Below are 144179 nucleotides of genomic sequence, written 5' to 3'. Positions count from 1 at the left end.
ACATAAGAGATAGGTTTTCTCCACCAACTGAGCCCAACAGACCCAGGCCCCAGCTGCAGAGGATGCTGGGAATGTGGGCATGCTGGCCCAAGGTCAGCCTTGCTGTGGATGATCAGAAAACAGAGATGATCAAAGCCCTTGGAGAAGGAGGGCTCGTGGGAGTCCATAGGAGCTGACAGCAAGTGAGAGCATACTTAGTGCTTGTATAACAGAAAAAGCAAACTGTTTTTTTCTTCCTGCACTTTCAATGGCCAGCACAGAGGACTTCTGTGGCCAGGTGTGGGGGTGCTTTCCTGCACCACACACTTCTCCAATGGACATCTGCTGGGTGACCTGCCATTCAGCTCAATTCTGACACCATTGAGAGGTAAGTTCAATTTCACAGGTGAAGGGCTCAGCCCCACAAGCCTGCCCCCACCCTAGTCCAGATGCCCCTTGTAAGTCACAGGTTGTCACCTGTATGTCACACCAACTGGCTATAATTAATTGGGGTTAATTTGGTGTCCACCTCAGGTTTGATAACTAAACAAGAGGGCTCACAGAACTCAGGGGAACTCGCCTCCTGGTTCATTAAAGGATATGATAAAAGACATCAATGAACAGCCAGAAAGAAAAAAAAAGGCGAGAGAAGAAAGAACAAAAGTGTAGTCCTGGGGCTGGGGCTGGGGCTCGGTGGTAGAGCTCTGAACTGGTCCTCAGGGCAGGAGCTGCCATTCCCATAGAGTTGAGATGCATTGCCCTCTTGGCACGTGGATGTATTCACCAATCTGGAAATACCCTGAGTCCCCAGAGTTCAGAATGTTTAGAAGTGCTTTATCCTGGAGGTATGACCAACTGGATGATTGAGCAGAGTTGGGATTTGAACACTGGGCAAAGGCTCCATCACTGAGCTACACCCCAGCACTAGGCTTGCTTTATTTGCAACCTAATCTACAGCCCCTCTCCCCTTCCTAGAGGATAAGGACTGACATGGAAGGATCCAAACTTCTAATTATGGCTTGATCATGTTGGTTAGCAGTCCCCATCCAGAAAACTACCAAGAAAGTCACCTCATTAAAGCAAAAGACACCACTATCGCCTAGGAAATTGCAAGCATTTAGGAACTCTGTGCCAGGAACTGGGAATGAAGAGCAAAATGTGTGTGTGTGTGTGTGTGCGTGTGTGTGTGTGTGTGTGTGTGTGTGTTATAGTACTGGGGATTGAATTCAGGGGTGCTCTATCACTGAGCTATACCCCCAGTACTTTTTTTTTATTTTGAGACAGGATCTTATAAGTTACTGAAGCTGGCCTTGAACTTGGGATCCTCCTGACTCAGCCTCTGGAGTCACTAGGATTACAGGCATGCACCACCATGCATGGCTCCAAAATATTTTCCTTATGTATAAATCACAATGTCAGTTGGGAGAGGTGGCACTTGTCTATAATCCCAGAAACTCAGGGAGACTGAAGTAGGAGGATCCCAATTTGGAGGCCAGTCTTGGTAACTTAGCTAGACCCTGCCTCATAAAAATAAAATATAAAGAGCCACAAATGTAACTCAGTGGCAGAGCACCCCTGGGCTCAACTCCATGTCCTACACAAATTAATCAATCAATCAATCAACCACAATATCATAGTCAGTGGACTTCAAACACAAATCCCTCACTGCAAGGTGATGTACAACTCAGAAGACATGGGTATTACTAGAAGTCCATTCAGTCATTAATAATTAGTCCATTCCACCCTTCAGACATATGGAAATGTTTCCCAGAACTAGGTCACCAGGTTTGCAGGCTTCCATTTGATCTTGTCAGGTTCCAAAAACAGAAGTGGTCTTGTCAAATGGCTTTGTCTTTTCAGGAATCTGCTCTGATTGACCTAAGAGAGACTGTCCTCTCTTGCTCTGAGCCTCTTCAGGTATCTGTGTTCCTTGAATTTTCCTCCTTCCAATCATTTCTTGACCCTCAGTGATTATTTCTCCTTCTGTCCATTTATGCCCAAACTTTACTACCTTTGGAAGGACACGAGGTTGGCCACCATCCTGGTCTGGACTTCAGGTAATAATACCACCTTAGCGAGTGTCTGCCCATCAGCTGGCCCCTCTTCTGGTGTAAGGTTACACAGAAGCACAACTAGCCCGGGTCTGTTCTTACCACAGGCCATGCAGCTGTGCTTATTGCTGTTTTTTCTTTTATTTTTTTTAATCTGTTCTTTTTAGATATATTCTGGTGCACTCAGTGTTAATCCCAGTTTTGCCAAAGAAACGACCCACACTCCAGGCCCTTAGTAACTCTGACCAAGTCCCCAGTGGAGAGGGAAGAAAGAACAAAGTGTAGTCCTGGTGCTGGGGCTGGGGCTCAGTGGTAGAGTGCTTGCCTGGCACCCCCGAGGCCCTGGTTTCCATCCCCAGTGCCCCAAAAGGTGCACCAGCCTCCTCCTGCCCTGGTCTGCGTGCTCCTAGCAGAGCAAAATGGTCAGGTGTATGTTGAGAAGGTCCCGCTGGATGTTTGGTGGCTGATCCACAGGAGAAGACCGGAGACCATCCAGGAGGAGAGAGCAGGGGCAGCCAGCCCTAGGGAGGTGGCGGCTAGTTGGAAGGAAGGAGAAAAAGGGACATGTGACCCCAGGATGAGCCCAGACCTGGCTATGCTGGCTTCAGGACTTGCCTTCCAGAAGAAGTCTCCAGGGCCAGCACTGTGGCTGGTGGGACGCTAGGGCGGTATGTCAGCCACCACTCCCAAGCTGGCCAAACCTAGGTGGGGTGTGAGATGGGAAAAAACCAAGGCTGAAGAGCCCAGGGTTCCTGAGGGGGTTGGAAAAACCTTTTTATTATCTTCGTTTCCTTCCGGGGGCAGAGTTTTTCTTTTTTGATCCTGGGGAAGGATCCAAGGGCCTCACACCTGCTAGTCCAGATCTCTACCACTGAGCAGCCCTCTCCCCCAGGAAGGCTTAAGAAAGCACTTCCTGAGGAAGAACAGGAGCCGGAGGAGGCTTCCCGGCCTGGGAGACATGCTCTTCTTCCACCTGTGTGGGAGAAAGTATGACTGGCAGGGTGGAGCTTGGGTACCCTGTCTGACCCCGGGGACAGGCAAGGACTGGGGAAACCATCCCCAAAATGCTGGGCATGAACTTCCATCAAGGCCCAGATGTGTGAAGGCCTATACCCCATAGGCTTCTTCCTCATGAGGTGGCCCTGATATGGTGTCCAGCCTTCCATGGCTCTGCAGAGTTGACCATCGGGCCTGCAGGACCAAGGGGGCATCTGGGCAGCTGCTGTCTGTCCTCCACCCTGTTCCCCCAGTACTTCAGCATGTGACTGTATTTGGTGACAGAGTCTTTAAAGTTGAGTAAAAAAGAGACCAACACAGCTCAGAGGGTGGGCATTTGGGGAGTGTACAAGAGGACATCTGCTTCCAACTTCCCCCTGGGCCTCTACACACCCTCTAATTCTCCTGGGAATAGCTGCGCTTCCTCTGCCACAGGTACATGAAACAAGAGCCACTCCCCCCACGCTATTGAGTTGATGTTCCTTGGGCACTTCTGCCTCTACTACTGTGTCCTGGTGACTGCTGAGCATGTGACTCTCCATACATTCTAGGGGATAGCCAACCCCACTCCCAGGGCTAAATACCTCCCTTTTTTTCTTTTTTCTTTTTTTTTTTTTTCGTGGTACTAGGGATTGAACTCAGGGGCACTCAGCCTTATTTTGTATTTTGTTTAGAGACAAGGCCTCACTGAGTTGATTAGGTCTGCACTAAGTTTCTCAGGCTGGCTTTGAACTCACAATCCTCCTGCCTCAGCCTCCCAAGCCACTGAGATTACAGGTGCACCCACTCTTCCCCTCCCTTTCCACTTACCCACCCCCACTCAGGGCAGAACTCATCACTCCAAAGTCTACTTCCTCCTTCTTTCCACACCTGATGTGGGTCACTCCTGATCCCCTGCACAGTTTTAAAGTCACAGGGAACTTTGGGTTCCAAGTGTCCTGTTAGATTCCAAGGTCCAGAAATTATATTGATTACAAAGCAAGTTTACTTCTGGGAAAAACAACAACAACAAAAAGTCATGAGAATAGGCCATACTTCAATAGGAGAGGTATCTTCATAAGGAGAGGACACAGACACACACAGAAAGAAAACCAGGTGAAGACACAGGGAGGAGACAGCCAAGGAGGGAGGACTCAGCAGAAACTAACTCTGCCAACACTTGATTTCAGACTTTTGATTGTTTAAGCCATCCAATTAGAAGGAAAGAAAGAGAGAGAAAAAAATCAGTGATCCTCATTACAGCAGCTCTAGCAAACTAATACAGCCACCATCACCACAATAACAACAGCAAACACATACTGTGACCTCCGTGTGACAGGATGATCCTCACTAACTCTGGAAGGTGGGAGTTAGGGACCTTGTTGGGATCATCTGCCACCTATCAGCTCTGTGATCTGGTTAAATTACTTTGCTTCTCTGGGCCTTGATTTCCTCTTCTATCCCCTGGGACTAAAATAGCACCTGCACACCAGTGTGGTATTATAGAATGATATAAAGCATTTAAAGGGTTTAGAGCAATTTCTAGAACTTAATGTTGGCTTTTATTATTGATTTATTTGAAATGAGATCTGGGCCCAAACTCTTAGGGTCAAGCAATCTTCTTCTTTCAGCCTCCAAAGTAGCTGGGAGTATTAGAGAGGCACTTGGCTTTAATATTGGCTGTAGTTATTCATCTCATTTTATAGATGTGAAAATAAAGGATCTGAGAGGCTAAATAACTTCCCAAGGTCACACAGCAAGTAGCAGGGTCAGGATTTGAACCCACACAAGTCGGACTCCAAACTCAAAGATGCTGCCTCCCTTCCTGCCCCTTAGCTGCCCAGATGCAAAGGCCACCTCAGTGACTCTTTTTTTAATTAATTAATTTATTATTAGTTCTAATCAGTTACACATGATAGCAGAAAGCTTTTTGATTCCTTGTTCACAAATGGAGTAGAATTTTTCACTCTCTGGTTGTACATGATGTAGAGTCGCACCATTCTGCAACCATACATGTACCTAGGGTAATGATGTCCATCTCATTCGACCCTTAGTGTCAGCCTCCCCTGTCCCTGGAAGCCCCTCCTTGATCCAGCCCAACTGTGAACACTGGACTCTGGACATTGGCTTGGGACAGAGCGCTGGTCGCCTGGCCTCAGACGCTCCTCCTCAATTCATTTCCTCTCCCAGCTCTCACTGCTGCCCCAGGCGTTGGGCAAGGCCGGGATGTGGCTTGCCCCAGACACACAGCTGACGAGGCAGAGTAGGGAGGGGCCCTGCCCTTCCTGCACCCCCAGGTCCATCCTCTTGCTCACCCCAACGGCAGCCTCAGAAGGGAGATGGGACCATGCCTGGGGTCCTGGGCAGGGTCCAGAGCCTCTTGATCCTGGGTGGTCTGGTCTCCTGGGCAGAGATGCTCCTGCAGCTGCTGCCCTGATAGCAGCTAGGTGTATCTGCAAACTGCTCCATGAGCTCAGAGGCCTGTGAACTGAGGACATATGATAAGAAGGACCCTCAGGGACATCTTGGGAGATCTGTGGACTTTGCTGGACAGACTTCATCTTGACATGCACAAGGTGTCTTTGATATACCTCTTCTCTGCCTCGAAAGTGGCCATTCAGCCCACACTTCCGAAATCTTCTGCAGCCTTTGTCCTATGGTCACATTGTTTATGGTCAGGGTGAGAAAATCTAGCCAATGTGGTTGGCTTGGAAGACCACCATCAGACTCCCACCCACTAAGACCTGAGAAGGGGTGTATGGCTCCTCAAATCACAGGCTAAATCAGTAACAGCACAGGACCGATCCTCCTGTGGGTGCCTTGTTCCTCATGGCCCTGTTGGCCTTGAACATCTGAGCTGCTGGGGTGGGGGTTGACACCTGGAATTGAACCCAGGGGTGCTTAAACCACATCCCCATCCCTTTTTAAAATATTTTATTTAGAGACAGGGTCTGACTGAGTTGCTTAAGACCTCATTAAGTTGCTGAGGTTGGCTTTGAACTCACATCCTCCTGCCTCAGCCACCCAAGTCACTGGGATTACAGGCATGGGCCAGCTGGTTTGCTGGTTTTTAAGGAGTTGGAGACCAAGAGAAGGTTCCCACCTGCCAATCTGACTTATGGAAACAGCTGGGAGTGTGTCTCAGTAGCTGGCAGTGACTTGATCCCAGTTTACCACTTGGGCACAGGTCCTTGTAATCTGGCCTGTGCTCTGTGTGTGTGTGTGTGTGTGTGTGTGTGTGTGTGTGTGTGTGTGTGTGAGGGGGGGGATAGGGGTGTCTCTGTATCTCCACACCCATCTGGTCACTCTGTCCTGCACTGTGTCTTGTTTTTCAAGTTCCAGAGGGACACAATACCTTTATTTTACTTATTTATATCTATGCCTAACACAGTGCCTCGCACGTGCTAGGCCAGTGCTCTACCACTGAGCCGCCACCCAGCCCCCAGCACTGCGTCTATCTGGCAGCTCTAATAGTCCTGGTTCTGGCTCTGCTCCTACTCTTCAGCCTGCAGAGTCCTCTGGCCTTAGTTGGTCTTTAACCCCTAAAACCCTTGTCAGCATTTTCACATCTCTTCTATGATGAATCAAAGCTTAATGGCCTCATGGCCTGTCCAATCTGGCCCCCACCTCCTGCCCATGCCATGCTGACCCTCACCCTTCTAATCTTTCCCTTGCTTCCTACAGTACCCACCTGTGAAGCCCTCCGCCCCCCATGCCAGATGGCATGTGAGATGAAGCCCATCTGCCACCTCCACCCCAGTTCAGTTCCCAAGGTCTCTCCCAGGGCTCACCTTCACCTAAGTCTGTTCTAACCTCAGTTGGCCATTCTGCAGTGTGGGGAGGAAGGGACCCCAGCCCCTGCTTTCATTCCAAGGGGCTGAGAATGTGAATCAGTCCATCCGACTTCACTTGGGGCTCTGATTCCTAGAGATCTGCCTGGCTCCCACCTCAACATAGCTCCTTCTCCGCTGGATCCCACCCTTCCCCTGACAGCACCCCAGCTAGCCTACATGCCCACCTGTGAGTACTGGGCCGTTGAAAGCGTCTATGGGGGCTCACTCACTTGGTGGAGCCTCCTGGGTCTTCTGCAAGACTGTGGAGCAGGAAAGAGCACAGGACTGTAGAAACCAAGGGGTTGGCTTCGGATAGGTCTTGTCACTGGAGGGGGTCTGATGAGGTCCCAGAGAGGAGGACCTCAATTCGGGAAAATGGGGTCCTTTATGTATGTGACAGTAAAGAATTCTAGCCTGTGTCAGACATTGACGTACACAGACTTATTTAGGAAAGCAAGGAGTACACATTCAAGAGAGAATTCAAACCAGGTGTCATGGTGCCCACCCATAATCCCAGCAACTAGGGAGGCTCAGGCAGGAGGATCAGGAGTTCAAGGCCAGCTTCCGCAAGTTAGCAAGAACCTGTCTCAAAAAATAAAAATAGGGGCTGGGGATGTAGTGAGTCATTCAGTGCTCCTTGGGTTTAATCCCTGGTACAAAAAAAAAGGGGGGGGGTGGAGTGGGCAGGAATACAGGCTATCTCAAGAGTGAGAGCACTTCTGCGGTTTGGGATCGTCTTTTAAAGGTAACTTGGTGAGTGTGGGCCTGGGCAGGTATGTGGAGATGCCATCAGTCTGGTGAGCACAGATGGCTTATGGAGTTCTGGGAGTTCCAGGGATCCTTAGATTGACATCTTCTCCATTATCTGACCAATAGATAAGATTGGGAAAGTACCCTATATTATAGGTTTACTATCTCCTTTTCTCAACCAATTTTAAAAATGCATGTATTAGTGGGCTAATTAACAGTGCACAGGGCAGTTTTCTTAAGTGGTGAGTTTCCTGTGACTTGAAGATTGTGGGTGAAGATTTGGGAGTGCCAGATCTGGGAGAAAAACTGGCTTGGGGAGTGAAAGTATGAGGAACTTTACAACAGTGCTTTCAGATGAAAGGAAAAAGTGTCTTTTTTCCCTTTCTTTTGTCTCGTTTTTACCTTTCTATTTTGTATCTCTTCTATCCTACCTCAAGCTGACATGCCAAGGTACCATTCCTGCTTGCCTGAAAAGCTCCATCTTAAAATGATTCCATGCAGTTGTCTGGGGTCAGGTCAGAAAGCTAGGAGTCCTGGTCTCCCCCAGGCACCAGTTCTGTCCCTCAACCTGAGCTGTGGGTCTCTGAACAAAACCTTGCCTTTCTCTGCTGTTGGTCATTTTATCCATGCAATGAAAGGAAACGAGTCAGGAATTGGTTTTGTCTGATTCTCTGTTGAAAAAGTTAGAAATTCAGATTTTGGTATAAAATTTAGATTTTTAGTTGCTAGTAATGAATTCAAAATTGTACACAATACCTCTGGAGACCAAAGGAGACACTATAGGGAGCAGACTGGGCCTAGAGACCACGGCTTGCTAACTTGGGACTGGAACGTCTCTGTCTGATATTTAGTGCTATGGTTTTCATCAGCGCAACTCATTGGAAATTCCTGGAGATTAAAAAAAAAAACATTGACTCCCTAGTACCCCAAAGTTCTGATTTAATGGCTAGAAGCAGGACACGAATATGAGGTACCAGATGCGGGGCTGAATCCTGGCTGCGCTGTGGACTCAAGAGGCAAGTTCCATTATATCACTAAGCCTTGTCTTCCCAATGTGACCAGAAGGCTGTGGGCAATGCAGGAAGGACTCTCAGGTAAAGCTTTGGCACAGAAAAGATGTGCAGTGAATGAAGGGGGAAAGCTATCAGCAGCTACTTTTGACTTAGCAACTTGAATCTGGCCTTGGAAAACAAGCCCATTTGCTTTCAGGACTGAGACAGTATAATATTCCACAGGGATGAGGGTGGGGAGACATAAATCTGGGTTCCATTTCTGCCTCTGGTCAGCTGTGGGAGTTGGCGAGTTTGACAGTTTGATGTTCTCTGTTCTGGGCCTCAGTATCACCTACTTCTTTAACAATGCTTTGGCCAGGGCTCTCTGTTCAATGTGAATGCCAAAATTTCATTGGAGACTTATTTGTGGGGGTGGGAAGGGGAGGGTGTTGACTGACTCAACCAACTCAAAGCTTCTATCTGGAGGCTGAGGCAGAAGGATCACAAGTTTAAAACCAGACTCATAACTTAAAAATTTATGTTAAAAAAAAAAATCTGGAGATTTGGCTCAGTGGTGAAGCGCTCTTGGAATCAATACCTTGTATCAAAAGCAAAAACAAACAAATAAACAAACAAAAAACAAAACAAGAAATGGGCTGTGGATGTACCTCTGTGGTAGAGGATTTGCCAAGAAAGCAAGAGGCTCTGGGTTCAATCCCAGTACCACCCCTCCCACCAAAACAAAGAAATAAATAAATAAAAGCAAAAATTACACATGTCCAGTCCTGTAGTGGGCAAGCCTGTAATCCCAGTGACTCAGGAGACTGAGGCAGGGGTATCAAGGCCAGCCTCGGCACTTTAAGATCTGCCTCAAAACAAAAAGGACTGGGTGTATTTCAGTGGTAAAGTGCCCTTGGGTTCAATCCTGAGTGCTGCAAAAAGAAACAAACAATAAAATATATTGGCCAGTGACGGGTTCTTGTGCCCCAGCTTTCGAGCCCTTGAAGGACCAACAGAACCTGCCCAGTGTGTCCTCAGACCCCCAGAGGAAAGGAACCCAGGGGTCTGCGGAGCCACTGACCCGCACAGCAGCAGGGGGCGCCAGACCCATCCTACTAACCATTGTCCTCTGAGCCCTCAGAGGAGCCTCCTGGGAGAGTTTTCTGGCTCCTCGCTCTGGGAACTCCCCTGAGCCGCATTTCCCACCTCCTGCCTGCCAGGTTGCACCCTGACCTCTCCCCGTCCCCGCCCAGCCCGGTCCCTTCCTGAGCTCAGCCCTCTCCCGCCCCACCCCCTACGGGGTGCCCCAGTCCTAGGTGTTCCCCCGTGGCTCCCCAGCTCCAGGACAATCCTCCCCACCTCAGTGGGGGGCGGGGAACTCGCTGCCCAAGCCCTCCCCCACCCCTCCCCCAGCTCCAGGGCGCGGCTGCCTGCCCCTCCGGCCCCAGTGGCTCTGGAATTCCTGCTGGAACCTACACCACCCTGCTGCTCCCGCCCCTGCAGGGTATGCAAACGAGTGTGCACTCCACTGAACACGGGTTTGCGGGGAGTCGCAGCTGCGCTAGGTCCCTCTGGTGGTGCATGAACACACACACGTGCGTATTTGTGCATTTCTCTGTGTGCCTATGCCTGTGTGTAATTGTTTGTGCACACACACACTCAGTGACGCTTGGGGAAACTTTTGTGAAAACCCTAGGATGGCGGTTTAAATATAAAGAGGTTCTGTTTAATGCCAGAAGCATTTCCCCCAAGTTCCTAGAGTGGGAACCTTCACCTGCTTGCCCCTCTCTTAGAGATCAGGAGGCCAAGGCTTGCTGGGGGTGAGGGGTAGAGTGGGTGGGGACAGATGGCTGGTTAAGAGATTTTATTTCCAAGGTTCATCCCCATCCCCCCCAGAATTCAAACCTACCGAATGTGGAACATTGAGGAGTTAGGAGATGCGGTAGGGGAGGGCGATTTGGGCAAAGCAAGGAAATTGAGAGCAAACGGAGTAAGTAGGGTGACTCTACAAGTGGGTTGTCCTCACCTACCGTTAACTGCTTTACACTGAGGGCGACGACACCTGTGTAATAAGGTTATTTGGAGTTTCCTTCCTGTACTATAGATCTGATGCCCAGGACTGTCTGCTCAACAAAGGTGCTAACAAATTGATCACTTCATTGGGTTTTTATGAGCAGGATGGAAATAAGGTATAAAAGCATGCACATTGGGGTTCTGGGTCGGCATCCTGTCCACGCAGTTTTCTGGTAGTATCACTCCATGTAAATTTCTGCATTCCCTCTTTCCTTCTCAGTAAAGTGGAGCCAATAACGGTTATACCTCACCCAGAGTTATTGTAAGGATTAAATGAGTTAATTTACATAAGCGCTAGAACAATACCTGGCACATCTAACTGTTGTGTAATTTCCCTTTTTTATTATTGGCATCACCTGTATTTATTTCGCCCTCCCTCACGCTAAGAATGCTTTATACATCTGCACATTTTTAAATGGTTGGGCCGGGGGAGAACACTTTTATTTCAGGATGCATGAAATGGAATTCAAAGGACATTTCATTATGAAATGTCCATAAATAAAGTTTTATTGGCACACAGCCACACCCATTTGTGGATGCTTTCCTACTGGGAAGGCAGTTAAATCCTTTCCATGGAGACCTTATGGCACCCAAAGCCAAACATATTTACTATCTGGTTGTTAGAAGAAAAGTTTGCTGAGCCCTGCTGGACAATATCACCTCCATGAGTGCAGGGAGCTTTGCCTGTGTGATCGTTAGCATATCCCTCTGCACCTGGAACAGCGCCTGGAACAAAATGAATGCCCAGTAAGTATTTGTTGCATGAATGAGTTTGGCCCTAAGCAGTGGTGGAGCTGTGGCTCTCACATGCCTGAGCTTGGCATGAGAGTCCATAGTGATTCCAGCAGGTGCTCCTTTGGAGATCCAGAAGAGGGAATTTCTCTCCTACCCCTTCCTTCTCAGGGCTGACCAAGGAATCAGATGGCTACAGGTAAGCAGCAGCTGCCCACTTTAGCCTTGCTTTAGGATAGGCACTTACCTGGCTCAGATAGGCGCCTTTCTATAAGCCCAACTGCATGAGCAGATTCTAAAGGAGAGTCAGCTGGTCACCAGCAGCAGGTGTGTGTTCTCATGCCTTCCCTTCCACTGTGGCAGTCTGGGAACAGGAAGGAGTTGAGAAATGACTTCCCTAACCTTCCTAGGTGGGACACTCTCTAGAGAGGAGGTTTGGGGATTAGCCCTTCCTTTCCTGGAGCCCAAGGATCCCTGAGACCTTTAGCCATGATGAGATTCCTCTGGGCCCTGTCAAGAGGCTTTACAAGGATCCTAGTGAAATGTTCTTGTGAACACAGCTAGGGGATAAACAGTTACTCCCCACGTGAGAACAAGCTGGTGTGCAGCTCAGTGGTAGAGTGACCGTGAGTTCAATCCCCAGTATTGCAAAACAAAACCCTCTCCTCAAACCCCAAATAAACATGAGATCAAGCAGACAATGCAGACAATGCCTGGCATTTAGGAAGTGGTAGGTGCCCCAGGTTGGCTGGCCTACTCACACTGGTCGCTGGTCAATATAAGGGTTTGGGGAAGGAGGTAGCTTTTTCTCACTGACCTTGAGACTGCCAGGACAGCCAGACCTGCTGGCAGCCATATGTTATTGTGTGAACTCTGAATGAAGTCACCATTAGGGAGTGAGGGGTGGCAGGCCGAGGGATGGAGAGACAGCTTGTGTCCCTCGTCATATTACTTGAATACCTGAATCCTCCAGAGTCTGAAGCTGAAACTACAATTCTTTTTGTTAAATCCAGATTTTGAAAAATCACTTACAATAGAAAAATTCTGATTTGTGGTCACTGTCATCGCTGTGTGTCCACTCTGAGGCTCCCGAGCCCAGGAGGCACAATGTACTGATCCAGGTGGACTTTCTACTGGGGCAGAATGCCATTCAGAATGTTCAGAGATGGAAATCTGGACTGGGGTGCAGCTCAGCGATAGAGCACTTGCTTAGCAAGGGATGGAGGTGGGAGAATGAGCCACAAATCCTGCCGGACATGTTGAGTGTCTTTTGTTCCTGATGAAACCTCTGAGCATCCCCTTCTCAACTCTCAGATGTTCTGAAAGGGGCCAACATAACCCCAGCACCCCTGAGGATCAGACGGAGCTGCAGATCAGCAGGGCCTGCAGCCTTCTCTCCTGGAGGCTCAGCATAGCCTCCTGGCCCCTTTACTCTTGACAGGAGCTTTGACCTCCTTCCTACTAAGATGCCCCTTCCTTCTGGCAACCACTATTCCAAGGAAAGCAGTGCATAAAAGGAAGGAAGAGCCAAGTTCAGATCTGTAATCTCAGAGGCTGAGGATGGAGGATTGCAAGTTCAAGGCCAGGCTCAGAAATGTAGTGAGGCCCTAAGTAACTTAGTGAGAACTTGTCTTAAAATAAAAATAATAATAATAATAATAATAATAATAATAATAATAATAATAATAAAAAGGGCTGGGGATTTAGCTCATTGGTTAAGTACTCCTGGGTTTAATCCCCAGTATCAAAAAACAAAACCTAAAACAATACCCCCCCCAAGAAAACAAACAAACAAACAAAAACAGGGAGACAGGACTGGGTAAGATAAACAAAAAACCGAGTCTCTGTCCTAGGGCAAGTGACTTCTTGAGCCTCATTTTCACTCCTGTAAAATGGGACCCACTTGGCCCCCCTGCCTGTTCACCATATGACATTTCTTTCGAGGAGCCAGAACTTCTCTCCTGAGGTGCAAATACCTAAATACTGGGGGCTTTTCCAGCCCTGCTGGATACCAGGGCAGGCCTGTAACCCTATAGGAACTTTCTTAATTAGGAGGGGCTTAGGTCTAGTTGGAGGGGGTAGAATGTACCTAGGACATTTGACTTGAAGCTCTATCTCTGTAAGATTGAGACAACATCAGTTCCACAACAAAGAAAGTCCCCCAAACAAATGTACATTTTTTTCTATTGAGAGCATATGAAAATCTGTGTATTATTTTCTGCATGTTAAAAATCTTTCAACTAGCTGGACCCAGTGGCGCATACCTGTAATCCCAGCAGCTCCGGAGGCTGGGGCAGGAGGATCACGTGTTCAAATCCAGTCTCAGCAATGGCGAGGCACTAAGCACCTCAATGAGATCGGGTCACTAAATGAAATGCAAAATAGGGCTGGGGATGTGGCTCAGTGGTAAAGCGCTTGCCTAGTACATGTAAAGCACTGGGTTTCAATCGTCAGCACCACATAAAATTAAATAAATTAAATAAAGGTATTGTGTCCATCTACGTCTAATTTTTTTTTTTTTAATTTTTTGACTTAAACAAAATGTTTTGGGGATTGATGGAGATTTGGGAAAAGGGTATCTGCCACCATCCCATTGACACCTGATACAATTGTCTGTGGCTCTAAGATACCATCTTTATCTCCATCTCTAGCTTAACCTCCACATCTATCTAGCGGTTTATATAGCCATCTATCTAAATGGATACATCAATGCTATGCTTCAGGCAAAGTGTAGAAGCTGGAATTAATAAACTGGAGAAGGGAAATTTTCCAATTTTGTAGGGAGATTCACCTGGATTTCAATCCTGGCTTTATCCATTAAGGGCTGTGTGACTTTGGATTAGCAACATAATCAGCCTTCCTGAGCCTCAGTTTTATTACATGCAAAATGGAATTTATAACAGCACCGTCGGCATCACCTTAGTTGTGTAGGGAGAGCTCTCTGTAGGGCATCAGGTCGGGACTGAGAGAAAAGTGTGGGGGGGAGGAGGTTGTCCTTCTCCTAACCCAGTGGATGCTTCCTATCAATTTACCCACTTCAGACCCAGGTGAGGTTTCTGTGAAGCATGGGGTGGAGGAGTTCTGTTGGCTTTTTGAGAAAGGCTTGGCATCTCAAGAGTAGTCAGTGTCCCCTGGGGAGCCTGAGCTGGGAGGCGCACTGGGCGTGGTGAGTGCAGGGCGGGGCTGTGGCTTTGGCCCCGCCCCTCGCTCACAGGCCACGCCCCTACCCCGCCCCTCAGGTCATGCCCCAGCTGGGCTCCAGCTCCAGTTCTGGGAGGTCGCTGGTGGTGCCTTGGGCAGTAGGGAACTGTGTGAGTGGAAAGGTGGGGGGCATGGACCGCCTCAATGGACGCGATGGACAAAGGCTTCCAATTCCTCAGGACCAGCCCTGCATCTCAGGCACAGTGACGAGGACCCAAGCGCTGAGGACTCTGAGGCTGAACCAGATGAACCAGCCCACCAGGATGGGGAGGTGACCAGCTGTTGGCCTGGGGCCCTCTTTCACTTAAAAACAATTAAACTGCAAAAACTGGTTTTCAACATTTCCCTGCCTCCTTTTGCAAGGGAAGGAGCGCCCTTGCCTTCTCCCATCTGATCAGTTGGGCCCCTGAGTCCAGAAAGTTTCTGACCGCCCCCCCCCTTACTCCCTCCCGGAGAAGAGAGATCTAGAATGTGCCATGAGGCAGTGTATCTAGTGAATCCACTGTGTCCCTTGGCTTGCCCCCTCCCCCACTGGAAGTTCCACAAGGTAGGAGACCTTTTTGCTTTGTCCAGCTGCATCCCCCAGCACCTGGCCCTGGGCCTGTCCTAGGAGAGGTCAGTAAACATTCCTTAGGTGGAGAACACAAACTTTACATTTACAGAGAGTAAGAGGTAATTTTTTTTAAATCACTGTTCTATGTTCTTTACCTATTGGCTCCTATGCTCCTCACAGCTGCCCTACAAGTTGGGTACAAGCATGTTCTCATTTTCAAAGATAAGGGAACTGAGTCACAGAAAAATGAACTTAACTTACTGGGAGGCAGACAAGCTGAGAAAGGAATGACATCCACTCTCATTCAGCAAACTCAGGATGCCAGGGCTCCTCCTTGGACCCCCCTCCCAACATTTCCTTGGTACCTGATGTTGGACTTGAGAATGTTGGCTTCAAAGATCAGCTCTGCCATTCGTTGATACTGTGACCTTCTGCAACTCTTCCCCAGACATCAGTTTCCCCATGGGCCCTGGTGAGGGGATGCCTGATCTTTCCTTCTCTGCCCACAAGCCCTTTAGGAATCCTTTCCTTGGCTGGATGGCAGCTCTGCTCCTAGGGGCAAGAGAAGGTTTGGGGTGCAGAGACTTCCTGAATCCTCCCCTCACTCCTGACTTTGGCTCTGGGCAGGAGGTCCAGGGCCTCTCCCAGTGGGTGCTGGAGGCCAGAGCTGCCTTTGTCTGCCCCAGAAGGCCAGCCAGCCCCTTCACAGGCATGGGAGATTTTTTTTTTCCCTGTGTGTTCTAGCTGGGACCGTTCATAATAGGAAAATAATAGAATGACCAGGCCAGCTGGCTGAAAAATAAAGAGACTTAAAAAGAAAAGGGCTAGGCCTGTTCTTCTCCTGTGGAGGCTTTGGTTAAGCAGAAAGTTTTAGTTCCTTTCTGAAAGGCATTTGGGCTTTGAAGTCCCCTGCAGGAGCTCCCTCTGGCCCCTGGGAAGCCAGGCCCTGGCATGTCCCAATGTGCATGACCAGGATGGGGCCAGGCCACTCAGAGAAGGCAGCAGCAGGCCCTGGGAAATGTAGCACCAGGCTGGGTCCATTGGGGCCTTGGGCCCCACCCACTCTGCTCCTCTCCCAGTGGGGCCCAAGCCCCATAACCTCCCTTTAGTGGCCTCTTGCCTGAATTTCTTCTGCTCCCTCTGGCTTTAAATGCTTGCTGGGTGCCATTTGGGCCAGAGGGTGGGAACGGACTGCTTCTTCATTCAGAGAACCAGAGAGATTTTGCAAACAGGAAGACTGAGGCAGAGAGGGCTTACCCCAGGCCATTCAGGAAACCTGAACATACTGAGTTGTCATTGTCCTGTAAATGTGAACAACAGCTACCATTTCTTAAGCAATATAATATGGTAGGATGCAGTTGAGGAATCCAGGAATTCACCTGGCAGAGGAAACCCAGCAATCTGTCTCCCAAGGACACTGCCTGGCTAGCTCTCTTCTAGTCTTATTTAGTTCCAGTCCTTGCAAATGAGCCTCTTCTTTGTGTGGCCACCCATCGCTAGGGTCTCAGCTACATCTATTACTGATGAAGGAGCACTATAAAAATATATCTAATAGCTGGGCATGGTGGTGCACACCTGCCCAACTACTCGGGAGGCTTAGGCAGGAGGATTGCAAGTTCAAGCCCAGTTTCAGCAACTTAGTTGAGAACCTGTTTCAAAAAAAAAAAAAAAAGGGCTGAAGATGTGGCTCAGTGATAGAGTGCCCCTTGGTACCACAAAATTAAAAGGGCTGGGAATGTAGCTCACTGGTAAAGCACTATAATTACCAGTACTGCAAAAAAGAAAAAAATAATAATACCAAGCACCTACTAGGTGCAAAGTGTTGTGTGCTAGTCTAGACATGTTCCAGCTTTAGCCCCATCTCTGCTCTCCACACAGCAATGAGCCCGGTCACTGTGGTGCTACCCTTCCAGGGCACCCCCCCCCATAATTTACTTCCTCTCTCAAGGCAACTAGGCCCTACCTCCTATAGTGTCCACTACCTCCTGATGGTTTGTTCAAATATGTAGATTGATTCACTGATAAAGACAGAGCCCTCCTGATCCAATCACTCCCCCAAGCCCTGCCTCTGAACATTGCTGCTCTGGGGACCAAGCCTTCAAGATAGGAGCCTCTGGGAAAGGTTTCAGGTACAGAGCACAAAAGCTGGTAAACAGCACGGCTGGGATTCAAATTCAGCCCTTTATGCAATATGGGCCTCTGCGCTAGGTGGCGGCTCTCTCTGTCCAGTGCCCACCTCTGACCTCTGGGCATTGCCCTGACAGCTACTCCAGTCACCCCTCATTCACTGGGCAGGGAGTAGGCACCATGATGAGATGGGGGTATATATCAAAATCTAGGCCTCTGTCCTGAAAAAGCTTTTGGTTTACTTGGGCAGGCCAAGCTTTCTACCCCTGGTCCTTTTGTCCACTAGAGAGCCTTTATGCGACAGTGGTTGAGTGCACTGTATAAGGACCCCTCCTCTGTATGCCAGCCAGGATGCTGGTTTTTCTCTTGATGACATCACTGCATTCCAAGCATCCATAGGACACAGGGGATGTAAAGGGGGCAGTAGACCCAGTGGGTATTGCCGGTGGGTATTGGGTCCTCAGAAGCATTCCATGTGTTCAGCTGAGGCAGGGACCACACATTCTGACACCTCCCTAATATTTCTTCTGGGCCTGTGTACCTAGGAGATTCTTTCTATGAGAGTAGGAGTGGAGGTGCTGAAAAGGGCTATGTACACAGGAAAAAAAAAATGTACCCATGGTGGGTGTAGGGGTACACACCAGTAATCCCAGCTACATGGGAGGCTGAGGCAGGAGGACCACAAGATTGAGGCCAGTCTGGGCAATTTAGGGAGACACTACTTCAGAATAAAAGGAAACAAACAAATGTTTTAATTTTTCTCAAAATGATCTGAACCAGTTTGTTGCTTCTTGGTAGATTTAGATAACAGTGTCATTCATATGAGAGATTAGAGTCAGGTGTGGTCTCCTGATGCCCTGCAACCTCTCTAGCACGTGATAGTGAAGGCAAATATTAGACCAAATTTGCTACACGAATTGGCAGTCATCATACAGATATTCAGCAGCAAAGTGGAGTCTTTTTTTTTTTTTGGTGTGTGTGTGTGTGTGTTGGGAATTGAACTCAGGGGCTCTCAAACACTGAGCCACATCCCCAGCCCTATTTTGTATTTTATTTACAGACAGGGTCTCACTGAGTTGCTTAGTGCCTTGCCATTGCTGAGGCTGGCTTTTTGAACTCACAATCCTCCTGCCTCAGCCTCCTGAGCTGCTGGAATTATAGGCATGTGCCTCTGTGCCTAGCAAAAGTATGGTTATTTTAAAGATAAAACAGGCCCTGTAAAGTAGTTTCAACAGCTCAATGAAGTCCCAGCTTCATGTTTCAGGCTATCTGCCCACTCCCCAGGGTGAGGAGCCCATCACATTCCTAGGCAGGCTTTGGTGTCCTCAGAATTCCTACTCATGGGTGGACACAGAATGGCCTGCGGGTGGAGCTGTGTGTGTAGGGGGTGTGCAGTTACCCCAGCCTTACCTGCATGCAAGGTAGAGAGCATTCTAGTCTCTGTTTGTTAAACCATACCTCAATGGCCTTGGACGTCACCAATGAGAGCCCATTTTTAAATCTACCACATTTTGTTTGTTTGTTTTCTAATGTGATAATTAAATTTAATGGTGGCTGAATGATCTACTCAAGACCAAAGGATGTGTGACTAGTCCTGGAATGTGCCCACTGCCTGCTGGGGCTGTCTACCTGTGCACTCTGAGTCAAAGCTTATAAAGCCAGGCCTCATATCACATTTATTATATTGAATTTTTTAAAAATTTGTTTTAAAATTAAAGAAAATACTGCCAGGTGCAGGGGTACATGCTGTTAATCCCAGCTACATGGGAGGCTGAGGCAGGAGGATTGCAAGTTTGAGGCCAGGCAATTAGGGAGATGCTGTTTCAGAATAAAAGATAAAAGGATAGGGGGTATGTAGCTGAGTGTAGCGTTTCCTGGGGTCCGATCCCTACTACTGGGGGAAAAACATGAAAGCCAGTCACCAACATTGTAACAGAGAACAAAGCCCCAAGTGAACTAGAGTCCAGCACCTGCAGGCTCCAGTGGGCAGCAGCACACCAAGGGCAGCCGGAGATGGTCTGGGGGGAGGCTCCTGGGGCCAGGGCCAGGAGTTTCAAGTTTTATGAGGGTGTGAATCCACCAAGGACCCTCCCAACGAGTTGGTTTCCTTGCTGCCTTGTGGGTGTTCCCTGTAAAGACTGCTGATGCTTGAAGAACTAAATAATTATAATAATGATGATAAAATAGAGATGGCTTTCCCAGCTGAACAGAAACTGGAGAATTCAAGGAGGTTTCCACACCCGACTTGTTGTTTATGGCACCAGGCTCCTGCAGCCCCAGGGAGGCAGAAGTCTGGGTCTGCTGCTGGCCTCTTTGAGTTGTGGTCATGGGGGGCGGGCAATGGGGAACCCCTGGGGAATTTCAGAAGCATCTGCAGGGATTTTCCTCCCCCAAAATGGCAGGCTGAGAACTAGAAGCAAAGAAGGGGATACGCTCTTCTCTCTTGCCTTAACCTCTTGTGAATGCCTAGAAACTTCAAGACTGGCTGGGTGTTGTGGCACATACCTGTAATCCCAGGGACTGTGGAGGCAGAGGCAGGAGGATTGCAATTTTGAGGCCAGCCCAGGCAATTTAGTGAGATCCTGTCTTAAAATAAAAGAAAAGGGACTGGGGATGCAGCTCAGTGGCAAAGCGCTTGCGTGATATAGGGAGAGGTCCCGGGTTCAACCCCTATGACCACAAAAAATGAAAAGCAGAAGAAGCCAAAACCTCAAGATTAGGAGGCTGAGGCAGGTGGATTGCAACTTTGAAGCCAGCCTCAGGAACATAGGAAAGCCCTGTGCCGCAGTCTGTCTAGGCAAAAATAACCGAGCCGCGACAAAGCCTTGTAGATTCAAACAGCAACTCTTTATTCCCTAACACTCACTGGCACTGCACACACCACACGGGACCACACTCCCTCCACCGGGCTCCATCCAATCTCTCCGAAGCCCCGTGAAAACTCCACGGGAACTCCAAAGTAGCAAGCAGCAAGAGCTGCCCTATTGCCCAACACTAAAGGCCAAATATACAATTCAATCAATCCAGCATCACAGCAATTATATATAGCTTAACTCAAATCATCATCTCAATGGTTCGCTGGCATCACCTTTCAAACATTCCCTCTGGCAAATGCTAGGCATCATACTGACTGGGCCATGGCTCTCAAAGCCCTGTTCTAAAATTAAAAAAAAGGACTGGGAAGGTAGCTAAGTGGTAAAATGCCACTTGTTTCAAACCCCAGTACCAGAAGAAAAACCCCCATCAACAACAAAAGTACAACTTCAAGACCAGGTTCCTGGGGAAGAAGCCCTCAATCTGCCCAGACACTGGCACACTGGGAAAGAAGCAGCCAGACCATCCTGGTGGGTGGCTGCATGTGTTGTGCCTGGCTACCTGACAGATTCAAGGAGAGTGCATGGCCATTGCCTCCTTACTGCCCCCTTGACAGGATGCTCAGGGAAACATGGATTCCACAGATAGATGCATCACTTAATGCAACAAAAGCACACAATGCTGAGACCCTGGGTTCAATCTCAAGCACAAGTGCACAGAAAGCATACTGTCTCCTTGGTAGACCTAAAGTGGTAATCTTCTACAAAGCAAACACAAGACTGTCTCAAGGGAACATGAGATGGGGGAGTGCCTGAATGAAAGGAGGGAATTTACAGTTATGTGGTTGGCTCTCTCTAAAATGGCGTTGACCTTGGTGATGGTGAAGGTGAGAGATGGGAAAGGAAGAGAGGGAAGTGAGGCCTGGTAACAGCTGTCTCATGGCCTCATTCTAGGCCAGACAGGCAGAGCTTACTGACATGAAATTCTGAGGATAATCTCATGAGATCTGTGCTATCAATACTCCCATTTTTCAGATGAGAAACTATAAACACAGACAGCCCATTGCTTGAGGTTCTCCAGTGAGGCAATGAGGAAGATGGATTGGAAAGGGGATGGGATTGGTTATAATGCCTCCTTTGGTTCTTTGTGGAAGCTGTGACAACTTCTCACTTCAACCACCCAGGTTTTTCTCACCTCAGGCCATTTGCACATACTGTACATTCTATCCTTTTCCTTGACTCCTTCCTTCTCTTCCTTCAGCATGTTAGCCAAACCACTTTTGACCCTTATTTTTCTGGCTTCATTTGTACTATCTTTTTTCTTCTCAGGAATTGTTCAAAACTGTTTAAATCATTATTCTCATAATCTTCTATTAAAAGTTAGCCTTAGGGCTAACTTTTGATACCGCTAAGCCACAACCCCTCCCCCCTTAAGGGATGGGGTTTTAGCGATAGAATGCCTGACTAGCATGTGTGAAGCCCTGGGTTTGATCCTCAGAACCACATCAAAATAAATAAATAAAATAAAGGTATTTTGTCCACCTACAACTAAAAAATATATATTTAAAAAAAAAGTTAGACTTAGCTGGGTGCGATGGCACACACCTGTAATTCCAGCGGGTAGGGAGGCTGAGGCAGGAGGATTGCAAGTTCAAAGCCAGCCTCAGCAAAAGTGAGGCACTAAGTGACTCAGTGGGACCCTGTCTCTAAATGAAATACAAAACAAGGCTGGGGATGTGGCTCAGTGGTGGAGAGTTCCTGAGTTTAACCCCTGGTATCCATCCCCCCAACAAAATCCTCAAAAAAAAAAAAAGGCTTTTTCATCACGCTAGCAAACAAGCCCCAGCAGGAAAGAGTTGTAATCTTTCTGCATTGTTGTACCCTCAGTCTTGGCACACAGTAGGCACACAATCAATAAATAAATGTTGAATAAACAAGTGAACCAAGGAAGTTATAAATCTTCCTCCCCAAAATGACTAATTTTCAGGGGCTGATGCAAGTTCGCCCCTCAGAGAGTGAGACTTTCAAGTAATTAACCAGTGAGCAAAAGTTGCAAATTTCAGATTACATATATCCAAGTGACAGGTGTCATTTAAGGTAAGTGTGCATGTGTGTGTGCACATACAAGTAAAAATATGTAGGGGAGAAGGTGGTCACTGGGTCACTTACTGTAAAGCATCTTTTCTTTTTTTTTTTTTTAACTGGTATTGGGACTTGAATCCAAAGATGCTCTACCACTGAACTCCATCCTTAGCCTTTGTGTTTTATTTTGAGACTGTATCTCCCTAAATTGCCCAGGCTGATCTTGAATTTATGCCCCTTTTGTCTCAGCTGCCCTGATAACTGGGATTACAGGCATGTGCCACTGTGCCTGGCTTGCAAAGCATCTCTTAAAGACTCTGGGAACTCTTCAGGATCTAATTTAGAGGCCACAAAAGGAACTCTAACATAGGATTTTGTTGGGGGTGGGGGTGGATACCAGGCATTGAACTCAGGGGCACTCAACCACTGTGTCACATCCCCAGCTTTATTTTATATTTTATTTAGAGTCAGGGTCTCACTGAGTAGCTTAGCACCTCACTTTTGCTGAGGCTGACTTTGAACTCGCAATCCTTTTGCCTCAGCCTCCTGAGCCACTGGGATTACAGATGTGTGCCCCTGCTCCGGAATCTACAGTTTTACAGGTTTGTTTTTGTTGTTGTTTCTTGCATTCACCAGATCACTCTGGATGATACACTTGCCTCTTCTTGGAAATTCAGAGCAGCAGCCTCACTTGCTCCATGTTCAGAGACAAATTCTCAAGATGCATCATTTGGGGGAATGGCAGCTCTTTGGCTTCCCCTCCTCCAGCCCAATGACGATGGAGGGAAAATGCCTATTTATGTGAACAAGTCTTCTTTGTTTTCAAAATTATCAACTTGTAATCTTTCTTGCATTTATGATGTTGGTTTCTTACAGTTTACTCTGGGTTTCCCAACCACTTCTCCGAGCAGGACAGAAGAAATTGCCTCCTCTAAATCTTGATCCACCTAAAGCAGATGAAATTGAGGTCAGAAAATGCCTTTAAAGTGTTATAATTTCCATGTGCAGTGGCACAGACTTGTAATCCTAGCAGACCTGTAATCCTAGCAGCTCAGGAGGCTGAGGCAGGAGGATCAGAAGTTTAAAGCCAGCCTCAGCAAAAGCAAGGCACTAGGCAACTCAGTGAGACCCTGTCTCTAAAGAAAATATAAAATAGGGCTGGGGATGTGGCTCAGTGGTAGAGTGCCCCTGAGTTCAATCTCCAGTACAAAAAAAGTTATTGTTTCTATTATTATTATTATTGAAAGGAAAGTGACCACAACACATGGAGCAACCAAAAGAACTTTATTGCAGCACTTCAACAAAGAGAAAAGAAAGAAGGAGAGAGAGAGAGAGAGAGAGAGAGAGAGAGAGAGAGAGAGGAAGCACATGCAGGAGAGAGACTAAGAAAGCAAGAGAGATAGCAAGAGAGAGGGAGCAAGAGAGAGGGAGCAAGAGAGAGAGCAAGAGCGAGAGAGCAAGAGAGAGGGGGGGGTTGGCAGGAGGGAGTTTTTATAGCCCAAATCTAATGGGGCCTCTGGGTGTGCAAGCTGTCTTGTTGGCCCAAGGGGGGTTGAGTGCTCAGCCTTGAGTGGGACTTGACACAAACAGGTGATAAAGGACCAGATCTGTTCAGCCTGCCCTGCAGACAACACAGTTCAGCCTGCTCTGCACCCAACAATTATTATTATTATTATTATTATTATTATTATTATTATTATTATTATTATCATCATCATCATCATCATTGGCATTGTGGATGGAGCCCAGGAGCACTCCACCACCAAGCTGCACACATAGTCTCATAGGCTTTTTCATTTTTTATTTTTGAGATAGGGCCTTGATAGATTGCACAGGCTGGCCTCAAACTTGAAATCTTCTTGCCTAAGCCTCCTCAGTTGCTGGAATAACAGGCATGCACCTTGGTCCAAAGGGACCTTTTTAACAAGGGAGGGGCCCTAAACCCTGGATTCCCTGCTGGAGGTAGGCAGATGGTGTAAAATACATCACCTGAAAATGACTTTCTGGTACAGAGTCACCAGATTGGTGAGAAGCAAGGCCCAGGCTTTAACAAATGTCCCTTGAGGCCCTTCTGGTATGAATCCATGCTCAACAGGGCTAGGGGAGTAAGGGGGACAGTATTGGTTTTTTGCAACTCTGAGATTTTCCTTATAACAACATTTTTTCTGGAAGGAGTTTAAAATGAAACAAGCTTTAGAGGAAACAGGAGAAAGGAGGCACGAGGAGGTCAAGCTCCCTCCGCACTGTCGCGAGCAGCTCCCGAAGCTGGAGCGGGCCTTGGTCTCGGAGGTCAACCGCAGGCGGGTCCCCGGCCGTGTCCTACCCGGACCAGAATCCCCGGCGACACGAACACACCACACCGACTCACGGGGATGTCTTTCCAATGCTTCGTTTATTCTCACAGCAGTCCTCACACAGCAGCAGCGGAGCAGAGACCGGAAGGACCAATCAGGCGGCTGGTGTCAGTGCCTGACCTGAGAGGTGCTGCCTGTCCTCCGTGCCTTATATTTATACTAAGCCTAACTTGTTTACATCTTATTGGGGTTTTTCCCTTACATCATTTGTTTTTCACTACCTTATCCATACCTAACACACTTCGCACTCATCACTATCTTATCTATACCTAACACACTGCACACTTGTAGCACAACATCAAAACATGTTTACCTAAAGTTAATATTATCTATACCTAACATGCTGCACACTTGTAGCACAACATCAAAACATGTTTACCTAAAGTTAATATTCACTCCATACAATACCTAATACTTATTTAACTACTATTCACTCCATACACGCACCCTAAGGCACCCTGGCTGTAGGTGACAGGGACACAGCAGGCAGGTCTGAGGTGGTGGTGGGGTGAGGGCCTCTGCACCCTGACTGTAGCTGACAGGGACACAGCAGACAGGTCTGGAGTGGGGGCGGGCTGAGGGTCTAGTCGCAAACATGCTTCACAGCTGTGTGCAACTCATCCAAAAAAAACTTTGTGTGCTGCTCCAGGACCCTTATCCTTGAGGCGCCCCTTCCCACCAGATGACCCGCTCCTTTAGTCTAACACAACCCATCCCCACCACACTCCTTTTGTTTGCCCCCTCTCTCCTGGATGGGTACTATCTGCAGTTTCCACCCCCACCCCCAACAACCCCCCCCCGCCCCCCATCCCAGAGCCTGGGCGGACGACCTGAGGGTTGTTCTTCCCCCTCCCCAGGAGAGGCAGCCTGTGACAGAGGCACCCCAGAGCCGAGGCCAATCGCCCCCTCCCCCAGTGTGTGCCATCTGCCGCCTGTCAGCCTCTCTCCGGGTCCTTGATCCCAGGGGCCGGTGGGGGTGTGTGGGGTAGCTGGTTCGGCCCCTCCTTCCTGGCTCTTTCCCAGGTGCCTAGCGGACTCTGCCCTCGCCTTGGCCCTTGGCACTCTTCAGTCTAATCCTGGCCATCCCTGGCTGCAGGCGGTGGCTCCTTGGGATGTTGGACATTCTTGGACTCACTAACTGAGGACAGCGGTGGCTGAGGGTGGCAACCCCATTCCGGAGAAAGGGAGGACCTCAGGGCCTAGGTCTTACTTAGTGGATGACCTAGCCTTAGCCTGTCTGGGTATCCTCACGCTGGGTCTCTGCTGTAGGCATGTTTGCCTGGGCATTGCATTTCTCCATTCACCCGACTGAACCTCGAGATGGCCTTGGGCGCACGCCCATGGTCCCCCTGCCTAAGGCCTTTCTCCGCATCTGCTGGCCTGCTCTCCCTAGCAGCAGGGGTGCGGGGGTGGCATCTACCTCGGCAATCAGCCCAGCACGGGGTTGGCTAGCCGGGCCAGGCTGGCAGGTAGGCGGGGAACGGGGGGGGGGGGTGCCGGCAGCCTGCTTGGGGCGGGCGTCGCTGCTGGGCTGGCCCAGCGCTGCTTTCAGAGGGGAGCGGGTTTTTCCATGAAGGGTTGCCCTGTGTAACTTGTCTCTGAGGGGACACAGCCCTCCACTCTCCAAGTGGCAATTTATCAATCTGCGAGATTGATAACCCCCAGGGCCATGCTGTGCACCTGCTCCGCTTTCCGGGCTCAAGGCGTCCTGGCCCAAGGTGGCGTCACTTGCCTAGGAGGGCGAGATGTGGGGGCCTCTCCCCTACCAGGGACCTAGACGCCTGCAGCTGGTGGCAGAGAGGGACGCTTCAAAGTAAAGGTTTATGGGAGCCGCCCAGGGAAGACTTTCCTTAAGCATGTGCCCTTCCAGGACCCCAGGACCAGCTTGGAGATCTGAGACTCAACTAGTTCAAGAACTACAGGGACTTGAGGCACCCCCTGGCAAAACTTTGTGGAAAGTAGCAACTGGTTTATTTTTGCCAACCTCGGAGGGAAGGGATGCTACTGCAGTTTTCTGGAGATAAGGTGTTAGAGTCACAGCTTGGAAGTGCGCACCAGGCTCAAGAACCCTACAAATAAGGGTATAGGTTAGCTCAGTGGTGTAAGCCTTTGTTGGATGTGGGGTCAGAGTGGTCTTGGAACACCAAACCATCTCAAAAGTCATTTGAGGGTCTGAGGATAATTCTAGTGCGTGGGGCACAAGAAGCAACACTAGGGTAGCTAACCTGTTTGCTCCCCCATTCTTTCAATTTTTGCAGTTTGTAATGCTAATGCATCTGGGTGAGCTTGACAGCCAGCATGGGCCTTCTGTTCCCTCCTCCCGCCCCCATGAAGCCAGAGCCCGCTCCGCTAGCCGGTGAGGTGCCTGCGCCTGCGTGGTGCCTGCAAACGCCTCCACAGCGGTCTGGGTTTTGTGGGCGGCTGGAGCTGTATTTCCAGCAATGTCCATTGCTCAGTGGGGTTGGCTCTCTCTCCATCTGATCTGAGCAGGAGCAGTGCGGGGAGCCCCAGGGGATCACAGCGCACCCCCGCCTGGATTCTGCTCCTCACATCCTCCTGCTGGGTTTCCAGCCAAGCCTGGCTTTATGATGTGTCTCTGCAGTGCAGAGGAGGAGAACCAGCGACTACAAAGAAGACAGGAGCGCGAGGGAGGCTGGCAGGCAGCGCCGCCTGGAGCGCAGAGGAGCCAGGGCCCAGCCGTCCCGCTGCTCCTGCCCGGGAGGACTGGAGCCCGGCTGCCGCTGCCACCTACTCCTCCACCACCGCCGCCGCCCCCCCCCCCCCCCAAGCCCCTGGCCAGTGGAGGCAGCTAGCGGGCTGGCGACTTGGCATCGGCCTGGGGATGGGCTGCAATCCACTGCCCTAGGGCAGGCAGCAGCAGCCCTGCGCACGGGCTGAGGATGCCTGGGGCACAGCGCGCCTGAAGGCTGTCGCCTGAGCCCCCACGCGCCGCCCTCCTCCTCTGGGGGACAGCTCCGGACCTAGCTGAGAGCTAGAGAAGGGGGCGTGAGCCAGGGGCCCTAAGCCACGGCTTCCAAGCCCCTATGGCCTTTTTGAGCCCCTACCCCCAAGTAGGCTGAGTTGAGATACCCCCTCGCCATCCATCATAATCTACAAACCGGGTGTTTGGGCATTTTTTGAGCCATTAATATTTATTTATTTTTTTTATTTTTGTGTGTGTGTGTGTGCTGCAGGGGATATTTGAAGCCTTTTTTTTTTTTTTTCTTCCCGGGGAGTACTGAACTCCCTCACTCCCAACCACCTCCCGGTCTCTCCCGCCTCCTGAGACCCTCTTGACTCCAGCCCCATTTCCCCTTCCTCAGATGGGTTCATTGTGAGCTCCACAACAGGCTGCAAAATCCGGCAAGGGGCGGAGGAGGAGGAGAAGGAGGAGGAGGGTGAGGGTGGCGGTGGGGTGGGGGAGGGAGGGAGGGGCCGCAGGGGCTGGGGGCAGGCGGGGGGTGGGGAGAAGGAGGGGGCGGCTTTTTTTTTTTTTTTTTTTGCATAACTCGGCTCAGCCTAGTGGCCTCCGGACTGCCTCGCGACCGCCGCTGGGACCGGTAGCCCCCAGCTGCCTCACTGCAACAGGCAGGGCCCCACCTGCGGTCTGCTCCCCGCAGCCGCTGACCCGGCTGAAAAAAAAAAAAAAGTTTCCAAGAGGCAGGCTGAGAAAGTGGAGAAGGGTTACCCGGAGCGGCGGAGGGCGGCGGGGGGAGCCCGCGGAGGGCGACGGAGCGCCCTGAGCCCCGGAGGTGTCCAGGCGGAAGCAGGTGAAGCCGCGCTCTGTGAAAGGTGAGCGAGCAAGACACGATCAAGCTAGGTGGGAGAGAGAGAGGGAGGAGGGACCTGCGAGCAGGCGGGCTGCTGGGGACCCTCGGAGCCAGCGGAGAGGAGGAGGAGGAGGAGGAAGCCAGGAGCGGGAGGCGGAGGCGGTGGAGGGGGCACGCCGTGGACACCTTACCCGCCCGGACCCTTTCCGGGCCTGGAGCCACGCTTGCTGGGACCCGGGCCTAGGGTCGCCTACAAGGGGACTTCCTCGCTCCCTCCTTGCGACCCCGGGCCTGAGAGGCCAATCAAGGGGTGCGGCCCAACTTGGTGCGGATTGGGGATCTCCATGCTGGCAAGAGGAAGGAAGAGGCGGTGAGGACGGGCGCCCTGGAGGCTGGCAGCTTGGAGGCCGCCCTTGCTAGCCCCAGCCTCGCTGGCTTTCTCCAGCCCCCTCCTTGTTGCCGGGGGATGTGGAGAGCGGCCGGCGCTGCTGGCACAGGCTTCAGGCGCGCATGCGCCCGGCCACCCCGCACCCCCTCCCTGCCCCCTGCCCAGGCCACGCGGCTGCAGCAGCACTTCCTGCCTGCTCCGCGGAAGCCAACCCGGCAGGGAGCCTCCGCCAGGAGTTCATTGTCTGCGCCATGCAGGCCGGTCTCAGGTCCCCCAGGGAGCGCTGTGGACGTCCTCACAGTGTGCCAGGTACTCACCTTCCGCACCCTGGCCAGCTTCCTGCACCGAGTACCCAGGGTGCGCACGTTTGTGATGAGATGTGGATATGTAGGTACACACACGCACTCCTTCTCCTTGCTTTGCTTTATATTTATAGGACGTCCTGGCTCCAGGGGCCCCTGGAGAGCAGAGATGCTGGGGAGAGTAAGTGTATGGGCTGAGCCCCTCCCCTGCCATTTTCCCCTAATAGGCTGTCCTCTCCTGGCCTGGCCTGCTGCTTTGTCCCAATTCCAGCCCCTCAGATGGGTGCTTAGCCGCCTGAACACACTGAGGGGTGACTGAGGAACAGGATGAGAGTGGCTATATGCCTCTGAAGCCTTAAAGGCCCTTGTCTTCTCCCAACTCCCTTGATGACCTCTGGCCGCAGCCCAGTTCTGCTCTGAAAAGTTCATTTTCTGAAGGCCTTCGCGGGAAGGCGCTGGTGCCCCGCTCTCTTCCTGCCAGCCCTGCTCTTGGCTGGAGTGGAAATGATTGAGATGTAATAAATAGAGGCATTCTGGGGTTACAGGTTTCTTGATTCATCTGAGACCACATACAAGTGTAAATTGTCGACATTTGTTTGGCTAAATGTACATGATCTTGCAGGAAGGGCAAAACAAATCCTTTTCACTTTCCATAGCTTTCTATGTAGATTGGGGTAACTGATATTTAATCCTAATATTTAATTCCCCCAATTAAATTACCTATTCTTAGGTTTTGAAGGGCTTGTTTCATTCTTGAAAACATTCTTTATGTCTAGTAATTGCTGCTTAGATTCTTACACCTGTTTCCTTGCAAAAACTTAATAAGCAATAATATAATAATAACTATGTGCCTCTGGCAGGAGAATCCTGCTAAACGTTTAACCATAAGGTGCCAAGTGTGCATTAATAATGAAAAGTGCAAAATGCTGTTGACTTAACAGTCATAAAGTAATTCCACAGAACCCGCCAGCCCTGGCAAATGTTGTGGCCTACTATAGTGCGTTCACAGAGGATGAGGAGGGGGAATCATGAAAGGAGGAAACTGTAGCTAGGCATCTTGGAGTACAGCTCTCCTGGCTGGAGTCGGAAGGCTGGGGATCTGGTTCAATCTAATACAAAGTTGCAATAATTGCTATGTCGGTAGCTAACTCTTAAGCTGGTGGCTGTGGAATTCTTCCCCTGATGTAGGACTTAATAGTCTGGCAATTAGATGCATTGATTTCTCTTAACTCTTCATTTGAATGTGTAAAGGAAAGGAACTCACCACTGAGGCCAGTGTGCAGACTTGCTGCCTGGCTCTGGAAAAGACTCATTTATGTGGCAGTGGTGGGAGAGTGTGTTTTCAAGGCAGCGTTAGGACCAGCTCCCTCTTCTTTTAACATTTCTCCCCATTTTAGCAATGAAATGAAGGGAGCCTGTTCAAACACTGTTTAAAAAGACACAACAGTGTCTACTTCTGTCTGAAAAAGTAAAAGCAACCACTGCTGCCTTTGGTGCTTCGAGAGTAACATCTTTGTCTCAGGGTGACTCGACTTGGTTGCATACTTTTGGCATGCGGTCTGTTGGATATCAGAGGGACAAAACACTTTGTCTGGGCTCTTCAGCAGAGTGTCTTTCTGTCTTCCTCTCCTCCTTCACAACATTCTAGGACTTGGAGCTACCTGTACCAGGAGCTCTGTCAAGCCCTGAGTGGGGGTGACCTCCTTTGGGTGTTAAGGCCATCATCTTGGACCTTTTGGAAGGCTGGTGGCTGGATACATCAACGGTTCAGAAAATGTGTAGATTATAAACTCTCTTGAACATTAGTTCCCCCTTACTTCCTGCTCCGGGACCTGCAGTTTTCCTGAAGTGTCACTAACTTATGGCATGCAGGCATCTTAACTGTTTGGAGGTAATCTAGTGGTGGATGGCTAGGTTTCCTGATGGCCCCATCCATGTTGCAAGTTGGGTGGGTGGCTTTAGGTGCTTGCTTGTCCTGAACCCTGGCTGAATTGAAGTCCAGACTTGTCTATGCATGGTACACTGATGTTTGCAAAGAGTATTATCTTTGTATATATTTGTATAGATATCAGGGTTTCTTCCTATCTGAGTGAGTGTCGGGTAATTAAAACAGAAGAGTATCTTGGAAACTCTTAGTGCCTGGTTACAATAGGTAACCTCAATAGGTGTGGTTGGGCCAATTTGTCAATTTCTGCAAATTCCTGTTGGCTTGCAAGCGCGTTTTTGTGTGTAGATATATTAGTCTGTAATCAGAGTAGTTTTGCACTCAAAATGGACTAGTGAAGCCTGTATTGGTTATATATCCCACTTGAAGTTTTCAGTGCTGGCTGTCAGTTCCCTTAGCCTGCTGTGGGTGCCAGGCAGGGTGAAATGAGTGGGGGAGATGAAGATGGAAACTTTTGATTCATAGCATACCTGCCAGGATGGGGTGGCAGCCAGTGACTGGGGTTGTACACTCAGTAAATAAAAATACTTTACTGCTTTCAAGGATCACCAATTATCTGATTGCTCTGCATGGCTGTTTTTAAGGAGAGTGCTGTTTTACCTATCTTCTTGCACAAAGGTTTGATTTTTAATGTCTTGTGAAAAGGGTTCTTTTTGTCTTGATTGATGTCAGGAATAAAAGCATCATGGTAATATCCCTTTGAAAGCTATTGTATTGTCAGCCCTGCCTGACAGCGGGAGGGCCTCCCAGCATTATAGATTAGTGCTGTGAATACACTGACATTTTCTTTGTTATGTTGCTGTTGTTCTACTTGCAAAGTCAATTACACAAGTAGAACAACAGCAACATAACAAAGAAAATGTCAGTGTATGAAAATGTCAGACTGAGGGGATTCCAGTCTGCCTTTTTGGGCACACTTGGGCTTGGGAAGGATTTACATCCCTGTGTGAAATCTTGCTAGTGAATGGAAGGAAGCCTCGACATGTCTAAAGCTGAAAATGGTTCCAGAGGGTGTTTTTATTTACCTGCCATCTTCACCATCACTCCCTTCTGCAGAAAATCTGAAAGTCCTGAGTTCCCTAACCTGGTCACGGAAGAGGCGGTCACCTAGAGCAGGGGCTTGCAGAACTGTCTCTCTCGCCCCACAGAACAGGGTGTAGGAGATACCCTGGCCCTGCCCGCCACCACCGCAGACTGCAGGTGATGGGCTCCATCAGGAAACTCTGTCCATCCGAGGACACTAATGGTGGCCCCCAAAGTTATTATTATGAACCACCAGACAAGAGCCTGTGTTCGCCAACAATTTGTCAGAACTAATTTTGTTTTTCTCCAGTAATTGAAAATTAATGTCTTGAAGTGAAAGCAGATGGTCATGTCATCTTCTGAATTGGGATATCAAATGGGGCTCCGTGGATGTGCTCACTAATCTTACAGCAATTTCCCTCTCCTCCATAATGGGGGTTGCTCGGCCTATGTCACCCAAGGCCAGAGATTGGGAGCTGAGGGAAGGGGGCCTGGGTGGCACTCCTTGTGCTCCTTGGGGGTTTGTTTGGGAGGGAGACTGCGCCAATAAAAATCTTTTTATTTGAGCTCTGGAACGTGGAGAGTTCATTGTTGAGGATGTTCAGTCACTGGAGACATATTTGCAGAGATAATTCAAAGCATTGTGCTGGGATAGGTAAGGGGAGCCCTGGCAGGGGGAGAGTGGCTTCCTTCAGATGTGTGGGTCCCCAACTGTCATGTCCTTTCGCTGTTGCATGGTGAGGCTGCTTAAAGTCACGCATTCCTGGGCCTGGATCCCAGAGACCTCTGCTCACCTGGCTGACCTGAGCAGGGGCTCAGAACTCTGTGTCTCCTTTTTTAAAAATAGGGGTAAAATACGCATAATATAAAATTCACATCTTAACTATTTTTAAGTAGTATTTAAATACCCAACATTGCAGCTGACACCACCTCCAAGTAGTGATGGTTGGGGGAAGGCCATTAGTTCAAATTTCAGTCTTCCAGGGCAGATGTGAAAAAACTGGCTCAGAAGATGATGTGGGGTCTCAAAAGCTCATGGTTCTTTTTCTTACTTCAGAGTGAGAGGAGAGTCAGGTCTGCCTGCCGCTAAGAGAGAGCAGGAGCCTAGCCCCATCAGGGCCAGTGGGACTGCGGTGCCAGGGACAAGGACAGGAACTTTCTAGTGATCTGGTGACCATTCCCAGGATTAGAACATTTGCCCTCTCTTTGGGGGGTGCCATTTTTCTGGAGACTAAGCCTGGCTGGGTGTGAGCTCCCCTAGTGGCCCCCATAGGCCAGATCTCGACTGGCTCCCGCACTTGCCTGCCAGGGCCCAGGCAGCATCGGCTCACCCAGCCCAGTGCACTTGGGGCAGGTTTGTCTGTGATGGGGAGAAGGGAGGAGCAGCTTTTACAGGATGGCCACCTGGCTGCCTTGATTTGTGGTGTCCTTGAAGCCCCATGTTGTGCCTGTAGGTTTGGGCTTTGCCTCAGCGTGCGGTCTCCTCCTCCTCTGCCTTCTCCAAAGTGCTGGGAAACTTTTTTCTCCCCTGATTTCCCTGTAATTGAGATTTGCCCTTTCGTTAACTGGGCATTAATTATTTTGTGCAGGTTGTCATTCCCTGTCCTGCTGTGAGGTTTATCTCTTCTGTTGATCCTAATTAAATAAAAGATACTGTTCACCTAACTCCTGTTGCACCAAATTTTACCTGCCTGAAAGCAGAGTGATGGCCATCTGGGCCTGGTCAGGGAGCAGGGCTTCCTGGAGATAGCGGGGTGGGGGGGTGGGGTGGCGGGGTGCGATGGGGTGGGGGGATGGCAGGCGAAGAGCTGTGCCCCTTGGCCTGGGTATGGTGGGGCTATGGAGCACCGGCAGTATACAGTGTGTTTCTGCTTCCTGAACAAGAGGTTTGGTTTTGTCCTTAGCCCCCATGGGGCTGTAGGTTGGAATTTGGGGAGATGGGAGACAATCACCAGCTCCAGGGACTCCCCAGGGAGAGGACAAGGGAGGAGAGCAGGCTGGCAGGCTGGTGGCTGGACGATGGAAAAAAGGGACAGTTTCCCGTCACCTGAGGTGGAGACTGCAGAGAACGCTGGGGATTCGCGAGCAGTACACCTGTTCTTGGTGTCCCAAAAGAGCACCTGCAGCTGCCCTGTTCCGCCCAAGAGGGACAGTGGTCAGCCAGGGCCCTGGACATGTACATTGGGAAGATTCAGGCCTTTACTGTTGTTGCCTTTGAATCTCTCAGAATCCTGAAAACCACGGACAAGGGACCCTGGAGTTCCTTCATTCAGACGTGTGTTGTGTGTGTGTGTGTGTGTGTGTGTGTGTGTGTGTGTATGTGTGTGTGTGCCTGGACCTGCACACTGCTGTTCTCAGGGAGCTCTCTTTCTCTCTGTGCCACATCCTTGCATCTTTAGTTGCTGCAGTCTGGCTGGGCACAAAATCACGAGCCACTCACAGCCTTGTAGATTCAAACAGCAATTCTTTATTCCCAAACTCACACTGGCATTCTACACACGTTCTGGGGAAATCCACGTTCTCTGCAAAATCCACGTTCTCCACCAGGCTCTAATCAGCAGGATACACCCTATTCCCGGCAAGGTACACCTTAAACCTGGAACTGCCCTAAACCCAAGGAGCGGGATGCTCCCTAAAACCTGATCCGCCCTAAACCCGGACCCGCCCTGGTCCTTGAGCAAGGTCACCTTACTCAAGCATACATGCAATGTCACTGCAAATGACCTGAGTCTAAGACAAGCCCATTTCCACAATGGAGAGTCCTTCCTCTAAGCAACATGGGGTAGGCTGACAAAAAAATTTTGATGCATCATTTCTACTTGGCAATGGCTCTCAGTATTTAGTTTCACACATCCATCTGCAATCTGGCTCCCACAATTTAGGGGTGTGGGTACTCGTTCCACCTGTTGGGGCCACAGAAAACCACTCAGGTTCCCAGTCCCCAGAGCAACCCTGTGGAGAGCTGGTCGGGCTGGTCCTGCCTTCCTCATGGGAGAGCACCTTGCCTGCCACAGGGCAGCCTGGGGGGGCCTCCGGGACCTCATGCTCCATCACAGATGAGGACCCAAGCTGGGATTCTGGACTACTGTGTTTAAAAATAAAAGGACTTCTGAACTGAATGAGTGAAGGTGTAAACTGTTGAGGGAATGAACCGGTGAGCAAGCGAGTAAGTGAATGAATGATCAGGTCGTGGCTAATGAATTCCTAAGAGAAACAGCGAGTGGGTGAGCTCCCAGGCAGGATGTGGGCTCCTGTGGGTGTTACTCTCTCTGGTCTCTCCTGCCCTCCTGGTCTCCCTCCGCCTTCTTTCCTGCTCAGGAGGTGAGGCTGCCAGCCCTCATGCCCCGGAGCTGGGGGTGGCTTGTGCCATCCTCTTCCTCCTCAGGTGCTCTATGGGGTGAGACGGTAGTTGCTGCTCACGGGGGCCTGTGCCCTGTATGGTCCTAGGCTTGAAAAATAGTCTTTTAAAAATGATAAAAGCAATATGAGATTTTTATATTAATTTGAAATGAAACAGAATGTTAGACTCAATAAATTCCCATCCTGCTGCTTATGGTCGTCCTGCCACAGAGATTCAGGGGTCAGAAGGGACATCCTTAACTGGCTTGGTGCTGGCCAGTGCTGGGCAGTTCAGCTACCATTGAGTGGCCTTCAGGACCCTCCTCATCTTTCAGGGAGGGTTTGCCCCAGTATTAGCCCTAAGAGTGAGGGGTAGGGTCGGGAGAAGGATGCAGGAGGGAGGAAATGGGCAGTGCTTGCAGGGAAACCTGCTGCCCACAGTAGAAAACCAAGGCTCACTCTGAGCTGGCAGAGTGGTGCATGCGTGTGATCCCAGCAAGTGATCTCATGAGTCTGAGGCAGGAGGATTGCAAATTTGAGGCCAGCCTTGGCATTTTAGTGATGCCCTTAACAATTTAGCCAGATCCTATCTAAAAATAAAAAAATAAATAAATAAAAAGGGCTGGGGATGTAACTAGGTGGAAAAGCACCTCTGCATTCAATAATCCCCAGTTCTGTAAAAGCAAACGAACAACACTATCTCCAAGGTGAGGCTCAAAATGCTTTATTTTTCTTGTGGGGGATGGGTGTGTGTTGGAGGCAATGAGTTCCATGATCTGGGGAAAGATAGTGTTCTCTTTCAGTCTTAGTTTCCCTATCTATGAAATGGGATGGAACCAGTTGGATCAGCTGCATGTCTTAGGTGCTATAGGATTTTAATTCCTGGAACACAAGAAGTGGCAAACACACAAAACTTGGGTTTTAAAATAATGCAGGCTAAACTGGGTGCGGTGGTGCAGGCCTGTAATCTCAGCGACTCAGGAGGCTGAGGTGGGAGGATCACAAGTTCAAAGCCAGCCTCAGCAATGGCGCGGCACTAAACAACTCAATGAGGCCCTGTCTCTAAATAAAATATAAAATGGGGATGGGGATGTGACTCAGGTTGAGTGCCCCTGAGTTTTATCCCCAGTACACCCCCCTCCCAAAGTTTCTTTTCCAAGTGCTGGGGCCACAGTGGATACATCTGAGTTGGCTGCTCTAGGGCATCTGCTGCAGGGCAGCTGGGTCCTTTCTAGCCCTTTATAAGGTTTAGGGTGAGCAACAGATTGGGAGAGGCTTGAGGCTTGATGGTGATGTTTCCAGGTGTCTGAGAGGGAGAGTTGGTGGTGATGGGCATTGTTGGTCTCAGCTGGGGGTGTCCGCGGCTCTTTGGCTCCAGGTGTTCTGCAAAGCATTGCTGGTCATCTGGGTGCTGCTGTAATCCAGTGGTGACCAGGCCAGACACGTATCCATCCAGAGTCACCAGCCCTCATCCCTGTGGAGGACACATGGAGGGACAGTCAGGACCTGGCTCTTTGGGCACCATGGGGCTCTGTCTTCCTCTTGTCCCCCGTTCCTCCATGAATTCTCACAGCAGCTTTCTGATTTACTTACCTCAGTTTCACAGGTGCGCAGAATGAGGCACAGAAGTCCGTTGCCCAAGGTCAGACTGCTGGAAGTAGCGGAGCTGGGACTTGAGGGCAGGCCTTATCTAGGTCCAGAGCCTGAGTCAGTCACCACCACCTTTATTTATAACTACCTCTGTGGCTGTGAAGGACAGCAGAGGCCCACCTCTGGCCTGGGTGAGACAGCCATGAATAAAAACGCCCAGGGGGAGCCCTCCTTCCCACCCTTCTGTCCATCCGTGGAGTTCTGCCTTTAGGGCTGTCCATGTTCCAATCTGGGGGGCGGGGAATTGACATCTTAAAAAACAGTCCCGCTCCTTTTCCAGAGCACTAGCATCCTGGGTGCCCCCTACCCCAGGGCCTTTTCAGTGGTGCCTTTACACTAGGCCTGGGTGTGTACACCTGTATATGTCAGTTTAAACACAGATTGTGCCTGCTACTCCCTGGCTACACTGACTCTCAATTCATATTTTCACGTAGCAGACATTTCAGTTTTGGTTGCACAATTAGCATCATTGTAGGCACTCAAAAAAAAAAAAAATAATAACTTGACCTGGGCCCAGCATCTGGAGTCTTTGACGAGGGGTTCCAGGTCAGTATTTCTTTGAAAACTTCCTGGGAAACTTGAATGTGCAGCCAGGGTTAAGAACTGTTGGTGAAGGAGTTAGCACCACATGTGCGTCACACATCTCCACATTACAGCCAGAGGGGCTCTATGGAGAGGATGAACCAGAATTATTGATTGTTTTCATGGAGTTGGGGATCAGACCCAGGACCTTCAGTACCCGAGGCAAGAACTGGACCGCTGAGCTACATTCTCAGCCCTCTAGAACTTACAGTCCTCTAGCGGTGGACATACAGTTGCTTTCTACTGTTTTGCTGTTAGTGACAGTGCTGCAGCGAGCATCCTCAGGTATCCATTTTTGTGTTCTTGTTTGAGTATTTCTTAGGCTGGACTCCTAGAAGTGGAATTATTGGGTCTAAGGGTATCACTCAAAAAATTTGATATTTTTTTTTTTTTGTACTATGGATTGAACTCAGAGGATACCTGGCCACTGAGGCATATCCCCAGCCCTATTTTGTATTGTGTTTGGAGACAGGGTCTCATTGAGTTGCTTAGTGCCTTGAGTTGCTGATACTGGCTTTGAACTTGTGATCCTCCTGTCTTAGTCTTCTGAGCTGCCGGGATTACAGGCTTGCGCCAGTGCGCCCAGCAATTTGGTAGATCTTTCTGAGTCACCTTGTGCAAAGGCTGTGCCGGGGAACTCTTCAACAACAGGGCCCAGGTGCATGGCACATTCCTCTGAACCCTTGCCCACCTAGGAGGTGTTTTCTTTCTTCTCTTTTTTTCTGTCATCCCCCTTGCCCTTTTTGCTCTTTGCCCATCAGGCAAGCAAGATATTGCACATCATTTTTGTTGGTACTTCTTTTATTATTATTAGCAAAGTTGACCACTTTGGTTTCATTTCTTCTCCGGGCAGCTGCACCCAGTAGGCATCTCTTTCCTTCGGTGAGTCCTTTGGTCTCTCCCCCACCTCCCTTGCATACATCCATTCTTCCATCTGAATCTGGAGCATCTTACCAGCTGAGCTTAGCCTGGGCTCCCAGGAAGATGCTTGAGAACCAAGAGGAAGCCATGTGCTGAGGGAGCCCATAGACTGGAAGGGTATGAGGCCTCAATCCCCAGACCAGACAGGGCAGTCCAGCATTGAGGGCTGGCTTAGGGCTAGGGGGTTGGGGAGTTGGGGGAGATTCTTTTTGATAACAGAAATCAGGCAAAGTATAGGGAATGGCATTTTGTTTGGACCCTGAAGGGTGAAATCAGACCACAAGGAGCAGCTAACATCAGAAGAGCCCTCTTGGTACAGGTGCCGGCCTGTGTTCTTTACAGGCGGGGTCTCATTTAATATTGGCACTAATTGATGCTTAGGTGGGGGACTCAGGCTTTCTTTTTCATGAGCAACAATGGATCTTGGAGAATCCTCAGCTGAGCATTCTTCTCATATGGATGGTCAGACTTGCCCAGAGAGATTGCAAGTCAGGTGTCCAAGGTTATACAGTGACCTTGTGGCAGAACTGTGCCTAGGGGAGGGCCAAGATGTGCTGGGGGAGCTTGCTGTGGCCACTGACCCAGGCTAGGACTCACTTTGGAGACAGCCTGGAGACCCCTAAGCTTCTGGAGTTTGGGGCAATTCTGAGCAGATGGGTCTGGGCTCCCAACCCTGCTCCCACACACCCTTGCTGTGTTCCTGCTGAGTCTTAGTTTATTTTCCTCCCTCCCAGGGAAAGTGTGAGGATGACTCCCTGGAGCTGAGTGCGATGGTGCAGGCCTGTAATCCCAGTGATTCAGGAGGCTGAAGCAGGAGGATCGCAAGATCAAAGCCAGCCTCAGCAACTTATTGAGGGTCCTAAGCAACTCAACAAGACCCTGTGTCAGAATAAAAAAATAAAAGTGCTAGGGATACGGCTCAGTGGTTAAGCATCTCTGGGCTCAACCCATGGTTCAAAAAATAGAAAGAAATCTTAAGGGAGAGAGAGCTGTAAGCTGAGTAGCCATACAGCGGAGGGTTAGTTATTTCTTCTGGTGGGATCCCACTGCAGACTCTCCCATTCCCTCTCATCTATATCTATGCTCAAAATACAGCGCTGGAGATAATGGGCAGGAAACAACAACAAACTTTTAATGTGTCACCTGCTGGGTGACACCTAGCCCTCTTGGTGATGCCAGATTGTGCATCCCTCCTCATGTCCATCCTCTCACCCCACCAGAGGACTGCTGCCCATCTCAGGAGCCTCCTCGGCCAGGCACAGTGAAGCTGGTTGTGTGGGAGGGAAGGCGTATGCCCCAGAATGGGTTGCTTATGTGTCTGTGTGTGCATGAGTCCATGTGCTTGTGGGTATGTGTACTTGTATGTGAGTGTGTTTGTGCTGGTGTGCTCATGTGTGCTCACACATGCATCTGTACATGTGTGCATGAGTCAATGTGAATGAATGTATGTAAATGGCCTTGAGTGTCTGCAGCTGAGGGAAAGGACTTTCGTAATTGCTTGCCTGGTTCAGAATCTCAGTACAGGGGCTGTGTTACTTTGGGTATAGTTTGTACCAAAAATTTGGAACTCCTAGGCTCATAGGTTTTCACCCAGAGAGAATGCACATGGGTGAATTTACTTTATATGCTTTCATTCAAATAATTGGAGCATCTTCTGTGTGTGGTGCACTGTGCTAGACTCAGTCCTATAAAAAAAAGAAGCAAATTCTTTCTTCTAAGAATCAGTTGATCATTTATAAAGCTGTGGTCGTGAGGGTGGTTAAAAAGTATTTTCTATGGCCAAATGCAGTTGGCAAACACTGGAATAAACAATTAAAAAGTTTTTTTAAACCTTTAGGGCTTCTCTGAGCCTTTAAAATGCTAATGTAGGACTCAGATATTTTTAGTAGTTTGTGATTTCCAAACTTATTAGATTATTCTTTGTGGAGTCCTCTTATCTTGGACACAGTTTGGGTTTCAAGGTTTTTAGAGTTGACATTATTTACTGGCTCTTCATTTGTTCATTCATTCAGCCCAAGTGTTTACTGAGCACCTATTATATGCCAGGTATGCTCAACGTGCTGAAGCTCCACAGGTGAGAAGAAAGAAGTGTATTCTAGTAAGATCGAGGGGCCCATCTACAAGTATATGGGTCCATTCATCCTGGAACGCCAATCCTGGAATAGGCAGGGAATAGTGTGGGAGGTTTTCTGGTTAGGGCCATCCTGGAGGTGACACTTGAGCTCAGATGACAGGGGGGTTCATGAGGGGATTTGGGGACCGGAAAGTCTTTGCAGTTGATGATTCGGAGGGGCTGGGAGGGGCTGGGAGGTTTGGGGAAAGTCTGGAGAGAGGGCTCTCTGAATCCTCAAATTCTGGGAGCACCTGCTCCCAACTCAGTACCCTTTTGGTTTCCCTGGTGCAGTCCAGAAACCAGAGAGAGGCTTCCCCTGGTGTTGAGTCAGTTAAACGGGATGGTTGCAGGCACGGGTGCTTCAGGGTTCCAATCTTGTCCTAAGAACTTCAGTGGCTTGGCCCCTTTCTCTGCCCCAGACCTATCTCGATGTAACTCTCACCATGAAACGAGGAGGATGACTCCTCCCTGGGCCTGCCTGCTGTGCACACCACCTGGCCAAGCGCCTTGCTTTTGTGCCCATGCCATGTCCCCAGCGCCTGGCACTGGACTCACATTCTCCCCACCCCCCATCTGACAGATGGGGAAATGAGACCAGGAGGCTTTCCAGCCCATTCCCGCAGAGGGCCAGCCAAGAATCCAACCCTTTTCCAAGCCAGGCTGTGACCCGAGGCTGGTGGTGTGTGTGGGGGTGCACCTCCGTGTTGGGGACAACAGAGATTTTCAGGACAGGAGAGTTGAGGCCCCTTAAAGCCACCTGGCGCCTGTCTGCAGAGTGGCCCCATAGGGTTTGGGTCCTGAGAGAGGAGCGGGAAGAGCGACCGGGTGGGAGGTGGGGTGGGAGGAGGGGGATGGAGAAGCGGCTGGGGTGGGGTGGGGTAGGCAGTTGGGTACAAGTGGGGGGGGCGGTGGCGATGAGACAGGCGGCGGTAAGGCAGGGGAGGGGGCCAGGGGGCTCTTTCTGCCCCTCGACCTGGGTAGCCTGGGACCTCTTTGAGGCCACTGTCCTGGGAACGCGTTGGTCCACCCCCCACGCGGGAGGGCTCCAAGGGAGGGCTCCAAGGCTGCGGCGCAATAACTCAGGGCCAGGTTTGGGCACAAAGCGGCCATGGCAGGGGTCAGTCTGGGAAGGCGCAGGCTGCGCCGCTGGCTGGCTCGCTTGCTCGGCTGCCCTGGTGGGGCCGGCTTGATCTGCTCCGCAGGCCGCCTGCTCCTCAGAGTCTGGCGCCCCCAGGACTGCAGAGTCCCAGTCCCCGCGCTGAGGGCCGCTGGCCAAAGCGGTGTCTCACCTTCAGCTGGGCGCCAGCCATGGGTGGGCTGACGCCCCCGCTGGCCAGATGTGCGCCTTGGGGGAGCCCTGGGGTCCTTGAGCACTGATTGGCCCTCAGATTTGGGGAGGGGTTAAAGGAGGCAGGGAGTGCAGCCTGGACTATCCAAATGTATGGCAATAAAAATAAATGCAATTTCCAGGTCCTAGGGACTGATCTGCGCACTCACTTCATTCATTCCTTAACATGCACTTCACAGTATCTATGAGTAAGGCTATGATTATCCCCGTTTTACAGATGAGGAAACTGAGGCTCAGCTAGGCCCAGATAGGATCCGAATATAGGCCTCTCTGACTCCAGAACCGTGTAGTCCCTGTAGGGTGTCCAGGCATGCATGGATGGGCTGGGCATCTGGGCATGGGGGCCGTTCTGAGTGCATTTGCACATGTCCACGAAATTAAAGATAGGTTAGCAGGCAGATCGTAGTCATTCTGGGTTTGCCATTTCAAATTCATTCACAGGCTCCTTTGTCTGAGGGATATTCTGAGTCCGGGTCAGGCCTTTTGCTTTTGTGGGGTCTCTCTACCTTGGGGGAGCAGACAGTCGGTGGGGTGGGGTATGTGGCAGTGAGACCCCAGTAAAGAGTAAACAGTTCCACCAAGAGGCAATTTCTTGCTGAGAGACTGCTCTGCTTATCTGACTTAGACAGGGTCCTTGGGGAGGACATTGCAGAGGAGGTGACATGACAGCTGGTGCAGGATGAAGAGAGGTGGCTGCTGAGGAAGGTGTGCAGTCCCCTCTGGCTCTGAGTGCCTTCCCCAGGGTTTCCAAGGAGGAAGGAGAAGAGGAGGCTGTGCCCTGTAAGAACCTTAAAGGATGAAATGGGGGAATCTTGGGCACGTATGTCTGGAAGGGCAGGGACGAATGCTGACTGGCTTTCCCGAGAGGATTGGAGCCCAGGTGAAGAAGAGCCAGGGCAGGACAGTGGTAGAGACTACCTGGCATGGGTGGCATTGTGGAGTGGCCCTTGGTGCATGCACATAGGGTCTGTCTTGAAGAGTTCCCATGGCAGGCCACCTGGACCTCGAGCTTTGACCCTCAAGGTCTCCAGAGGTTCTCATTGGTACCTCCGAGTACCAGGGAGAAGGTTGTAGGATCCTTTCTTGTTTGTCTAATGAGGAAAGGAGGGCCACAGAGGCCAGCAGCCTTGTCCTGCTGCACCTGCAGCAGGGCTTGTGACCATCTGTCAGTTGGGACGTTCATTTCCTGGGTCTCTAGATCCCATGGAGAGGAGTTTACCAAGGCCTGCCTCCCCCTCACCCCGATGTTAGGGTTGGAGGTGGAAAGGAGATGCTGGTGGGTGCCCCATTACATGCACCTGAGTCCCTGAGCCTGGTTCTAGACTGAGCTACCCCCGTCCAACCAGGATCTAGCTAGGTCAGTAAGGAAACACCTGCCCCCATGTGCCTGTTTTATCCCCAAGTCCACTTTAATTGGGTCTCCAAACGGGCTTTATTCTGAATTTCCTGTCTGGCTCCAAATACTCACTGCTCAGGCTCTTCTAGGGGAATGGAGAGGGCTGTGGATTCCCAGGACTGAGTTTGTTTTCCCCCTTGGACTTGCTGGGGGAGTCTGAGCCTGTCCCAGAACTTCTCTGTGCCTCTTGTCTTGCTTTATTTTTCTTAGGAGAGTCCCAAGTCTGCTTCCGGGGAGGGAGGTTTGACTTGAGACAAAGGGGACAGGACATTTATCTATAGTGCTTACTAAGATGTACTGTGGGCCAGCTGCATGCCAAGTGCTTGATGAGCCATTTCTCATGAGCCCTATCAACAGCTCTGTGAGGTTGGTACCATTATGCTCACCTGTCTGCAGTTGAGGTGGCTCTGAGGGACAGCCAGGGATTCCACTGACATCATGGTCCCCCTCCCCCAGGAGCTTGTCTTGGGGACAGATGGGCAAACAGTTATGAACTCTGAGACTGGAGACACTGTGGTCCCCCTGAGGACCCAGCTGTGGCCAGCCCCACCCTACCCCCTACTCTGGGCCTGGAAAGCTGCTGAGGTTCAAGTGGGGGAGAAGCATCTTGGACTGGTCAGGGGTGGGAGGATGAGGCCAGGTCCTGGGTCATTTCAGTGGGTGCTGGGCTGGGCTTTACCTGCTTTTTGGTTTCTTGGCTACTGCAACATAGCAGTGTCCATTGCTGGGCCCAGCTGGGCCAGCAACTCTGTCCTGCCATGTGGGAGGTGCTTACCTCTTTTAGGGACTTTGGGTGGACAGTCCTTTCTTTTATTCTGTCCCCTTCTATCCTATCCCCCAGGCCTCAGGAGCTCCACTGGCTCAACTTGGAAACTTGGATGTACTTGGTGAGAGTGTGTGGCCTTGATGAGGGACTCAAATTGGGGCCCTGCCCTCTGGGCCTCCTTCTGTCTCCACCCAAACTGCCCTCTGGCCCTGGGCCTGGCCTGTAAGTCTGCATCATCTTCACTGTGACATCTCTGCAGAACTGGTGGGTGTGTGCCCCCTCCCGAGCCTGCTTTCTCAGGCTGCCCTTCGTGGGGCACTCATGCTGGCTGAGGGGCTCTGAGCTCCAGCCCTTCTCCCTCCTGAAGTCTAGCTCCTCGGCCACTGAATCGACCCTCTGCCTTCTCTGCCCTCCGCCCGATCCTTTGCTGGCTTCCTTGGACCCAGGGACCCTGGAGGTTTCTGGACCCTATAGAGTTGCCTGGGTGTTGTGTTTCTTTTTTTGGGGGGGGCATGCTGGGTAGAGGAGCTGGGAGCCGGGAGACAGGCCGATGACTGGGTCAGGACCAGCCAGGGGTGGAGGCTGACCACCAGCCCGTGTCTCCCTGGATCAAACTGTGATCCCCAGTCGCTTCCCCTGGTGGTCCGGGGCCTGGCTTCCTCGCCCTCTTTGGCATTTCCTGTCTGCCTCCTTTTCAGTTTGCACCCAGGTTCCCCAGGGGTTCCTCTGGGGGGGGACAAGAGCCTACTCTTACCTTTCTCCCTGGTGACAGGACCTGACTTGGCCTGACATGGCTGCGGTTCCACTGAGCCTGGGGTTTGGCTGGACCTCGTCTCCCTACATTTCTCCGCACCCACCTTCTGGCTGGGAAGCGGGGTCCCAGCCGGGCCCCTCTGCAGGTCTGAGCCAGAGAGCCACGGTCTGAGATGCTCCTCAGAGACCACTGGGCTGGGGCCAGTCATGCCTGTGGGCTCCGGAAGAGGCTGAAGGGTTGGGGATAAGGAGAGGCAAGCACTGGCCTTCTGGGGCAGCAGCCAGGACCGAGGCCTCTCTGGACTTAATTCTGAGGGGGTTTTGAGGACCTCCAAAGCGACAGCACCTCGCTGCTCTTCCCGCCCCCCAGGCCCACCCCACACATGGGTTTGCCTTTCCAGGTCTCTTTCTCTGGTCCCCTCCCCCTGGGTGCCTTCTTGAGCTCCTTGGGCCCCTCCCCCAGCTGTCCTGGGCCCCCTTCTCCCTCCTTGACCACTTTAGACCCTGTTGCTGGGGGACGGAGCACACAAGCTGGTGGCTCTGATCCTGGCTGCCTCCCCCAGCATCCCTTGGCGGGGGGGCTCTGGATGGAGCCAGCAGGCTGAGCCGGCCTGGCCCCAGGGACTGGCACACTGCGTGCTCCTAGTGGCAGCCTCCCTGTCCCCTCCACGGACAGACAGCTCTGGACAGCTGCCCCTACCCAGGCCCACGGGAGGCCCTGCCAGTACCTGGCTCGGGTTTCCCCAGCCCCAGGGAGCAGTGGCTTCAGAGGTTCCTTCTACCTTCTTGTCATGCACCATTCCCAGAGGGGAGGGGGGGCAGGGCCAGGTCCTGGGCTCTACCCATCCTTCCCCTAAGTCTCTGCTGGACAGCCCGAAGCTCCAGTCAAGTCCTGTGTCTGCTGTTAATCTCTGTGACTTGGGGAGCTCCACCAGCCCTCTCTGGGCCTCATCTCTGCATTTAGGGATTGGAGCAGATCACTGATGTTTACCAAGCCTCACTGTGTTCCAGGGACTCGACTAACTGCTGTACATTGATGACCTCATGGTCCCGTGGGAATGCCATGAGCACACTTTCCTATTCGGAATGTGAGGCAAATGAGGCACAGGAAGGGGAAGGAACATGCTTTTGAGGTCACTCATACATGGGGTCATACATGGGGTCCTGGGCAGCCTAATGGGTGACTTGTCTTCACTCTCCATTCTCTAATTGATCCTGGCACTGGGGCTATTAACTCTTCAGGGACTAGGCAGGGCCCTCTGAGGACTTGAGATGGGGGCTTCTCCTTGCGGGGGGCATTCATCCTGTCCTGCTCAGATGCCCTGCTGCTCTGCCACATGACAGAGTGTGGGAAGCTGATTCCCCAGACATCCCAGCTGGAGACATCCCTTCCCCCATCCTGAGTCCTAGTCCTGGGGTTCAGGGACCTGACTCCGGCCTGACTATGTCCTTAAATGAACATCACCCCCAGCACAGGGGGGTCCCCCTCCTAGCATGCCAGCTGCAGGGCCAGGAGCGGGTAGGAGTTGCCTGTTAGGACCCCAGCAACCCTACCTCCCATTTCCCAGCCAATGATAAATGCAAAAAATAGGGTGGGCGGGCCGGGCCCTAAGGGGCTGTTTGAATTTGGGAATCTGCACTCCCCTCATCTCCACATTTGCCTTGACATTTGTCCTGCCTCTGGGAACCTTTTCATGTCACCCCATTGTCTTGCTGAGTAAAAGAGGGGGTGGGAGGTGGGAGGGGGCTCTGGGAGCGAAGTCAGGAAGTCTTTACTTATTTGCCTAATTTCCTCACTCAAATGTGTCTTGTGATTAAATATTGCTTATTCTATCCTGTGTGCTTAGGTCAGAGGACAGGTTTCTTATCTGAACAGGGAATTGAGAGTATCTGGTCTTTCCATCTTGAGATTTCTCACACCATTCCCTCTCTTTCTCTTTTTTATCTTCACTCCTGGAAAAGCCATGGTCTTCCCTTCTGGAACCTATCTCCTCTAGAGAGAGCACACAGGTGGTGCCAAGTGTCAGTCAAAGGCAGTGACCCTTACAGTGCTCACTCAGTGGAAAAGACTGCAATAACTTGGTCATGCTGCCCTCCTTTGCCCAGGGTAAAGCACCGAGCAGAGTGGGCAGTGGATATATAACAACAAGTCCTGTGTTCTTGGTCCTGGTCCTTCTGGACTTGCCTGAGCCTGCACTCCATCACTGTGATCTCTCAGTGGCCCTTTACATGCCTGCCCTTGGGGGTGATTAAAATACTGCCTTTCCTGAGCCTCCTAGCCAGGGCCTCCCCTCCTTGTCTTCCTTTCCCAGGTTCATCTTGCAGTCACTCTTATTCAGGAACCTCCATGGCTCCTGTTACAGCTGGGTTAGGGATGGTCAGGGTGAGTCCACTCTTCAAAAAGTAGAAAGAGAAGATATCAGGATGTTACTGTCTATGGAGGAAGAAAAATTTTAAATTGTCTTCTAAAACACAGATAAAATTTACAGAGTTTACTGTATGCCAGACACAGGGCTTGATGCTTTGTCCACTTGTATCTCTCAGTCTTCCTGAAAATTCCATGAGGTGGGTCCTATTCTTCCCATTTAATAATAAGAACTCAGCACAAAGAAGTTAACCTTGCTAAGCACATGTCGTCTGGGTGTGTACCACGGCCTTATCATTTTTCTTGCCCCTTTGTCTCTCTATGAGTTTCTTGGCACCAAAACAAGCATGCTAAATGCAGAGGAGGTTTCCTGCTAAATTCCCCCAGTAGCCAATCAGGCCACGCATTGCAAACTAATGTCTCTCAGGCACAAAATGCAGCCCCATGGCTCCAGGGCATACCTTGGTTTTACAAGGCTTCCAGTTATGTGGAGTCTCCACTCATCCCCACAGCCAGTTCTTTGATCCCCAATACCACCATAGGATTCAGAACTACGATAGTCCCACTTTGCAGATGTGGAATGAGCAGGGGGGTTGCTGGGGCAATTTGCCAAGGATGTGGGGTGTGAATGTCGCTGGACTGGAAAACAGACCCATGTTCTCACAGTTTCTGAAAGCCTACAATTGTCACTCACAGGCTACAAAACACTGGAAAGTCACATTATTTTTTAAGCAAAAATAGCCATTGGAGATCTAAGTCCTGAGCTTATAATGGAACAGTGAGAACTCCATCTTTTGTTTTTCTGCCCACGTCTATCCCAGGAGGTGATTTAAGGACAGAGTCCCTCTTGTAGTAAGCACAGAATGATGGGAGTTGGAATTGCAATGCCTATGTACATATAATTAGAGGAACCACCCTCATTCTTGTATTTTAGTCAATATTTAGATTCAATATATCTCAGAGCATTTGAGAGCCTTTCAGTGACTATTAGAATCAACTGGGACAATGTAACAGAATTAGTTCATTGGGACCAACATGCAAGACAAGTTTCTAAATGTCTCAACCCTATCATACCACTTGTTTTTGATTATATTATCATTTCAATCCCTGGGTACTTTGCAAACACTTTGGTCTTAACCAGATGTAATTCAACTATGGTCACTATTGGTGGTTATGGAACAATGCAACAAACCACAATGAGAAGTGACTTTTGGACATATGTGAAGTCCGGCCTTTGGCCAATGGAATGGATGATTCACAGTGCCAAGCTTACGTACCCCTTCCCCAGGATGTTCATTGTGAATCAAGTGGGTGAATGGTGAGAATGGCCTTAGCCCTGAGCTTAAGCAACTCCATTTTAAAAACTCCAATTTGAAACCTGCAGTCTCACCAGGCACACTCACAGATCCCTTAAGTATGACCTCAGACAATTACTTCCCCTTACTCTGATAAACAGAGAGAAGACTCTGGTAGGCTGTCCTCTCCTGATAAGAAGATAAAGTGAGAAGATAAGGGTGGAGACCACCAGACCAGATGTTTCTGATCCCAGGGTAAATGATGTCCTGGAGAAATCTGGTGGTAGTTGATAACGATTGCCAGAGGGGTCATAAAGCCCCAAAATTTAGTGTAAAAATAGAGCTAATGAACAGGGATTCAGCCAACTGAAACAAGGATGCACTCATGCAGGAAAGTCTGGTGAGGAACTGGACTGACATCTCATTACTTGTCATCATTCTCCTGACGAGATCCTCATCACTCTCAAACTCTATAACCTCATCTGGATGGTGAGAGCCATCCAGATGAGGTTATACACTAAATATCACTAAATATCCACTCTATAAATATTATCTGGGAGCATGTCTACAAAACAACACAATACTCCTTGCATAAAGCAGAGGATTTGTGATAGTCTCAAATTAAAAATAGTTTCACATCTGTGGCTGCTGTGTAGGGGCTCATATCAAAAAAGCAATGTTTGGGGCTCAAGCAGTTGAAAGATGTGAGGAACTTTTTTTTTACCATGTGATTTATTTTTATTATTTCTTTAGTCATACATGGCAGCAGAATGTGTTTTGACATACAATATATACATAGAATGTACATACATCAGTCATATTGTCTATTCTATTCTGCTGCCCTTCCTATCCTCCCTACTCCTGCCCTCCTCTCCCATCCTTTCTCTTTATTCAATCTTATGTGACACACTGTCGCAGTCTGTCTGGGCACAAATAACCGAGCCACCACAAAAGCCTTGTAGGTTCAAACAGCAAGCCTTTATTCCCGAACTCTCACCAGCTCTCTACACACACTTCTTGGGAGCACACTCCCTCCACCGCGCTCCGCGTGCCAATTCTCCCTGAACCCCCGAGAGAACTCAATGGGAACTCCAAAGTCGCGGGCTCTAGAGGCAGCAGGATCTGACCTAATCCCTGAGCCGCCCTACTCCAGAGCAGGGTCACCTTTCAACCATTCCCTCTAGCAAAATGCCAGGCGTAATTCTGACTAAACTGTGGCTCTCAACAACACACTTTTTTTCTTTTTCTCATCACAACATCATATATGTATTCTGTATAACAATGAGGTCCTCCTTCCATCTTCCCTGCAACTCCCCTTCTCCCTCTTTTTCCCTCCCACCTCTCTTCCCTATTTAGTGGTAGTCTTCTTCTCATGCTCTTCCTCCCTATCCCATTTTGAGTCACCCCCCCCCCTTATATCAGAGAAGACATTTGGCATTTGTTTTTTAGGATTGACTAACTTCACTTAGCATAATCTGCTCTATTGCCATCCATTTGCCTGCAAATTCAATGATCTTGTTATTTTTTAGTGCTGAGTAATATTCCGTTATGTAAAAATGCCACATTTTTTAATCCATTCATCTATTGAAGGGCATCTAGGTTGGTTACACATTCTAGCTATTGTGAATTGTGCTGCTATAAACATTGATGTGTCTGTGTCCCTGTAGTATGCTCTTTTTAGGTCTTTTGTGTATAGTCTGAGACAGGGAATAGCTGGGTCAAATGGTAGTTCCATTTCCAGCCTTCCAAGGAATCTCCATACTGCTTTCCAAATTGGCTGAACCAATTTGCAGTCCCACCAGCAATGTATAAGTACACCTTCCCCACGCCCATATCCTTGCCAGCAATTATTGTTGTTTGACTTTGTAAAGGCTGCCATTCTTATTGGAGTGAGATGGTATCTTAGAGTAGTTTTAATTTGCATTTCTATGATTGCTAGAGATGGTGAGCATTTTTTCATGTATTTGTTGATTGATTGTATATCCTCTTCTGAGAAGTTTGTGTTCAAGTCCTTGGCTCATTTGTTGAATGGGTTATTTGCTTTTTTGTTGTTTAACTTTTTGAGTTCTTTGTATACTCTAGAGATTAGAGCTTTATCTGATGTTTGAGGGGTAAAAATTTTTTTCCCAGGATGTAGGCTCCCTATTCACCAGATGTGAGGAACTTTTGAGATGGTAGGTTTGCTACTTCTGAAGGCAGCAATAGCCCATAACCAGCCTCTAGCTTCTATTCCTCAGCCCCCAAAGTTATTAAATAGAATTTTTTTTTTAAGCAGGTCAGACAAAGAAGGCACATCAATAACATTTGACTAATGTAAGAGCATGCTCACAAATGTTTTTGACCTTGAGTACATACATTGAATCTGAGTGTTTATGACCTTGGCTATTTGCTAAAAAACATAGCCCTCTGGAAGCTGTACTAACTAGCACATTTGGTCTTTTTGGTCTTTTTTGGCCCTAAATGCTTCATGGAATTTAGCATTTTACAACTTCAACTGTAAGAAGCAATGCTAACCTCACCATTTTTAGGGTGCAACACAGAATGCTGTTTATTTCTAATTCTTACAGACAAAAAATAATAATCTTGCTCTCTTGACACATGAGTAAATTTTTTTAAGTCCATCAGTTCTGCTAAACAGGTAAAATATATTAAACTTGGATACCTGGGCTGGCCATGCCAGTTGTTCACTGGAGCCATTGGCTGCTGTTGTTTCATTTTATGCATCATCCAATGACTGGACTTGAAGGCCTTTATCCTTCTTCTCTACAGACTCAACATCACAATGGGGAAGGTTGATAGATATTTTCAAAATACAGAGATCTTACTCTACTGGATGTATTTTGGATTCCTAGACCTCTTGATTATCTTGAAATTCCTCATTCTGGTAGTCTCTCATAAACTTGCATCAGTTTTCGCTCTCAGATATATAGAAACCATTCATCCCATGGCCAGAGCAGCTGCACATGACTCATTTGACTACTTCTCCAAATCATCTATGCCACTGCTGCCACTTTTTTCTTGGGCCAGGGGCTGGGGCTTAGGCTTCAACACTTCATTGACACTTCCACTTGCAGTGTTCAGGTTTGCCCACAGTGCAGTCAGAATCCTTATTTCTGCTTACAAGGAACTAATCCCATTATATCACAACTCTCTATAGGAGTCCACTGTAATAGGACTGAGGCAACTATGTGTTGTATGCTTCTTGGTGTCCCTAGGTGCCACCACTCCCCTAACAACCTCTATTAATCTATCAGGACTCAGATATCTCTCACCTGCAAATATCCTAAAGACTTTGCCAGTTACTGTGTGGGTGTTGAGACCCAGGATGTAAAATTCAGGTCTCTAGCAATTGAGAGATGTGAGGCAGAGTTGGCAGTGTAGTCATTTTTATGCAAAAAAAAAAAAAAATAGCTCCCAGACATCCCAGAGCCTTTAGCCCTTAGATTCCTGCATCATTCCATAGGCCTTTTCATATACAGGACAGAAAACAAAGATTAATGGTCAATATTTTAAATAATGAGCACATGCTCAAAAGAAAATGTTTATGACAATGAATTCATACACTAAATCAGGGCATTTATTACTTCAATAAATAATGATAACAACCTGTTGGAAGCATCAACAACAGAATAGCTATAGCCATGTTTGGCCTTTTCAATGATCCACACTTTTAAGATTCATCATCAAAAAATCTACACTCCTGAAGTCTTCTGCAATGATCTATTAGCAAGGAAGTAAGAGCTCTGCATCCACAGGCCACAAAAATACACTGTATTGTGATATGACTAGAACACAACCCCCCTGCCTAAGATTACTAAAAGCAATGTACAGATGGTATCCTGAAAAGCTCATAATTTTTTCAACTTATCATTGATCAACTGCTGTGCGGTTGAAACTAAAGATGTAATATGTTTTGAAGTAATACTGATATTATTTTGATGATCCAGAATATACATACAATTAAATATGGCAGAAATCCATTCCTGTGCTGCTGTTAACAAACCAAGTGCCATGTGATTTTGCAACACAACGTTTTGTATTTGATATTTTTCTTTATTAACTAGAGATAGAGGCTGCTTTGTATGATTTAAGATTTGACTGTGTACTCTATCTTATTCACCAAGGATACATAAAAAAAAAGGAACAACAAAGAAAATACCTCATTCTCGTGAGTTTAAAATTTTATTTATCATATAGTCTTCTCTTTAGCTATAACCACACCTTAATTTCCATAGGCTGTAAGGTTTACCTAATGCAGTAAAAAGATCCCATATGAACCCAGCCTTAATTGATGATAAGCCCACACTTGAGACAATAATTTTTATATAGTTTCTTCTTATTCAGTGATAGATATCTAATTTACTAAACATAGGCTGAATGCCAGGATTCAATCACATGTGGAACAGAAGTTATGTGAAAAACATATTGTGCCTTATAGGTACTGGTTACATTTTTATTAATTTAAATTTAAACTTTAATCTCTTGACAGGCTTTATTGAATTATATGGAAATATGTGTAGACTTCTATGCCTTTAATATTTGGTGATATTCTCAGAGTACCCCATACTAAAGAAGAAAATTGAAATCACAACCCTGCATTAGGCTAAAGACAAAACTGCAAAATAATTAAAAAAAATGTTTAGATTCTAGTTTCTGGCTTACTGACAATCTGATGACCTAGAGTCTTCTCTTCAGTGATACCAATTTCTTTTGGTTAAAGTATGATATCTGAAATGAAAATGGATCTGTGCCCAGAATCCTGTGAGAAACAGTGTCCACTTTTGTAGACTTCTGAGTTGTAGATGGATGCTCTCTCAAATTGCAGATTCTCTCCTGTTCTTTGGCCCTGAGAGAATGTTGTTTGGTATGTTTATTCCATAACTTATGACACAGAACTGAGTTGTCCATTTTTTTCACCTTGGTGAGGTCAGGGTATTTATAGATCTCAAACATGGAATATAGCTGTGGTGAACATAGATATCTCTGAGAGGTCAAAAGTGAATTTTAGGATGAAGCTTGAAAAATACATTTATTTATTAGTCAATTGATATTTTCAAAAATAATAATATTTTGGATATAGTGGTTTAAGTTATTAAATTGATTTAAGCTGTCCTTCTTAAATTTTATTATGAATACTAGAAATTTTTAAATTATACTAGTGCATTATATTGTTTTTCCCTCTGGAAAAATATTAATGCCTTAGGACATTGCTTAGAAGTTTAAAATAAAATTTGCCTTCTCATAAGACAGCACAAGAGTTAAATAAAATTTTAAAGTAATTTTGATAAGATTTTTATTCATAAAAGTATATATTTTGGGTGTGTGGAAGATCTTGCCTCTTGGTTTTATTTCCCCATTGGGTTTCTCCCCACTGAAATTAAGTTTTCATCACATGAGAAGAACACCACATAATCTTTTACCTTTCCTCCCTCTCACTAAGGTGTGCCTGTAGAGTTTAAGAGTGGTGAGGATAATACAAATGGTGAGAAGTGATGATATGTCATTCCAAGTCCTCATCAGCCTCCCCAGCTCAAGTGCATTTTTTATAGAGCTGGCTTAACATCTGTTCATTTGCTCTACTCTTTATACTAAATTTTGCAGCCTTTTTACCCTTTTTTCAATCCTTGTTAGTTACCAACAGATTTTTTCCATGCCATCATTTCCTCTAGGGCCAGAAACATCTGGTCTGGTGGTCTGTACCTTGGTCTTCTCACCCTTCCCTCTTATTAGGTGAGGACAACCTGCCAGAGGCCTCACTCTGTCTATCAAGGTGAGGGGAAGTTATTTGTTTATGTCTGAGGGCAATACTGCAGGGCTTCTTTAGGCATGCCTGGTGAGACTGCATGTTTCAAACTGAAGGTTTTAAAATGGAGTTTTTTAGGCCAGGCCTAAGGCCATCCTTACAATAGTGTAGTTAATTTGTCCAAAATTAAGGTTTTTGTTTGTTTGTTTGATTGTTTGTTTGTTTGTTTGTTTAATGTATTTGTCCTCAATTGAATTTTTTTTTAACCAGGTATGTAACTCAGGGGTACTGAGACACATCCCCAGTCATTTTTTGTATTTATTTAGAGAGAGGGTCTCATTTAGTTGCTTAGTGCCTTGCTTTTGCTGAGGGTAGTTTTGAACTCATGATACCCATGTATAATTCTTCTGCGCCACAGGGGTTATGGCCTGTGCCACCAAGTTTGCTTTCAACTAAGTTTTTAATTATGTAAGACAACTTTATTAAAATGACATTTAGAAGCATTCCTAATATTCAAGCAAGCTCCTTTGTCCTGGTGTGGCAGGAAATAAAAGTGGAATTGGACTTTAATTCAAATAACAAGAAAGTTCAATTGCAAGGGCTTAATTAGAACACAGATAATTAGAAGGTTACAGGCCATATCACTGTTGTACTTTTTTAAAATATTTTTTTCTTAGTTGTAGATGAACAATGTATCTTTATTATTATTATTATTATTATTATTATTATTATTATTATTATTATTATTGTGGGTCCAGTATCAAACAGACTGCCTCATGCATACTAGCCAAGCACTCTACTACAAAGCCACAACCCTAAACCCTTACCTGGTATTTTTTTAATATTTATTTATATTTTATTTATTTACATGTGGTGCTGAGAATTAAGCCAAGGGTCTCATATATGCTAGGCAAGCACTGTACCACTGAGCCACACCTTTGCTCTTTCCTGGTATTTTTTAAATACCTGTTTTACATAAATTTTAATTAGTATCGTTAACCCTTTTCCAATATCTGTTTGGATTAAATCAATAACCTAGAAATAAGTGAAGCAAAGTCTAGTTTTATCTCAAACTCTGATTTTACTTCCCCTTTCTTCCCCAGATCAGACACCTTATCACAGTGTCTGAATTAAGATTACCCCTTGAGGAATTTACTGTATGTTGTCCACATTCCAAACTCCAAAATTTACCTATTCCTTAGTTTTGGAAAAGTCTTACACAATTTGTCCAGAGGTACCAAAATTGCTTGGAGTACTCAGAAGAATCCATATCTGAGTCTTGCCTTTTCGGGAGCAGTTTGAATTATAAGTGTGCAGCCTTTAAGGCAAGTAGATGGATAATCTGCAGCTGGAAGGAACCTTTTAATCAATACCTTGCATCTAGAAGGCACTTCATTTGATTACTTTTATTAGATACTGTGGAAAAACCTACAATAAAAATGGAAGTGAAGTAATTTCTTTAACAAAAGTGTTCCAATTTCTTTAGATATTTATCCAGAATTATAATTACTGGGTTATAGGGCATTTTTTAAACCAAGAATTGTTATTTATTTTTATTTATTTAGGCACTTTACCACTGTGTTACATCCCTATTTTTTTTTAATAAGACAGGATATCACTGAGTCACTTAAGCCATTGCCAAGTTTCTGAGGCTGGTCTGGCATTTAAGTTCCTCCTGTTTCATCCTCCCAAGCCACTGAGAGTACAGACATTCACAATAATACCCTGCTTCAAAAAATTATTATTAGTGGATTATATGGCATTTTTATTTTGAGCTCTTAAGAACCACCTATACTCTGGAGTCCCTACTATATTTCAGATATTTGTTTAGTTTGGTGTGGTTTAGTGCTAGGAATTGAACTCTGGGGGTGCTTACCACTGAGTTATGTCCCCAGTCCTTTTATTTTTTATTTTTTTGAGACAGGTGATATATCACTAATATCTCAATAAGTTGCTTATAGCCTTGCTATGTTGTTAAGGCTGTCTTTCAAATCACAATCTTCCTGACTTGCCTCCACACCTAGCTCTTTCAGATTATTATAATAACCTTTTCAACAACACTGCCCAGGCTACAGAAAATCTCTGACTGATGCATTTTATCCCTGTGGAAAGTTTATATGAAGTAGTCAATGTGGGATTATTTTGTAATGATTTGTTGGAATAAACAGGGATCATTGTTTTTTAACCTCCTTTCTGAACTGCTATTTGGTATTATAGTTCAAAAAAGTGCTGTTAAAAAGAATGCAAATTCATTTGTTTAAAATCTACAGAGATTTATGTAAGCTCAATCACCTTTTGTTCTAGAGTTTGGAACTTCAGGACATAGTAACACAGTACACACATCGACACTCACATCCACACACACACACACACACACACACAAAAAAAAAAACTTTCTAGGAGCAATTGGTAGTTCTTTCATTATTACTAGTGTATCAGGGACATAGTAACAAACAATATGTTAAATTTGAAACATTCAATACGCACATACACACACCCACACACACACACACAAAAAAAAAACTTTTTCTAGAAGGAATTGGTAGTTCTGGCCTTATTACTAGTGTATCAGGGTTGGGGCAGGATTCAGGTAGTGCTAAAATCTCACTCAAGCTAAGAGTAGTTTACTGGATTCCTCCCTCCCTATTTCACCTATAATACAAGCTAGAGTGAACTTCATCTGTCAGCAACAGCAATTGGGAAAATATGCTGGCAGATTTTTTTTGAGATATATTGACAGTTTTGATATTTGGGTATTTTTGTGTCTTGGTCACACCTGATGGGACACTTGTGAAGGATTTTATGGCTCCTAGATATCACCATTTTTTGTATCATTTGTTTCATATTTCCTTCTTTCCTTTCTTTCTTTCTTTCTTTTTCTTTCTTTCTTTCTTTCTTTCTTTCTTTCTTTCTTTCTTTCTTTCTTTCTTTCTTTCTTTCTTTCTTTGTGGTGCTAGAGATTGAACCCAGGGCCTTGTGCATACAAGGCAAGCACTCTAAAAACTGAGCTACATCCTCAGCCCCTCTCTCACATTTCTGTTCACTAGAGGTGATGATGGTAATTGGGGATTTTGTCCCAAATGTGGTACATGTCTTAAGAGCAGACTAATATCCAGTGTATCTAAATCTCTCTACTCATTCATGATTTTGCCAAAGAGACACTCAGAGTAGTTTTTTTTTTCCTTAAATGTATCTATAGATGGAGGAAGAGTGTCTCATTTAATATACTGTTTTATTTTCAACATCATTCCCTCTTAATATTTGCTTTTTATAGTGTTGCTAATGTTGGAACTGACTATCTTGCCCATTCTGCACACACACTCTAACAATGAACTTTGCCACTATGTCCCTATTCTAACTTTAGGTTGGATAGATTCATTCATTCACATGTAATGTTATTTTTCATATGGTCAGTTTTACATATGCCTTTCTATTGCTCTTAACAATACTATTGATGTACATATGGTTTCAGATTTGACTCATATTATGATATATTGGTCTGTATTATTGCAATATAGTTTCATTATATACATTAAATGTGTCTCATAACAGTAACTATATATTTTTTTTTATTAAAGGTTTTGGGATATTTTACATATATTTTAATTCTAAGATAATTTTTTGGTCCCTTCTTTATTTTCTTTTATTTGGTACTTGGAATGAAACTCAGGGGAATTGAGCCACATCCCCAAACCTATTTTGTATGACATCTAGAGATGGTGTCTCACTGAGTTGCTTAGGGCCTCACTTTTGCTGATGCTGGCTTTGAGCTCACAATACACCTGTCCCAGCCTCCCAAGGTACTGGGATTACAATAGTACACAAACAGGTCCAGATCTCTTCTTGTATTAAAAAAAAAAAAAACATGCTAAAATTTTGATAGGAAAATATTATATATTAAATTGAATTAAAATAGTTGTCTTTGTAATGATTAGTTTTATTTACGCACATGCTATTTTATGTGCTTTCATAAATTTTTATTTAGTTTGTGATAAGTTCCACATATTTTCCTTTAAATCCATTATACATTTGATGTATTTAACAGATATAACTTCAGTATAATACTTACTTGGTACTTTGTACTCTAATTAAACCAAAAATCTTTCTGGGCTCCAGAAATCATTTTTTCTAAAACTTTATTATTTTTATTTTTTCTGAATCACCTTCTCTTTCCTCCTACACTGCAGATTTGTACTGTATTGACAAAGATAGCTCTAGTCTTATGATATCACATACTTGTACACTGTCATGGTACACACATACTATAATTTCTACAGGTCTAAGCTGCTTGGTGAGGAGTATTTCATAATATATATATATATATATATATATATATATATATATATATATATATATATATTTAGTTTTCATGATGAAATAACAGCAATTTCTTCTCCATCTTTAGTTCATGAGAATTTGTTCTGTGTCCTCATCAATACTTTGTATTCTTTTTTTGTTGTTGTTTCTTACTGGAAATTTAAATCAGGGGCACACAGAGACTGGGTCACACATAGTTTCTTAGGACCTTGCTAAATTTCTGAGGCTGGCTTTAAACTCAGGTTTAACTTGCCTTACTTCACAATCCAATGGGATTGGAGGTGTGTGCATGGAACCTGGTTCTATTTTATTTTTATATTGAAGTAGATATTACCTCTGAAAATAGTTTATTCTTGATATTAAGAAAGCATAGAATACCATTTTACCCCACAAATACCCCCCCCCTTTGGGAAAAGAGGTCAATTTTCTTGGAAAAGATGTCAGTAGTGCTAGATGTATAATTCATTAATGTCTAAATGGCAAGTTTATTATTATTATTATTATTATTATTATTATTATATGTATTACAAAACTTTATCTGTTCATATTATTATAAGGTATACATTCTTTTCTATAACTTCATAGCATACATCATTGTGTATCAAAATGACCTTTTGGGGGTTGGAGATGAGGGGAGAGATCATGGGTTTAGAAATGATGGTGGAATATTATGTATATTGTTATATAAAGTTTATGTATAAAGAAGTGAATTCATGTAAATATAATTTGTATAAAACCAAAGAAATGAAAAATTGTGCTCTATATGTGTAATAAGAATTGTAATGCATTCTGTTGTCATACATACTTAAAAATATTTAAAAATTAAAGATAAATGGTGGCATTATATTCTTACTGAAAATAAATAGTACTCCTTTTAAAAACTGAAAATAAAAAAAGGTCTGTTTGTCAGTTGTAAACTTTATAAAGTACAAAATGTATCCTGAACATTTGGTAATACATAATCCTAGATGTAGGTATTTATAGTGTTGTCATCAAAATTAAAAAAATAAAATAAAACTACCGTAGAGATCATTTTTTGCAGTATATACTCATAATTATATGAGATGCATTTTGTACACATACATACATGTACACTACCGTGATATATAATTAATAAATGATTACTACATCTCACATTAACTACATTTATTTCAAATTAATTTGCCTTTTGAAAGCACCGATATATAACACTCTTTGATATGTACACTTGGTGTGTCTTCAAATTTGTCACTTTTATGTATTATGTTCTTTTCTTTATTCTTTTTATAGAATTTCTTTTTCCAAATTATTGAGATTAATGAATTTTAAACAATTCAGTATAACAGTGCAGTCTGTAGATTTTCTTTTTTAACCTAAGACAAAATACATCCCAATTTTAATAGGCTTGTTGTTATGTAAATGACTTTTAAAAACCTGCATATATAACACCCTTACCTGACCTTACTCTGGACTATTGATATCTGGGTGGAGGGGATCTCAAAGTGATCCATGGAAGAGGCAGAACAGGGATGGGTCAGGATGTGAGATTGGTGGATACTGAGTATGTAGTAGTGAGTATTCTTGAAAAAAGTATTGGTGGAATATGTATGAGTAGAGAAAAAAGTGCTGTGAAGGAAAGAGGGAAAGAATGTCCAGCTCAAGAGTTCAGATTTTAAAAAGTCTAATGGTGAATCAATAGTAGTATGAGTATAAAGGGTAGTTTCTTTGGAGGCAGAAATAAGGTAGAAGTGAAAGAAGAAGGTAACTCTGGCACAGTCCCCAAGAAAAATAGTCAAATGAACACTACTCTCTCTCTCTCTCTCTCTCTCTCTATATATATATATATATATATATATATATATATATATATATATATATATATATATAATGCAAACTTCTATAACATTAGATTAAATCAGCCAGCCTCAGAGAGGCTCTAAGAAAATCATCGAAACCCTTTTTCTTTATAGAATATTTTATTAAAGGCTGAGAGTTTTTCTTAGTAAATAAGCATATTTGATTTTAATTTGTCATATGAGAGAGAGAGAGAGAGAGAGAGAGAGAGAGAGAGAGAGAGAGAGAGATCTTGAAAAAATAAAAAAAGTAATTAGTGACACTCAGTGTCAAGGATGTAAATAATTTAAAAGTAATAGTGAGCTAGTTGGAAAACTCATCAAGGTTATTAACTACTCCTTGGGAAGTTAGTCTACTCTCCAAAATATAAAAGTGAGAGAGGAATTCTTTATTAAAGTGTATATATATAAAAAAAAGAGGACTTTTGACACAGCTTTTAGTTGACACAGACTGGGTCAACTTTAGCGGATGATGAGGGTTCTGCAAAGATGATAAATCCTTGAGTTATTTGGAATAATGTGATTTTATCTAGTCTTCATAAATGAAGACTGAGGTCTAATATAGATCAGGCTTGGCAAAGGAAAAACATTTCAATGAAAAGTAAATGTATGAATAAACACATAAAACAATATTTAACCAAAAGTCAACATTCAGAATATTTATGCAATTATGTAATCACCAGTAATGTAAAAACAATGACAACTAAAGAAAAAGTGAATTAATAAAAAAACAAGTAAATAATGTAATGAATTAATTAATGAATTAATAGCTAAAAAGTGCAAAGATGTAATGTGACTGGAATTGTCAAAGTCAGCTAGTAACCATGAAAAAGTGTAAAGCTACATAGAAATGGTGTTTTACTACTTACTGAGACATACCCTATGAACTATAAATTCCACTCCTAGGTGGGAAGAGTTGAACACAGAACCCATTCACCTGGCTCTCTCACTTGGAAAGTGTGCAAAAAATTACCTTTTTCTTTCCCTCAAATTTTATTGCTGCTTCCAAGAACACTACCCTCTATATTCACGCTATCATTGTAGACTTGTAGCATGTGAGCCCCTCTACTGTTCAAGATTTTCTTCTTTTTTTATTGTTCTTTTTCTCCCTACCCCCGTATCATCCACCAATACTTATTTTTATAGCAAAATCTACATACTCAGCAATCACGAGTCTTATATCTTACTATATCCATTTCCTACCTTGTGCATGAACACTTTGAGATCCACTCCATCAAAACATCAATTGTCCAAAGTGATCAGAATGGGGGTAAAATTTGCAGAATATTAATGGTCAGTTACACAATAAGAAAGCTATAAAAAGTGGGCTTCATTTAAAGGTGAAAATAAAAAGAAAATCTTTAGACTTCACTAGTTAAAATAAAGGATCAAAAATTTATGAGTCTCAATAATTTGAATTATACTTGTGAGTCCCTTTTTTTGAGGAAGGGATATAAGGACATTGCTAATGAGTTTAAAGCTCAAACTTTTTTTTTATGAGACAAAGAATAAAAAAATAAAAAATATAAAAGTGATTGTGATATTTTCATAAAAATATATATACATATTTATTCACAAATTGCTTTAACCTTATAAACAGTTATAACTGTCAATACATTTCTCTCTGGGCTCAGTCCTATTATTGGAAGAAAACTTTGCCTTAAAATAACCCCATACAGAGGGATTTCATGCATTTAACAGGCCAATAATAATAATAATAATAATAATAATAATAATAAGAAGAAGAAGAAGAAGAAGAAGAAGAAGAAGAAGAAGAAGAAGAAGAAGAAGAAGAAGAAGAAAAGAAGAAGAAGTGAGGTGTGGAGGATTTCAGGGTTGTGAAGCATACCTGTAATATAAGTTACTTGAAAAGACATCACAGGAGAATTTTATACACTGTCTGAAGACATATATGTATATATTATTTATAAAATGTGTTTATGAGTTCTGTAGTGATGGTGCACAAGTCCAATACATAGTCTTTGTTTTTCTTGAATATTTTTTGTTGTAGATGGACACAGTATCATTAGTAGTTTGTTTGTTGGCTTTTTAAAAATATTTATTGGGCTGGGGATGTGGCTCAAGCGGTAGCGGGCTCTCCTGGCATGCGTGCGACCCGGGTTCGATCCTCAGCACCACATACCAACAAAGATGTTGTGTCCACCGAGAACTAAAAAATAAATATTAAAAAAAAAATCTCTCTCTCTCTCCTCTCTCACTCTCTCTTTAAAAAAAAAAATATTTATTTTTAGTTTTTGGCAGACAGAACATCTTTGTTTGTATGTGGTGCTGAGGATGGAACCTGGGCGGCCCACATGCCAGGCGAGTGTACTACCGCTTGAGCCATGTCCCCTCTTGGGTGGCTTTGTAATGTGGTGCTGGGTGTTCAACCCAGTACCTCACGCATGCTAGGGAAGTTCTCTACCACTGATCCATAACCCTAGTCCCCAAAGTCCTTTACTTAATCTTTTTTTTTTTTGGGGGGGGATTAGTGTGTGCGTGTAGTGCAGGGGATTGAATTCATGGCCTTATGTCAGCAAAACAAGCACTCTACTGACTACACTATATTCTCAGCCCTGATCTGTAGTCGGTTAACAATGACAATGGAGCAGCCTGTCATTCAGACTTTGATTGTGTGCCCACTTGGCTCAGGTTGGAGGCAGGGCCTGAAGCCTTGACCAATCAGTAACTTAGGTGAGAACTGTCCAATCCTCACGCAGCCAGTGATGACGGGGAGGGCTTCCAAAATCTTCTGTTCCCTTGGTGTCTGGAACCCACCATTTTTTCAATCTTTTTGTAGGCTTCTGTCCTGGATCCGGAGCCCAGGTGTCTGTGCTATGCAGAATCTGAAAACAAACCACAGGGAGAACGCCGAGATCCTTGAGAGCCAGGAAATGGTAAGTGTGCCTTATTATATTGAGACTGCATAGGAAGGTGGCTTAAAGCTGACAGGAGTGGCAATGGTGGAAACTGGCAGTCATGGCTAGGGTACTCCTCGTGGTCCTCTCTAGAGTCTTGTGGCCAGAGGGTCTCTCTGTGGTAGCTTAGCCTTCACCTCCCTCTTACTAGTCTAGTGAGGCTTAGACCACCAGTTGAAAACCTGGGCATTTTGTTCCATAATTGTATGGTGTTTTCAGCTTCTTTCTAAAGCCCTTTGTGGGCTTCCATGTGCCTTGAGTCCAGCATGTCTCCAGATTGCATAGTGAAGACTGAGATAATTACCAGGAGAGAACTCCAAATCCATTTATTGTATTCTTGCATGAGAGAGGCTGTTAATTTTTGTTGTGTTCTCATTCTGACCTCCCATATGACCTAGTACTGAGTTTTGGAATATCTGACACAAGGTTTCCAGAGATTCAAATTTTTTGGAGTATTTAGAAAATACCACTCTCTGAGTCTTGCCTTCTAGGGACCAGTTTGTATTTTAAGTGTGTAGCTTCTGAAGGGATGGACTAATTGGATGCTTTGCAGCTGGAAGGCATTTTCTGATATACTTTCTATCTAAAAGGTACTTTATTTGTTTTCTTTTATTAGATACTGTGAATAAAGGTACAATAAAAAGAGACGTGTGGCAATATATTTAGCAAAAGGATTCCAAATTTTTTACATATATACTCAGAGTTATTATTACTGGATTGTATGGCATTTTTTTTTTACAGAGAATTATTATTTGTATTTTTAAAATTTATTTAAATACTGGAGATTAACCGCAGGGCACTTTACCAGTGTGCTACATACCCAGTCCCCAACACATTTATTTATTTATTTATTTATTTATTTATTTATTTATTTATTTATGAATGAGAGAGGGTTTTACTGAGTTTCACAGGACCTTGCCAAGTTCTTGAGGCTGGTATTTAACTTGAGAATAAATCCCTAGTTTTCTACCTCTTATTCTCCTAAGCCACTGGGAGTACAGGCATGTATGATTTTGCACTGCTACCCCAAATTATTACTAGTGGATTTTGTGGCATTTTTATTTTGGGCTTTTAAAGAACCTTAACACTTTTATAAAAATATATTTATTAAATTTATATTGTCACCAATTTTTTTACATATTTGTGTACCCTGGAATCCCTATTAATTATGAGATATTTTCTTGGTTTTGTATGTTTTGGTGCTGAGTATTGAACCCAGAGGTGCATACCACTGAGATACATCCACATTCTTTTTTATATTGTATTTTGAGACAGGCTCTCATTAAGTTGATTGTACCGTTGTTATGTTACTGAGGCTGTCTTTGTACTAACAATTCTCCTGTGTCATTTTCCATAGCTTCTAGAATTTCAGGCATATGCCACCACACATGACAATTTTAGATTTTTATAATAGCCATTCCAACAGCACTGAATAGGCTGAATAAAATCTATTTGATTAATGCATTAAATATCTGAGGCAAGTTTATGTGAAGTAGCCAGTGTAGGAGTGTTGTGTAAAGATTAGCAAGGATTGTGGAATGTGATAGACATTATTATCTAAAGTACATATATGGGGCTGGGGATGTGGCTCAAGTGGTAGTGCGCTCGCCTGGCATGCATGTGGCTGGGGTTTGATCCTCAGCACCACATACAAACAAAGATGCTGTGTCCGCCGAACACTAAAAAATAAAAAAATATTAAAATTCTCTCTCTCTCTCTCTCTCTCTCTCTCTCTCTCTCTCTCTCTTTAAAAAAATAAAGCACATATATGAAGACAGGAATTGATGTGAACATACTTTACATACAAACAGAGGTATAAAAAATTGTTTTATATGTGTTAAGAATTGTGATGCTTTCCACTGTCATGTATTTAAAAAATGAAACAAATAAAAAAAATCTTTATATGTATTGCTGAGAATCAAACTCAGTGCTTTGCACATTCTAGCAAAGTAGTCTACAACTGAGACACAACTCCAGCCCATGTACCCAGCTTTTTATACTCTCTTTGTAGTAATCAGAAACAACTTTAAAAATTAAAATTGCATTTATATCACTTTTCCTAGTACAGTAATGTATTACTAACTAAACTTATTCTTAGTATTTTTTAAAAAGTAATCTAATGGATGACTGTTATTTTTTCCAGAGATTATTTTATCACTTCTTTAGGGCTGGGTGAAGGGTCTTTTTTTTGGAATATAGATGTCTTCTATTATCAAATGGGTCCATGCTAAGTGTGTTGAAAATAGTGATTCTAAAACTTCACACAATCAACACATTTCCAAGACTATAGGGGAAAGGGAAAGACAATATTCACAACCAAGAAACCATTTCCCATGGAAGCCTAGTATCAGTGTCCAACCTGAAGTGTAACCCAGATCTTTCAGTGGTAAGGTTGTTGAAGAACCACAACCATAGGTTTTTGGGATCCTCTACAGTTCACTGAATGGCTTTAAATCACTTACTCTTCTTCAAAATAAAATTTCTGCTACCTACTTAAAAAATAAAGCACTATGAATGAGAAAGGTGAATGAGACTTAAGTTCTTTGGAGGTACTGGTGTTGACCTTCAATTATAGTTTATAAATAGTCAAATAAGAAGGGCCTTAGAGTTGTCTCAACTTTTCCAACACATGATATGGAATACTTAGATGAACTGACATGAAATAATGAAAATGCATTTCAGGGAAGTGATATCACAGAAATTTTCAGAGTAGAATCTTGGAAATGTGGGAAAATATATTCATATACATATGCATTTCTATAGAAAAAAATAAGTGATAAGTACATGAGTATGAGGGTAAATTCAGTGTGCCTCATGCATTGTAGGTTGAAGGTAATGATAAAGTAGTAACTGAGGAGATCCAGAACTCTATAATCCTGGGAGACATTAATTAGCAATTTAGAAAAAAAGAAAATATGGTTAAATCCCTTTAGATTTACCTCTGTCCTCTGTTCTTCTTATGAATTTGATTCTTTCAAATGAGATTATGTGGGTATGGTTCTCTCTGTATGTTTTCTTTTTCTTTTTTCTTTTTTTTTTTAGGATTTTGTCAGCTATGTCATGTAAAGCCCTGTCTTAAATTCACTTTGGGGGCTCTTTTACCACCTCTTCTGAACTGCAGAGCAGAGACCCACTTCACTCATTCTGTGCAATGAATTGACTTTTGTCAATCTTTGCAAACAATGGTTGGAGGAACAAGCATATTGGAGGGTCTTTCATATCCTATAATATGGTTGTCAGACCCTATGGGTTAAAGGTAGTTACTTGCTATGTTTGAAACATCTTCCCTATGAGAAGGGCTTATCTATATATATATTTTTTGAAGCCCCATAAATACAGAAGAGAAGCATCTAGGGTCACAAACAAAGGAATGCCAGAAGCCATTAGATATGATAAAATACAAAAAAAAAAAAAAGAAAGAAAGAAAGAAAGAAATCTTCTCTTAGAGATTTTAGAGGTAAAAAGTTTATTTCTGTTTTGTGTAAGAAAACTAAAATTTCTCTTTGGCATGACAATATTTTGATGTTTTAAACTTGCTTGCAATTTCTACCTGTGTTTTGAATTCACCTATGCCTGGCTATCCGTTACCAGATAACAACCCTCTCTAAAACCTTACTGGTGCCTCATGAATTCTGGCTCCTGCTGACCAAATAACAATTCTCTATAAGTCTCAGTGGCAGATCATAAATTCTAATGTCTGGAGCTGAATTTATTTTCTACCTTGAAATGTTAACCATGTAGATCCTTAACCTGCTATTTGCCTTTGTATTATGATTGTCAAAATCTTGTTAGCTGTATGTACCTTAGACACCCACTTTCTTTGTTAACTTTTTGTGCTGTAAAAACTTTTTCCTGAATATCAGGGGGATGATCTCTAGCATAGAATCTTGTAAGAGACAGTCCTGGCCAGCTTTTGTGTGCACAATACAATCTTGATTTAAAATTTGAGTTGGTGGTCTTTTCTTTGTGTTTTGGTTTTACATTAACCTTTTTTTTTTTTTTTTTTTTTTTTTTTACTTTACTGTAAATAAAACCAAAGAACACAACAAAACTCCTGAATATGATCCAGGTGCATAAAAATAGTCATTCTTTACTGAAATCACAGTATTCATTATAGAAATGATATAAGCTTTAAAATCAGAAAAATATCTCAAACATCAAGGGGGTTTAGAAATTAGAAATTTTTTCTTTCAGAATATAGGTAGTAAAATAGGACAAAAGAGAAAATTTGAAGCATAAATATATTAAGTAATATTCAAAAAATCACAAGTATTTTTTACAAAAAAATCATCTACAGAAATGATTTAAAAGAATCAGTCTTTTGTCAGGAATAAACATTTTGACAGGAATGGAAGTTTTGGTTCTTTCTTTAAGTAGTTTTACTCCTAGTGAATAATCGTTACACCATTTCTGCATTTTACTGGTTGGAATTAATTATAATTAATATATCTGCAAAAAAGGTACTGAATATAGAAAAATATTATTGCTCATGTTTAAATCACCACCATTATTTGATCTTTCCCTTTTTAAACCAAAAATCTGCATAAAATCATCTCTTAATAAATATCTCTATCTCTGTATATTAGCAGCAACTGAGTTATAAAATTTGCTATGATAACTTGTGTCTTCATGTACTTAAAGACTATGAATTTGCTACTTAGCACTTAGGTATAATTCTCTATGATGTTCTCTAGTTATTTATGTCTCTATGGCAAATTTTATAGCAAGCTCTTAGTATGTGCCTTAATTACTCTGTGTAGCAATGTAGGATTTATGTCTTATTTGTGACACTTTGTTCCCAGAACTGTGTCTAAAGGGAAATATGTACAAAATGATTATCCAGGAAAAAAATCTATCTAATATTATATTTTCTTTTATATTTATTTATATATTTATTTATACATATTTTTATTATTTAGAAACACCCTTTGGTCTGAAACTACAGTGATACTGTAAGGGTCCGGCGAAACGTCGGAGAAAGAGACCACGAGACTAGCTTCATGCAGTGGCAAGGGGGATTTATTGGATCCGTTCCAGCGCGCTGGGACTCTGTGCTCACTCAAGAAGGGAGAGCAGCCCAGAGCCCAGAGCAGAGGTCAAGCAGAGCTTAAGTACACTTTTTGGAGGGGGGGGGGCTTTGCATACATCAGAACAAATCATCATGAGGCGCGGGAAAATTGAACAACAACTCTGATACATGATTAGTCCATTCATTGGCGGGAACAGGCTGGGCAGGGGTAATTGGTCACTTCTAAACTGGGTACACATTCAAACTGATTGGTTTGGGCCCTGTGACAAACTGCACAGGGCCCTAGGCTGAATGGCCAGTAGGGCGTTTTCTTAACTATCTCAGGAATCTGGGTGTAACAGAGGAACTTAATAGTACCTAAACTTTTACATTTCAATTCAAGGTTTCCAGCTTAGAAACTTTACCCTTTCAATACTAATGTATTTTAGCTTGAATTGGTTGTGAGAAACAAACTAAAAAGACTTTTCTCTGTGTTGGTTGGTGATTTCTGCAACCTCAGGAACCTAGTGAATAATAGCAGAAATAAATAAGTAACTCTTTAGTTTGAGGCAGAACCACCAAACTAGATTATGTTTTGCTTCTGCTTTCTATCTTGATTATTGGAAACATACCTTTAAATTTACATGGAACACTTTTGGAATTCTGTTCTGTTAGTTCTTCTAAAAAAATCAATTAAACTGAAAAATAATGCAGGGAAGATAAATAATTAATTTCAAGCAATTCATTTCTTAAAATAAATATTTTTTTTTTTCAAATCACCAAGAATTCTAAAAAGTTAGAAAAGTTAAAAGCTTTAGAAATATCCTAAGGCAATTTCTCTTTTGCTCAGAACATTAGACTATATCTCCAACTCATTCTTCTCTAGAATTGGACCGTGTGCAAATATAAAAAAAAGTGCTAAGATGCTCCATGGCTTATAAGTTTTAAAATCCTGAAAGGAGCTCAAATCTGCCATTTTTCTACTTTACAAAATCTTAAATTTGTATACTTAACAAACATTTGCAGAAGTGTAATTCAAAATGACCTAAAAAAAATGAAAAATTCATTGAAGGACTGACCCACTGAACATGAGGGACTTATTATATTAAATGTCTTTTTATCATTGTCAAAATTTTCTGTTTATATTATCAATATATTAATCAAAATTTTATGCATTTAATAACAAATATCTAATTTCCTATTTTATTCAGTCTTTTTTAAAAAATAGTAGTAATTAATATTCATAATTTATTTCTCATACTTGTTAAAGTATGAAACATATACTTTAAAAGCTATGACTATAGCAAGTGAAAAATCCAGCCTAATTTTCTTTTAAGATTGGGAGCCATCTCATCACAAAGGCATGAAAAGTTAATTTCTGCTTCATTATAAATTACTGTGATTTGTAAACTTGCTTGAAATGCCTACCAATGCCTTGAACTCACCCATGTCTGGTTTTCCCTGATGAGATAACAACCCTCCCTGAAACTTTAGTGATGACTCATAAATTCTGGTTTTCCCTGACCATATAACAACTCACTCTGAAACTTTAGTGGTGCATCACAAATTCTTATGTTGTGATATAAATGTACTCCCTAAGTGCTAAACCATTTAGACCACTAATCCACTACGTGTCTTTGTATTATGCTTGTGAAAATCCTGTTATTCGTGTAAGTTCTCAAGTCACCCTTCTTTTGTAAATTTTTGTGCTATAAAGCTACAGTCCTAGAGAACTGGAGTGCTGAATTCTTTTTCCATGGGTTTCAGCAGAGACTGTTATGGTCAAATGTCGGACCCCCAAAAGACCACCAGAGACCAATATCGATGTAAGCACCAAGGAGGTATTTATTGCAAGCTAGCTCAGTCCTCCACTCACACAGAAACTGGTGGCTTAGAGGCCCTGATCCCGGGGTTTGCAGCAGTTTTATAACTCTTTGGGGAAGGCAGGAACCTCACATACATCATAGCATCTATTAGCAAATCATCACACACCATGGGAAAATCATAAACAACTCTAAAACATGATTAGCACATTCACTGGTGGGAACAAGTGGGGTAAGCGTGATTGGTTAGTACAAGATGGGGATTCATTTGAACAGATTGGCTTAGGCCATGAGGGGAGTATATGCTGAACTACCTGGTTTCCCAAAATGTTATCAACCACCATAAAGTACTGGAAATTTCATTTGGAATCCCAGGTATTTTCCCTGTCTCATGCAGATTGGTGGCTGCTAGGGGGTTGCTATGGATCCCCACCAAGCCTGACTGAGTCAGAAAAACCAGGCACAGCAGATCTCTCCTGTTATTTGTAAATAAACAACTCAGCAGGGTGGGTATGAGCCTAGGAGTGCTCTGTATGTCTTTCCAAGGACAAGAGTCATGCCTCCTTCCTTGGACAGTCTTTGCTCTGAGGTAGAGGCTGGTTTCTCACCTTGTACCTTATATTTTTTATGTATTTTTTTTCACTGTAGCTGGACACAATACCTTTATTTCACTTATTTATTTTTATGTGGTACTGAGGATTGATCCCAGGATCTTTCACATGGGAGGTTAGCACTCTACTGCTGAGCCACAATCCCAGCCCCTTATATGTTGTTTTTATTGAGCATTTTTACTTTAGGGGTTTTCTTCCCAGTTCAAAGTTCAATCTGTCACCTAAAAAAAAGAACATAGATCAAAAATAAATTTAAATAAAATTGGATACTTATTATCATTTTATATTAATTCCTGAATAATATACAAGTATATATAATCCATAAACTGAAATGACTTTATATGTAAGTTTAAATGAAAATGTTCTATTGGTTGGGTTAGTTCCCACTTATTGGAAAACAACCTTGCCTTAAAATAACAGCAGCCTGAGACTCTGGGGTACATTTCTCAGATAAAAAAACCCAAAAAAACAAAAAACAAAAACAAAACAAACAAACAAACAAACAAACAAACAAAAAAACAGCACTCAATGACCTGAGATTCTAGCCCTTATTCATGCCTGGATTGTATAATATTCCCTGTCACTCAAAAAAAGGGCTCACTTCTCTCAGATCCAATATTCATGATCTGAAGTCCCTTCCAATCAAGAGCATTTTGTGGGAACTGTCCAGTCATGTGTGTCATCAGGGAGGAGGAGGGTGGGCTTTCACTTTTTGTCTCCTGAGTCCTCCATTTTTGCCATCTGTAGTTTTGCACTTCAGAGTCACAGGTTGTTCTGCTGTGCAGGAACTGAGGATCCCAAGTAGCCCTACTCCTGAGAACCAGGAAATGGTGAGTGTGCATTGGCCTAGCAAGGGAGGCTGAGGGAGGAAGACTATTGGAACCACAAGACTGGCTGTGTTGAAAACAGGAGCTAGCAGATTCGGACTCTGGGCAGTCTCTGGAGTCTGCAGGCTTAACTCCTCCACTGGGCCACTATGTCCTCAGTCCTACTGGCCAACCAGGTGGGGAACATGTCATTGGCAGAGACTCTTTGCTGCGTTCCTTATGCTCAAAGGGCATCCTCAGAATCTGCATAAAATACTATGTGGCAGGTGTGTTCCTGCAGCCCAGTGTCTTACCAGATGGTGGAGATTGACAGGTGGAATAATTATCAAAATCAAATCTCCAAGGTCCATTTTCCTGCAGGAAAGGAGCTGTCATTTTGGGGTACCTAATTTTCTTTTGAGCTAGCTAATTTTAATTTTTACATTCTTTTATTTTTACTTTCTTCATTATTATTATTTTGTTAAAGTTAGGTGAACTCAGGGATACTGTACTACTTAGCCATATCCTTGGTAGTGGAGCCAGATTTACAGATAGGTAGTTAGTGTACTTAGGTAAATTGGGTCTAATATCGAGTAAAATCAAGAATGAACAGCATATTGAGGATGGAGTCCAGCATAAGGGGAATTGAAAATGTCCCCAAGGCCCTGAGCCCATCCCAAGGAAATTTTAATGAAGAAGCTCACAGCAAACATGGAGATGCTAATCCAAAAGCCCTTCCTGCCCAGAATACTCCTTCAGCCCACCTGGCCTCCACACTTTGGGGCTTCCCACCTACATTCCAACACTGCAAGATAACAGAACAAAGGACAGCAATGTGACAGAAATGTGGGATAGCTGAAGGAAGACCTTAGCTATAAAAAAGCAAAAAAGACCTTAGTTTAAAAAACAAAACAAACAAACAAACAAACAAAAAAAAACAACCTTTCATGGATTCTACATCTTTGGTCCCCTTTTTCTTCTGGGGAGAAGTCTTTTCTACTGTCCTTTAATAAAGCTTCTACTTTCCACTCTAAACTTGCCTTGGCACACTTCTCTGGTGTTATACTTCAGCATTGGGGAAGCAAGGACTCTTCAGCAGTAAACAGCCCTAACAGGTTTAAATTTATTTTGAGAAAGGCCCTAGCTAAGTTGATGAGATTATTTTTGTTATGGTTTGATTCATCTAGAATTTGCTATTGCAATAAAGCATACAGTTTTTACATACATATGTATTCATATGGGGATCTTATTTATATTGTGATTCTTTATTATTGTAATATTATATTTTCACAATATATATGAATAGTAGGCCATGATAAGTTCTTTTTTTTTACTCTTATAATTGAAAAGGTTTTTGACTAAAGTTACATATAACTTTGTAGATGAATTTTAAAAATTTATGCTTTGGTTTCTTACTTCATTTAAAGTAAAGCTTGATGATTTTTTTATTATTGCATTATTGTTGTATTTAACAGTCAGGTTTATTTTGACATAACCATAAAAGATGAAATATAATTTGCTCCCCTTCAGTATCCAGTAATTCCCCTTTCCCTATTCTTCTACTTTTTTCTATCGTACATTTATTTATAGTTTTTTAAAATTATGTAGTTCTCCTTTCCCTATTCTCCTATTTTTTCTATTGTATTTTTATTTATAGTTTTTTAAAATTATTGCTTTATAGAATACACATAAAAGTAGTCTTCACTGTGATATATTCATATTTGTACATAGAAGTTTTGGTGAGATATATTGTTGGTTAATTTGAGGGAAAATTTTCAATTTTGTAACGATGAGTTTTATTATTTACATGGGATGTATAATTCAGTCTTTTATGTGCTTTTTGTGACTTTTATTTTCTCATAAGTTCTACATATTTTGTTTCTAAAAATGTACACATGTGAAATACCACTTGCATAAGGCACCTATGTAAAATTTATACATAGTGTTTTTTTTTGTTTTGTTTTGTTTTTTTTTTAAAGAGAGAGTGAGAGAGGGGGAGAGAGAGAGAGAGAAGAGAATTTTATTTTTAATATTTATTTTTTAGTTCTCGGCGGACACAACATCTTTGTTGGTATGTGGTGCTGAGGATCGAACCCCGGCCGCACGCACTCCAGGGGAGCGCGCTACCAGTTGAGCCACATCCCCAGCCCCCATAGTGTTTTATGCTCTTTTTTATTTTATTATTTTATTATTTTTTTTATTGGTTGTTCAAAACATTACATAGTTCTTGATATATCATATTTCACACTTTGATTCAAGTGGGTTATGAACTCCCATTTTTACCCCGTATACAGATTGCAGAGTCACATCAGTTACACTTCCACTGATTTACATATTGACATACTCATGTCTGTTGTATTCTGCTGCCTTTCCTATCCTCTACTATCCCCCCTCCCCTCCCCTCCCCTCCCCTCTTCTCTCTCTACCCCCTCTACTGTAATTCATTTCTCCCCCTTGTATTATTTTTCCCTTTCCCATCACTTCCTCTTGTATGTAATTTTGTATAACCCTCAGGGTCTCCTTCCATTTCCAATCAATTTCCCTTCTCTCTCCCTGTCCCTTCCACCTCTCATCCCTGTTTAATGTTAGTCATCTTCTCATGCTCTTCTTCCCTACTCTGTTCTTAGTTACTCTCCTTATATCAAAGAAGACATTTGGCATGTGTTTTTTAGGGATTGGCTAGCTTCACTTAGCATAATCTGCTCTAATGCCATCCATTTCCCTCCAAATTCTATAATTTTGTCATTTTTTAATGCAGAGTAATACTTCATTGTGTATAAATGCCACATTTTTTTTTTTATCCATTCGTCTATTGAAGGGCATCTAGGTTGCTTCCACAGTCTTACTATTGTGAATTGTACTGCTATGAACATCGATGTAGCAGTGTCCCTGTAGCATGCTGTTTTTAGGTCTTTAGGGAATAGACCCAGAAGGGGAATAGCTGGATCAAATGGTGGTTCCAGTCCCAGCTTTCCAAGAAATCTCCATACTGCTTTCCAAATTAGTTGCACCAATTTGCAGTCCCACCAACAATGTACAAGTGTACCCTTTTCCCCACATCCTCGCCAGCACTTGTTGTTGTTTGACTTCATAATGGCTGCCAATCTTACTGGAGTGAGATGGTATCTTAGGGTGGTTTTGATTTGCATTTCTCTGACTGCTAGCGATGGTGAGCATTTTTTCTTGTACTTGTTGATTGATTGTATGTCCTCCTCTGAGAAGTGTCTGTTTAGGTCCTTGGCCCATTTGTTGATTGGGTTATTTGTTATCTTATTGTCTAGTTTTTTGAGTTCTTTATATACTCTGGATATTAGGGCTCTATCCGAAGTGTGAGGAGTAAAGATTTGTTCCCAGGATGTAGGCTCCCTATTTACCTCTCTTACTGTTTCTTTTGCTGAGAAAAAAACTTTTTAGTTTGAGCAAGTCCCATTTGTTGATTCTAGATATTAATTCTTGTGCTATGGGTGTCCTATTGAGGAATTCGGAGCCCGACCCCACAGTATGTAGGTCGTAGCCAACTTTTTCTTCTATCAGATGCCTTGTCTCTGGTTTGATATCAAGCTCCTTGATCCATTTTGAGTTAACTTTTGTGCATGGCGAGAGAAAGGGATTCAGTTTCATTTTGTTGCATATGGATTTCCAGTTTTCCCAGCACCATTTGTTGAAGATGCTATCCTTTCTCCATTGCATGCTTTTAGCCCCTTTATCAAATATAAGAAAGTTGTAGTTTTGTGGGTTGGATTCTGTGTCCTCTATTCTGTACCATTGGTCCACCCTCCTGTTTTGGTACCAATACCATGCTGTTTTTGTTACTATTGCTCTTTTTTAAACTGGATATATTATGAAATGTGACTGGCCCCAGTGACCATTTTTCCTACAGATTTTATTTATCTCTTCCAAGATGTATATTGTAGTGAGCCATGCCCTTGGGCTTTAAGTGTTTGGGTGAGTACCATTGCATACTTACATGTTATCATGATCACATATGCTCTAACTTCAGTAAGTCTCTGTGATGGGGAGTATCATGTATATTCAATAGCAAAATAGTTTCCACAAATAGATACTAATTTAAACTCCTTTTGAGTTAATGATTATTAATTTTTTAAATGTTCATCAATATTACTTAATTTTTCCGATGATGGGTTTTTATTTTATATTTCTTAACTTTCTAAATATTTTGAAGTTTTATAGTTAATCAACATATCTCATGTATAAATTTGAAGTTCAAACTTCTGTCTTTTATATATTTTTGGCTTACAAGTTGAGAAAAGGATCCAAAAATGCAGCTAGAGATTGATTTTTTAAAAAAAGAAAAAGGTTTAAATAATTTTTTAAAATTGACTTTTTTCTTTACTCATCATTTATTATAGGTTTCTCGTATGATTGTAAGGGTAGGTTATTTAAAGTGGATTCTAGGGATTATCTTTGTTAATTCCTACAGGAAAAATAAATAAGAAACTTCTCTACACTCTGGCTGCAGGAAAATGAATAAATTTCTTTAAAATCATATGGTAATAAAATTGTTTAATGACATACTTAATAAACATCCACTCTTTAAAAAAAATTTTTTCTGTAATATTTTGCCAGTGAATCATGAATTCTATTATCTGGATTTTGGGTTTTAATATAAAATCATGTGGAACAAAATTTGGCCAATCCTAGAAATATTCATACATAATTTGTTGTTTACTTAATGACATGTTGTGGAGATAGCAACTAGTGAACATATTTATTTTTAAAAATAGTTACTTTTTTGTTTTTAAGTTTCTAATAAGCCTTTTAGATTTATTTCCTTACTGAGTCACTCAGGGCTACTGATGTGTTTTTTTTTTTAATTAATTTTTTATTTTGTAATCTCTAGGCATTTACCCTTCTAAGAAATCTGTCTTGTGAGCTCTGTTTCTGAAGAGTTTCTTGACATGAAAGAAAAAAAAAAGTATTTATGTTGCCCCTGAAATGTATTATCAGTGCACTCTCTTCAAAATGCAGAGAAAAATAATATTTTCCCAGATTGAAATCCCTGTGTCAGGAGCTAACAATACACTGATGGTCTTTGAAGAAATTTCATACAGTTCTGTCTCTGGGTAGTTTTCTGTGGGCTGCTGAATTGCCATTTAGTATCCAGATACCCATGATTTTTTATCTGTACTATGGAAATAATTGTAGAGGGCACAAATGAGTAATACTCTTCATGGAGGCTATGAATATCTGAATGTTCTGTAGTGCACAGCTGACAAAGCCCCTGGAATACACTGCTGATTCTATTTGGTTAACCATTATCTGCCACTCACATGAATTTTCTTTCAGAAGCTTGTAATAACCTTTTCACTTTAGGCATCCATGTCATCCACATTTCCAGGTATAAAAGTTTGAATCTTTTTTTTTTTTTTTTCTGAATTCCAGGTTCTGTTTCTCTCTGGTTCAATGTGGTACAAATAATTATGTTTTTTTTTCCTTCTTTTACACTGTGTTTCTAATAAAAATGTTCTCTGCTCCAAACCTATATTTCATATGTCCAGCTATGTTTAGAAAATGACATAGATAATTGTATTTGATAATTTATAAAGAAGAGTTGAGAATAATTCTTGCTCGTGTTTCCCTTCCTTAGAAACTGACCCAGAACTGTTCTTGGTCCTGAAAAGGGAGGACCATAACCAATCAGATATATGAAAAAATGTTGATTGATTGTATATTCTCTCCTAAGAACTTTCTGTTCAGATCATTGGCCCATTTCTTGATTGGGTTATCATCATCATCATCATCATCATCATCTTCACTATTATTATTATTTGCTTAGTTTTTTGAGTTCTTTATGTACCCTAGAGATTAGTGCTCTATCTGATATGTGAGGGGTAAAATATACCCCCTAAAATGTAGGCTCTGTCTTCACCTCACAGATTGTTTCTTTTGCTGAGAATAAAATTTATAGTTTGATTTTATCCCATTTATTGATTATTTGTTTTAATTCTGGTGCTATCAGTGTCTTATTAAAGAAATTGGGGCCTAATCCCACATGATGAAGATTAGAGCCTGTATTTTATTCCATTGGACACAGAGTATCTGGTTTAATTCCTAGGTTCTTGATACACTTGGAATTGAGTTTTGTGCATGGTGAGAGATAGTGTTTTGTTGAAGAGGCTATCTTTTCTCCAGTGCATGTTTTGACACCTTTGTCTAATATATAATATAATATTCTGGGTTAGTCTCTGTGACCTGTTTTCTGTACCATTCGTCTGCAGTCTTTTTTTTTTTTTTTTTTTTGCAAATGCAATGCTGTTTTTGTTACCATTGCTCTGTAGTATGGTTTAAGGTCTGGTATAGTGATGCCACCTGCTTCACTCTTTCTGCTAAGGATTACTTTAGCTATTCTTGGTCTCTTATTTTTCCAGATAAATTTCATGGTTGCTTTTTCTATTTCTATGAGGAATGCCATTAGGATTTTGATCAGAATTGCAGTAAATCTGTATAGTGCCTTGGTAGCATTGTCATTTTGATAATATTAATTCTGACTATTCATGATCAAGGTAGATCTTTCCATTTTCTAAGGTCTTTTTTGATTTTTTTTAGGGTTCTGTAGTTTTTCTTGTGTAGATCTTTCACCTTTTTCATTAAGTTACTTCCCAAGTATCTTATTTTTTGAAGTTATTGTAAATGGGGTAGTTATCTTCATTTCTTTCTCAGAAGATTTTTCACTGATATACAGAAATTCCTTTGATTTATGGGTGTTGATTTTATATCCTGCTACTTTGCTAAATTTATTTACTAGTTCTAGAAGTTTTCTGGTGGAGCTTTTTGAGTCTTCTAGGTATATAATTATATCTAGCATTTTCAGGTAAATGGATAGCATTGGAGAAGATAATGCTAAGTGATGGTAGCCTATATATATATATATATATATATATATATAGAGAGAGAGAGAGAGAGAGAGAGAGAGAGAGAGAGAGAGCGCCTCACTCATAATTGGGTAGGGAGGGAGATCATGAGAGAAATAGATGGATTCTCAATAAAGAAGAGGGGTGGGAGGAAAAGAAAGGGGCAGGGGTTTAGCAGGAATGGTGGAATGTGATACAGACCATTATCAAAAGTACATGTACAAATACACAAATTTGTATCACCATACTTTATATACAACCAGAGATATAAAAAATTGTGTTCTATACACGAAATAAGAATTGTAATGCTTCTGTTGTCATTTTTTTAAAAAAATCGATAGAAATATGAAAAAATTGTTCATAAATTATATACATTTAATATGTGCATGTTATATATAGAATATATATATATATATATATATATATATATATGTGTTTGTGTGTGTGTGTGTGTGTGTGTGCATATATGTTTATATATAGATCTAGGGAAAGGCAAGTCTCTTTCCTGAATTTTTAAAAAGTAATTAATTTATTAAATTGTTCTAACTTGCTAATAGAGCAGAGTGCATTTCACTTCATAGCACACAAATAGAGCACAAAATGTTATTTCTCTTGTTGTACAGAAAGTATAGTTACAAAACCCATGTAACTCTATTTTGTGTACAACAAGATTTTCATCTCATTCCACCATCTAACCTACCTCTATACCATCTCCCATCACCTCCCTCCCCTTTGTCTTATTCAAAGTTTCTTCATTTCTTCCATGCTACCTCCCACTTCTCTCGTTGTGGATCACCATCCACTTAGCAGAGAAAACATTAGGCCTTTGGTTTAGGAGGATTGGCTTATTGCTTAACATGATATTCCCCAACTCCATCCATTTACTTCCCAATTCCATAATTTTATTCTTTTTTAATGCTCAGTAATAATCCACTGTGTAAATAGACCATATTTTCTTTATCCATTCAACTATTGAAGAGCATATAGATTGGTTCTATTGATTATATATTGTTAATTGTTTTGCTATGAACATTGATGTAAATATGCCTCTGTATTATGCTGTTTTTAGCTCTTGTTGGTCTAAACTGAGGAGTGGGGTAGCTGGGTAAATTTTGGTTTCTTTCCAAGTTTTCTAAGGAATCTTCTTATTCTTCTCCAGATTGGCGTCACCAATTTAGAGTCCTACCAACAGTGGGCCTTTTTCCTCACATACTCACCAACATATATTTTTGCTTGTATTTTTAATAATTGCCATTCTTATTGGAATAAGATTAAATTTTCACATATTTTTGATTTGTAATTCTTTAATTGCTAGAGATGTTGAACAATTTTTTATTGATTGGTTGATTGTTTATATTCTAAGAAGTGTGTCTCTTCAGTTCCTTAGCCCATTTCATTTAATGATTGGGAAATTTGGTTTTTGGTATTATTTTTTTTTAATTTCTTCCTATATCCTGGAAAGTAGGTTTCTATTTGATGTGCATGTGGTAAAAATTTGCTCGTATTCTGTGGTATTGCTTTTCACCTCACTGATTGTTTCTTGTGCTGAGAAGAATCTTTTCAGTTTGAATTCATCCCATCTAGTGACTCTTGTTTCTATTTCTTGTGCTATAGTAATATTCTTAAAGAAGCAAAATTTCAAATCCCCTACCTGTGATTACAGGTGTATGACATCATGATAGCAACACAATTCACCTTCATTTCAAGCCCACTTTCTTAAGGGGCTTTCATCCTAGGAAGAAAAAGTAAATGTTATAGACAGGCCATTGGGTCTAAGGCCATGGCATCAAATAAGGAATATATGATTAATCAATTTAAATAATGGACTCAAATCTTTGGATCTGGGGAAAAACATAAACACACACACACACACACACACACACACACACACACACACACACCATACACTTTCTGGTTAAATCTCCTTGCCCTCACTCAGGGCAGTTTCTCTCTAGTTTTTTATATCTCAGGGTAAATATTGGTTAAAAAAAATAAATGTATCTTTCACCTGTAGCATAAAAAGAAGTGATCAAGTCCTTCATCTTCCTGAACTCAGGACAAGCATAAGTCTCAAATATGGTTCTGTGAACTGAGATTTTCTTGAGTCTTGACATAGTTTTGAGGGTGCTGTTCCAAAAATACATATACTTTATTAGTAATATTTTAAATACATAATTGTAATTTTCACATAGTGGAAATTATGGGTTATACTATAAAATTCAATTTTTACTATTTTTATATGAATTCTAAAAAAATAATTATCTTTCCACCTCATATAATTGTAATGTTCAATCTGTTTCCATACAAGAGAAGTTAACTGAAATTTTACAGGATCGTCATTGTATTATTTCCATCAATAAATAATATATTTACATATATAATCTACAAATTCAAAAGGCCTCATATGCAAGTTTAAATGCAAATGCTTTTCTGGGTTGGCTGGATTTTACTTCTCCAAGGATACTTTGCCTTAAATGTGCTGCAGCCTGAGGATCTGGATTTCAATTCCCAGAGCCTCAAAAGAAAAATAAATAAATAAATAAATAAATGTACAGAAAAGACCCTACAATTGTGACATCATTTATTTCTGGATTTGAGGTTTTCTCCTGACTCTCAAAAAACTCACTAGGCTCAAATTGAGCATATGAAGACATAAGTTGTCTAATCAGGACCCCTTATATAAGCATTGTCCAGTCTACACATTCAGTAAAGAGAAGTTTTGACCATCTGGTGTGAAGTCAGCCAGAGTGGGTATCCATTTCTTGGCTTCCTCACTTATGTTCAGTGAACCTGATTTTTTCTCCTTTATAGGTACTTTATGATTTATAGAGAGGACACGTGGTTCCTAAAAATAAAGTAAATGATGAGTGTGCAGTGAAATCCTGAGACTGGATGGTGAGTCTGGTTGAAACTGGCTGTACTGACTATGGTGGGAACTTGCTATGGTTGGCTAGAATCCCTGGTGTAATCTTTGGTTTCTGTAGTCCTGTGTCTTCTCCTGAGAAAAGTAAGCCATGAATTTCCACTGGCCAGTCAATTGGACCATATATTAACAGTAGACACTGGAAGTCCTATAGTATCGTACAGAATATCTTCAGCCCCTACCTTAAATTCTATGTGAGAACATTTGTGGCAATATTTCTGAATCTTCTCAGATTGTGTTGTGGATTCTGGAGTGAGGAGATCATCCCAATCACAACTCCATGTATTTTTTCCTCCAGGAGTGGGGTGAGATATTCTATAGGTATCTCAGTTTTTCTTTCCTCCTGAATTCATTCTCCTTCGTTTTGGAAACTGTGGTATTGTGGATTGAGCCAGAGCTACTGTACCACTTAGCTACATACCTGGTACTTTTAAATTTTTTTACCTTCAAACAGTTTCTGAGTGTGATTTTAAATTTGTGTCCCAGTATTGTGAGTTGTATTTATATATAAAATTTTAGCTTCCTGTTCAATGACAACTTCCCCCTTTCCCAGTATTATCAGTTACATTTTTGCAGTATTATCAGTTACTTACCCATATTGTATTTCAAATGAACATGGTATTTTCAATTGTTATACCAAAATCTCGATGAGAATTTAAAGTATTTTTTCTCGGGCTGTGGATGTGGCCCAAGTGGTAGCCCGCTCGCCTCGCATGCGTGCGGCCGGGGTTCGATCCTCAGCACCACATACAAACAAAGATGTTGTGCCCGCCGAAAACTAAAAAATAAAGATTAAAAAATTCTCTCTCTCTCTCTCTCTCTCTCTCTCTCTCTCTCTCTCTCTCAAAAAAAAAAGTATTTTTTCTCTCTGTGTGCAATGATATACATGCATATTAATTCCAGAGACTCAAGTGGCTAAGTCAGTAAGATTGGAATTTCAAGGTAAATATCAGGAACTTAGGTAGACTAATTAGACAATTAGAAAAACCTGTCTCAAAATTTTAAAACATGGCTGGGTATGTAGCCCAGAATTAACATGCTGCTGTTTCAAATCCCCATTACCATAGAAAAAATCAAAAACTCATTTTTTTGTTGTTGTTGTTTATGAACATTTTACATGATTGAAAAGTAAAGAAGAATCACTTGATCTTGGAAAAATCATGCGTTTCTATTCTTCCTTAGTGTCTCCAAAGGCAGATAACCTGTCAGAGTGTCTTTATGCTCAGATTTTCTTTTGTGGAATGTATATGAGAGCATTCTCATTCCCTACTCTGGTATTTTCCTGGAACTGTGTTTCCGAACTATGTAATATGAGGATCCCACACCTGGCACAGCTAATGCCTCTCATAAGTCCAGACCAGTACTTCAGGCTTTTCTTGTTCAATAGCAGTATAAATGTAGAGAGCTTAGTTTCTCAAAGAAATAACTGAGAGAATTCTCAACTTCCATTTTTAAAAATGTCTTCACTAATTTTATGGTCTAACATAGTGTTTCTTTCTTCCATATTCATATAATTGGAGTACTATTTACCATTCCACTTTTTGAGAGTAGCCATTCTAACTGCTGTGTTCATGCAGAAGATCTTATAGTTGGATGGTCCACTAAAATTCTGATGCAAGCTTTTTAGATTCCAGTGTGCCTTATGCTCACTGGAAAAAAAATTAATGTGCATCTATTTTAGAAATAAAAAGGGATCTGTGATTGTAACCATTTTTCTTCAGTAATATTTGAGATTTTAGCCCATTACAATGTTTGCACACCAATGTGAAAACAGTCCTTTTTGTTCTAGGGAGATTTGTACCTGCACAGTTACCAGTGCTTTCAATGCTTTCAGGTTTCAGATGTAGTCCATTGAATGGAAAAATTAATATCGGGGCAAATTACAGAAAGAATTGGTTAGGTCTGGTGTTATTAGTAAAGTGAGCTGGGTGAGAGAGCTCAGGAAGTGCTAAACTGCCACTTTGGCTTTCATTGGTGGCCTATATTTCCCTGTTAATTTTTTGGTACTGTCTAGATAAAAGTTCAACTGTCAGCAACAGCTATTTGCATTTTTAGAGAATGTTGGCAAATCCCTCTAAGGGATTAAGGGGTTACCTTAAGATTTAACACCTCTTTCACTCTGGTCTAATGGGATAATGCCCATGGATCTTGCATGGCCTTAGAAAACCACTTATTTTTTTCCTCCCTGGAGTAAATACTCATTTATATCTTAATCTTCCTCTGTGTGTACAGATAAATTAGCATTTAAACTACAGGAAATTTGGAGTTAAATAATATATTTCACATACAAATCAATCTTCCTTTATTTATATTAACACTGGATTTGGGCATTTTGTTCCAGTAATTTTGCATATTGCTCAAATCAGAAAAATCTTCAAGTGCATTCTACTTATCTCTTGGTCAATATTTTTTTTTTATTCAGTTTTCCAATTTGTGTGCTTCTAATTCCTTTACAGTTTTTAGAAGGACTCAAAACAGGAGTATATATTTATTTGGTGTATCCATAAATGAAGGGAGGCTTATATTCTGCTTTTATTTATTTTTATTTTATTTTTTAAAATGATCTCTCTTTATATCTGCTCTTTGGTGGATGCTTGTGTATAATTCCAGTGTCACACACATTCTGCACACAAGTCACTTTTGTAATCTATGCCTTTTATTCTAACATCTACCTTGAGGTTGGATTGTAGCATTCATTCACATTAAATATTGTATTGATATGTTTTGATTTATATACTTATAATTATTAACAATAAAGAGATATTTGCATACATATGAACTGCCCTATGTAGTTTTATCTATTGTGATTTGTTTATCTTAAAATTACTACATTGTTGTAATATTATAACATGCATTAGTGTCAGGTAATGATCACTAGTACATTTGCTCTTATGTATGAGAGAGTACTTGTCTAATTTTATATACATTCATCTTTCCCAGAAAATTTTAGAAGTTTTTGCTTTGATTTATTATTTAACAAAAAGTAAAGAATGGTAAAATTATGACCAGTTATTATTAAATGGTACCTTGGGAAAAATGATCATTTTTATAATAGTTTTATCCTTTGTAAATAAGTTGAATATTTGAGTCTTTTATGTTCTTTTCTGTATTTTTATTTTCTGAAATACTGCATATTCCCTTTGTAAACATACTTGCATATGAAATGCAACATTCATGTGACATCAGTATAAAACATACATGGTATTTTATAGTATTTGTCAAACTGGATATAATACAGCAACAAAAATTCTAGCTCCTAGAATTTACATTTTTCAAAATTTAATAATTACTTCTTCCTCTTTAGCCATGCCCTCTGGTTTCAACTCTGGAAGAATGTGGCTGTATTTTCATCTACATTTGCTGTAATTTTAGTCTCTGTTTCCTGTATGGGTGTATCATATACATATGATTACAAAACAGTTTCTACAAATGGATAATAAAAGCTTAAATTATTATTTTCGTTTTTTTGTGAATGCATTTATTCCACATATTCATCAATACTATTTAATTCATCTATATGATGTGATTTTATTCAATGTTACTTAATTTCTAAAGATTTTGAGTTTTTATGATTATTGAATACTTAGATATATCCTTTTTAAAGTGACTCTTCAAGAATTTTCTGGTTTTCTTTTGCATTCTGTTGTATTTCTAGTGTTTGATTATATGTGAAGAAATTAGGGTTTTTTACCTTGTCAGTTTTGCAGCTTTTAATGTAATCATTTGATGAATAGATTTTTTTGTATTAATATTTTATAATTCATAAGTTTAAGTCAATCATATTGTATATTTTTTAAGACAAAAAAAAACTATTTGTTTTCTATTGTGGTATTAGGGATTCAACCAAAGTGTCTTAATGCTGAGCATATTCTCAGCTGTGTTTTAAATTTTATTTCCAGATGGGGTTTGCTCAGTTTCTTCAGTTGGCCTTAAATTTTGAACTTCATGCCTTAGAGTCCAGAATAGTAGATATTTCAGGTGTGCACGACCATATGAACCCTATCTTTTGTATGTAAACTTTTGAGATTTGTACTTTCTTATATATTTCATATTATTTATTAATAACTTATATTCAGCATTTAATGTGTCAAAATATACTGTTATGTTTTATGAGTGAAGGAATAAAATAGCATTTTTATTATCACACTCTTTTTCCAATATCCTAGCATGTTTTAAGGGTTTTGTTGTTGGTGTTTTCTGTAGTTCCACCATTTATTTTATTATGAGGTTTACTCTGAATGATTTTACTTCATAACATCAATCATGTGGAATCATGCGTATTTTGGTCAGCAGTAGACTTTATGTACAACCATGTATCTAGCAAATATCTTATCCATATACTAGTTTATACCATCTAGATTCTGTCATTGCACTCAGAGAATTGGAAAATTGCAGAGGATTCTTAGGATAAATTTTCCAGCGTGTATTTCCATCAAGTGAACAATCATTAAATATGCCTATATTTGCAATTATATACTGTATAATTGATATAATTTTTATTTGTTGAATTTTCACATTTGCTAGTGCTTTTTAAATTGTATCTGCTTTTAAAAAATTTGTACTGAATATTAAACCCAGGGGTGCTTAACAATAAAGCCACATCCTCAGTCCTTTTTTAATATTTAGAGACAGAGTATTGCTGAGTTGCTAAGTGCCTCACTTAGTTGCTCAATAAAAAATATATAAGACAATATTATATATAATATTGTCTTAGAATTTATGATCCTTTTTTCTTATACTCCTCAGTCACTGGAACCACAGTTGCCCATTACTAGACTGGGCTCATTTGCTTTTTAAAAGCACCAACATTGATACTGGTAACTCTTTGTTATGTTTATTTTTTTTTTCAAGTTTCAAATATTTTATTTTCTTATTCATACAGTATGAAGTTGTCTAAAGATCCCACAACATGACTTATCATGCAGAAGAAGAACTAAACATTCAACATAAACCACCCCCTCCCTTGCCCACCCTTCACACAAACTAAAAAAGAGGAAGAAAAAAAAAAGGGAAAGAAAACCCCTCATTCCCGAGTAAGGAAATAATGTTTGCACTATTTTTCTATAACGCCAGCCAAGATATGCACAAGCAAGAGAAATAGAAAGCATTTGCTAAAATATTGGTAACAAATAATTATGTACAAAAAAATCACAAAAGACTAGTTCCCCCTTGAAGCAGAGCACATGGCAGTTGACACTGGAACAGATCAAACCACTGGCTGGGATTGTGAGCCACATACTGATCCAGAGGAAGAAAGTTACATGTAGTGGAGATTTTCAGTTTGAACATTAACATTTCCAAAGTTTGGCAACATTATCTTTTAAAATTATGCAAATTATGTAAACAAGAGGTACATTTTAAATCGATCTACATGCAAAACTCCATGTCATGCAAGGACACCAAGCACCGGGATTTTTCTCTCACAGACAGAGCCCATGATGTGCAGCACTCAGTTGAACGAACAGCGATGGCAGGCAGGTGTATTCAATTTAAGATTCATCCACCTTGATTTGACCTGCCTTTTACCACTCATGATTACAAAACCAGTTTTTATAGAAAAACTATATAGGGAAAGACTATTGTCATATAAAGCTACCCAAAATGTTTTTCTTCCAGCCAATAGTACCTTTGCAGAAAAGGGAAGGGATAACATCGAGTGGTGGAACATGATACACTACTTTTATGTCACACAAATTTATTAAGTTACCATCCATTACCAATTGTATGGGCAAACAACAACAACAAAAAAATCTTGCACTCCCTATGCCTTATAAAAAAGTTTATGCAGTATCAATTTAGATAAAATTTTGCTCTTCTGTGGCATATAGATTAGCAAGATTTCTCCCATTTAAATCACAAATGTGTGGGTGTTTAGATACATACATGCACATTAATGTCACCAGTTTCTTAGATTAGCTGCAAGTCTTTTGAAACACAGAAGGGAAACTCATGATTCAAACAGGACTTTAAAGACAAATTATTCATCCATATATAATGAAACAAACATATACCGTAAGCAGTTACATGATTACTTCAGGTTTTCATTAAGTAATGCTAAAGAGAAATCATGAATGCCTCAGATAGCTTCTGGTCTTTATAAAACCACAACTGAAAAATTATGTTTACCCAGGGACATTTAATAAATGTAATGGCTCCTACTCACAAAGTAACAGAAGGAAGCAGCCATAGCGATGTGCAGTCACTGTATGAACACAAGAACTAGCTCTTGGCAGCAGCACTGAACTATACTTTCTTCTCAGCCAGAGATGGATTAAACTGCTCAACAATGAGACTTAGTCCCTGGAAATATATTCATAGGTATAAATAAAGTTATAGGCTCCTTTGTTACAAAACTGTAATTAAGGTAAATAATAGGACATTAACAAATGCTTTGTCAATCTCTCAAAGGAGAAAGCTCAGGAAAAGAAAAATAGCTGGCCTAACACCCGGCTCAAATTGTACAATCTTCTATCTACATATAAAACTGTGTGAAATAAAAGTAAGGATGTTTTATGTTCTGCTTGGCACTTTTGTACTCTATCGTTTTGTTTCTGAATCAAGTATATTAAATTAAAGCCAACCTACTACATATATAGAAAGCTACATATATCTATATATAAATATTTACATATGTATATATAGATACTTTCTTGTTATAAAAGATGAAGAAAAATAAATTAAAAAGCCAACCCCTTCCCTTTCTCCACCACATGGATATGCTCTTTTCATGTTGCTGTCCTTCAGACTTTAAAGTGCTACACTGAGTTATTGAGAGAAGAGAGTTCAATAACACTTAGTTGGCTTCATGAGGCTCATGTTGGAAATGTGGCTTCACAGAGAAAAATACTTCCATTTAAATACACAGAGAGCATTGCTGGACGTCTTGAGCAGATCTTCAGAGATGGAGAAGAAAGCAAAAGTGTTGGATGGTACTCTTCAGAGAGTCACACATCTACCACCATCTTTTTGTGGATATCTAGGCCACCTACGACAGCACAGAATTCTTCAAAGGATATTCTCCCATCTCCATCCTTATCTGCGTTTATTATGGTTTTGTCTACAATTTGCTGTAACTGTGTGTCTTTCAGATTGTTCCCAACCATCATTTTCAACACCTGGAAGAGTTCCCCATTGGAAATATAGCCATCTTTATCCATATCATAGATACGGAAAGCAAACCGCAATTTCTGCTCCTTATCTCCTTTGACACTGAACTGAGAGACTCCCTCAATGAATTCTTTAAAGTCTACTTCTCCATTCCCATCTGTGTCAAATATATCTATTACTCGTTGTACTAAAGGATTCTGTTGTAACTCAGGCAGAGACATGAACTCTTCCACACTCAAAGAACCAGAATTGTCCAAATCCAGCTTCTTAAATCTTTTTCCTAGCCTTTTAATTTCATCAGCATCAAAGTGTGAGCACATTTCCAAAGGATAACTTGCCTCATTTCCCATTTTGCTCAGCGGGTCCGCGGCTCACTCGCTTGGTGAAGAGTCTGCTCTAAGGAGCTCCGCAGGAAGCCACGGCGGCGACGGCGGCAGCGGCCCAGCTGCCGCCCTCGGGATGCCCGGGGAGGGGGTGCAGGCTGGGGGAGGGGAGGCGGCGCCGCGGGGGCCCACGCCGGCTGGGTGACTGGGCACGCGAGAGAGCGGGCAGGGCGGGGGAAAGAAATTAAGGTCGAGATTCAGAGAGCACGGGAGGAGAGGCGGCGGGAGGGAAGCGAGGCAGAAAGGCGGAGAGGAGGGGGAAAAGGGGCCGAGAGGGTCGGCAGCTCAGGGACTGCAGCCTTTCGCTCGCGCCGGATCCGTGACGGACTCCCTGCAGTGGCTCGCGCTGACCCGCAACCTCAAGGCACGAAAAAGGGGGAGGGCAGGAGAGGGAGGGGAGAGCGGAGCGCAGCAGCGCACGGGGCGGAGGGCGGGGGGCGCGCCTATATTTATTTTTAATAGCTTCTAATTTTGCTCTTTTGCTTAAGACTTTCTTTACTTTTACTTTTTATTGGGATGGATGATTTGACAATAAATTCTAGTCATTTTATGGCTTACTAATTTTTTGTATGTTTTATTTTCACCTCAGGTATAGATGAATTCCAATTTTTCCAGCTGTATGGAGGTTTAAGTGAAACATAATAACCTGTATGGATATTGTTAAAGAAATGGAACCACAATTTTACCCAGTTTTTTGACTGCACTGTATATGCCCAAAGGACATAAAATCAGCATACTACATTGACACAGCCACATTAATGTTTGTACCAGCACAATTCACAATAGCTAAGCTATAAAACCAATCATTCAATGATGAATGGGTCCATTCAATGATGACAGGATAAAAAAAAACTGTTCTTATGTACACAATAAACTATGAATCGGCCATAAAGAAGAATGACTTTAGGACATTTGCCAGGAAATGGATAAATCTGGAGATTTTATGCTAAGTTTAACAAACCATTTCTATAAAACCAAAAGTTGAAAGTTATTGCTGATATGTAAAATCTAAAGCTCATAAAGTGGGGAAGGGTAAGAAAAGAAGATCAGTAGATTACACAATGGTAAACATAAATAAATAAACAAACAAACAAACAAATAAATAAATAAGACAAGGATAGAAATACAAAAGATATATATCTATAAGTGAATCCTACCATCATAGCCACCAACAAGAACAGAACTTTAATTAGGATAAGATATATCCCATGCTTGCATAATACCATAAAATCGATTTTACTGTCATGTAGAATTAGAAAGAACCTTTAGAATAAAAAAAAACAAATTATATTTGTTTGAAGAGCTATATGTATATTCTATTATAAATATCATACAATATAAACATCGATTAAACTTTGTGTATATATATATATATATATATATATATATATACATATATATATATAAATTTGTATGTTAAATGTTAAAATTATAAAAAGGAAAATTTAAACAGTATTGTTGTTGCTTTTTTATATTAATAACATACATAAAAACCATAAAATGTTTGAACTTAAATAAACTATTAAATATTTCCATTTAGTGGTCTATCTACCTTGTTACATTTCAAAATTTCTCTTATACCATTGATATTGGAATTATTAGAGATCTCACTACACATTCAGAATAGCCAGCTCAGTCAGAGAAATAACAAATAAGATTCTACACATTAGTAAATCTCTGATTAGCGGTTGTACAATTAAAATTTGAGGCTTTCCTTTCTTACATGGTTTTCTCTTCTGAAAAAATATGTATAATTTAGATCAAGATATAAAAAATTACAAAATATATATTTTTGTGATAATGCCTGAGTTTTATATTGTGTTTCATAAATGTGGAGTATATATACTTTTTTGAAATTAAATCACTTTTTCTGCTGAAGTAGATAATAGTATCATTGTGTTACAAAACACTACCTACTAACTCTCTAATTTCACCTGTATTTACATTACACACTGTGCAAATATACCTGTAGTCAATGTGTTATTTATTTACCTATTCTTATTTTAGGAACTGTTAACATTTATGGATATAGCCATTGATTTTACTGAAGAGGAGTGGGAATGCCTTCAGCCTGCTCAGAAAAATTTATATAGAGATGTGATGCTAGAGAACTATAGAAACTTGGCCTTCCTGGGTAAGTTTAATTTCCCTTTAAAATTATTAATTACTAATTATTATTTAATTTACTTCTGTTGCAGAGTATCTTCTGGGAAATTCTCTATAAAAATTAGTTTCAGGTTTATGTTTCAAAGAAAAAGGGCATTTTTAGTACAGATATTTTACTCTCTCTCTCTCTCTCTCTCTCTCTCTCTCTCTCTCTCTCTTTCTCTCTCTCTTTCTCTCTCTCTCTCTCTCTCTCTCTCTCTATATATATATATATATATATATATATATATATATATATATAATTTTACTCCTTAATCTGTCTCTTTCTTTGTGTGTTACACATCCTTCACTTTAGATAAGTAGTACCTAGTATAATTTAGTGATGTAAAGTATTGTAGACTACACATAGCGGGGGACACAGTTGAGTTATTCAAATGTTGAGGAGAAAACCAAACTAAAAAATGTTGAAAGAGTAGTTATCTTTCAGAAGAAATTTTCAGAAGCTTAGGTTTATTTATTTTGATTGTAATCATTGAACACATACTGCCCTATATTTATCACATTTTCAAATTCCTGTTGTTCTCTGTTTTCTTCTTTAGTGATGTCCAAGTTTATTCAGATTAACCATCAAAACTTCCCTTTTGTTGTGGGGGCCAGCATGATCTGTTTCAAATCTTCTTGTGAGGAAACCTTTAAAGGGGCAAACAGAAGACAGAGACACACACATACAGTGAAAAGGAAAAGGAAAAAAAAAACTGGCCACCCCTCTTAACATCTGCACATATATTACCCCAAAATTACATAGCTTCTGATACCATGACTACATTCTAACCCAGTGTTTCTTTAACCCCAAGTGCTAGCTAACCAAGATTAGGTACAGTTAATACAAATATAGAGCTCCTTCTCCCTAAGGGCATTACCACAGAAACTAGATAGTGCACCTGTAGAGTTGTCTTTATAGCTTCAGGGAGAAACTGCTTGGCATTACAATTTTGGGACTCAGGGTGCCAGTTACTATCACCCCCACACTTTCCTGTCTATTCCAAGGTCAGAATACCTAATACCTCCGCTCTTTTTAAAGGCCTTTTGAATAAATAATATTACTTATCTCCTTAATGCTGGTCGGGGCAAAAAATAGGGCAGGCATAGACAACAGCAAGTTCCAACATCAGTAAACATCCACCTATAAATATTTTTAACCCAGATGAAATTGAGTATACATGAACCTGACTAATCCAACAAGTCCAAAATCCATCATCTTGTTGAACCTTATTAATGATATCTGTAAGGTAATCTAAGTCTTTTGAAATAAAATTACTATGATAACTTAAATTGAAGGAACACATGGTATTAAACTTCTGATAACCTTTATGATGTAACGATAACAGACAATCAATTGCAGCATGATTGTCAAGTATGGCTTGACAATGTTGTTTTTGTTCTTCATTAAGCATATTTACATCCATGGAGGCATGACTAATACTGTTTATGACAGCAGAGGTGAGTTTCATAGTAGTTTTATAAGCCGGTAGAGCTAATCCAGGTAAACCCACCAAGGAGAATGTCAAAGAGTTAAATTCTGCCTTAGAGAGAAGCTTCACTGAATCATCACAGTTTTTATCAAGAGGAATGGATCTTTTATGAATAAATTGCACAGGATGGTGACCTATTAAATACTATGTGGATGGTAAGGACACATTATTCTGCTAAGACAACAATGAATACCATGAGACATTTTTGCAGGTATATAACAATTTTATGCAAGTGAGTCAAGATATTGTAATGAGTTCTAGAAGTCCAGGATCTGACAGGACTGAATTTCCCAGAACTGGTGTACAAAAACAGAGCAAAATTGTTATTAAGACCAAAGCATTTACAGAGTTTTGTGAGTTTAGCAATCAAAGAATGAACAAAGTTATCTAGAGTATATTCTAACCCCATTTTAGCCAACACCTCTTGAGCTGAGGGTGTTAATGGTTTTATATCTCCCCAAGTAACTAGAATTCAAGTATCTTGGGGTCCTCTTTTAATGTTTTTCCTCTTTTGAGGAGAATGATTATTCTCTTGTTTGGATGAACTCTTATCTTCCAGGGTTTAATAAAACTTAGAAATCAGCTTGTGAAGTCCCTGATGTACATTTATAATTGCTATTTTTCAAGCATGAAGCTAGAGTCCAAACAGGACATGTTGGCATAAGTGTAGCAGTCTATGCTTTTTCCCACGTGATCAAAGGCATAGGATGTTGTCATGCTGGTCAGGTGGAACCTCATATATTACATAATTTTATTGGTAATGGCTGTTTGAGAATAAAATGTCTATTCAATGCAGATGACCAATTTTGAGTATTAACTTTTATGTTATATATTGAGCACATTAACTGAATAAAACAATATTTAAGGCATATTAATATAAGAGAGGCTATATCTTTGTTTCTGTTTTAAAAGGCAAGTATTAGGATACAATATGCTCACTCAACAAAAGCTCGTCCAAAAGAATTATGAGAAATTTCATAATTTAAAACTATATCTCATTGATTAAAAATTGTGCAAAAGGATGAGATGTAAAGGCAGGAGCATTATCCATTTTTAAACAAATAGGGCCTCTACGAGCAGATCATGCTTGGTTACTTTCCATGCTCTCTGCTGGAACTGACTTGACATTTTCTTTTTTAGATTAAATTTTGTTAGTAAATTTTTTTCTTTTGTGTTTTCCAATAATGCATTAGTAATAATAAATATTTTGAAGTGAATAAATCATTATACTTCTACTTTGTAATTTTTTTATATTTTTAAATTTTGATTAGTGATTTAATTTCTGGATCATTGTTTTTTTTATTGTGGCATGCTTGGATTCTTTTCACACTTCATATATACATATATATGGAGAGAGAGAGAGAGAGAGAGAGAGAGAGAGAGAGAGAGAGAGTCTTTGACTATAAAATCAACTCTACACAAAACACAGTGTGTGTGTGTATATATATCCCACGTCTCTTTATATATCCTATAGATTTTTAATTTTTACAGTATTTTACAAGTTTCTTAGACTTGTCTTAAACTTTGCACTCCTTGATTAGCCTCGCCCTTATTTGTAGAATTTCAGATTTGTACACTAGGAATGCCTCTCTCATTTTTTTTTGTAAAGAATTATTCACATAAACATTGTGCTCATTGATGTTAATATTTTTCAATTTCAGTCTCTAAACTTTTTAAATAGTTATTTAGTGTTCTTTGAGTAGTTCATAACTGTTAGTATCCTAATGTTAAATTCTTAATGTTTTATTTTTCTTTTTTTGTAACTTGGATTTAGCCATGCTTCTCTTTGTTTATATTTGCTGTACTATTTTTTATTTGTTCATTAAAAGAGCCAACAGTAGATTATGTAGTCCAGTTTTGGGAAAAAATATAAAGACTTAGATAAATAAAAATAGGCAAGAACAGTACTGCATTTTTGTAATATTTGCTAATTGGGAGGCCATGCAAAAGTACTTCATGTTTGAGAATAGTCACAGATATCTAGAAACAGCATGGCTCAAACAATTTTAAGAAGACTTGTGTTGTAGTTCGTGATATAGAATTTTTGGGGTAATCTAAAGCATTACACATGAAACATTAAAAGTTGGATGACCTAAAGATCCAGAATTGCCAGTATTAAATATGTATCCATTAACAATTAAATCAGAAAATTGAAGAGATACCTCTGCTTTTGTGTTTAGTGCCAAAATTTTTCTCAGTATTAAAGCTAGGGACTCAATGTGTGTGCCCATTAATGTCAAATGTTTAAAAATATGTACTTATATACTATTATTATTTAGTTATAAAATATTTTGTCTCTTAAAGTGTTATAAGAAATATATGCAGGACTTTGAATTAAGTGAAAGGTGGCAGACAGATATTAAGTTGTAGGAGCATTTGATTCACATGTGGAAGTCAGAAATTTAGTGAGCAAAATTTTGCTCACCAGGTACTATGTTTTGTGTAGGGTTGATATTATAGTAAAAGTCTCCATATTTTTTATTTTATTGAGCATAATATGGTCAAGAGTTTTATTTTACCACATTGTGAGTGTATTATGTTCTTCATAAGTACTAGTAGAAGGAATACAATACCTTGTAAGAACAAAATTGATAATTACATAAAATAATGATTTTGTTAATTCATTCTATTTAGTCATTTTACCTTGTATATATAGTATAAAATACCATGATATATTTATAAATAAACAAAGTTGTATTTGTCAATAAGGGAGATTCTCATATCACATGAATATAAAAATATAAAAATCAATTTATTATACTTGATTGTCATGTGTTGAATTCATCCAAATATTATGGCCATAGGCTATGCAGGGTTTTTATAGTCTTTTAAAATGTTTTTATGAAAAATTTTATATACATGTGTATATTTCTTAGGAAGTTTTTTGTTCATATTTCTTTTTAAGAGTCCATTGCCTCTGTACCCTTGTTGAATATTTATGGTATTATCACTCAAAATCTACTAGTTATATTCATGTCTCTATGTCCTGGTAGACAAAAACCATTTTTGGACATTCTTTGAAAAAACAAGATATGTTTGTATATGTTTCACATTTCTCTTATTCTACTGACAGTGAAGGTAGCTGGTAGATATTTCCCAAATACATAATACTATCTTATGAAGGACAAAAGGCTGTTAATTATACTTTTATACACTTCATTATATTACTCTTCTTAATGATGTACTCCTCTTGGATACTGTGGTCTCTACAAGAATTTGGATAATATTCTCAAGGCAATTTTTTATTTCCTTTTTTTGAACTAATATATATATATATATTTTGGATTTATGGTGACGTTGGACTTACTAATCTGCTACACTCCTGATGTACTTATTTTACCTTAATTTCATGTTATGTATGAAAAATATATTTATCCCAGTCTAATAGGTATTGATTTTTTATTTTTGTTTATTTCAGCCATGACTCCTAATCATATCCAAGAATATTCACCAGAAAAGGGCCTAAAACATATATTTCATGAAGTGATAAGTGCAAAATATAGAAGTTGTGATCTTGACTATTTCCCACAAAAGAAAATATGGAAAACTACAAGTGAGAGTGAATACCAGAAATCATATAAAAAATCAGGCCTTGTTCATCACCAGAGAATTTATATGGGAGAGAAGCCCTACAAATATAAAGAATCTTGCAAAGCTTTTAGTAAAATAAAAGGTCTTATTTACCACAGAGGAAACCACAATGGAGCAAAGCCCTACAAATGTAAAGATTGTGGCAAAGCTTTTGGTCAAAAATCAAACCTTATTCGCCACAGAAGAACTCACACAGGAGAGAAGCCATACAAATGTAAAGATTGTGGCAAAACTTTTGGTAGAAAATCAGTCCTTATTTGCCACATCAGAACTCACACTGGAGAGAAGCCCTACAAATGTAAAGATTGTGGCAAAGCTTTTGGTCAAAAATCACACCTTATTTGCCACAGGAGAACTCACACTGGAGAGAAGCCCTACAAATGTAAAGATTGTGGCAAAGCTTTTGGTGAAAAATCACACCTTATTTACCACAGAAGAACTCACACTGGAGAGAAGCCCTTCAAATGTAAAGAATGTGGCAAAGCTTTTGGTCAAAAATCAAACCTTATTTGCCACAGCAGAACTCACACTGGAGAGAAGCCCTACAAATGTAAAGAGTGTGGCAAAACTTTTGGTCAAAAATCAGACCTTATTTACCACAGCAATACTCACACTGGAGAGAAGCCCTACAAATGTACAGAATGTGGCAAAACTTTTCGTAAAAAATCAGTCCTTATTTGCCACATCAGAACTCACACTGGAGAGAAGCCCAACAAATGTAAAGATTGTGGCAAAGCTTTTGGTCAAAAATCACACCTTATTTACCACAGAAGAACTCACACTGGAGAGAAGCCCTACAAATGTACAAAATGTGACAAAGCTTTCAGTAAAAAATCATACCTTACTTGCCACATCAGAACTCACACTGGAGAAAAGCCTTACAAATGTAAAGAATGTGGCAAAGCTTTCAGTTTAAAATCAGTCCTAATTTGCCACAGAAGAACTCACACTGGAGAGAAGCCCTACAAATGTAAAGATTGTGGCAAAGCTTTTGGTCGAAAATCAAACCTTATTTGCCACAGAAGAACGCACACTGGAGAGAAGCCGTACAAATGTAAAGATTGTGGCAAAGCTTTTGGTCAAAAATCACAACTTATTTACCACACCAATACTCACACTGGAGAGAAGCCCTACGAATGTAAAGAATGTGGCAAAGCTTTTGGTCGAAAATCAAACCTTATTTGCCACAGAAGAACGCACACTGGAGAGAAGCCCTACAAATGTACAGAATGTGTCAAAGCTTTTGGTAGAAAATCAGTCCTTATTCGCCACATCAGAACTCACACTGGAGAGAAGCCCTAGAAATGTAAAGATTGTGGCAAAGCTTTTGGTCAAAAATCACAACTTATTTACCACAACAGAACTCACACTGGAGAGAAGCCCTTCAAATGTAAAGATTGTGGCAAAGCTTTTGGTCAAAAATCACAACTTATTTACCATGGAAGAACTCACACTGGAGAGAAGCCCTACAAATGTACAGAATGTGGAAAAGTGTTTGGTCAAAAATCAGAACTTATTAACCACAGAAGAACTCACAGTGGAGAGAAGCCCTACAAATGTACAGAATGTGGCAAAGTGTTTGGTCGAAAACCAGAGCTTATTAAACATAGAAGAACTCACAGTGGAATGAAGCCCTACAAATGTACAGAATGTGGCAAAGCTTTTGGTGACAAATCAAACCTTACTCGCCACAGCAGAATCCACTGTGGAGGGAAGCCCTACCAGTGTAAGGAATGTGGCAAAGCTTTTGGTAAAAAAATAGACCTTAATAACCACAGAAGAACTCACTGGAGAGAAGCCCTACAAATGTAAAAAATGTGGCAAAGTGTTCAGTCAAAAATCACACCTTATTTGCCACAACAGAACTCACACTGGAGAGAAGCTTCACAAATGCAATGTATGTGACAAAGTTTTTACTCAAATTTTACACCTTATTTGCCACAGCAGCATTTACACTGGAGAGAAGCCTCACAAATATAAGGAATGTGGCAAAGCTTTTAGCAATAAAACAGTCCTTATTCACCACAACAGCACCCACACTGATTAATAGCCCTACACATGTGAATAATGTGGAAAAGCATTTAATAAAAAATAAAACTTTATTCACCACAGCAGAAAACATTCTGGTGAATGTGAAATGTAAATAAAGTGATAATACTTTTAAAGAAAGACTAAACCTTAGGGCTGGAGTTGTGGTTCATTTGTAGAGTGCTAGCCTCGCATGTGTCAGATCCTGGGTTCGATCCTCAGCACCACAGAAATACAAATAAGTGAAATAATGGTATTGTGTCCAACTACAACTAAAAAAAAATAAACATTTAAAAAGAAATACTAAACCTTATTAACAACAGAATTTATACAGAAAAGAACCCATACAAATTGAAACAATGCAGCAAAGCTTTTAATAAGAAATCAATTCTTTTCACCACGAGGCTACTTATTCTGGAAAGAAGATATATAAATTAGAGAATGTAGAAACATTTTAAATTATATCATACATTACTAGAAATCAGAGAAAACACACTGGAGAGAAGCTCTAAAATGAGACCATTGTACCATTACTCTTAGAAACGAACAACACTTAAATCCTCACCACAATAATCATAGCATAGAGAAAGTTTTGAAATGTGAAAATTGACAATGTGACAATGCCTCCAAAATTTATTCACCAGTACTCAGCACCTGTGGATGCATACTGGTTAGAGAAAATACAAATGGAAAACAAATTGTAGCCACATGTTTCTTAAACACTGCTTATTTTTGGAGAATTCATTGTGCCCAGAAACCCTAAAAAGCTAAATAATATTTTCAAAATGTATTTAAATTTTAAATTCATTGAACATCTGAAAACTCATACTAGTAGTGAATATTGAACAGATTTTGTCCAAAATGTATGCCTTATATAACAATTAAACATTTATAATAAATGTGAGAGTATAGTAAAATTATCATCAATGTATACACCTTGATGTATGTGAGGATCAGTAAAATACAGAATTTATTTAATTTAGAGAACAAGTAGTCGTCTTTAAATTTTGCTTAAATTTATTAAGCATTATTAAGTTATTTTGTAGAAATATCTCATAAATATAATACATGCATAGTGAAGAAACCTCATCTTTGAAAAAATATAATTGTTTTCCTAAATCAAAAATTACTATTTTCACTTTTGAATACTGAGAAAAGAATTATATGAAATCTATTTTTGATATTTAACACTGAAGTGTAATATTTTAAACTTTAATATTTTTTTTTGTATTTTAGTGTAAGTTTAGGTATTTTTATACACTGAGCCACATTTCTTAGCCCTCTCACCACTTTTTCAAATTTTGAGACTGCCATGCTAACTTGCTTAAAACCACACTACGTTGCTGGGGCTGAATTTAAACTTCTGAAACAACTCAGCTTCCCAATATTCTTGGATTGCAAGCGTGGACCATCATACCAGGTTTATAGTGATTTTTTTTTACCTGTATTTACCTTATGTATGCAATATATCTTTACAACTGAATATTTGTTTATATGTTAACACTCATGCATTGCATCCTGTTAAATGACAGACATCATAGTGTTCCACTTGACTAAATGTTCTATGTAACAGTAAAACATACTGTTGAGTAAATAATACTCTAGCATCTGTTAATACTTTTACACATTTTAATCAAACTTAATGTGGAATACAATTTGCATAAGTGAGATCATAATTTTTTTTCCTGTTTGTATTTATAGTGAAATTAAGAGTTATAAGAAGGATATAGATATAGGAAAATAAGCCCTAAATTTTCATATCTTGATTTATAAATTTTAGAATTTTAACTTTTTAACATTTTAACATTTCCTAGTGATTTTAATAGACTGAATTTCCACAAACTTAAAGGTAGCTCTTACAGGAGAGAAGAGCTTTATCTTTCTGGTGTGCATAATGGCCTTCTAGACTTCATCCTCATTGGAGACATTTCATTTTTCTCTGAATGAGGACAATGATCAGTGTTTTCATGTACATTAGTAAGTTCTGACATCCTTGTTATTCTATAGATAGTGTTATTTCAGGGCAGGTATTAGAGAAATGAATGTGGAGTCAACGTTGATTGAGGCCTTATACTTATGACAAAATAGTCAATGAGCTATGTTTTATAGTCTCATTTTCTGATGACCAAGTAGTAAGAAGTAAACTGAGAAGTTTGTAAGTAAAGATTAAGTTTCTTAACAAAATGTTGCCTTTTCAGCTACAATAGAATAAAAGCTTCTTATACACACAATCCATACAAAAATCATATTGAATATTATTCATAGTTATTATTAACATTACATATAATTCATGAAGAACTGAGTTTACAGCAACATATGCCTAAGAACAAGATCTGGGGACATTGTACACTCTGCAATATAGACATTTATATGTATATTTATATCAATTTAATTATACATGAAACTACACTAACTGAGAAGAAAAATAAATTGGATCAATACACAACAATGCAGAAATAAAAACTTGTAAAGACTTAAGCAAGAGACCAATAGTGGATCACGTGTGGTTTCCAAATGCTAGGGGAAAAATGGACATATAATCAGTTAAAGGTAATTGAAGAAATATAAGTTATCCACTTTGAGCTACAACAGCATTTGAAAGAAAAAGAGTCACAAAGTAAGCAAAGATTATTCACTTCCATTTGTATGCTTTGTAATATTTTCCCAAGTTTTCTGTATATTTTATTGCACTCAAATTGGGAAACAATCCAGAAAGTTAAAAAAGGCAAGTAATGCTCCTCTGGTTTTAAAAGCAAGAAAAGGAATAGAGAGATTTATTGAGCTAGTTAGAGTTAAAAAAAAAAAAAAACGAGATTACCAGAATCTAAGTATAATATATTTCAGCCATCCCTGGCTGCACAGGGCACTTTTGCTTAACAAAGAATTTGTTCATGTATGTAAGCTTAAAGAACCATTGCTGATTTTAATCAGTCTTTTTCATTAATAACAGTGATGTACCTTTCAATAGTTTCCAGCCATAAAAATACACAATTTCAGAAATCTTCTGGTTCATCCTCCATATATTCTTCCACAATATTCACCAGGAGAAGATAATATAAACCTTTTGGCAGCCTTATCAAGGCATTCACTTCTATTGATTTTAAGGCCAAACATATACTGCATAGAAAAGTATGATACATGGAACAACATAATTTTACTTGGTAAAAATATATTTTTTTCATGAAAAATATATCCCAACTCCTTTGTCGTGGGATTACATTAAAAAAATATGAGGTAACTATACTGTGTATTATGACCTTAGGCTATGAGCCTTAAAATTACCTTATAATACAAGAGAATGTTCATGTTTATTTTTAAATATAATTTTTATATTTCAAATATTCAAATTCCACAGCAATCAGTGATACAAAAACATGAGAAAAACAGTTGCAGATTGCTGTCTCATCATGATATTTCAATGACTGCTGTAGATTGCCTGTGACTTCCACTTTTAAATTAAAAACATAAGAATTTTTCCATACAATATGGGTGGAGTGGAGGACAAAATCTCCTGCATTGTTTTTCTGGGCAAGCCATCATACTTGAAACAACTCAACCCCAAATCAAAATATGTTTACTCTACATTCCAATTATATCAGTTCTTAACTCATCTAGCATAAAACAAATCCACTCTTTTCTGGTTGAATATGTTGAGCTCAACGATATGGAACCTTGGAGCTAAAAGATGTATGACATAAATAATGAGGTCTTGTTTTGCATAAGGCAAATTGCACTTTTTGTATTTGACTTGTCCTTGTTCATTAATGTCTCTACATAATTTATTATATGTGTTTAAATCTTCATGTTTCCATGGTCTAATGACTTCTCTGCACCAACAATTCACTTGCTCATAAGCCAGTTGTTTTATTAATGGCATTGCTTGTTCTGTATACCCCAAGAAAACACATTGGGTTAGCATTAGCCCTCCCATGAGTCGATCCTAGGGCCAGGCACATTCATATAATTGCCTTCCAGCCAGCTTGCCATTGCACAGGTGAGGCTAAGTCTAGGGTAATGGAGTTACAGTGAAGACCAGTCTGACCGCAGAATAGTGATCACAATGGATTACTGTGAGAGTCCTCCAAACAGAGGACTTTTGTGCCTCTGCCTTTCTGTGGCATGATTCTAGAGTTCCCTCCTGAGGGAGGCCAGAGGCACAAACACTGTTCTCATGTTCAAGTTCACAGTCCAGACACTCAGATCCTGTGCCTTGGGAACCTACTCCCACTACAGAACTCATGGTGGAAAGAGGCTTTAAGAATGCTGTCAATGGGAAAATGTGGCAGCAGAAAGTCCCTGCTGAGGGCACATTAGGTAGCTAAGAAGCCAAGATGCATCTTTCGTAGCTCCATCAGTGTCTCACAGAGTGTAACAAAGCCTGGTGTCTGACTCCAGGTCAATTTCAGCTCTGCCCACAAGACTGGCTTCACTGTGAGGTGCTTTGAATAATGGTTGATTCAACAAGAAGTAAGAGCACAAGTCAAGATCCTTACTCATCTTTTGAGCAAGAGGTCATTGAACCCCAGTCTCCCTACTATGATCATTTCTTGCATTTTCTCAGAATGCAATTTTAAGGTAGTTTGGTTTAGCATTCAGAATGTAGACTTCTAGGTCAGGGGTGGTAAGACAAATCAAGTGTTCAGACACTTCAAGTGGTTTACCATTACATCATGGCATCTTACGGCAATCTTAGTGTGGACCTAGACATGTAGTGGTGGGTGTAGTCATGCTGAGACCAAGAACGTTACTTAAGAAACAGTGGTGTTCCCAGGGAATTCGAGTTTTTAGCCAAGCTGTACCTAAGAGATTATGTAAGCTTTGAGGCTTGTCATTGACACGTTGCAAGTTATATTCAGTGCTATAGGTGTATCTCGTCTTCCCTTCTATGTTTGATTTCCCTAGCTAATGGGGAACTTGCGGTGGACTGTTTTTATAACACAAGGACTTGTAGGTCACAGAGCACATCTGACTAGATGTATTGTCCCGTTGTCCATAAAAAGTTCTAGCAGCCATAGTGGGTGGCCTCTGAAGGCTCTCAGCTTCTAGAGGAGCTGTCAAGATGAAATCCCAGAGACACACTGGGACAATTCTCACTTACATAAGTGAGTACTTCCTGGGCAATGCTAATTGCTGCAGGCTCACCCATAAGGGAAGTTGAGGATGGGGTCTAGGGAGAACATTCAAGCCAGCATTGGGTTTAGTGCTTTTTGCTTTTGACGTTCTCTACATTGGAATAGCTGACCATTGATCATATGGGCATGTACACAGGTACAGGATTCTGCCTACATGGCCAGTGCTAGAAGCCAAGGAGTGTCCACAGGCTTCTGCCCAGGTTCACACCTGCCCTGAAGAAGCAGTCTGGGCCCTGCACGCAAGATTTGTGGAAACTTGAGTTTCCTAGTACCTGTTGGACAGTCCTGGCAGCAGAGTTTGCTCTCGCACTGGTCTCAGACGTTTGAGCCATGCTTCAAGTAGTTGTGTGTCTACTGTCCAGCCCCCTCCTGGTCTGCTCTCATCCCTTACCTGCCTGGGCCATGCAAGTGCTTGGGTTTAAGGTCCCAGCAACAGAGTTTGCTGTCAAATGCAACTTAGTGCAGACCTCCCTCCCCTGTGGAGCTAGATTTTTCCAATCAGCTGGAGACCAGAAGGAAATGCTATGAGTAGGACAGAAGTCATTCCAGATATGACATTTCAAGGACAAGCAGGTGACTGGGTGTTTTTGTCCCAGGTTTAAGACTTGGGGCATGTAGAAGTGCTCCTCCTGCCATCATGTTAGGCTATGAAGTCTCCCTGTTTAGAGGTCTCCCTTCAGAGTCTCATTCAACTTTTGTAATCCCTCAGCAAGTGGCTCCCCTTACAAGGGCACCACCTGTTTCCCAGCAAAAATGTTTATTTACCTTTAGGTAGCTTTTTATTGGGTACAAAGCTATAGTGAGAAGTTATATCCCAAGTTACAAGTGCTCTTTGAGAACCACCTTCAGCACTTGCAAATGGGAGTTCAGACCCCAGGAAAAGTTGGGGGTGTCAGTTTGCTTCCTTTACAAGGACAAACTGATGGTATTTCATGGAAGGATACTCAGCCTTTCAAAGTAAAGTCTCAGGTCAACTTAAGACTCAGACATGGGAAATGATTTTCAGGTCTTCAAATCTAGCTAGCACCTACTCAGTACTTGTCAATGGCCCATGCAGGATTCAGTGGAATGAGTGATTCAAGTCCCTAGTCCTTGCAGAACTTGGTCTGGTTACAGGCAGCCACATGTACAAGATTGTTAGGTGACAGAATAACCTGAATCTTCAAGTTAGATGGTCAGCCCAGAGTCACCAAAATAGGGGCCTTAAATTCGCACTTCCATCTACCCAGTGTTGCCCCCTCCACCCGTCCTTTGCTTCAACAAGCCTTCGAGTTTGAGCAGTACTTACATTAGTACCTTTGACTGTTGGAAGCCAGGTGAGGTTTGTAGTAACCTGAGATGGACCCAATGCCCTCTACCACAAGTTGTCCCTCGGGTGCAATGGTGACGTTTAAGCATTGTTGAGGCATGATTGTTTGAGGCACGATTGTCCAAACCTTTAAGATTTTACCACTAACCTAGAAGTCCAACCTCTTGCTAGTGCACTTTTTCCCCACAAGGCTCACAGCCCTGTAGACAGTGCCACTCACTCCAGCTCAGAAGTCCCTAGATACCAACCTCTGAGGAAAATGGAGGCTCAGGAACATTTGCAGATGCCCATTTGCTGGCCTGTATCTCAGATGAGGAGATTGAGAAATGTCTCTACAGGAGCACTAAGGCCCTGGTCAAAAGGAAGAGGCTATCTTTGTTCCAGAGATGGCCAGAGATGCCACTTAAGGAGGTTCTGTACTGCTTCCTTGGAGAACCAGGGCAAGGACTTAGGTCTTCCAGGTGCAGAGACTGCTACACACAGTATACCTTAGTGAGGTGGAGAACTTGGGTGTACCAGGTGCTCGAGGGAAGCCCACGTTGGGGCTCATTTCCCCTTCCATAAAAGGAAGCAACTGTCAACAATGGGTGTCAGGACATCCAAAGTCCCCAGGCCCTGGGGGAAGGCTAGCCAAAGACAGTCACCTGTACACAATTGTTAGACTGATAACTGACACTAGCCTAGCTATTCAGTTGAGAGGGAGAATTAAGTTTTCCATAGAGAGAAATTTCAAGCCCAAGACACCTAGTATTCACTTGGGTGGACAATGTCCACCTCCATTCTTTAGGATGGTGGAGGGTCAACCCAAGCTGCACATGGCCTACAAGATGTGCTTTTAGGAGCCACCATGTTGGTCCACTAAGCAGGGCCTTTGTGTTTTATGATCAAAAATAAAATGGTAACATCCTTACAATTTGCCAAGTTCCTTATTTCAATTGCTCCAGGGCTACATCCCCCTCCCTCCTGGGGCTGGGTGGAAGCGAACTTTCTGGTTAGGAAACTGTTCTGTTTCCTCTGCAGCTGGTTTTAGGCATAGAAGAGACTCAGGCTAGCCCATAGTCGGAGATGGGTTCACGGGTCAGGGAAAGCCCCCATTTATTGGCCCATCTGTTGTGCCCGCCATCTGTCCCCTTTAACTTGTGAGGGTTTATGGTTTTTTAAATCTCTTCCACATATGTGGTATATTCTACTCTGTGTTTTTTGTAGTCCATGTACTTTCATGTTCTGTTTGCCCAAGTTATGACCCAGGACACGTACATACTACAGTACTCCCTCTTGCTCCCCCTAACAAGCAAACAAGATTTTTCCCTCTAAACACCTAGTGGTGCCAGGATCCAAATCTGGCATCAACCCAGTGATGCTTGCTGGATCCAAGTGAAATCTGACCCGAGGTCTGCACACCTACCCCTAGAAGGCATCTCAGGGAAACTAAGGTCCACCACACACATTTCAGTAGGAAGACAGCAGGATGGTCTTAAACCCCAAAGGAATCTCATCTGAAGTACCAACTGGATGCCTTTTGTGTCTGATTGCCAGTTCTTGGGAATATGTTACAGCCAGACCCATCTTCCCCAGACCTCTATTTTACTATCTTGACTTTCTAGCTAGTGTTTTTAAGACTAGTTTTTAAGAATCAAGGTTTACTCCTTTAGGAGCATCTAGTGAACTTCTGAGGGGAAGCATACCTTAAGTCTTGACAGTGGGATGCCTTGCAGATCAAGGGCTTCCATGTCTAGCCAAGACTGCAGGTCAGAACCAGAGCCCACAACTCCCAAGTTCTGCCCGGGTCATACGCCTGCTTCAATTTTCTTCATAGGTCATGCCACTACCCAATGTTTTATTTGGGTCTTGAAAGCTTTCTGCAAGAAAAGGCATTCTCTGCCACATATTCAGCACCTAGGAATCTGATGCACAGGAATTTGCAGTAGAATGGTTTACTCAGGTGTTTCCAAGCATCAAGAAGTTTGAGATGCATTTGTTTTCCAGAACTTCAAGCCTTTCACAGCATGAAGGATTAGGAAGTTGGGTAGAGGTGGTTGATACCAGCACTGATTTGACCATTTTCCACCCCAGTCTTTGTAGTCCCAGATTGAGATGCAAACCAGGGCCCAAGCACATCTGAAACGTTGCTGTTGATATAGTTGCCCGAGCAGCAGTATCTAAAGAACTAGTCACTACCCCTGGCAGAACCTTCCAGGCCAAGGCCATTTGATGTCTCAGAAATGCCTACATTCACTTAAAGTCACTACCCATTGTGATATGGCAGCCAGAGAACAGTACAACCCAAGGGCTAAATGACATACATAAGCAGAGAAGGTTGAGGCTGAGGAGGAAGACTCCATTGAACTAAAGCCATTCACCCTCAAGGTGAAGAGGTTGACCCAGCTCAGATGCTCACCTAGCAGCCAACCACTGGCAGAGAAAAGAGGCTCATTCCTCATGAGGTTATACTGAGAGCCATAGTCAAGTAGGAATGACCCATGGAAATGTGACCCTGCTCAGGGATTAGGGTGGCTCCAGGTTTAGGGTGGATCCTGCAAGATTAGGGTGGCTCCAGGTTTAGCGTGGATCCTGCTGGGAATAGGGTGTATCCTGCTGCCTCAGGCACCTGCTCCTTGAGTTCCCGTGGAGTTCTCGTGGGGTTCTGAGGGTATATTGGTAGCAGAGCCCAGTGGAGGGAGTGTATTTTCCCAGAATGTGCATGTAGAGTGCTGGTGAGAGTTGGGGATTAAAGAGTTTCTGTTTGAATCTACAAGGCTTTTGTGGTGGCTTGGTTATTTTGTGCCCAGCCAGACTGTGGCATTTGGCGGCCCGTGCGGGGAATGTCTTAAGCTTAGAGCTAAGTGAAATTGCTCGCACCTGAGGGAAGGCGAGAGAATGGGTGACCATTTCAAAAAACAATGTGTTCTTGTTTTGATTTATTTTGATTTTATTTCAAGCTGCCTATACCTAGAACTTTCTCAGGCAAACTGGGCAAAATGATTGGCTCAAGGTTTGAAGTTTGTCGGCCCTGAGGAATAGAAAATTGATACAATGATTTTGTATTCCGTTTTTGTTTCATTCAGTTTCGTTTTTTTTTTTTTGTGTGTGTGTGTGTGTGTTATCTTATTGGGTTGCCTTATCTTTATAGTAGATTAGAAATTAGTAAAAAACAAACTGAAAGAGTGTTCAGTGAATTGTTAGAGGTTCAGACCATGGATAAAGACATTTTAGATCAAGCAAAAGAGAACGTCTCTCGAACTAGTCAGACAGAGGAAGAAAATTTAAAGGAAAAGGGGTTATTAGAAAAAAGGGTACAACAGGAGGCTGCTAGTAACTCCGTTCTATCATCGTAACTCCATGGGAACTCAAGGAGCAGGCGCCTGAGGCAGCAGGATACCCCCTATTCCCAGCAGGATCCACCGTAAACCTGGAGCCACCCTAATCCAGCGGGATCCACCCTAAACCTGGAGCCACACTAATCCCTGAGCAGGGTAACCTTTCCATGTGTCATTCCTACTTGGCTATGGCTCTCAGCATCTCCCCCCTTCTGATTAATTAAACAACAAGCAATGTGGCTTAGGCACCATGCCTGTTAGGTTGTCCAATTCAACATATGGTCCTTACCCATCATCGGATGAGCTGACCTCTAGGTGTCAGCCTCCTGTCTTAGGTTGGTACCACTGCAATTGGATCATAACCGTCACTGACTACCGGTCCAGCATACAGCCATACTTGTAGATAGGCCTATGCACCAGTGTGTGTGTGGGGGTGAGGTTCTTTGCTTCACCTCTGTTGGCCCCTAAATTTGGCCTTTGCACCAGTGGGGAGGTGAGGTTCTTTGCTTCACCTCTGTTGGCCCCCAAATTTTAGGCCATCACTAGCAGAAGGGAGGAGGATACAGAAATGCCATGACACCAAGCCAATTGACGGTTCTTTTGGAAAAATTGTATCACCGGTGACACCATCAGCAAAGATATGCCAGTACTACCACAATTCGCTGCACCAACAGATAGTTCACAATGCATACAAGTGATACATTGTCCAGGCAAGTTCTGCAAGCAGTTCAAAGCGGAGGAATCTATCAATGTGTCTGTTTCCTCCCAAAGTAAATCGACTCCTTGATTGAGCATTACTTGTTGAGTTATTATTCATTGATGCATCAGTTTTTACAGTTTACTGTGATAGCTATCATAGAAGCTGTAGTTTGGTTTTATCTTTGTCATCACCGGCACTGGGATGAAGATGGGAATTCTGGCAATGATGCTAAAATGAAATTATGTAACATTCCAACAGGTACTAAGAAAACAATTTTCTGAACAATTTACATTATCCTGAACAGAATTATTAAACATAATGAAAAGGAAAGGTGAAAGTAAAGAAACAGATATGTTAGCCTCCTTTAAAAACAATCCTTAACAGCTGTTTACCTAATTTAAATTAAACCATTAAAATCACGTGAATAAAAAAATTCGGATCCATTTTTTCATGAGCGCTCCTCATATATGATATATGGACATATGCACACACAGACATATAACACAAAACACAAGAGTGCACTCAAACGTACAACACATAAGACAATACTAAAGGCCTTGTAGCTTTATATAGGTGAAATCTCCATTGCAATGTTTAAAAACTCCACAGTCAAAAAATAAAACTGATCAGAAAAACATTAACCTAGGTCTGTATGAGCTCAAAAAATAAAATATAACTTTATGATGTGGGAAAAGGCAATAATAAAATAGATATTGAAAAAAAGCATCCTGGTTAATCACAGTCGCAGATGTAAGAATAGCCAAGCTGGAGCTCTGGATATAAGCTGTTATGGATTTGAGTCAAATCATCTTCTTTTTGGTCTGTAGAAATTGTTTGGTTAGTCTCTCTGGAATCCAAATCAGTTGCTGTTCTCCCTGTGGAAACACACAAACAGAACCCCGACTCCAGACAATCACTGGGTCAGGACCTTTCCATTGCCCTGTTAGAATATCTTTCCAAAGTACCTTAGGCTTATGTACATTTTTTTGGACACATGTGCCTTTCCGGAGCACTAAGCCCTGATGAATCCAAATGTTAAAAGTTTAGAGTAAAAAGATTTATTTTAAGTTTATCTTTGGGGGATATATACCCCTTTCCAATTCCCTCTTTTTGCTTTAATATGTATGTGTTAATAGTTTGATGAGCTCTTTCAACTATGCCTTGTCCCTGTGGATTGTATGGGATTCCTATTATAAGAGTAATGCCAAATGATGAGCAAAATTGTTTAAAAGAGGTAGAGGTATAGCCAGGAACATTTTCTGTTTTTAACTGTTTCGGAACACCCACAGTGGCAAAATTTTGTAAGCAATGAGCTATAACATCTTTAGTTTTTTCTCCAGCATGAAGGGAGCCCATCAAAAATCCGGAAGAAGTATCAACTGTAACATGCAAATATTTTAATTTTCCAAATTCTGGCAAGTGTGTGATGTCCATCTGCCAAATATGGTTAGGTATCAATCCTCTAGAATTGACTCCAAGATTAACTTGTGGTAAAAAGGTCACACAATTTTGACATTGTTTTATTATATGTCTGGCTTGTTCTTTTGTTATTTTAAAGCACTTTTGTAAAGTATTAGCATTGACATGGAACCTTTTATAAAAATTTGTAGCTTCTTCTAGTGTAGAAAAAATATATATGTCATGTGTAGTTTTATCTGATAAATCATTCCCCAAACTAAGGGCTCCAGGCAATCCTGTATGTGCCCTGATATGTCCTATAAAGAATGGATCTTTTCTGTCCCAGATTAGACTTTGTATAGTGGAAAACAAAGAGCAAACTGTAGAGGAATGAGAAATCCTACCAGCATCTTCAAGGGATACTATAGGATTAACTATATACTGACTATTAGAAAACAAATTAAATACAAAAACTTTAAACATCACAAAAGCTTGTAATACTGCATTAAGCTCTACCTTTTGAGCTGATTGTTTGGGTACTAAAAATGTAAACGTTTGATCAGGGGTAACTACTGCTGCTGTACCATTATTTGACCCATCAGTGAATATATTTGGAGCATTCATGATAGGGGTTTTTCTTGTCATTTTTGGAAAAATTACAGGATGCTTAGACCAAAAAGAAAACAAAGGATTAGATGGTAAGTGATTATCAAATGAAACATTATATTTACAAATGATTATTGCCCAAGTATTTATCTCATTAGCTAACTCATCAGTTTGATCCATAGTATATGAAGTAATATTTTTATACAGAAAAATTCCAAACACTCCCTTCACTGCTTTTATTCCTTTGAGTATTAGTTGTTCTATAGCCTCAGGATACCTAGTAAGAATAGTGTTGGGAGAATACGATAAATGTATCCACAATAATGGACCTACTTGCCCAAATACTCCTGTAGGAATATTTTTTGTTGGTAGTACAATAAATAATAAAGGCAAAGTTATATCAATTCTATCCAAATGCATATTTTCCATATATGTTTCAATGATTTTTAATGCCTTTCTTGCTTTAGGAGTTAACATGCAGGGTGAATTTGGATCTGATGGACCTTTTAGGATATCAAATAAAGGTCCCAACTCTCCTGTTGGTATGCCTAGATAAGGTCTTATCCAATTTATATCTCCCAATAACTTTTGAAAGTCGTTAAGTGATTTGAGTTGATCTATTCGTATTTGAATTTTTGGTGAACGGACCATGGTTGAGGATAATAGAACTCCTAAATAATTACTTGGAAAATTTAATTGTACTTTATCTATTGCGATCTCTAGATTATAATTTTTTAATAAGTTTGTAAGTGTGGCTTAACATTCCAGGATGTGTTTTTATCTTTATGTGCTAATAATACATAATCCATATAGTGAAATATTTGTAGTTCAGGATTTTGATTTATAAGTGGCTGGATTGCTTTGTTAACATAGATTTGACACATAGTTGGACTGTTAACTATCCCTTGAGGGAGTACTTTCCATTCATATCTCTGATCAGGACCTTCATGATTTACTGCAGGGATAGTAAATGCAAAACGTGGACTATCCTCAGAATGAATTGGAATTGGAAAAACAATCTTTAATATCTATAGCTAAAACATACCAGGTTTTTGGCAAAGCAGACTATTGAGGAATCCCTGATTGAACAGGTCCCATAATAACCATCGCATTATGAATGGCTCTTAAATCTTGCAATAATCTCCATTTACCAGATTTCTTTTTGATGACAAAAATGGGAGTATTATGGGGAGATACAGAAGGTTGTATATGTCCCTCCGCTAATTGTTGTTTGACCAGGTCATGGGCTCATTGTATCTTTTCTTTACTCAGGGGCCACTGAGATACCCATACTGGTCTTTCTGATTTCCAAGTAATTATGATTGTCTCAGTGGCCCCTTATGAAAACCCAATCCATGTCTATTTATTCCTTGATCTATTTGAATTGGTGCTGCTGTACCTTGTTATTGTTCTCCTAATCTTTTTTTTCTTTCCTAAAACCTTGTCTAGCCCTAGTAGTGGGCACATTAAGATTAATGTTATTTGTTAACATCAAACCCAATTGATCTAGGACATCTGGTCCCCATAAATTTATAGGAAGATTATCCAATACATGTGGCTGTATAGTTCCTTCACATCCTTCAGGAACCTTCCAATCTAATACCATTGCACTTCTATGGGGATTAGTCGCCACTCCTAGGCCTCAAAGCGTTTGATTGGCTTGTTGTAGTGGCCAGTGTTTTGGCCATTCTTGACGAGATATGATGCTAAGGTCAGCACCTGTGTCCAGTAGCCCATAAAATTCATGTCCTTGAATATTTTGTTATAGCGTTGGGTGAGCATCTAAATTTAAAGACAGCATAGCCCAATCTACACCTGTGGAGCCTAATCTCCTGGAACCTCTTTCTACAATAAGACTGGAAAATTTATCATGCAGGATGGGTATTATTAATAACTGCTATTTCATCTCCTGGTGAAATTACTGATATACCTCTTGGAGAACTAGCTATAATTTTTATTTCACCTACATAATCGGGATCAATTACCCCAAAACTTATCATAAGTCCTTTTAGTGTAGAAGAACTGTGTCCCAATAATAAGCCTACTGTTCCTTCGGGAAGAGGTCCTTTTACTCTTGTGGGAATGATTTGAACTCCCATCTCTGGAGTTAGTACTGCTCTGGCAGAGGCACAGATGTCCAACCCTGCACTCCCTCTGGTTTGTCTGATGAGGCATTTAGTGGACAATGTGTCCTGGGCACTACCCTGGTGTTCCTGGGTTCCTCCACTGCCCCGTATATTTGTGGTTGTGGGCCCTGGAGCATTGCCCCCCCCAGTCTGTTTTTTGGCAATGGAGCCTGATGCCTTTCTCCATGATATTGTGGGTAAATACCTGGTCCTTGTCCATTTTTTGATAAGGGAGTACCTTCTATGGTGGTTTGAGAACGTCATTCATTAGCCCAATGTCTCCCTCTCCTGCATCGTGGGCAAATACCCGGTATTCTATTCCTTTGATACCTAGTTTTGTTAAACCCTTTTCCTATGGGGCAATTCCTTTAAAAATGTCCTGTTTGTTTACAGTTGTAGCATGTTTTTTGCCTGGCATCTAAAGCTTGTTGTACTGTAGCTGCCAAGACTTGCCCTTGTTCATTAATCTCTCTACATAATTTAATATATGTGTTTCAATCTTCATGTTTCCTCTCTGCAGCAACGATTTGCTTGGTCATAAGCCAGTTGTTTTATTAATGTCATTGCTTGTTCTGTATCCCCAAAAATGCTGGCAGCAGTTTGAATAGGCCTATCTACAAATTCAGTGTAAGGTTCATTAGCTCTGTATTACCTTAGATAGCTGACCTTGTAAATCTCCATGTCCTTGTAAAGTCTTCCATGCCCTAACTGCGTCTGCAGCAATTTGTGCATATATAGCAGGATCATATTCAATTTGTTGCCGTTGACCCTTGTAAGGTCCTTTTCCTAACAACATATCTAGATTTCATGAGGGTAACCAGCTGCTGCATTTTGCCTAGCCGTCTCTGTGCAAAATTCCTCATTGGCAACCTTCCATAACAAATATTGTCCTCTATTTAGCACAGATTTACACATGCTAGCCCAATCTGCTGGCGTCACATCCAAGTTGGTAATGGATTCGACCATGCTTACCGTGAAGAGTGCTTGGGGACCATAGGTTGTTACAGCCTCCTTTAACTGCTTCACTTTTTTGAAATCTAAAGCATGGTGAATTCACTGCCCTCCTGTCTGCTCAAGTATGGGGCATGCTAATTTTTGATGTCCTGTCTCAGGATCCAATTTATCAAGTATGGGGTTGAGGGCCACTCAGCTGTCTCCATAGGTGGAGCCATTGGTTGAATTACACCCTCTGGTGATAAAACGGAGTTAGTAGCAGTCTCCTGTTGTAGCTTTTTTCCTAATAGCCCCTTTTTCTTTAAATTTTCTTTCTCTGTCTGACTATCTCGAGAGACCTTCTCTTTTGCTTGATCTAAAATATCTTTCTCCATGGTCTGAACCTCTAATAATTGACTTAACACTCTTTCGTTTTGTTTTTTACTAATTTCTAATCTACTATAAAGATAATGCAACCCCATAAGATAACACAAAACAAAACTGAAACTGAATGAAACAAAAACGAAATAAAAAATCGTTGTATCAATTTTCTTTTCCTCAGGGCCGACAAACTTCAATCCTTGAGCCAACCATTTTTCCCAGTTTTCCTGAGAAAATTCTAGCGATAGGCTTCTTGAAACAAAAACAAAATAAATTAAAACAAAAACACATTGTTTTCTGAAATGGTCACCCATTTTCTCACCTTTCCTCAGGGGAGAGCAATTTCACTTACCTCTAAGCTTCAGACTTTCCCCACACAGGCCACCAAATGCCGCAGTCTGGCTGGGCACAAAATAACCGAGCCACCACACACCTTGTAGATTCAAACAGCAACTCTTTATTCTTGAACTGTCACAGGCACTCTACAAACACATTCTGGGAAAATCCACACACTCCACTGGGCTCTGCACACCAAATACTCTCTGAATCCTGCGAGAACTCAACGGGAACTCAAGAAGCGGGCACCTGAGGCAGCAGGATACGCCCTATTCCCAGCAGGATCCACCCTAAACCTGGAACCACCCTATTCCCTGCTGGATCCACCCTAAACCTGGATTCACCCTGGTCCTTGAGCAGGGTCACCTTTCTCAAACATTCATGCAATGTCACTGCAAATGACCTGGGTCCAAGGCAAGCCCATTTCCACAATGGAGAGTCCTCCCTCTAAGCAACATTGGGTAGGCTGACAAGGAAATTGCCATGTGTCATTCCTACTTGGCTATGGCTCTCAGCACTCCAGAGGTTAACAGGTGGTCTTTCTGCTGCTGTTGCTGTTCAGAGAAGTGGCTACTCTACACTGTTCTCACAATGCAGACCTCCACCATAAGCCAGAGGTGAGTGACACTTTGAGGCTTCTGCTCAGTCTCATGTTGGGAAGGACTTTTTGAGCATAGTAGAAGTCACAAACTTTTATTATTATCAGGATAATAGGAATTATGACCTTCTATAATTTCCTATTTAGGATAGAGGGTGTACCCTTGTTGTGTGAAAGCACTGTTTTCTGTTTAATCCAAACCTTACAGATTCAGGAACATTATCTAATGTTTACCAAAACAGAGTATCAAGATCTGTGGTTGCTGTGTTTCTATATAAAAATTCTCTTTCTTCTAGAATTTCTGCTCCATTATTGATCATTTAATTATATTTACCTTGATATTTGTTGTGTACTCAGTATTGAAATGTGTGACTTTCAAAGAGAAAACCTTAAAGTCACATAGTATTCCTTTTTGACATATCCTAAGATGAAAAACGTCTTCTGTGCCAGCAATGTGAGGCTGTGAGCAGGTTCATTGAATATAGTAAGATCCTGGCTCCTCCGGAGGTCAGGCCTCTCGCAGCATCCCTCATGGCCAACACTCTGCCTTTGCTGAGCACTGGCCCTAGTGCTGAAAGCATTGAAGAAACAGTGACAGAATGGCCATTCACACTGCAGCTGTCCTTGTGTGTGGACAGAGTAAAGTCTTGTTGTCCTTCAAGAACTTGGCCTTCTCTCTGGCCAGCATGCCTGTAAGTTGCACTAGGATAACTTTGTTTTTGCAGTGAAACTTCAATGTTTTTTCATGTTAAGACCTGGCCTAGGGCTGTGGGAACTCTCAAATCTGTCCACCTTCTAGATTCTCTGCCCCATTGACCCATTTAATCCTTCAGCACAGTCCTGGTGAAAACACAACCTGCCTTTTGCCCTTTCACACAGAGGTGTTGTACATCCTCTATAAATAGCTATTGAGCTGAGAATAAACTTCCTCATTCTGTGCCTCTTGCTGGGCAGCAGCTACAGCCCACAGGCCCACTCAGTAGGGCCATTTCTGCTCTTGGTATTTCAGAATGCTTTTCTCCCAACAATGCCTGATGACTAGCTGGCTTAAACCCAGAAGTTGGAAGGTCTGGAAGGCATCCACTGATATAGTGAGTATCGGTGTAAAGGGAGGGGTTGCACTCCTTTCAGTTTGAAAGGTCATCCTGCAGTCATGCCAGACTTGGGGTTGGACCTGGGCTTCACAGGTTTCTACTGAAGGCTCAGGTCACCTGCCTCTCCCTGCCTTTGGCAGTTGGCAGAGCCATATGGCTCATGGGCCACATAATTTGCTGGCTAAATGACGAAATCATTTCCCTGTGTAGTCATGGGTCAAAACCCTTTGGGGCTGTGCTGTTGCTCTGCAGAATATGCCACTGGGGACCATGTTGAGGCTCATTCAAAGGCCAGTCACAATCCAGAAATTTTTGGACCCAGAGAGAGCTTCCTATACTCTATACCTGGGAGACAGCCATATAACCCATGACTTTATGTGACTTGTTCTGTTACCTTGAATAAATAATATTCTAAAACTACTTTTTAAAGTTGTTCTAAAACATGCTGTTGCTGAAAAAGAAAAAAAGTAAAAATCCAAGACAATAGACAGATGTAAAACACTATCTCTCCTGCCACCAAATTATCCCTGGTGTGTGTCTGGAATATAATCTCTGTTGGGTAAAGCCAAATTCAGACACTTTTCACTGGAGGCATATAGTCAGTTAGCTCCAGGAACAAGTCAAGTAATTTAATTGATGGCATGGCTCGAGGCTTCTGGTGAGGTGCTGAGGATGTTATGTGTGTTCTGTTGGTCAGGACCAGAGAGGAGGGCGGCAATTTTCCTTCCCACATAAGTCATTTGGTGGAGACCCATTAACTAACATGCATCCTGTTGTTCTTTGAATAGGTTGTCCCAGTGTTCAACCATGTTCTGTAAGAGGTGATTCTTGGTGTTTGGGGAGGCTCAAAATGTACATTCCCATTGGTTCAGAGGGAAGGCCTGGGGAATGAGGGTATTGACTATCTGGGAGAAAGAAGTACATTCTGAGGGCTGCTCAGAGTGTTCCAACTGAGTATCTAAATGGCACTGTAGAAATGATTCTTTATTGCAGGTCTGTCTGTGCATTGTAGGATATTTAGCAGCATGCCTGACATCAGCTCACTGGGTGCCAGAAGCAGCGTCCCCCAGCTGAGTGTGATGTCTGAGAATGTCTGCAGTCACTGCCCAAGCCTCCTGGGATGCCATGGTGCTTGTGGCTGGGCGCTCCACCTCCCTCTCTGGCCATGCAGTAGGGCTCTCAGCCACACAGACCCTCAGCTGGATCCCTAGCCAGAGAGGAATGTGGATACCAGTTGACAGGAAAGACTCATGGGTGCTGAACCCTGAGGGATGAGCTGATGCAGATAATCTTGGACTCCAGGGCATTTCCTAGGCTGCTCATAACACCTGAACTTGCTGAGCAACATGCTGCTGGATTAAAATGAATTGCTCCATAAAGGAAACAGAAGACAGGGATGGAGCCCTGATATGACTTCACCTTCCTGAACACCACTCACTTCCTTGTCCATAAAGTGAGATAGAAAAAAATTTCAGGATCCCTCTTAGGATTGAGTTCTGTGGTCTGAGAGCCTGCAGCTGAAGGAGTCTCCTGTGGCTCTGATTCACAGCATGTAGTGGGGTGCCATTTCACTTAGAAACCTGGGCCCATTGGTAGTACCAAATTTTACAGTTGGGTTTTTTGGTTTTGTCCAGTGGATATGAGGAGGTCTGTTTGGAAGCTATTAAAACCATCATTTATGGTGTTAGATAACAAAGCTATGAAGCCTGGTATGGTAGACATAGGGATGGAGAGGCAATACATGTGAGAAAGGAAGATGGGGCTGTCACTTGTCACACTTGTCACTCTACTTGGGAGTAAGAAACTTTATTTGGGGGAAAAAGCCACCTTTGGTCATGAGTAATGTCCTTGATTAACTTCCCACCCTCTCTCCAGGGCTTCTGCTACTCCCTGACACATGCATGCACCAGATGCAGTCTGTGGCACATACCTCCTCCTATGCATGGTGGCTTCTGCCTATGCAACAATGCTAGTTTCAGTAATGACTGTGGGCCCCCTCTTTGACTGAGTGTAGCATGCCAATTGACCTGGGTACCTTTGTTGACTGTGGTGCTGTAATTGGATGTAGCAACCACAGACCTCACACAAGCTTCCAAAACATTAGGTATGTGAGCTCAGCTTCCCTGGCTTGGAGCCTGAGGCTCTGGGCTGTCCATTCCAGCAGATGAATCATACCAACTATAGGATCACTAATAAAACTGCTGTACATCTGGAACTGCATCATGTTGAGGATCCACATCAAACACACCTGTTGTCATGTGGCACTAAAGCTTTTTTTTTTTTTTTTTGCTTTGTTTTCTTTTTGTGGTGCTGGGGATAAAACCCCGGGCCTCACACATGCTAGGCAAGTGTTCTGCAAATCTTCAGGAACTGTTGCTAGGACACTGCCCTCCATATATATTCAGATTTAGATATTCAATTCCTTTATATGTTGTGGCACAGTACTTGTTTGTGATCTACACATACCCTTCTGTAAAGATTTATTTATTTATTTATTTATTTATTTAGGTAATAAAGATTGACCCTAGGGGTCTTAACCACTGAGCCACATCCCAAGCCCATTTTTGTATTTTCTTTAGAGACCGAGTCTCCCTAAGTTGCTTAGGGTCTGCTGAGTTGCTGAGGCTGGATTTGAAATTGTAATCCTCTTGCCTGCCTCAGCCTCCCAAGGCACTGGGATTACAGGCGTGTACCATTGCACCCAGCATTCTGTACACTTTAAAATAAAAAAATTATGTATGTATGTATGTATGTATGCGTGTGTGTGTGTGTGTGTGTGTGTGTGTGTGTGTATCTTATTATCTCATACAAAGTGAATGCTATGTAATACTCATCATTTTTTTAGAAAACAGCAACAAGGAAAAAAGGTGCTGTTCAGTATAAATGCAGTTATTTTTGAATAGTTTTGATCCACAGTTGGTTGAATCTACAGGTGCAGAACTGCAGATACAGAAGGCCCACTGAACCAGATTAAAAAAACGAATAAGAATCTGACCTCTAGATAGGCACAGTACATGCCTATAATCCCAGCTAATGGGAGGCAGGAGGATGGAAAGTTTGAATCCAGCCTGGGAAACTGTGAGACCCTGTCTCAATGTAAAAATAGAAAGGACTTGGGGGCATATCTCAGAGGTAGGGCACTTTCTTAGCACATGGAAGGCCCCAGCTCAATTCCCAGAACTAAAAAAAAAAAAAAAAAAAAAAAAAAAAAAAAAAACAGAAATAAAAAATCTGATCTCATGATCCCATGCTTTATCTTGAGATGAGTGTGGCTATCAGTGATCCTTTAAGATGATAGGCAGGATCTTCTACTGTTACCATATATCTGGCTCTTCTGTTACAAAGCTTAAAATAGTCTAGCCTGTAATCTCCATAAACCATCAATGTCCTTGAATCTCAAAATTTTTGCCAGGCTATATATATCCTAGTTTCTGATTTGGGAAAATTGAGAATAATGTGGACAACCCCCACGTGGGTGCAAAAATGCTCCAAACTCATTGTCCTCAGGGAATTGTGGCCTCCACCTGATACCCTGAACTAATGGCTATATTAGTGAGCTGTAACAATCAGATTATAAATTATACTTGGAGTGTACAGGTGTCCTTGATTCACTGCAGCCACTTCACACTGGGAATGTTTCAGGGTTTGGCCAGCCAGCAGGGTGGGTCTGAAGAGAAGGACTTGGTGGCAAGTGGTCTAGGCTTGGAATAACCAGTACTTTTAGTGTTTTCTTTAAAAATGGAAACCTAGCTGGATGTGGTGATACATACCTCTAATCCCACTGGCTTCAGAGGCTGAGGCACGAGGATCACAAGTTCAAAGCCAGACTTACCCACTTAGAGTGTCTCAAAAAAATGGGGACTGGGAATGTGGCTCAGTGGTTGAGCTCCTGGGTTAAGTCCCCCATACCAAAAACAGAAAAAAAAGGAAACCTAATCGTTAAGATGTGAGGCCCCTGGAGCTGAGGAGAAACAGACATTTCCAGTCTTCACCCTGTGTTCTCTCAACCTTTCCAGAGCCAGCACAGACAAAACCAAGACTGGCCATGTGCTGGGCCACTCGCATGAGATGTCATAGTGGCATCTGACCCAGAGCTGACCCCAGTCATCTTCATTCTCATCCAGCTACTCACTCATTTGGCTATGCTTTTGGGAGCCACCCAAAATCCTGCAGTACAAGACACTACCGCTAGACTCCCTTAGGTTACCATAGGAATAACCTGCTGTGTTTGCAGTCAGTGCTTTTATCTACAAAGTCCTAGCCACCTAGAGATTTTACCTAGTCCACAGGGCAATACAAAAGTTATAGATCCTACTTTTCCCCCTTTGGACATACGATGCAATGGGGGAACTACTCATCAGATTATGAAAAATTCTCTTTGCTTTTAAATTTTTTAAAATCTGTTTTAACTGATTTTAAAAAAGCAATTACACATTTGTTACAGTATGACATCTTAACATGTGTATACAAGGTGTAACAATCAGATCATAAAGTCTACTCCAAGTATACAACTCTGTCCTTGCCCACACCTGGGCATGGGGAGGCAGTGGGACTCTATTACCTGCACCCTTGTGGTGGCTTCAAGAGGTGCAGGGCAGCATTTCCTGCTGCACCCAGATGGCATCAGAACCAGCAGTCCCTGGCTCCACTCACCTTCCTCCCTTTCTCTGCTGCCTGTGTCATGCTGAGAGCACCGAGACCTCACCTAGAAACCACCCTCTCCCCTGTGCTTGTGCTCCACTCACATGGCCTCTCACTGTGTCCTCTACACACACAGATCCCACTGCCCATCTTGTTTCCTTTACCCAACAGACTCTGATAAATATCATCAAGCCTCTAGTGGGTGATCCAAAAGGATTCCTGCAGCAGCACATCCAGAGAGTTAACTAAAGACACTGGGAAAGAGTGCCAACAAGACCACCCATGTGGACCACCTTGTGCTGTGCTTCCTTCTCAAATAGCAGCACCCATTCCCTGGCCAGAGTAAGCAAGGGATGAGGGCTGGGCATGACTGTCAAGAGGCCAGGCTGCCTTAGCTCCTGGTGAATGGCATGAGACAAGTGAGAGTGAGCACTCTGCTCTCCTTTTAGGGGCTGGAGGGGCTGCTGTGCTCTTCCACACACCACCTGCCTGGCTAGGGCCTGCAGCATTGATACCTGGTGCTTGTGCATGCAGCATTAACCTTGTGCCCTGGGAGCACATGGCTCCCCAGGAGGTGACATGTGTCCTACTTCTGCTTTCCAGAGATGTCACACTTGTACCCTGACATAATATGTGTATGTCCACAATTTGTTACATAAACAAAGGAGGACACAAAACACTGTCTTCTGAGCTAACTCTTCTACTCTAAACATTTAAGTCCCTGCCAAAAGCAAAGGTCTGTGAGGGGACTCTATATGTGGTTATCTGAGTAGCATTAGGAGGAATTTCAATTTTTTTTTGCTTACCTGAAAAAATCTATTAAAACAACCATGGTAGAACAACATTATTTAAAAGCATACAGATAATAGCAGTAGCAATAAAATGTTTGTTATCACCACCAGAGAATCTGTTCTCCTTCAGGTGTGTCTTCATCAGAAAACAGCATTAGCATGTACTTCCCATCTTAACACTGATTTTGCTGAATGCCTCTTGTTCTAGTGTGGTTTCAACAGCACCTGGTCTCGGGAGCCCTAAACTGTTGCCAGCTCCCCAGGACCACCTCTGCCTACAGGCTTGGGGGCAGAAGTGAGGTAGCTCTGGGTAGCTGTCAGCATCACTGTGCTCCTAGGCTTTTTAGTTTGTGCCCTGTCCTTAGCAATTTGTTTAAGAATACCTTCAAGTAGACAGCTGTGGGCTGTAGGGTTGTCAGTGACTAAAGTATCTTCACAAGTTCTGGAGGCTGGTGTTGTCAGTATCTAGCTAACTTAGGAACTTATCACCCTAAAAGAAGGACTATCTCCATTAACATTATTCAGTGTTTACTGTATAGATACTGCTGGTTTTTGTTTGTTGGATATCAGACACATTTTGATTTTCTTTGTAGGGCATTTAAATTTCAATGCACGATGATCAACCATAGGACAGAAAAACAATTGGGGAAAGAATGTCAAAGCTCTTCTTCTACCTGAACTGGAGGTAAGTTTTGAGTTGTGGTTGCTCCTTAGCCCTCTGTCCAGGAGAGGGTCCCATTCATCTCTAAGCACTGTTGGCCCACTGTCCTCAGGAGGGATATCAAAGGCCTCATCTGGAGAAACCCCTCCTTCTGCTATCCTCAGGTGTCCCTCCAGAACTGGTCATAAGTCAGGCCAAGATTATCAGGAGTTCTCACAGGGCAGAAAGAATCCTGCTCTCCACTGCTTTTTATAGTGTGCTATGAAATGAAGAGGCAGAAACCCTCCAGAAATACTTGGGCAATCTCTGGATTTATTACTGCTCTGCTGAGAACATCACAGAGCTGACTATCCACAATAGGACAGGGAAGTAAGGAAGCAAAAGGGCAGTGAAATAAATGCCCCCTGAGTCTTGCTCTGTTTGGGGAGGCAAAAAAAAAACTATGAACACGGAACCCCCCAATCAGAGTGATAAATAGCAAAAGCAAGCATCCAGAGTGTGCCATCAGATTCCTAAGGAGACACCATGGGGCTATGTGCTGCCCAGTTGGTTGTGGCAGTATCTCACTTGGAAAATGCTGTATTGTTTCTTTATCCAGCATCTAGATAAGACCATGCTGACTGTGAGCATGCTCATCAGCCAGGATGGGCACATCAGTTCCAACCCTGTAGTGAAATTGTTATATGGTGACCCAGCAAGCTTCTTGCCCAAACTTCCCCAGAAAAGTGTGGTTCATTGCTCAAAGATTTGGAGTTTCAGGAAGAAGATCACAGTTGAGTACCTCCAGCACATCATGGAACAGAAGAACAACAAGTAGATTGTTCCCATGCCCTGGGAATTCCTGCAGAAGGTGTGTATGCTTCATGGGCTGCCCCCTTTTCCTAGTAGACTTCCCCTGAGGACTGATAGGCTCCTTGTTTGGGTTAAAAAATCATCATTCTTAGAGGCCGAACCCTAATTAGCCCCATCAGTACTGTGATTCTGAATGAAAGGCCTGTAGCGTGAGTCTCAGGGACAGCACAGAGGTCTTAAGAAACATCTGCTGAAGTCATAGGTATAATAGGCACATGAGTGAGGTTAGCTGTGATCAATAAGGAACTTGAAGGCCAGGAGGGATCACAATGGTTACTCATCTGTGATGTCTTATCTTCATCCCCATAAGCTGAGCAGGTAGTCACCAGCAAGGGCCTGCTGAACAGTCAAGAATGCACACCAAAACCAAACCAGAACCCTCCCTGTGCCGTGTAGGCAGGAGGCAGTGTGCTTCATGATGGGGTGGTGGGATGTGGAGTCACACCTGCCAGGCCCAGAAACCATCTTCATCTTTTACCCATTTGAGCTCTTCTGGGCCACAGTAGAGGTTTTAACCACCTCCCTCATGGACCCGTACCACAGCTGGCAGAGAGTAAAATGATTTGGAAATATCTAGTGCTCACACTAGAAAGAACTTCATGTTAGTGTCATGATCTCTTATCAATACATGATTTCATTTGATTGAGGATGCTGGATCCTGGCCCTTCAGAACAAAACCCAAAATCACACCAGCTACCACTGCAGTAGGCCCTGGTATTTCCTTTCAGCAGTCTCACACCCAACAGTGGGCCCAAGAGTCAATTTTTTAAAAATTTTTCTGAAATTATTTATTTTTATTAATTCATTAGTTTTATTAATTCATTAGTTGTACACATAATGGGAATTGGTGTGAAATTTCCATGTATGCATGGATCTGGCTTGCACTGATCTGGCTTGTTTTACTTAACATCCTCTAGTTTTATCTGTTTTGCTGAAAATTTCAGGAGTTAATTTTTCTTATACCTGAATCATATTCTATATATAAACCACATCCTCTTTACTCATTCATCTGCTGGTGATGAGTTTCTAGGTTGATTCCCTGTTTTATTGTGAATGGTGCCACATAAACATGGGCCTGCAGTACCTCTGTGATATGCTGATTTCCTTTGGAGTGGGGTAGTTAGATCACATGGTAGATCTTTTTTAGTTTGAAAAACCTCCATACTATTCTCCATTATGAGGTATTAATTTACATTTCTACCAGCAATATATTAGATTTCCTTTTTCTCTTCATCTTTATTATTTTATATTTGGGTTCATTTTATTTTTTTGTTGTGGGGGACTAGTGGCAATTGAACCCTTCTTGGGCTTGCTAGGCAAGCAATACTCTACTACTGAGCTACAGTCCCAATCCCCTGCTTTTATTTATTTATTTTTTAAGACAAGGTCTCTTTTATTTTTCAGACTTCAATCAATATTTTAATTACCAAGTCTATATTTAGCAAGACAAGAGGGGCACAGAGGAAGGCAGGGGTAGGTGTTAGGGAGCCTCAGAGGAGCTGACCCACTTCTGCATTGGCTGCAGAGCTTTGCAGTCCTGGCCAGGATTTCCAGGCCTTGTGCCCTTCAGAAGCCCTGACAGACATCAAAGAGGTACTTAAGCAGTTACAACTCAGTGGCAGCTGCAGATTTCATCAGAGATGCATGTCACCAGTACTGTCCTTTAATCTTTTTCAGCTGCACAGTTGGGAGAGACAGGGCTGGTCAATGATTTCAGGTGGGGTCAGTGTGACTGCAGGGTCACTGCAAGAGCCTTGGCTGTGGCATTGAGAACGGTGATCCTGCAATCTGTACATGTGGAAAAATGAGAATTCATAGCCCATTTGAATAAAATTTATAATATGCCAAGATAATTGTATTGTCTCGAGCAACTAATAAAAAATAAATTAAAAAAAGACAAGGTCTCAATAAGTTGCCTAGACTAGCCTACAACTTGCTGAGGGTGGCCTTGAATTTGTGATCCTCCTGCCTAAGGCTCCTAGGTAGCTGAGATTACACACCTATCTTATTTTTTTTTAATAAGAGCCATTCTAACTGTGGGGGCATGGAATCTCATTGTAGTTTTGATTTGTATTTGCATTTCCTTGATGGCTATTGACATTGAATATTTACTCAGATATTTGCTAACCACTTATATTTCTTTTTTGAGAAGTGTTTATTCGGATCATTTGCTCATTCTTAAATTGGATTACTTTGATTTTTTCTTGTTAAATATTTTAGTTATATATTCTGGGTATTTACCTGCTGTCAGGTGAAGAGTTGGCAGGTATTTATCCCATTCTGTAGGTTTTTCCCTCACTCCGTTGGTTGTTTTCTTTGCTGTGCAGAAACTTTAGTTTGATGTAATCCCATTTATCATTTTGCTTTTACTTCCTGTGGTTTGGGGTCCTATCCATAAATCATTGCCTGTGCCAATATCTTGGAGTGTTTTTCCTATTTTTCTGCTGATAGCTTCAGAAGTCAAGTCTTAAATCTGGGTCTTTGGTCATTTAGAGTTGATTCTTACATAAACTGAGAGATGGGGTCTAGCTCAGTCCTTGAGGAAACTTCTAATTGGAAGAGGGCAGGGACTTGGTCCTCCTCATCCAAATTCCTCATGCGTAGGGCATATCTAACAAATTGAAGATATATGAAGATGGCTCCACTTGAGGAAAGGATGAGATTACCCCTTTCCCACTTGCAAGCTTCAGGATATAATCATGTAAAACAACCCACTGACCAAATTAAACTACACAGCCTGCTCCAAGTCTATACAACCCATATTTTTTTCTCAGTTAAATAGAGAAAATGTTACTGAGCTGCCTTTTCTTCTCAAGTAGGCAGAACTGAGACTGGTGAAATCTTGCCTGATATTTTGACCCTGCAAATAGATCTAGTGAAACAATTCCAGAATATTCCAGAAAATGGATACTGTTTCATCAGGAGTTTTATTAGCAGTCACAGTTCAGGTATGACTGCTGTCTGCTCCAAAAAAAGATCAGGACCGTCCATGTTTGGTGGTTCAAAAGGATCACTCAGGCTGGGGCATGAGGGTGGGGCTCAGGTCCTAAGGTAGAGAATGAGGCAAAGAATGCCAAATCCCAGAGACGTGCCATGAACCAATGCTGTGGGTGGAAAGCCCTCCTCATCTCCAGCTTCTCATGCAGCCTCAAACGTAAAACTCAGGCATGCTCCTGAGTGTGAGAAGGTTCAGGGTCAGGTTCTTGGGAGCATGCCTTGTGGTTTGACCCTGAACAGGGTAGTGGTGGGCAATGTTTTCATGGGGATCTTACAAAGTGTCTTTTTCAACATATGGGCTAAAGTAGCTATTCCAACAGGATCACCATCTTCCTGTCCACATGGAATGTGCTGAGGTGATCACTGGAGACCAATGGTAAGTATTGTCCTCCACATGGCTCTGCCAGCACCGTGTTGTGTGTATGACAGTGCAACCTGTTGATGGAGGTGCTACATGAACCAACCACAAAAGTAACCATCAGTCATCTTGAATCTATAAAAATGGAATAAGAAAGGAGTTGAGATCACTGTAAATTTAACAGCCAGGGCCCAGATCTTTGAAGATGGCTGCCCTTGGCTGCCCTTCTCCCCTGCTTCCAGGCTATGACCCAAATGCATGGTGCAACATCCCTCTGCTTAGGAATGACCCTGTCTTCTAAAGATGAAATCAAGTTATCTAAAGACTACTGCAATTCTGACTTGGATCTGGACACAGATTTTGAGGTCATCCTGTCCCAGTGTCAGGGCCTGGGTCTCTGCTCAACTGCATTATTCAGCTACTTGATGAATCTATGCAATGAAATCATTCACACGGTGGGGTGGAGAAGTTCTCCAAGGAAAACAATAGGTACTACTAGCCCTGCCAAAATGCTGGGCTGCAGACTCCAGCCAGCAACAGCTCCTGTCCCCAAAACCCTCTCTCAGCCTTCCTCAAGAAAGCCCCATATTTACAAATGGTTTTCACTTACTCACACTAGGAGGGCAGAAGCAGGGCATACGCCTCAAAGCCCTAAGCCCCACATACCTGCCCTGCACACCAACAACTGTATCTTGTGTCCCTCAGCTATTCCGTGCATGCCTCAGAGGTCACTGACTTGCATGTGGTCAGTTACAAAGTGGAGCACGACCTGACTCCACTGATTCTCTCTTACTGCCAGTATCAAGTGGAGCAAGGTGGGAGACCTTAGAGGAATCTGACCTGAAGAAGATCCAGCAGCATATCAGAAGCTGCTTCTTCCAGGGCAAGCCCCAGATGATCATCAAGGTAGGATGGGCCCTAAGCTAAGGACTTGCTTATGCCAGTTATGAACAGCCCTTATAAGTTTCAGGGGGAACAGAAGTGACACCAGGGTCTTGTCTGTTATATCTCCTCCCTACTGGTGGTCTGTAGTCCCTTCACTTTCTCTGGGCTGGGAGGTGTCCCCGGCTCTCTTCCACATCACCATCAACATCTGCACCTGTCTCCCAGGGGAGCCTCAAGTCCTAGTGAACTGAGTTTCCACTACATTTAATGGCACAACCAAGAAAACCTGTCACTCATGCTATCCCTTCAGTTGCATATGAAGTTCATGCCCAGGAACCAACATACAGACCTTCCCCATACCCTAATCTTCTAACTGCCATGGCTATGGCTTCAGTTCAGAGCATACAGCTGTCAGTTCAGCTGACCAGTGCCAGCAGCACCACTTCACCTTAGTTTCTTGCCAGAATGCCACCATGTAGGGAGCATCTGTGCAGGCATCCCAGGAAAAAAGAAGTCAGGAACCCCCACCCCCAGCCAGTCCACAGCAAGCACACAGTGTTATATGGCCTCTACCACACTCCTCCATCTGGCACAGAGGCCCTGTCACCTGGCCTCAGCCCAACTTCCCAGCTGTCTCCATCCCCTTCCTTTCTTACTGCATCAAAACCTGTGACCTGCCTTCTGACTCCCTAAGCACAGTGGCACTTCTGCACTGTTCCTTACCGTGGCTTCATTCATCATTTCAGGTCCAATCAAGTGTTATACTCACATGTATTTTTTTCTTCATTGCCCACAATCAGGCTGTCCATTGTTTGTGCCCAAAGCCATTTTTAATTCATCCGGACAGTGGCTACCTTGTGCACAGTATCTGCTCAGTGTTGCTGGATAGATCATAAATATGCGTATTCCATTCCTGCTCCTTCAGTGCTCTTGTGCTCTTGTGGTACTCAGATACACTATTCTACAGGCCATTATCTGCAAGGCCACGGTAGCCAGGCTGGATTTCTTGTATTACTGTGTCCAGAGTGGGGGTGGAACAGAGTCATCAGGAGACAACAAAGCTAAATGCCTTGTCCAGGAATAAACTGTGTGGCTTGGTACTTCCACTGAGTCACTGATGAAGAATATATATACATATATCTGTCATCAGATGGAAGCCTCCACTATGGTTTTAATTTCAAAAAAAGCTTTTTTTTTTCCTTTCTCACCTTAGGGAATACCCATGCTGATATGCAGACATGACAGAAACTTTGAACATCTCTTTGTGGACATCAAGAACAAATGGCGCAGGTGATAATGATAAACCCTCACTTGCAGGATGGTTCCATCCACATACATAAGCACAGTCAAGTCCCATCCAGGTGTCTCCTGTGAGCACCAGGCTTTCAGGTTTCATAAGGAGCTTAGGGAGCCCAGAGCTCAGAGAGGCAAGTGGGACGTCAGATCACCAAACTTTCTTGATGAGAACAGACCAACTCCTTGGGGGTTGTTTTCTTAATGATGATATCATGACAAGATACCAAGATCCAGCAGAAGATCAGCAACTGCTTCAGGTGCTACAGGTCAAGAGCTCACTTACTTCTGCTCCTTAGATTCTGCTGCCAACAGGTGGAGAGGCTCTTGTCATGGGTCATGTGGAGGATTCAGTTAGCTTGGGCCCATTTCTGTGCAAAATCTGAAATGCTGCCACACTCTGCATCACCTCAAGCACAAGCATCAGTTCTTACCATAGGTGCTGGATAGTTGGCTCTGCTTGTGCTAGCAGCTCAGAGTTAGGCTCTCACCAAGTAGGAGAAGCAATAGCTGACCCAAGCCTCTGTCTTGTTTTTGGTTTCAGAGCACCCTCCCCAACTTGGCCATGGGTGCCATCATTGGAGAGCTTCAGTCCTCCAGTGATGCCTGTGAAGCCCTGTCAGTCACAAAGGTCACTCTGGGCTTTCTATGCACAGCTGGTAGGGATACAAATTAGCATCTGTATGTGGTTTGTCCAAGAAATCCTACAAATGGGAATCCAAACAACTCCAGTTTTAAAGGTGGGTCTTGTGCACTTTTCCAGGAGAATCAGAATCACCTAATCTTAGTTTCCTGCCAGAATGCCACCACACAGGAGCATGGTGCAGGCATCTGTGGAAATCCAGATTTCCTGTGGAAACCTCAGGAACCCCACCCCTAACCAGTCCACAGAACAGAAGTACACACTGGGGACAGGAATGTCAGGGATGCTCAGTGATGACCACCTAGTGGAGCAGGATGCACAGGTGATGGAAGACACTGACTACCTACTCACTGTGTGATACTCACAGATACAAGGTGCTGCAGGAGGGGGAAGGCTCTCAGATGTTTGCAAGATGAGGAAGGTAGACTCGTGAATGGAACAGAGATGGCCTCATGTCAGGAAATGGACAAAAGGAAGAAGTGTCCTGGGGTACAACTCAGAATACTTGGTGTGCACCAAGGGAGGGTGTGAGCCTTCTTCTCCCACCTGTGACTCTCTTCCTCTTCCAGGCCTTAAGCAGATGTCAGTTAAAACATGCCATTGCCCTCCGGCAGTTCCTCTCTGCTTGTAATTCAGAACAGCTATTGTGACTGAAAAAAGCAAGTCAGCCCTGCCTCTGCTCATACTGAGGGAGCTGCATACTGGTCCCAGGGTTTGATATTGCACTTGTTCATTTTGTTAGGATCCATTTCAGGAAATCAGTTCTAGGTACAAAGCAGACATCAGCCCAGAAATTGCTAAGCTTCTCAGCACCTCCCTGTATCACACAGACTTGGATGCTTTTTTCATGGAGCTCCATGAAATGATGGTGTTGAAAGTAAGAAACACCCATACCCAGGACAGCTTTAACCCTGAATGGAGGTACTGTGTGTACACCTAGAATGTTTGGCATCTCCCTTGACATGAAGGTAGTTCCATCTTACCACAGGACCCTCTGTCTACTGTTCTCCTTCACCAGAGAAACTGAGAACTTATTTCTTTGCTTTTAATATTTTGGGGACTTTTAAAAGATAACTATGAAATCATATATTCTCATTATAACAAGTAGATCTAACTAGGTCAAAGGGGTATGCATTTTAGATTACGCAGAAAAAGCTACACCGATATGTGAAATCTAAAATACCCCAAATTATCTGAATTTTAAATTTTTGACAATATAGTGGCCAAAAAATGGTATCTTGTTTCCACTTGTGTTTTCCTACTTACTTGTATGTCTGGGCACATTTTTAAAATTTATCACCATTTGTTTATCATCCTCTGAATTGGTAGCTTTCGGCAAGGCAGTTGATTTTTTTTTTTTTTTTTGGTACCAGAGAGTGAATCCATGGGTACTTAACTATTGAGCTGCATCCCCAGCTCTTTTTATTTTTATTTTTTAAATTTGAGACAAGGCCACACTATTGCTGAGGCTGGCCTCAACTGTGTAATCCTCCTGCCTCACCTTCCTGATTTGCTCGAATTGCAAGCATATGCCACTACCCCCAACTAGTTTATCTCTCTCTCTTTTTAAATATTTTTCAGTTGTACATGGGCACAATATCTTTATTTATTCTTATATGGTGCTAAGGATTGAACACAGGGCCTCAGGCATGGGAGGCAAGCACTATACCACTAAGCCACAACCCCAGCCCTTATCTCTTTTTAAATGATTTGTAAAAGCTATTTGTATAGAATAGATCAATCTTTGATCTACATGTTACAATTGATAGAAGTAACACATGAATTGATAGGATTTTTCATAAAGTCTCTGTGATATGTCAAGAGCTTTGTAATGTTTTGAACAACTAATAATAAAAAAAGCAAAAAAATAAAAAAAAAATAAAGTCTCTGTGAAACCAGGTGTATCAGTGCGTGCTGGTAACCCCAGGAGCTCAGAAAGATGAATCAGGAGGATTGTGAGTTCAAAACCACCCTCAGCAACTTAGCAAGGTCCTCAGCAAATCAGCAAGGCCTTATCTATAAATAAAATATTAAAGGGGGTGGATATAGGGGCTGGGGTCATAGCTCAGGAGTGGAGCCCTTGCCTAGCACATGTGGGGCATTGGGGTTGATCTTAGCACCACATATAAATGAAAAAAAATAAAGGTATTGAATCCATCTGTAACTAGAAACATATTTTAAAAGGGTGGGGGGGTGGGGATATGGCACAGTGGCTAAGCACCCCTGGGTTCAATCCCCAGTAGGCCCCCCCCAAAAAAAAAGCCACCATGGGGACATACACTAAAGGCCTTCCTTATCACATCCCAGGGTGCCAAACATCCCTTAAGCTGATCTTCAGTATTTCCAGTCTTAGTTAGTACCTCAGTCCTGTCAATTCCTGGAAAGAGTTAAAGCAAATAGGCTCCTGATGTTCTAAACACTATCTCTTTTACCTGATTTTGCAGCCTGAGGGACATTCTAGTGAGTTACATGGAAACTAAGAGCAAAGTTTTTCCAGAAGTGGAATCCCAGTTTCCAGAAGAGATACTGCTGCCCAGCTGTGTCTTTGTGTGGAAAGTGAAAACTACAGGGAAACAGGACCTGCAGGCAAAATAGGATTATTCATTCTGCCTCTTGATGTGCTGCAGACACAGCTCTGCTCTCCTCACTGTGCCTCTGGGGGCATTTGGAAGAAAAGTGTTGGCACAGCACTGAATTAAAGACTAGAATTCATCATGCCATCTTACAGCTTTCTTGAGAGCCAAGCTGTTTCTGGAACACATGCAGATTCCTGAACTTTCATGTTGTACAATGAATATTAGGTGGTGAGAATAACATTTATAGAAAACTGGAAGTCAGCCACCATCCTGGTAATTCAAGGAGTAACAGAAATTAAAAAGTTGCAATAGGGGTCACACCCAGTGGTTACCTCTGTCGGGTCTCCAGCCTCTTCCTCATGCTTCCTCACACTGCCACACAGGCAGAACACACGCTGTTGGTCTTTTTTTCCCTATTCTATTCTTCACACACATAAGAGAATCTGGTTTTCTTCTCTCTCCCAGTACCTTAAATTCTGAGTACTGTGCTCACTTTTCTAGGGTTCCAAGATGTGACAAAAACACCATGTTCTTTTTGTCTTCTCACTACATGAGTAAAGCCAGGGTGTCTGCAAATGCCTTAAGGCCACAAGAACAAAAGCCAACCCAGACCCCACTGTAAGTCACTGCCAGATTCCTAAGTTTCAGGGCCAACAACTCTGTGAAGAGCATGGGACTCAGGGTTTTTGTGTCCCCATGAATAAAATGAAGTGGACTGACAGCCAAAGTACTTTCCATTTCTCATATCTTGAGATTCTAAATGAAAGTTTTTCAGTGTCAGCATGGATCAGAGGCAGGTTCTTGGCAATGCCATGGAGAGTTTTTGGTAGTTAAGCATTGCACTACATAAGCATGCAGTTTTGCTGTGATCTCAGCTTCCCTGGAAATGTGCATTCCTGGTCCTGAGCCTCAGAGTGAGGCTAAAACCAGTGCTATTTCTGAAAAACAGAAAAATAACTTTTTTCCAATACTGTACTGCCTTTTTCATTGTAAGTTTTGTCTCTTTTTGAACCCCATTTGATGTCCTGAACCTCTGGATACATTCTCATTTCCCACAGCTCAGGACCCATTTGCAGTGAGATCAGGATAGCAGCCATCCACACATTGGAGGTCCTATCTTTCATGTACATTCCAGATTTAGTTAGGGAACCAATCCTGCCTGTGTACATTTGAGCTACAGAAATGCACAAGTGGGGCAAAGGGTACATCTCAGTAGTAGAGTGCTAGCCCAAGGCCATAGGTTCAACCTACAGCATTGCAAAAAAAAAAAAAAAGTGGCCTGGCACAGGCCATGTGCACACCTGCAAAGGCAGGTGCAAAAGGAACACTGCACTCCATTTCCATGAATGGTTCTCACAGTGTCTGAAGAAGGAAGTGCAGTGACACACCTCAGGTAGTAGCTCCTTTCACAGAACATATGCTTGCATTTATTAAGTTGTGATGGACATTCCAGACTATGCAGAGCTGAGTACCTTGGCCTTAGATGCCTGAGAATGGTGGTGAAGCTTCTCAGGACCAGCAGTGGCACTCTGACCTAAACTGTTCATTACTGCCTCACCTTCATAGGCGGAATCAGGTGTCATGTAAATCCTTGGTGTGAGGACTTTTTTGCACCCTTTGACCTGGGCATTTTTTCCCTCACTGTTATGAGTTGTTTTTAATTCAGATGTTTGATTTTGTATGCTATGCTTTCAAAGCCTTAACTGTTGTACCTAGCATGATTTATACAAAAATACACTGGGCTAGCATAGGTTAATTTTATTATACTTGTAATGCTGTTTTGATAAACTTGAGTTCTGATGATAAAGGATCCCTCTTTTGGGGGGCCATACTACCATGCAAGGCATGTAGACCTCAACTAGGCTGTGGGAATGGTTGTAGGTTTTTGTAGAAATCTCTTTGCAGAAATATTCATGAAGTGAAAAGTTTAGAAGTGAAGAGCACACTCAAAAATATGAGATGGTAAACTTCCACTGGACAGGACAACAGCAGAACAGCTTGTCCACAATAGAAAAAGCTTAAGTCTCAGCTAGGGAAGGGGTGTCTTCTGCTTAAAGGGACACCACTGAACCAGCAGAGCTTCAGCTACCAAGAAGTAAGAATAAAAACTACCTAACTCAGTGACTGAAGCTGTAGCTTGGAGAGGACTTCCTGGTAATAGGAAATAAAGGCAGTGAAAGAAATAGAATTTCAAAACATTGTCCTCAAGTCCTTTCCATTCTTAAGGCTTATGAGATTTTTCCACTTGTTAAGGGAGACAGTCATGGGATCTTTCAGCTGTTCCTAAATGTTAAGGCAGTTCCAACTTAAAAACAAACTTCCACTGATAATCACTGTGAGCAAAACATCAGTTCAAAGGGCCCAGCAAAAATTGCCCAAGTTCTGGCATGCCCAGGAGCACCAGTGTGCAAATGGAAAGTATCTCTGATATGATGTCAGAAGCAACAGGTGAGGCTGCCATGTCAAAGTGCCTGCAGGGTGCTTGATGGGACAGAAGCCCTGAGGCCTGGAAGTAGGTACCAGTGGTTCAAGCAGAAATTGGCACTCACATCATATTCTGCAATGTTATGACCCCTTTAAGTTCACTAAGCATTTGCTCAAGCATTCAGAATCACAGGTACAGTTGAATAAACAAGCCTAAGTGCTTTTTCCTAAGAGAAATTGCTAGCAAAACTTAGAACTTCCCTGTATGGACATTGAGCATGTTTCCTTCTCAGTGGTGGAGCACTTTAGAGAACCAACTGAGAAGGGCCCTGAACATGCAGCAGCTCCCACTGCTCTTGGGGCTGCTTTTGTTTGGGGGCTCCACAGTCTGCTGTGTGCTGCCTTTCCTTTCACATGGACCCACCAAGGTCAGTATTCCTTCCCAATAACTACCTGTACCCCACGACACAATGGAACCTCAGCCCAGAGAACATCTACTTCCCCAGAACCCTAACTCTAACACAACCAGGCTGATACACCACAGCCCAGATGGACCTAAGCATAGATAGTTCTTGGCTCTCTTGTTTGCCTGCTCAGTTACCTTGGAAAGTCACTTGATCCTTTTTAGTCTCCATTTTCTCACGTGCTAAATACCTCCCAGTTATGTGGTGAGAAATTGGAGTAGGTAAACATCAGCACAGTTCCTGGCATGGGGTAGGTTCTCAAGAAATGAGACAGGCCCTTTCCCCAAGTTGAGAACTTGCCCTTCTTTCAAGGGGCTGTTGGTTGTTGGAGCTATAGGAAGTCTTTCCCAACCTCAAAACTAATTAGTCCAATCTAATGCAGTGTTCTGTTTCCTCCTCTTGAAATCTATATTCAGACTATATGACTTATAAATATACTCTTCTGATTTCCCAGAATATAAGTTAAATTGCTATGGGTTAAACTGCTATACTTCAGCCTCACTGGCTGCCTTTCAGAGACTCAAATACATCAGCCTCTTTCCTATCTTAGGACCTTTGCACCCACTGTTCCCTCTGTCTGACATGCTCTCAAATTAACCCTGCAGTTCACCTCTAAATATCACCTCCGTGGGAGGCCCTACCCAAACATCAGATCAAAGCCAGCTCCCAGAGGTATTATTTTCACCCAGCACTAGTTGCAGCTGCACTATCTATTCAGCCATCTCTCCGCCCCAGGTGAAGCAGCACGAGGAAGCTTCAACCCCAGCACCTAGCAGGCACAGAGAGCACCGAGTAATGTTCATTACTTTGAGGAGCACGGGGTAAGAGGCAACAATGATCTGGATATCCAAGACTCCTGCTCCACACACGTTCTCCCTCGCTGGCTGAGGCCCTGCAGCCTGCAAGACTCTGTGCTGGGAAATGAGATTCTGCAGTGCCTTGCTGCAAGGCTTAGGAGCGTCACCCAAGCTGACTTAGGCGGCGGCAGAGGGGGAAGGGGCGGGGCTACCACCCCTTTCAATCCTGGCAGCGGTCCTGGTTGCTCCGTGGCAGGGGGAACACAGAGCGGGAGGCCGGGTTCTGGGCGCCAGAGAGGGCACTCCGCCAGCGTGCGGTTGGAGGCGGTGTCCCAGCAGGGTCTGGACGGGGCTGATACCTTTTATCTCCCAGGGAGCAAGCCTGGCTGAAGGCCCCCATGGTGGACCAACACTGAGGCATCGCAGAGGAACCCCGCCTTCTCGGATCTGCCGAGGGTCGGGAGTTTTGAGGTGTCCTTCATGAAAGGGGACAGTGTCAGCACCGTGGTCCTTGATGGATCCCAGAGCGTGCAAGTAACCCGAGGGACAGGCAGGGGCTGAAGACAGAAGAACCGAAGAAACGTTGTAGAATTTCCTTTTTTCCTTTCTCCATCTCTGTGGTGCTCAGTCCGAACCCAGGTCCTGGCAGAGGGCCAGGCAAGCACTCTACTACTAAACCACACCCCCAGCCCGCCTTTCGTAGATTTTCATTCACAGGTGAAAAGTGCTTGAAGGGGGAAAAATAAAAATATAAAGACTAAGGAATTCTATGACTTCTAAGATTCTCATACACCAGGTCCCAGGTGGGAAACTTTGAAATTGTAACTGGAAGCTCAGTCCTAATCCTCAATGTCAATCCAATAATAAAGACAAGGTCTTCAGGAAAAAAAAAATGTTTTTTTTTTTTTTTTTTTTTTTTTTTTTTTTTTTTTTTTTTTTTTTGCTTGCAATGGAGAAACACAGGGGACTCCTGTCCAAGAGCAGCCAGTGATTCTGCCCATCATGGAGAACAGTGGGTTTTTAAAGAGGTGATTCAGAGAAAACTGAGATTAGGGAGGAGAGATCAAAGAGAATAAATGTCAAGGAAAAGAAGTTTAGGGAAAAGAAAAAAATATAAAAGTATCAAAGCACCAAGGGATATAGTCAAAGCATCATGTGAACCCTTGTTACAAAATGATGTTGTACTCAATCCCTACCACAATTTGCAGGGAAGATAATTTTTCACCCATCCATGGGTGAGGCAGAGAAGTGAGCTATGGGTGGGGCAGAGAGGAGGTTGGTCGTTGGCCATGAACTGAACAATAGGGCAGAGAAAATGGAGGCAGGAATCAGGTGACCTCAGGCTCCTGCTGACCTGCATGCCTTGTGGCAGGTGGTGTATGAAGAGAGCTGAATGGGTAGCCTTATGGCCCCCTATGTGACAGGCATTATGGCCTTCCAAGGTTTCCCTTTCTGATGGATTTGGTGTAGTGGCTACAGGAGAAGGAGCCAGACCTCATGCCCCACACAGGTACTCCATCCAAAGGACAGGAAGGTGGACCCTCTGCTTCTGCCTGGGGGAGGAAAAGCCCCCTGCAAGCCACTACCACCCATAGCCAGAAAAGAAGAGGGTTTTCTGAAAAGCTGGCAGTTCCCCTTTGTGCTGCCCCATGAACAGCCCAACCTGGGGAATGAGCGTCAGCTTAGCTAACTGTGATTCCCTGTGGCTTTGTAGGTCCTGTTTATGGATAAAAAGGGAATGTTCCACCTCTGATGTAATCTTGCTCCCAAAAGAGAAGGTCAGAGTGGGCACTTGGAAAAACCAGAAGAAGGCATGTCTGACCCTACTGCAAGACCATCTGCTGCCAGCCAGGCTTTGATGGCCCTTTCTGAACTTGTTTTTACCATTGGCAGTGAGACCACAGGACAGATCCCCCATCCAGAGAAGAGCGACCGCCCCCCTTCATGCCACCTTCACTACCTTCCTTCCTTTTTCCCACAGCATCTACATTGGCCCATTTCCAGGACCATGGTCCAGTGCCAACCTGGCCACTGTGAAAAGTCACAGGGCCTGATCTCAGAGATCTCCACCCTTACCACCATCCCTGAGCTGGACAGTCTGTCCTTTCTCCATAATCAGACAGGAATGCCATTTCCTGCTGACATAGGGACCTTGGCCCAGGAGGGTGCTGATGTTGATGGTCATCCTGGCCACTGATCTTTGACCCCATGGACCCAAAGACAAAGGGTAAATTCATGCTGACCTGGATGCTAGGCAGGCTGCTCCTGGGCATGGGCACCCAGGCCATGGGAACATATGCAGAGGCCTGAGGGCAGCAGCAAAGTGGAGGGGAAGACGAAAGTTGCCGGAAAATTTTAAAAAGAACAGGGAGAAGTGTTGTAACCATGCTAATTAGGCTACTGGTCTGCAGATGGTGAGATTCTGTTCATCCTTCATACTGTGACCACCTCCTGGCTGCATGGCTTAGTGCTACCTACCTCACTGCTCCAGTTCACCCACCTCTGCCCACTGCCAAGCTTTGGGGTACCCCCACTACATCAGCGTCCTCAAAAAGCTGTCCTGCGCTTGAGTGGACAAAAACCTCTTGCAGGTAGATGGGCTGGAGAACAGCGCCCTGCACAAGGAGAAGGTAGGGAGGCCTGGACAGCCTGGGCCCAGCCAGTAGGTGCCTGGAATGGACCTGGGGATGGGAAGGATGGGTCAGCTACCTCCTGGACACCTCTGTATCCCTGGATTCTGGCCTGGAGTAAAGCACACCTGGTATGCTTCACTCCCTCTTTGTGGCCTCCCTCCATGTGGCCCTGGGTGATACATCCCAGTCTGTGGCTTGCAAACACTGTGGCCACTGGACTCCTCCCCATGCTGTGATTGCCTCTTCCAACTTTACCTCTGTGCTTGCCACACTGGCATAGGTTGCTGTAGGTTATTCTTTCAGTCACCCCATGACATCTCATGTGCCTGGGCTCTGGACTGCTGCTCCTGCCTGTGACTGTATCCACACCCTTTCTCACCCCTGCATCTCTCACCTGTGGCCCTGAAGCATGCACTGGGGAGGTGACATTAACACTTTGGCTCTTCAATTGGACAGCAAATTCTGAGAGTAAAGATCCCATCTGTCCTTTCCTCCAGCTCAGGCACATATGTGAAGCACTCACTCCATAAACATCAGTGGAAGACGTGAGGGTCTATGCAGGCCAAGATGACCCACATTGGGCCCATCCTCTCCCCTCCAAAGGAAAGTGTGGAAGTGACCCACACATGTCCAAATTCCCAGTAGGAAGGAAGCAGAAGTAAGCTAGTAACTAAGTCCTGTTCACAGCCTGCTGCCAGGGTGGCCCTCTGTGTCCTGGCCACTCCTCTACTTACCAGTGCTGTGGTACCAGGTGAGCTGCTGACCATCACAAAGACCCTCTTGTCAGGTCAGATTGGGTCCTTGGGCACACTCAGAGCTGTCTGAGCAGATGGCTTTGCTTGGGTACTGTATCATGCATGATAGGTCCCTTCCATTTCCTGGATTTTTACTGGGTTTTAAAGAGGAAGAGGCTTGACTCAGCCCTTCACCAAGAAAAAAATGAGTTTTGCAAGTTTCCTCCCCAATTTCCGGATTCAGCTCCTGCAGGCTGAGGAAGATGCATGCTCTAACAGGAGATTCTGGAACTGTCCTGGGAATGATGACTGTCTGAGGCTTTCACCCTACTCTGACAGGTCAGAGGAAGTGCATGTACTCACACACATGCTCCTCAGACATTCTGATGCCAGCACTCACCCACCCTGCCTGAGGACAGGAACCAAGAAGGAGCCTAAGGGCTGGGAGTCCAAGAACTCCCTGCTACCACCAAGGACCTCATCAGAGAATCTAGTCCCTGTGGCTGGCTGGGACCTAGAAACATGTGTTCCTGCATCTGACCTCCTTTCCATGCTGTAGACCCTAAAGAGCCATAGCCACAGTAACAAGCCTCTTTAATCTCCATGGACCACAAGATGAGCCTGGAGGCAGCCATGTGCCTGATCTGATGCTGCTACAGGTTCTGGATCCCAGAGATCTTATGCCAGGTGGGGTTCAGCACATGCTCCTCTAATTCTCACAGATTGTCAGCTCTGCTGGGGTCACAAAGCAGTAGTTTGAGGACAAGATGGCCATTGGATGGGGGCAAGTCCATGAGCCATTTGCTGGGGAACCTGGTGTGGACATATTGGGCCCTGGAGGCAGGAGGGTAGACAGGAGGATGCAGAGTTTCCAGAAATTCTACCTGAGATTTCCTGCCTGTGCCTCAGAAGCCACTGAGCCCAACACTCAGCTTTTCCCTCACTCAAACCTCCTGGACCTGGGTACCAGATTATCTGGAGGACAATTTGATGTCAGCTATAATGGCAGAGTATTCCACAAGTTCCCAGTCAGGAACCCAGGAGGATCAGCCCTCAGCCAGATGCCCTTACAGGAACACTGGGGGTGAGTGCTGAGGAAGGCTCATGCTGGCATCAGGAAATGCAGGGTGTGGCTATGCCAGGTACCCAGCACCTAAATTGGTGCTCAAGGGTCAGGGAATCAGCAGTCTGATTAGCCACTTGGCTCAGCTGAGAAGGAACTCAGCCTGCAGCTGCCACATGATTCCCACGGCTCACCTTCACAGTCATGATGAGGGGACACCAATCACATACTAGTATGTGTTCAACAGAAGCTATAAGGTGAAAATCCATGAGAAGCCATACTCAGGAAGAGAGAAATCCTGGTTCAAGAACAGTATTTGCAAAAGCCTGAGGTCAGGGAGAAGTTTGATGTGCTCAGGCAGTTCAACCAGAGTGGGGCGGGGGTGTAAAGTAACCAGGAGCCAGTTTGTGTCAAAGTTTTCAGATTGCAAGACCTCTCTGCAGGGACTCAACAGCCAGTGTGCAGGGCTTTCTGATCTGTCTTCTTCAGGCAGCAGCTCCCTGTGTGCTACTAGGCCCTTGGGCCTTTGGGAGGAGCTGGGAGCATGGTTTGCACCTGAGGCCCTGCCTTCCACAGCCCAGTCCTGGAGACTGCTGAGGGTTGGAAGAGAGGGCCCAGAAGCCTCCCTCTAGTCTACTGCTTCCTATATGCTGGTAACCTGTGGTAGAGGTTACTGGCAGCCATCTAGGAGACTGGCTACACACACTGTTAAAAGAGTGGGCCTCTGTCCTGCCTTGGCCTGGTTGCTGGCATGCAGAATGCCCTCCAGGTGGCAGCAGCAGCCTGCATACCACAAAGACCAGGCTTCTGGGGCAGATGTGGGTGGATGAGTGGGCTTGTGAGCATCCACTAGCAAAAGTCTTGCTCTCTCCCCATCCAGGGTGTTGTTGGAGTCTTAAGCACATGGGCTGTAAAATCTGAGTGTTTCTTCAGCCCTAAGAGGGCTTTCCTCTTCCATTATTCCCCAGTGGCATAATGAGAAAAAAAAAAACAGGAAATTTTCTGAGGCCCTCATCCTGAGAGAACTCTGGGTTGTTGTAACCCAGACCTGCTGGGCAGGCCTCTGTACTCTTCTCAGCTTATCAGAGAGTGGCTCCCCATTCTTGCAGGTGAGAGATCAGCCACCAGAAAAGTACTTTGACCACCAAAAATAGACAAGATCATGTATGTGCCTTGAGTTGGAGAAGAGTCCACAAAGTCCTGAACCCACACTTCAAAGAAAAAGACACCTGCTGGAATGGGTGAGGGTGCTGCAGGCTCACCATTTTCTTCCTGGGCCCACTGGACTCTCAGTCCTCCTAGATAGTGTGAGAGATGGTCTTGGTGTTGGGTCTTCCTCCTGCTGCCCTTGTGGGCCCCTGGTCATAGATGTTGCTGCACTGACAGTGCCAGGTGCAAGTGCTCCTGCCATGCTGAGCTGCTGCCTGCCAGACACCCACCACCCATTCAACTACTTCCCCACTAACTGAAGCAGGAGGCATTTGGAGATTAGCTGATTCTGCCCATGAGTCATGATCCCCCAGATTTGAGCTAAACCAATCTGAACCAGGATTGGGGAGTCTTCATGAGGCGAGAGTCACACTTTGTACTGATTCACACCTGGGTCTGTCCCAATCATTACCTGCAACACACAAGCCCTCTTTCGCTCTGAGAAAAGGTAACCTTGCTGAACTTTCTAGTGATGGAAGGAGGCATACACAACACTAGTTGGAAGAACAGACTAGCTCTGCTGGGAGTCCTCAAAAGAGAGTTGAATGAAGTCTCCAGTAAAGCCGGGCAGAATTACTCATTTGGGGAGGATCCTAGAACTCTCGTCCTCATATCATGATGTCAACACTGAAGTTCTTGGAATTCCTGTCACCTACACCCTGATATCTGAAAGTCTGGGCCTGATGAGGACTTTCTTTGGGAGGTGGGAGGGCATTCCCAAGCTGTTGGGTAGGTACGGTGTGTGCAGTGTCTGGCTCAGAATCAGCCAGCATGTCCCCAAGTTCTGTCTCCTCTAGTCTGACATCCGTTCTCAAGAACATTTGCAGGACCCTGGGACACCGCAAGTCATGTGTACCAGGGCAGGAGAGGTGAGCACCAGGAGAGACTTAAGCTGCCTACAGGTGGCTGGTTTTCGAGGTCCAAGCTCATCCTGCTGCAATGTTGTGGCTCATGACTGGCAGGAAACATAGGAGAGGTCCCAAAGGGGGAGGAGATTGATATGGATTCCCGGCTTTGTGGGAACTCCAGAAAAATATGTCCCAAAGTCTGTTTCCCAGCAGAGCTACTCCAATGTCTCCAGAATAAGCTGTGCATTTGGGGGACAAGAGGGGATGTCTGCCCCCTTTCCTCTAGGCACAGTTCCCCAGCTGCAGACATGCCTCTCGTGTCCAAGGCAGCCCAGTCTCTGGTCCCTCAGAGAGGTGAGAAACTTGGGGAGCCACTAGGGGCCTTTGTGGGGTGGGGGCTCATGAGTCTGTCCCTCCTGACCCATCAGCAACCCAAGAAGTCCAGTGGTCACCATTGCACTCCCCTGACCAAGCCACTTGTACAGTTTTGCCAATTACTAATGACAGCAGAGGTAACTGCAGTGGCATGCCAGTGAGTGGCAGGCAATTGCTGAGCAAGGAGCACAGCCTACTCTGCCCCACCCCAGCCACGCATCAAGACCCTCAGCCTCTGACACCAGAGGCCAGTGTAGGAAGGTGGTGAGGCCCTGCAGAGGGCAACCAGAGGTGGTGGTAGGCCAGATGTGCAAGGTGAGAGCCATAAAAGAGCAGAAAGACCTAGAGCACAGATGGAGGAGAAGGAGGAGGAGGACACTGGGGGTCCCAGACCCAGCAAGAGGCAGCTTGGGTACTTTGGGTTTTGATTTGGGTGATTTAAATTGTTTGTGTGTGTGTGTGTGTGTGCGTGTGTGTGTGTGTGTGTGTTTCCCTAAACAAAGCCATAAATGTGCACAGTCAGGATGATCAGATAGTTCTGTGGGGCGTGGGATGGAACCCAGCGCCTCTTGCATGGCCCCCTGCTTTCCCCATCCCTCTGATATTTAGTCTGGTTCTTTCGGTATTTACTTCTAAAAAGCAATGTTACGGCTGCTTTTTTTCTTATTTTTTTTTTTTTTAGACTTAGAAATTACCCATTGACATCCCAGTGAGGGGAGTCAAAGTTCCCGCATGGAGCCAGATGCAAATATGCAAACCATAGAGATAGAACTTGGAACTACTTTATTGTGTCAAGTTTCAAAGAGCTAGCACAAACCGTGTTTGATTTAGAGTTCCAACTACATGAATCCATATAGGAGAAAACAGAGTGAAACCTAAAATTGAAAAATGTTACTGTAAATGAACGGTTTAATCTAGAAGAACGAAATTTGGTGAGCCACGTGGGTTTGGTGTATGGATCATTACCTGAAAGTATCACCAAATTGGGAGAAAAAATACTTGCTGAGAATTCATGAAACTCGTAGTTTTTTAGAAGCTTGGAAACCCCTTTCAGTGAAAGTGATTTTCGCCAGTCTCTGCTTAGAGCTACAGCAATAGGAAACAAACAATAGAGATAGAACTTGGAACTACTTTATAGTGTCAAGTTTCAAAGAGCTAGAACAAACTGTGTTTGATTTAGAGTTCCAACTACATGTATCCGTATAGGAGAAAACAGAGTGAAACATAAAAATGAAAACTGTTTCTGGAAACGAACGGTTTAAGCTACAAGAATGAAATTTGGTGAGCCTAGTGGGATTGGTGTACTTATCATTACCTGAAAGTATCACCAAGATTGGGTGAAAAAATACTTACTGAGATTTCAGGAAACTCGTAGTTTTTTAGAAGCTTGGCAACCCCTTTCAATGAAAGTGATTTTTGCGAGTCTCTGCTTAGGGCCACAGCAATAGGAAACAAACAATAGAGATAGAACTTGGAACTACTTTTTTGTGTCAAGTTTCAAAGAGCTAGCACAGACCGTGTATGATTTAGAGTTCCAACAACATGTATCCATATAGGAGAAAACAGAGTGAAACGTAAAATGAAAACTGTTATGGCAAACAAATGGTTTAACATAGAAGAACGAAATTTGGTGAGCCAAGTGGGATTGGAGTACTGATCATTAACTGACAGTATCCTCAAGATTGGGTGAAAAAATATTTGCTGACATTTCATGAAACACATAGTTTATTGGAAGATTGGCAACCCCTTTCAAAGAAAGTGATTTTCGCCAGTCTCTGCTTAGGGCCACAGCAATAGGAAAAAAAACTAGATATAGAATATGGAACTGCTTTATTGTGTCAAGTTTCAAGGAGCTAGCACAAACCGTGTTTGATTTAGAGTTCCAACTACATGTATGATTATAGGAGAAAACAGAGTGAAACCTAAAAATGAAA

At 42.7% G+C, this 144179-nt stretch overlaps 3 protein-coding genes across 12 annotated transcripts; 2 read left to right on the top strand and 1 right to left on the bottom strand.

The window, feature by feature from the left end:
- Positions 1-28795: 28795 nt before the first annotated feature.
- LOC308640044 (uncharacterized protein) lies at positions 28796-99312 on the top strand (the record flags this gene model as incomplete). The annotated part of the gene is made up of 5 exons (XM_081312108.1): positions 28796-29064; positions 63164-63260; positions 90822-90948; positions 95871-96509; positions 99308-99312. 5 exons carry the CDS (start codon positions 28796-28798, stop codon positions 99310-99312), a joined length of 1137 nt encoding a protein of 378 aa, XP_081168234.1.
- Positions 86317-88883, bottom strand: LOC308640045 (calcineurin subunit B type 1). The gene has a single exon (XM_081312109.1). It carries the CDS (start codon positions 88779-88781, stop codon positions 88269-88271), a length of 513 nt encoding a protein of 170 aa, XP_081168235.1. The 5' UTR covers positions 88782-88883; the 3' UTR covers positions 86317-88268.
- Positions 99313-115849: 16537 nt separating the features above from the next.
- LOC308640043 (E3 ubiquitin-protein ligase RNF213-like) lies at positions 115850-135552 on the top strand. Of its 10 annotated transcripts, none has more exons than XM_081312100.1 (10): positions 115850-115998; positions 120814-120984; positions 122027-122118; positions 122693-122944; positions 126264-126319; positions 127101-127207; positions 128400-128476; positions 129024-129219; positions 134416-134550; positions 135322-135552. In XM_081312100.1, the coding sequence occupies exons 6-10, from the start codon at positions 127196-127198 to the stop codon at positions 135409-135411; spliced, it is 510 nt and encodes a 169-aa protein (XP_081168226.1). In that variant the 5' UTR covers positions 115850-115998; positions 120814-120984; positions 122027-122118; positions 122693-122944; positions 126264-126319; positions 127101-127195; the 3' UTR covers positions 135412-135552. The 10 variants fall into 10 exon arrangements, 9 of the variants coding, with proteins under 9 accessions (XP_081168226.1, XP_081168225.1, XP_081168228.1 ...); XM_081312099.1 differs by having other exon boundaries at positions 120814-121067; XM_081312102.1 differs by having other exon boundaries at positions 120814-121067; positions 127007-127207.
- The last annotated feature ends 8627 nt before the right edge of the window (positions 135553-144179 follow it).

The sequence above is a fragment of the Spermophilus citellus genome (assembly GCF_964194105.1).
Source record: "Spermophilus citellus genome assembly, contig: SCAFFOLD_74, whole genome shotgun sequence".
NCBI lineage: Eukaryota > Metazoa > Chordata > Mammalia > Rodentia > Sciuridae > Spermophilus > Spermophilus citellus.
The sequence above is the reverse complement of the archived record's forward strand: the minus strand, read 5'-3'. Positions and strand labels throughout refer to the sequence as shown.

What these genes read in the sequence shown, in the direction of transcription:
- LOC308640045 (XM_081312109.1), bottom strand. Translation starts at nt 88,781, where the DNA reads ATGGGAAATGAGGCAAGTTATCCTTTGGAAATGTGCTCACACTTTGAT.
- LOC308640043 (XM_081312105.1), top strand. An exon ending in ATCAAGAACAAATGGCGCAG is followed by an intron (nt 128,477 to 129,023) that starts GTGATAATGATA and finishes TTTTGGTTTCAG; the next exon opens with AGCACCCTCCCCAACTTGGC. An exon ending in AAACAACTCCAGTTTTAAAG is followed by an intron (nt 129,220 to 134,415) that starts GTGGGTCTTGTG and finishes TTTCCTTCTCAG; the next exon opens with TGGTGGAGCACTTTAGAGAA.